We start from the raw sequence: 110,053 nt of genomic DNA, 5'->3' as shown, positions 1-110,053 counted from the left end.
TTAGTTTATTTGATAGTACTTATCTAATAAATGTAGATTTTTTTAGATGTATTTTTGGCCTGTTTTATTTTGATAACAGGACAGTAGAGTAGACCGGAAAGGTGGGACAGAGAGCAGGGAGGGAATGACACACAGGAAACAGCCCAGGGTTGAACTAGAGCCAGGCCCCTGCAGTAACCTTTCAGCAGATGGACATCCACTCAACACACCAAGCTAAACTGACGCCCAAAGTGTCCCTTCACTACTGCCTTAATTCAAGATTTTGTGCAAATGTTCCAAAGAGATTTTGGTTTATGTTGACATTGATAGCATCACACAACTCCTCCACATCCCAAAGGTGCTCTGTTGGATTGAGATCTGGTGATTGTGGAGGTCATTTGAGTACAGTGAAGTCATTGTTATGCTCAAGAAACCAATTTGAGATTATTTGGCCTTTGTGACGTCAGCCCAGGGGCATTATTTCCAGGGGGGTTATGACCCCCCCCCAATAATCAGACCCAGTCAATATATAACCTCAATAAAATTATGAATTATCTCACATAAATAGGCTGCTGATTTTCTTTACTCATTTCACTTATTACCAGCAAAATAGTTGCATGTTTAATCATCTGGGAATTTACCCAGGTTTATTTATTTATTTAGACAGAGATCTTGATCCCCCCAATGTTCAGCACAAAGTTACGCCCATGCATCAGCCATCAGAGTAAAGTTACGCTGTGGTTATGGACATAGTCAGCAATGATACTCAGACTGTTTGACACTATGGGGCCCAAAGTGTGCCAAATAAATGTATCCTACACTATTGCACCACCTGAAATGCTGACAGGCATTCATGCTTTCATGTTGATCATACTAAATTCAGTTCCTACCATCTGAATGAAATCAAGACCAGGCAACATTTCTCCAATCATCTATTGATGAGCTTTTGAAAATCGTTTGCTGTTCTTAGCAGACAGAAGTGGTAACCAGTGGGGTCTTCTGCTGCTGTAGCCTATCTGCATCACGGACCCTCATGTGGTCCATTTAAAGATGCTTTTCTGCATACTTTGTTTGTAACGATTGGTTATTTGAGTTACTTTTTTGAAGCAGTCTGGCCTTTTTCCTCTGACCATTGACATCAACAAAACATTTTCACTCACAGAACTGCCACTCACAGGATATTTTCTGTTTTGGGATGGTTCTCTGTAAACCCCAGAGATGGTAGTGTGGGAAAATCCCAGATCAGCAGTTCGTGAAAAACTCAGACCAGCCCATCTGGCACCAACAAACAAGCTACGTTCACAGTCACATAGATTACCTTTCTTCCTCATTCTGATGCTCAGTTTGAATTTCAGCAGGTCATCTCAAGCATGCCTATGTGCCTAAATACAGTCAGTTTAACACAGAAAGCAAAGCAATTTACTCAAACTCAAAATAAATAATTCGAGATTCTGGATTTCTGATTTTCATGCACTTTGACCCAAAAATCATCCAAATTAAAACAAAATAAGTCTTGACATACAGGTATTTAAGTTTGCATTTAATCTACAGTGGCTTGCAAAAGTATTCGGCCCCCTTGAACTTTTCCACATTTTGTCACATTACAGCCACAAACATGAATCAATTTTATTGGAATTCCACGTGAAAGACCAATACAAAGTGGTGTACATGTGAGAAGTGGAACGAAAATCATACATGATTCCAAACATTTTTAACAAATAAATAACTGCAAAGTGGGGTGTGCGTAATTATTCAGCCCCCTTTGGTCTGAGTGCAGTCAGTTGCCCATAGACGTTGCCTGATGAGTGCTAATGACTAAATAGAGTGCACCTGTGTGTATTCTAATGTCAGTACAAATACAGCTGTTCTGTAACGGCCTCAGAGGTTGTCTAAGAGAATATTGGGAGCAACAACACCATGAAGTCCAAAGAACACACCAGACAGGTCAGGGATAAAGTTATTGAGAAATTTAAAGCAGGCTTAGGCTACAAAAAGATGTCCCAAGCCGTGAACATCCCACGGAGCACTGTTCAAGCGATCATTCAGAAATGGAAGGAGTATGGCACAACTGTAAACCTACCAAGACAAGGCCGTCCACCTAAACTCACAGGCCGAACAAGGAGAGCGCTGATCAGAAATGCAGCCAAGAGGCCCATGGTGACTCTGGACGAGCTGCAGAGATCTACAGCTCAGGTGGGGAATCTGTCCATAGGACAACTATTAGTCGTGCACTGCACAAAGTTGGCCTTTATGGAAGAGTGGCAAGAAGAAAGCCATTGTTAACAGAAAACCATAAGAAGTCCCGTTTGCAGTTTGCCACAAGCCATGTGGGAGACACAGCAAACATGTGGAAGAAGGTGCTCTGGTCAGATGAGACCAAAATGGAACTTTTGGCCAAAATGCAAAAGCGCTATGTGTGGCGGAAAACTAACACTGCACATCACTCTGAACACACCATCCCCACTGTCAAATATGGTGGTGGCAGCATCATGCTCTGGGGGTGCTTCTCTTCAGCAGGGACAGGGAAGCTGGTCAGAGTTGATGGGAAGATGGATGGAGCCAACTACAGGGCAATCTTGGAAGAAAACCTCTTGGAGTCTGCAAAAGACTTGAGACTGGGTCGGAGGTTCACCTTCCAGCAGGACAACGACCCTAAACATAAAGCCAGGGCAACAATGGAATGGTTTCAAACAAAACATATCCATGTGTTAGAATGGCCCAGTCAAAGTCCAGATCTAAATCCAATCGAGAATCTGTGGCAAGATCTGAAAACTGCTGTTCACAAACGCTGTCCATCTAATCTGACTGAGCTGGAGCTGTTTTGCAAAGAAGAATGGGCAAGGATTTCAGTCTCTAGATGTGCAAAGCTGGTAGAGACATACCCTAAAAGACTGGCAGCTGGAATTGCAGCAAAAGGTGGTTCTACAAAGTATTGACTCAGGGGGCTGAATAATTACGTACACCCCACTTTGCAGTTATTTATTTGTAAAAAATGTTTGGAATCATGTATGATTTTTGTTCCACTTCTCACGTGTACACCACTTTGTATTGGTCTTTCACGTGGAATTCCAATAAAATTGATTCATGTTTGTGGCTGTAATGTGACAAAATGTGGAAAAGTTCAAGGGGGCCGAATACTTTTGCAAGCCACTGTATATATATCAACATGTAATGCTTTAAATATTATTAAAACAATAACATTTGTACTGTATTCTTAATGTTAGAGACACCCTAGTATTTCACTCCCCTGCAACATTTTTTACCCTAGCTAACCACGCTGTTGGCGGTAGAAAAGAAATGAGCAGTGGATTAATTGAAGAACTTGAGCAGATATTTTAGTCTTTCTGCCACTTTGTTACAACCAGGTTTATTCATGTGATGTATATGGAAAAGAAAATACAAACACCGGTCACAAACCTATCAATGTGCGCCTTAAAACTTTTAATAACTACACAAGACAAAGAGCATCAAGACAGCTGTTCTTAAACAGCATGTCAGCCTAAAATCCAACAAAAACAACACACAAGGTGATTTCGCTCATGAGCTGCTGCTGTCTACTTGGGCTTTTTGATCACAAAGGCAAAATGTGCAGACCTCATTATCTGAGACTTTCTAGCTTTGATGAATTTCTATAGCAGGCCCTATGTTACACACAAAATACATCCTATCTATCCTAACTACTTAGAGGAGAAACATAGAAAACTTTTAACACTACTTCATAAAATATTAGAAAACATCTTATAACACCACAAATATAATTCTATAGGCTTTCTATATGAATTCTATATGATCTGAGATATGAGGGTATTTAAATACAAATGAAAACATTACTGAGTAGTTACAAACAAATTATTAAAGACAAAAGTTTAACAGTATAAAAAGACAAGTTTTCAATCGAACCGGAAAATCTTCTCTTGGTCAAAGATGTAGAAATCATATTGTTCCTCAAGCCCTTTTAACTAAATGTAAAATCTATCAAAGTGCTTTAGGTTATAGAAAGACGAAGAAACGGCAAATAGTGGTTACAAAAAAAAAAAATTAAACGTAACAATAACAGGCTCGAGTAACAAACGAAATATAAAGTCTAACAAATGCACACTGTTGGGGTCAGGTGTCTGCCCTTGACACACACACAGTTTTCTTCATAAACCAAGATGTGATTTTTATGGTTCAAAAAAGGAAAAAGAAAAAAAGAAAACCTTATATTCAGTATAAATTAAGTCCATCTTAGCATTTATAGTGAAGGCTTCATGTTAGCCATAAAACATCTGATATAAAGTAGAATATGTAAGAATAAACCAAACAGACTTTTAAGTGCCCCTATTATACTTTGTAGGTTTTTTCCCTATCCTTTAGTGTGTTACGCATATAATCTGTATGTGAATAATGGCTCTGTGACCTCGGGATACCTACCCTGAGGAGTATTTATGGGCTCAGTATCTAGCTTCAGCTCATACTGATAAAACATGAAGTTCATTTTATAAATTATGCTCCTTGCCAGAGTCATCTGCCAGCATCTTGTCAATCAGAAGTTGCTAGCCAGTGAGTGTGCAGTTTTACAGATCAGCTCGTGGCTTCCTAACAGGACTTTGCTAATGAACAGGTAACGCTATAACTTTATAGCGTAGCCAGCATAAAGTCCATAAGGAGTTACACCCCCCAGAAAACACTGCTCCTGAACTCGTTCTAGATCACTATTCACCGCACTCCTATAATGCCACATGACTGGCACTCCCTCAAACAAAGAACGAGCAGCTGCCTCACAGTCTGCCATGATTTCCACAGTAGAGTCATTTCTGCTCATTCTAAAATATCTTAGTTTAGAGCAAAGCATGCCAAATGTTCTGCTGACTGAAAGAAGGTATGCAGGAGTCTTCATGCACCCCTGATATCTGAGGAGGCAGAGTTCTGCACTCCTATAATCTTGATGTTAGAACAGCCACATCATGATGGTTCAGATAAGCAAGAGATAATGGCTGTGCTGTGATTTCATTTATATTTACATGTAAACTAATCACAAAAAGTTAGAAGTAATCAAAATTCTTTCTATTCTGGACTATCTTAAGTATATAATCAGAGTTGTCCTTACTTTCATGCCAGCTGACCAATCAGAGCAGGGTTTTGTGCAACGGGGGTTCTTAAAATGAGAGTAGCTTAAATGGGAGCTTATGAAGATTTCACAAGTATACAGTTTGAGAAAATTGTAGTTTTGAACATTAAGGCATGTAAGCTTACTGTAGCAGTCTCCTAAAATAAAAATTACAAAGCTACAAAGAAGCATAATAGGGGCACTCTAAGAGTAAAATTCCTCAAGATATAAACTTTAAAATCCGAACACTCACACAGGCACTTAGCAGATAGCTATATGTTTCATTAAGTTTCAAAAAGTGCAAAAAGTTACACGAAAAGCAGAAGAGTAGAAGATTTGGTTTTTCCATTTCTGCACCAGTCTCAGCTCTCACTCTTCCTCCTGCTCTTCATTTTGCTTCTTGGGTAACTGCAGTTGAAGAAAAGAAAAGTGAAAATGCTTTTAAAATCATGCTGTGTGGCCCTCAAGGTAATTATACAGTTATTCTGCGATCAAATATCTGCAATCCTATAGAAACAAACTTAAAAAAAAAACTTGTTCTGTGTGCAGAGAATTAATGATCTCACTTATTTCATGGTAATAATTACATCCTTGTATTTATATTTGCATCATTCCATATCTCGTCAGGAAAGCACCCTGTTCAGTGTATCTTTCCATGGATTCCCAGATTTTGCTGTGACGCAGGGTACATTATTACACTAAGAGAGGCCACTGGCAATATGATCACCATGAAGAGCGTACATCGTCTGCAACAGTGTGCAGTTACCGACATTTCTATCGACGCTTCTTTTTAGCATAGTGCTGGTCTTACTTCACTGGGTAAGGTCCAGTTCTTGTGCACATTGGTCAGACCTGCAAACAGCTGTGATGCAGCGTGAGATCCATCTATCAAAGCTAGCAGTATGATTTGGAGCAGTATGTGCTGTAATGGCTCTTTTGTGACGGCCTAGCTGCACCAAAGACATATACAGTGGCTTGCAAAAGTATTCGGCCCCCTTGAACTTTTCCACATTTTGTCACATTACAGCCACAAACATGAATCAATGTTATTGGAATTCCACGTGAAAGACCAATACAAAGTGGTGTACACGTGAGAAGTGGAACGAAAATCACACATGATTCCAAACATTTTTTACAAATAAATAACTGCAAAGTGGGGTGTGCATAATTATTCAGCCCCCTGAGTCAATACTTTGTAGAACCACCTTTTGCTGCAATTACAGCTGCCAGTCTTTTAGGGTATGTCTCTACCAGCTTTGCACATCTAGAGCTGAAATCCTTGCCCATTCTTCTTTGTAAAACAGCTCCAGCTCAGTCAGATTAGATGGACAGCGTTTGTGAACAGCAGTTTTCAGATCTTGCCACAGATTCTCGATTGGATTTAGATCTGGACTTTGACTGGGCCATTCTAACACATGGATATGTTTTGTTTGAAACCATTCCATTGTTGCCCTGGCTTTATGTTTAGGGTCGTTGTCCTGCTGGAAGGTGAACCTCCGACCCAGTCTCAAGTCTTTTGCAGACTCCAAGAGGTTTTCTTCCAAGATTGACCTGTATTTGGCTCCATCCATCTTCCCATCAACTCTGACCAGCTTCCTGTCCCTGCTGAAGAGAAGCACCCCAGAGCATGATGCTGCCACCACCATATTTGACAGTGGGGATGGTGTGTTCAGAGTGATGTGCAGTGTTAGTTTTCCGCCACACATAGCGTTTTGCATTTTGGCCAAAAAGTTCCATTTTGGTCTCATCTGACCAGAGCACCTTCTTCCACATGTTTGCTGTGTCCCCCACATGGCTTGTGGCAAACTGCCAACGGGACTTCTTATGGTTTTCTGTTAACAATGGCTTTCTTCTTGACACTCTTCCATAAAGGCCAACTTTGTGCAGTGCACGACGAATAGTTGTCCTATGGACAGATTCCCCCACCTGAGCTGTAGATCTCTGCAGCTCGTCCAGAGTCACCATGGGCCTCTTGGCTGCATTTCTGATCAGCGCTCTCCTTGTTCGGCCTGTGAGTTAGGTGGACGGCCTTGTCTTGGTAGGTTTACAGTTGTGCCATACTCCTTCCATTTCTGAATGATCGCTTGAACAGTGCTCCGTGGGATGTTCACGGCTTGGGAATCTTTTTGTAGCCTAAGCCTGCTTTAAATTTCTCAATAACTTTATCCCTGACCTGTCTGGTGTGTTCTTTGGACTTCATAGTGTTGTTGCTCCCAATCTTCTCTTAGACAACCTCTGAGGTCGTCACAGAGCAGCTGTATTTGTACTGACATTAGATTACACACAGGTGCACTCTATTTAGTCATTAGCACTCATCAGGCAATGTCTATGGGTAACTGACTGCACTCAGACCAAAGGGGGCTGAATAATTACGCACACCCCACTTTTCAGTTATTTATGTGTAAAAAATGTTTGGAATCATGTATGATTTTTGTTCCACTTCTCACGTGTACACCACTTTGTATTGGTCTTTCACGTGGAATTCCAATAAAATTGATTCATGTTTGTGGCTGTAATGTGACAAAATGTGGAAAAGTTCAAGGGGGCCGAATACTTTTGCAAGCCACTGTAAATAGGCTTTCATCACCCATGACCCTGTTGCTGGGTTCACTGGTTGCTATGACTTGGACCACTTTCAGTAAATGTTACCATGAACTCCCATGACCTGTTGTTTTGGTACTGCTCTAGCCTCAATGTTTTCCTTGTGAAAGTTTCACAGAGGGGCAGTGAACAAAGTTCTGTCTTTGTGCTAGCTGGTTCAACAAAACCTAAACCCCAGTTGGAGATAACAGGTATCACGACTGGTTATCAAGTTTCTCTGTTAAGCTGGGCTTTCTGCTTCAGACTCTGTGCGTGCTCAAAGGGGCATTTCACCCCTCATGTGGCTTTTGTTCCTGCCCAAAATTATCAATACGAGTGTCGTCTACTCTAATCACAGATGCTGTCAGGTAATGATGATAAAATGGTGATCAAAAATCTATAAAGAACCTAAAAACCATAGCAGTAAAATGCAACACTGTCACAAATAAGATAAGAGATGAAATAATCTGGTGATTTAGTGTACAGACCAGTAAAATAAACATTATGTTAATTGGCAGAGGTGGAAAGTACCAAAGTACAAATACTTTGTTACTGTAGTTAAGTACAATTTTCAGGTATCTGTACTTGAGTAGTTTTTATTTTCTCACTACTTTTTACTTTTTCTCCCTACAGTTGCTTGTTGAGGTACTTCAGCATCTAGCTAGCCATACTGAAGACGAGCAAGCATAAAGGGAGTGTGAGGTCATTTCAAATGCAGCGTTTTTAAATCAGCTCAACAAACATCAGCAAGCACACAAAATATGTGTGTTGCTAGCTAAAGGTCCAGCTGCTGTCACAGGGAAAGAAAAGAAAAGAAAGCTAACTTCGCTCCCAGATGGAGAAACATAAGAAAGGGGACAGGAGAGAAAGAAGAGAGGTTAGATCTAAACTTAAGAACTGCTCAGTGGGATTTGATAAACTGTAAATTTAAAGCTTACATGTAAATCCTCATGTTTTTAAATCGGATATTGGGTCTGTAAATGTGACATTATGTTTTTTTCATATTGTGAAACTTGCTGCAAAGCAAACTGAGGCAGACTAACTGCTATTTAAGCCCTGCATGAAAATCCTCTGTAGGTTACTGCAGGATAAACAGGTTAGATTCCTGTGCTGTGATTGGTTTAAAGTAAAGAACAGTGTGCACAGACTGGTGCACAGTGGCTCTGGTTTTATGGTCAAGTGTAGCAGAGACTCATATGAATTTTGGCTGATGATGCTAGAATTCATACCAACTTTATACCATCTAGACAAAAGACAGCATAAACCGTGCACTATCAGTGTAGAGGATGGACATCAGCCAGGACAACTTATGAAAAATCTGCTTACATCTGGTTGAATTCAGTTGTGTACATCCACAAGGAGCAGGAGTTCAGCTGATCACAGCATGTACACTAACAGAATCTACAGGAGCTCTCAATAGAAATTATTGTGAGTTATGATTCTTTTCCCCATTACAACCAATTCTAGGGTTCCCCCACCAGCTGAATCCCACTTTAACCCCTGACTATACATATTTTTCTGTTTAGAAGTCACCCTCTACAATGTGGACAACAGCAAAAAGATTATTTTTTTAAATTTTCCTTCTTTTTCTTCAGATTCAAGCTGAGTAGAATTTTAAAAAAGTTAAACTAAAGTCTGTATTCCCATCTATTGATATTATTTTATCATTATGTTAATATAGCACAAAGTTCAGTTAGCTTTGCACACAAATAGAAACATCCTTCAAAGAGCTACTTTTTACATTATACTTTGAGTAAATTTCAGAGCCTGTACTTTTTTTTACCTTTACTCAAGTAAAGACGTTGAATCAGTATCAGTAGTATTATCTACTTAAGTACAAAATGTCTTTACTTTTGCCAACTCTGTTAATGGTGCACGACTTAACAAGTTGCCCATAAAAAAAGCATTTGCTGAGCAGAGAATCAGTGAAGTCGTGGGGCTTCCAGATGATTTTATATGAAACTATGAACACAACCTGCTCCTGACGGGGTTGTGTGTTCAGCACAATGTAATCATTTTCATCTTTGCCCTTTCCACCTTGTCCTTGTGCCTTTTTCTCAGAATCTTTTGATATTATGTAGATGATGAAATTTTCAAAGTCTATGCAATTTTACATTGGCAAACGTTATTGTGAAATTTTTCCACAACTTGTAGATGTTACTTGTCATGTTACTGATTAACATAATGAGCTGCAATTGTTTCCCCAGCTGTTTTGTTTTAGTACTAACTTTTGTCCAAACTTTTTTCAGAGATGTTGATGACTTCAAATTAAATTTGTTATTGTTCATGAAATAGAAAAATGTCTCACTTTGAACATTTGATATGTTTTTTTTGTAAGAAATTTTACACAGCGCTCCAACTTTTTTGGAAATGGTGTTGGAAACATATTTTTCTCCCTTTCAATCGATCAGGGTGTTTTCCTGACAAATAAAATGGTTTGGAAACTTCCATCTTTCTCAGTACTATAAACCGCTGAATGTATGTCACTAGAGATTGTGCACAGTGTCTGCACTGTTTGAAAGGTAAAGACACCGTCACTGTCAAGGTACGTCACTCGTTATGCACAAATATGCTGTGTTTTTATTGTTAATCAAGTAAGGTTTGTTAGCAGAAATGTCTTGTTTTGTTTAACTTTAAATGTTTTCTACTTTTACTTTTTATAACACCTGCAAAACTAAAAGTTTAGGCTTTAGTTTTGTTTATTTTTTTAATCTTTTATTTTAATTACCAGGTTACTTTGAATGGGTTAATCCTACTGCTCTGTTATTAATTTAAAGTTTAAGTTTTGGCAAAAACAATTGAGAAAAAAAACAAACAAACAAACAGGAAAATTAGCTGTTGTTGCCTGGTTTAACCTTTTGCTTTTTCACCACGTACATGCTCTGATCCTGCAAACATGCAAACAAATATCAATGTGGGTGAATGGGATTTTAAAAGTTGTGTACCTTTGATACTTGATTCCTTCTGTTACCTCTTCCTTCTTTGTTTTCTGGATAATGAAGTCTGGTGGAAAAAATACATTTAAATGAGAATATTAATAACATATAATAAGAGGTCCTTTCATCCATTTTCTTTACTACTTGTTAAGAGTCACAGGGAAAATATCTCTATAAGTGCAGCAAAAACTATCTATTTACCATTTTAAAAAAACAACAGTCAAGTAAAGCTGAAAAAATATTTGCACATATAATTATTTTACCCCTTTAAAGATGCATTCTTGTCTGTGTCACAGAAAGACAAGTGAGCCCCTTCTGCTTCTCCGCCCTGCTGAGGTCTGTTCTTAACCGAAACATCAAAGTTTGACGTCTTCCTTTGATTCGGTTGGCCGATGCAGCTTTTCTGCCATCCCCTTTGGTTTTGCCCTGATGGTGTTTCCCTGTCAAATCCAAAGTCCTCATCCAAGAAGTCTGCTATATACATGAGAATTTGAAAAAAAGGTCTAACAAATGCAGATGTAGACACAAGCACATACAGTATCTAGTAACCCAAATAAAATGCAAACAACACGAACCTTTAACAAGTTATACAACCTTGTTTGCTGATACTGCATGAAAGGTGTTCTAGCTTTATATATGTAGTTACTTTAAAATGAATTGAACATTTCTTTAATTCTGATTTGATCCAATCACAAGTACAAATGAAAACTCAATCAAACAGACTAAAATCAAAATCCTGTATAGTGTAGGTAAAATATCTAAATCAAGAAATCAACTTTATTCTCATGCTGTGGTCACGTTTAACTCTCTGATGAAGGCTTGTTTGCTGAACAAAGTTTTTTTAGGTTTATGTGCCGTTACAGCTCACCTGGCTGAGCTCGTGACCCAAATACTGAAGGCTAATGCAGTGGCCTGGATTTATGTCCACCTCAGGCCATTTGCCGTCTGTCACCCATCCCCACCCCCACACTTACACACACTTTCCCCTGCTTTCGTTAAAGGTTAAAATGCCAAAACGTGACTAAACCATGACAGTAAAGACATTTTAAATGTGATTTAAACACAAGTGTGTCAAATTGCTTAATCACAGTTGAAACACAGATTTACAAAATGATATTTGCTCATATGAAAACAATGTCTCCATATGTTACTACATCGCTGCAGATGTTATATTTAGATTTCTCAGAATTGGTCAATTATTTATTCCCATTAAACAGGTTTCTGAATAAATGTCAGATTTTACCTTGGTGCCTTATTCTCCTCTGAAACTCTGGGGACGGCGGCCCAAAGGCTTCTCTACCAGGGCTTAGTGGCTTTTTGACCGATGCTTTTGTTACGTTATTCAGAGGGTGAGCACTCTGGGGGCGCATATCACATTTGTCCTATATTAAAGAACAACGAAAGAAAAACAAAATAAATAAAACTAAAAAAATAAAAAAACAATACATACACATGCAGTTGAAGACATTTTCAAAGGCAACACATACAGTTCTTGACAGTCATCATGATGTGGCAGTTTTGTATTGGCTAGGTAATTAGACAAGTGAAATACCTGATGGTGAAAGACTACAGCCTCTTCCAGAGCAACGCCACAAAATTCACATGGTATGACCACATCGCCCTCTAGTGGACTGGCTGGAGGACTGTAAGAAGCTGGGGAGACTGACTGCGGGAAGGTGGGGATATTAGAAGCGAGTGTGTCAGGAAGGCTGTGCATCAGCCCTGAAGTACTCCTGCTGGTCCTGTCGTCTTTAGGTGGAGATGAGGGCTGTTTGCTGAAAGACGCAAAGGCCGAAGCAGGACTGCATCCAGTCTGAAACAAAGAAAAGTGCACCCTGCTGAAACCTACTTAAGTCAAGTTGTCATGTTATGTCTAGATGGAAATAAGGCATGTGCTCCAACACGCATAAAGTTTAAGAGGACTGTGAACAATCGAAGATAAAACAATGGTATGCAAATGTTTGCACGCTGTGTGATATCAGTCTGGATCTAAGCATTTTACACTGAGCAGTATGCGTACACACAATTACTTGTCATTTAACAATACAGATTGCCAACTGAGAGGGCAGCAGTGTGTGCAGAGGGCTTAGAAAGAGAAACAGAAATACCCACAGAGGTTATGAACTAAAGCTGAGGCTGGACTCAAACCAAAAGAGGGAAAATATCTGAAAATGTCAGCTGAAATTACTTGGCAGGCTAAAGCAGGTCTTTTAGACTGAGTAAATGAATGTTTAAATATCTCATGGTTTACTATCAGATATGCATAAAGGTTAGTTTAAAGGTGTAGCCTCTGGCTGGACACCGTCAGAAATATGCAAGTTCATTAGTTAAAAAAAGAAAGAAAGAAAGGAAGAAATTAAAAAGTTAGTGATGAAAATTTTTACATTTACAACAAAATGGCAATATTTTCTTTAAAATAACTTGTCTGACAGACTAAAATCATCAATGGCAGCTTCTCTTTAAATAGAGAATCCAATGCATTTCACCACACAAGCCATCGTCAGAAAATAAAATGGGACTTTATAAGGAATACATGATCTTTTGTAATGGTGTTCCACTAATTGTAAGCTTCCACATAGGCTGAAACTGGTATTTTCCACCAGTGAAGCTCCACAAATAGGAAGAATCTTCAAAACCTGGACAGGTGCACCTATGTGTTAAGGTGTTTTGGGCTTCTGCGTGAAGACTTCTGCACTGTTTTTGGTAATACTTTACAGTGGTATTACTATATAATAGCCCGTGACTTAGCGTAATTCCCCAGAATTTAAATGGCATTTCAACGTATTTTATTTAAAAATGACTTTGTGTCCTGTAAAAGCCTGACTTGTAAGCCCTTTATTCAAGTGTACCTACCTTTAGGTATTAGTGGGTAAATATAATTATATTTAAATTTCAAATTAAAATGCATTGAAATTCCATTTAATTACAGGGGAGTTTGTCACAAGCAGTATTTTAAAGTTATACCGAGTTTTTTAGTTAAACATCACCACTCTGTGAGAATAAAAGAAGTTTAATGTTATTTGAAAATAGAGTTCCTAGGAGTTCTTTGATGATTTATCCTCTTTGCTTTTCTTCCAAAGACAACTTGACGTAGATTTGCTATGAATACTGATATGTTTTATTCTCAAAGAACCAACTTTAAATATTTTTTGTTTCACTGATTACAGAGTCAAAAAACACCAAAATGCAAGCAAATGAATATAAACTTCAACCTCGATAAGTCTGGGGAGGATGAACTGCTCCTTTTTATTTTCATTTGCTGAAGCTGGCCCCCTCTAAACCTACACCATGCAATTTAAAGGAATTTTCCGACATCTAAAACCCTGAGTGGGAACATTGAGTTAGCACTGAGACTCAAGGAAAGACCAATCAAAGGTAATCTCAAACCTGATGTAAAATAAGGTCGTCTTCTGGAAACAGCTCTTCGCAAAATTCACAAGGCAGCATTGCATCTGGAAAAACAATTTGAAATTGTTGAAATTGTTCAATAAATGGACATCCGAATAACTTCACGTTTCCAGCAAACATTAACTCACCTTTTTGATCATGGTCCTGCACTGCGCTTGTACTCGATCCAACAGTGAAGTCTGGGTAGTTATTGTTGGACAGAGAAGTGTTAGATTTTCCAATCTTGTGATCCCAGATATCGCTCCACATGTTGCCCTCGACACCTCCGGCCCCCGAGTCCCCATCAGTCTGCAGGCTGAGAGCCAGCATGTAGTCCAGGCCAGATGAATCATCATCCAGAGTGTGCTCAGTATGTGCCCATGTGCTGCCGCTTCTGCTGTGCAGAAAATCACTCTGCCCCAGCACTGGAAGTACAAGTTATTAAAAAAAAAAAAAAAAAAAAATCAGTTCAGGAAAATAACTCCAGCTGAAAGCAACAGCATGGCAGATTAATTCTAATCTCTATGCAAAATGTAGAGTAAAAACAAAATATAAATGTCCATTTAATTATTTTTGGTAAAATGTAAACGTTAAAACAAACATGACTGTAAGAGATCTAAAGTGTAAAAACTCAATTTGTTTGAATAAAACTGCCAATAACACTGAGGTTATGCTGATATAGACAAACACACAGTGCTGTGTATGTTCTATCTGTGTATGTGTGTGCCAAGTCCTGCGCAATCAGGAGTTCAGGAACCAAACTTTGCACACAGGTACATCTTAGGCCCCTGAAGCTTCTGATCTAAATCACACATTACGATGATGTCATCATGATACCAGCAATTATCTAGCAACGTGTTAAATAACACATTTTTGAGTTTAAGCACCTACAACACCTTATAAAAGCATTTTAATTTTTCAGCCAGTTACATTTCTGGAGCATTCATTTGTGTGTTGCTGTTTCAAAATGTATCAATCAAAACACTCACAGCTGCTAAAAGGATTCTGTGGTGAAATATTTCTCCAGTCTCCTAAGGGCCGAAATCCCCTTGAAGTATTATAAACTGAAGGTCGGGGAAAGACCTGCTGCTCTGCTGCACTGATGTTATTATTTTTTGGGCCTCTCTCTTGGGTTCTCAGGGGGTTTCGAATGGAATGAGCTTCCAGCCATGCCCCCGACTGGGGGTCCCCTGGACTTCGACCCATCCTACTGTTGTTTCTTTCTTGGGGCGGTGTGAGGCTTCCACATAAGGCTGGATGTGTGGCTTGTTCTCGCAGCATCACATTGCACTTGCAGTAGGGACAAGGCTCAGTGCGCGTTCCACAATAATCCTCATGGTCTTTGGACTGACTGAAGACAAGCTCCAGTTCGCAGTACTGGCATGGAACCATCCGCTGAGAGCATTCAGAGCTCTGCAACAGACAATCATCATGAAGACGCAGAACTTAATGAAGATTAATGAAGCTGAATAATAAGAGTTATAAAAATAAGGAAGGGAAAGGCTCTTCAATAATACCTGGTGGGCATCCAAATTATTCTTCTCAATCTTCAAACCACACTTGCAGGTAATCTAAAATGAAAAGCACAGGAGTTATTACATTATCATTATCACTGTTGCAACACTTTAGAATACAATAAGGTTTAAAGAAAGGGAACCCCCCCCTAAAAAAAAAATACAGGAACAGAGCAGGATCAGTTCAGAACTTACACTTCAGAAGAACTTTAACTTTTTACATTTTTTAGCTTCAACTTTTTACACTTTACACATTAATAAAACCCATACAAAGCAGGGTGAAACTTTTTTCCAGGTTCAGAAAAGGTTTGAGAACCACTGCAACAAAAAAAGGGTAAAAAAAAAAAATCAACTATGATGTATCACAATATCTCAGCACCAGAGAAAAACAAAATGTCAATAAAAATATAAAAAAGCAGGGACTATGTATCACTGTGTGTTTTATCAATATTATTCCATTCTGACACGATGTCCTGCGCACAAACATATCTCTGTCAGCCATCTTCCTCCTGAGTTTCTATTTCTTCATCTCAAGTTAGCCAACTTTCATTTCCTTAACCCCTTTCCTTTTGTTAAGTAACAACAAATGAGTCATGAAGTAAGAGAATCCAGTGAAATCAAATGGGTGGTGGAATCAATTTACAGCAAATAAATTTTTTCATAAATTCAGAATTGAATTTACAAAGCTTCTTCCAACATAAAAAATCTTGAATAATCTTGAATAATCAGGCATTATATCCCTTATATATTAAAAGCTTCATAGTATGTCATTATCCTAACAGAGCACTTTGATCTCGCACTCCAGGTTAACTTCAGTCTCCAGGAGTTTTCAAACATAGAATGGGAGGCAGAACCTTCAGCTTTCAGCCCTCACAACTATGGACCATCTCCCAGTTTGGATATAGGAGACAGAGACCCTCTCTATTTTTAATATTAGGCTTAAACGTTTCCTTTTTGATCCACCTTATAGTTCGGGATGAATCAGATAGGCCTAACATTTCCTTTGTTATGCACCAATAGGCCTAAGCTGCGTGAGGACTTCCCATGATGCAGTGAGCATGTCTTTTCACACTGTGTGTTTATACTGCTGTCTTTAGCAGTTATTAAGTTTTTGTCTCACATCCATAATGTGTCTTTTGTCTTAGCTCTCTCTGCTCTCTCATCTTTCCCCTACCTCCCCAACAGGTTACAGATTATGACTGCCTCTCCCTGAGCGTGGATCGGGTGAAGGTTTCTTCCTGTAACCAGGGAGTTTTTCCTTGCCCACAGGGGTCATGTGATTATAGCAGTTTCTTTCTAAAATTGTAGGGTCTTTATGTTACAGTACAAAGCACCTTGGGAGGAAAGGTGTTGTGAACTGGCAGTAAATATTTAAAACTGAACTTAATGATATATATAGTTTATTATATGGACATACACTTCTGTATTGATGTTTTTGCCCACCACTATCACAGGCCGCACACACTTCCCCACCTCTGAGAGCACAAGTCTATCTATTGCAGAGATCATGTTAAAGTCTAGATCACTCCTCTTCAGGCTTACCTGTGTATGTTCCTGCTGCTTGTGATCCTGCAGGTCTGATCTGGGAACTGGCTCCTGGCACACATCACACAGAGAAATATTTCTTCTGCAGTGAATCTCGTGGGTTGTAAAATTGGCCTCAGGGATGTCATGTTTGCTTAAAGGGACATAGAACATTAAGAAACCTTTTATAACGTTAATCTATAAAATATATTCATCGGGCAATGCAAAATATTCCACCTATTATACCTACCAATTGCCACAGAACTGTGTGTTTTCATCTGCCATGATTTTGCCAAAGACTGTGGGGGGGAAAGTAAGGAATTAGTAACAAATCAGCAAGTTGTTAGGAGGAAGATACATTTAAATCAGTTCTCTGGTAGTTTAGCGTACATATTAGCTACAGTTTGCAGCTAAAGAATATAATGTGTGACTGATTCGTGAAAAAGGTGGCATTTGAACATCAGGCGTCAATAACATTTGTTTATCGAGCTCTATTAAAATAGGCCCAGACATTATCTGGGCCGCCACTGTTGTTACTCATTGAAACTGCTTGGCAGCAGGACTTTCGGTTTGCTCACCCAGTGTTTCAGGCAGGTAGCTGACGTTAGCTGACAACGATGGCCTGAATTAGCAAGGAAATTCCTCCTCAGTAATAACTAACAAGCATATTTGACCTACCTCGAAACGTTTTACTGTGCTAGCTCCTTATTATTTTCCTAGATATATAAACCCGTATTGAATACACGTCTAGGTATCACCGCAGAGTTAAGTTAACGCTAGCTAACTAACTTTATAAGCGCATACGAAGAGGCTACTAAGCCAGCAAGCTAATGTAACATCGTTTTTCCCCCCTTAGATAGTTTCTGCCGACCGTTGGAAGCAAAGCCAAATCAACCGTTTTAACGCTACCGCTAATCAGTCAATGATATTCACCCAAACTCACAGACGACAGATAACTACTTGACGACAACTAGCCAGAAAAACACTTCGCTATTTCCTCCTTGCGTTGGTATAGATTGAAGCCCAACACGAAGTTCGTCAGGCTGTTTGCGACTCAACCAAACCAAAGCCTCTCGTCACAATTTATAAAACTGGAACCAAAATACATCTACTAAACGGAATGGCAGGCTCTATATTTTGGGGTCTGGACCCACTTACGTTGAAGCAATTAAGGGTCAAAGTTAACTGTAAGGCTCAACTCAGGGCACAAAAGCTCCAGTTGTCTCTCCAGGCTGATCTCTGATTGGTTGACAGGAGGACCGTACAATGGCTGAAAGCGTCTCGGGTAAATCTACTTATTTTTATTTTTTCTATCCTATTTCTCAGCAATCTTACACATTGAATGGTTTAGTGCACATTTTATTATAGATTTAGCTGGATATTTAAACATATAATTTCAAAACATGATTGTCGTTAATCAGCTTGCGAAGTTTTCTTTCTTTAAACCAGAAAAATAATAGTTTCAAATGAAATAATAATAATGATTACTATCTTTAAAACTATTAGAATTTTAAGTCTACAATTTAGTGGCGATCGCAAACAAAGTACCAGCTTTAGTCCCATTTAAATACTATCATTCGATTGTGTAAATACTTACGGTATTGTGTACTCCACACACGGAGAGATGCCAAACTGCCTTTCACTGTTCTTGTAACAGTGACAATAAAAAGCTATTCTATTCTATTCTATTCACTACTCAACCAAATAAAGCCAAAGTTCAGTCAAAACGTTATAAAACTACGTCAGTTTGTCCAGATAGAAGCATCAAACACTGGGAATTTACTTCTTCTGCTTTGATGCAAACGAAAGCTACAACAGGTACACTGCAGAGGTAACAACAAGACCACCTGCATAAGGGAATGGTTTTGCAAATGGTTGCTAGAATAATGTTCTCTTTATCACCGACTGATTTTTCTCTAGTTTCGCTTTTTGCTAGTGCTCTTGATGGCACCTGCAGCCCATCAGGCCATCCCCAGAAGTTCTGCTGTGTCTCCCTGCTCAGGAGATGGGCGGTTACTCAAGGAGAGCTGTGCAGGGCAGTAGAAAGCCATGAACCCAGCCTCAGCACCAGGATCTGCTCCTGTAAAAGCCCTACAAAATGATCCCCTGGAAGCTGCTCAGCTGCATGTTTCTAAATGAACTGTCATAAACATTGATATTGGTATTGATATTCTTTTAAATAGACATTACATGGACATGCAGTACACACCAAGCGGCAGTGTCTTTTCAGTGTTTATTGAGTTTCTGATCTATCAATGCCATCATATCAGACCCATTATGGTAAGGCACAGGTTTGTTCAGATAAAACACTGATCTTATGTACAGCAAATGTGTGGACGTGGTACATACAAACAACTCTTTCTTAGCCTGAATGACCAGCCAACAATTGGTCCAATAAAAAAACAAAACAAAAAACTGGTTTCATTCATTTCAAAGCCCTTTTTGTTATACAAGATTCAAAAGGTAAAGCCAACATTTTGCAATGCAATATGAAATGTAACGTCATACCAAAAGCTTAAAAATAAAAATTGTGAGGGAAAAAAAGCAAATACATTTCAAAAACGTGACTGAATACAGATTCAAAGTAATGCCTGGAAATGCCTGCAGAGTACTGACTTGACTAGCATCTTGTGAGCCGTGAACTAAAAGTTTACAGTTACACGTTTACCTTGGTATGACGACAAGTCTTTCTTACAAAGTGGTAACAAAAAATAAAACGAATCCTGCTGCGCCTAAATCTAACAGTTAGTTCCTGTTGTGCATAATTTAAGCTCATAATTGGTCACATGATTGTCCAATAGAAATTTAGGTCCAACAAGAATTCCCTTGATAAAACCAGACAAAGCATTCATCAGGAATATAATCTGCTTCAGTTTATGAAGAGATGTTAGTACAAACAGCCCTGCTGTTTGAAGCCGGAGGAAATGACCATGCCTGAAATACTGCATACATCTCAGGTGTACATGTGTAATAATAGCAATAGTTATAACCCCTATGGTCCAATTCAGGGAGGAATATTTAGTACAAATTTTTAAAATAAAAGGAAAAAGAAAAGAAAATAAGTACCAGCACTGACTTAAAAAAAAAAAGTTGATCGGCACCACAGAAAAGAACTAAAATTTAAAAAAAAGTTCACAGATTATATTTTGCTGTTAACAGGTTGATTTTACACTACATAGTCCCTTCACAGGGTCATTATAAAAGCTATAGGTGGAACCAAATTGTAAATAAAAAGCACTATATCTCACATTTTACTATTTTAACCAAATAAGGAAGGAAAAAAAGTGCAAAAAGACAGTAATGTGTGACCAAACTGAAACTACTGGAGTCTAAGGTGATGTTCTTTTATGGTGTAAGAGGAAAGGCACCTTACGATTAACTATCACTGAATCTCGTCACATAATCAGACCCCTGTTAACGTGTGTGGGATATCAGATACACAACTAGCATGTGACAGAGAGCTCTACATACTGTTAATATATTATAATATACTGTTACATTTTTGTGCCTGCCTTCATGTAATGTTACAAAAGCCCTCCGAAAACCTTTGTTAACGTCACTACCTCCCATCCTTCCTTTTACTCTCCCTGTAAACTAATGACAGAGAGTTAAAAAAAACAAAAACAAAACAAAAGAAAAAGGAAAAACCTATGTTTGGTCAGTTTCTGTAATTACAGCGGATCAGTTAACAAAAGGAATTACTAAATAGCAAGTGTTAGCAAACCCTGCTCAGCAGCTTCAAAAAGAGAAGCTGTGTTTCACTTTAACTTCCAAATGTCCTTGGTCCAATTAAAAAAAAACATCAGTAGGTTGCTCTTAAAGAGTCATTAACCACAGTCCTGTATAAAAAAAGTTTACTCTACAACATTATTTTATGATCTTGTGAAGCTAAAGTTAAACAAAAAACAAAGGCTCAAAGACAGCAAACAACAGAAAGGAACAAAAGGCAAAGAATACAGCAAAGATTCAGGAGATACGGGGAGGAAGGCACAGATTTTCAGAGCTGAGGCTAGAAGTCAGAGGTAGAAGAGGTCACAGACAGCGAAAAAAAGGAGGAAAAAAAGGTTATGAAGGGAAGACGTGTGATGAAATGTCTATCTGTCCTTTGATCCAAGCTTCTCGATCAAGTCGTGCAGGGGGGCGAGCTCTCGCCGGTCAATGAGGTTGAACTCCTGTAAGAAAAAAGTTTTTAAAAATTATACATTTATATTTAAGATATATTATATATAAGCCTAATTATGGTTCTCAGACCTCATGGATAGACACAATGTGAATGATGATGTAAACATTATTTATCCATTTAAAACTAGACGGGAACCTTTAAGTTTGAAGCTTAAAGCTATAAAATAAAAGTGAAGTGTTTACTAAAGCTCAAAAATAAAAATTCTCTCCACAACCAGCACACATGGCCAGTACTATGAAGCAGGATTTGGGTAATTTCAAGATTAACTTTGGGGTTTCTGTAATATGAGGATGGTTCACTTCTTACCAAGGTAAATCATCCCGGTCATTTATGCTGAAGAAATAACCTTATGTCCGAGATTAGGAATGGATTCATGGAAGATACCTCAGACCTCCATGCTCAGATAGCAGGAGCATCTAAAGTTTTTTTAGTAACTTCTAAAGTCTATGTCTGTCCACGCTGAACATCAGTCATAAAGATAGATTTTAAGACACGACTGTATTCATTGACGACCCCCCCTCCCCCTTTCCTGGCTTTATTAACATAGCAGGTCTTTTCCCATAATACTGACTGCACATTTACACAGGACTATTAATACTCTACTGCGCTTTTCCTACTACAGACACACATACTGCTGCTTTGTGTGCATTGTAGTTTTATCTTCTGTAAATTCAACTGCTTTGGTGACAGTAGACCTAGGCATGTTTGTGATGGCTGCCAACACCACCCCTTTCACATGAGTGCTAGATTCATAAACCCTGGGTTAACCTAATGAGTTAACAACCACATACGTGCGACTGCTTATCCTGACTGCTGATAAAATCCTACGTATGTTGAACTTTCTTTGCAGGCGATGACCTCTTATTATTGTTGTTGAAGCAGTTAGAGCATCAGTCCCTGCACAAAAACTGGCATTTAGCATCAAGCACGTGTGACGCAAGACACTTAAGTACATTATGTATAGTCTATGATAAAAAGACATCTTTACAGCACACAGTATTTACTACCACACCCTATTAAGATGTGGTTTTATCTTGTTCTGCAACTGAGAGGTGCTCAGTTTATTCCTGTGTTCGAGCAATGTCAGCTATTGTGACAAGTGTGGTCTGTGAAGGTTTTTAAATATCAATTCAAATCTTTCTTTTGTTTTTTTTGCTCTAAAGTGACTTTTTTTCCTGTTTGGCTCTTCACATTACTTTTTTAATGTGGACATTACCACATTTAAGGATCTTGAAGAGAACCGCATAGACAAAAATAGCCATGCAGGCAAACGCAGCACACTGCTGAACAGAAATAAACCAGGAGGCCAAAGAAGTTGGCGATCACAGTTTCACTTAAAAGTTAATGTGCAGTGGACGCCAGAGAATTAGTGTGCACATGATCAAGATGAAAAGGATGAGAAGAGGGAGCTAACTTTCTAATTATGGCTTTCAGCAGAGTAATGACTACTATTTCTGCATGGAGGTGTGTGTACATACAAACATTTCAGGAGGCCTTTAACTACATCTGTCTTCTCCACAAGTCTTGCAGCAAGATACTCATGTCATGCGAATGTACATCAGTCACATGTGTTCTAATTTAACTGCTTACAGACTGAGGTGACATTGCAAAAATATGTGGTATCAATTATGGAAGTGGCTCAATGTGATATGTGCCGTCCTAAAAAAAAGATAGATCTGATTCATATGAAAGCGAAAAAATAAATAAATAAAATAAAACTGGCTTTTTATTCAAACCTGAGCCAAATGGTAACAGTTTCAGAAATGCTATTAGTTCCTCAGCACACAGATTACTCAACCAACAGTAAGAGAAAAATAACTCGGGACTCTTTAGATCAGTATATATAAATAACAGTCCAGGTGTGAAAGGGGCTGTAGAACCATAAACCTCCTACCTGAACAAAGAAAATGAAGTGCTTGAAGGAGGTGTTGAGGTGGGCCTCCTCCTGCAGCTGCATCACAGAGTCAAAATGCTGGTGGTAGATGTGAGCGTAAACCCTGAACAGGCGCTTCAGGATGGTTTTGGCCACAGACATGAAATTCTTGGGAAAGGGAACTCCTGTGGGGGAGAAGGGGTTGGAACATGCTGATGTCAAGAGAAGAGTATGCGCTGCCTCAATGTCCACTATGCATTTCAACCCACACCCAGAGGATTGCTGGACCTTTAGCCCATTTGCCTAGCTTAAAAAATGTTTTGATATAAAACTACAACGCTGATATTTAAAGTGATGCTTATCCAGTTTAAAGGTGATAGTATCACATTCACAGATAGACTGGCAGCAGGAACTGTAACCTTCTCATGCGCTGTCTTCCAGTTTTAAAACCTCAGCTGTAGAAAATGAACAAAGAGAAAGCTTGTTTGTCCAAGGGGCTTCTTGGCATCAGTCTGCTCCTCAGCATGCAAGACACAGTTTAGCTGGACTGAAGTCATGTGCCTGGCTTGGACAGCCAACACCATTATCCTGCTGCTCTTGGTTATCTTGTCTGTATGTTTGGGATTTAAATGCCAAGTGTGCAGCTGAAGAACTTATTTCTGCTCTTTGGTCTTTTTTTTTTCAAAAACACAGAAGACCAATAATAGCATAATTAAATCATTCTCACAGGCTAAAAATAAAGCCAAAGGGAATATCCCTCTATCTGATATACTTCTTTAAAAAACACAAACAAAACACCACAAAAGCTTTAAGTAAAACTCACCGATCTTGGAGGGAAAAAGTGTCTCATCATCCAGCTGATCCTGCACCCAGGTCATCAAATAGTCAATGTACTTGGGCGCAGAACATTTGATGGGCTTCTTAATATTGGTGCCATCAGCCCAGTGATACTCATACCTTCAGAAAAAGAACAAAATCAGTTGTCATCTCTCAGATTACCACCTTGATTCACTAGTTAAACTGGACCTGGAGAAGAAAAATGAGAGCTCTGCATACAACTGTGTATCTGTCAGAACAGTGGAACGTCATCTGGTAGCTGACAGGCCAAAAAAAGCACAGAAGGGGGAAATGCAGAAGTTTCGTAGTCTTGATGGCGGCTATGTCAACAGGAAGTGAACCCCCCTCGTCTCTTCCTCCTGATTAGAGACTGAGCGCAGAAAGTCTTGGCAGGACAGAGGATAGGGGAAGAGTCTAACTAAACAGCTTCTACAGGGTCCACGTGCAAGATTTAATTCCCGTGTTCCTCATGTGACATTCAGATGACTGATTTGAAGCTGATTTAACTTAACCACCTGCACCACTAAAAATGTGATCTGGGAATCTGATTCTGCAGTTAACTCAGGAGATCAGATCTTAACAGCTGGACCAGGTCTCTTATATAAAAGAAAGCCATTTTTATCTCAGTGAGACGTCCTGGTAAAATAACAGCAAATAAATAGATAAAGTGTAATTGTGGAGCTGATAAAACAGAGGAAGTGGGCCGCATGAAATGAGTCAGCTGAATTTAGCTTTATCTGATACACAGTGCAAAACAGATTTAGCTTTTTGTTTTTCTGTCTTTTTTTGTTGGGGAGGTGAGTTAAATCCTCAACAAAAACATCATGTTTGGGTATCAAACACTAAAAAATGGTTTTCCCATAGCTCAATAATAACCCAAGTCTTAAAAGTCAAAAATTCACTTCTGTTAAATGTAAAAATATATAAATAATCTCAAGTACAGTCAAAGGCCAAAATAAGATAGATATGAAATTTAAACTAATGCATAAAAATGTGCCTTTGCTCTGCCTCTGAGTTTTGCTGGCCCGTGCTACAGAGTCATGTGTTAAATGAAGCATTCAAGCAAAGAATTTGTGTCGAGAATTTTTTATAATTGAATTACTTGATTAATCACTGCAGCCCTAGTCTAAGTGTTGTATATACCTTTGAAAGTGGGCCATTGTGTATATCAGTAACCACACCGATAGATAAAGCATCTAAACACCCGTGGTTTTCCTGATGTGTCACAAAGTGTCTTCAGTTAAATATGCCCTAGTGGAAATACTTTTACTCTAAATTAAGAGCACAAACATGAGGACAATGATTGGCGTTACCTTGGTCCTGCAGACATCACGGAGCAGCTCGTCTCGGTGCAGAACTCGGTGATGGTACCGTACAGCATGTTGATCTGGTTGAAGAAATCCACCGCTAAAGGAAAGAGTAAATTCTTATTTGTTTTATCCAGAATTTATGCATGTTATTGTGATGAAAGAACTGGGAGATTATAATATGTATTTTAGTATCATCTACACTCACAGTTTAATAGATTTAAAAGCACAAAATGCTCACAAGCCATATATTTAAACATACCATGTTTTATTAGAGATAACATATAAAACATGTAATTCTACAATACCTGCTTAATGCAACAACCAGTTATTTACCAGTCTGCCAGCTGTGTGCACTCTTCTATGACCCTATTACTCTTTTTACACCACAGGGTGGTGCAAATGTGCAGCACCTGTACAGAACTATTTTATTTATGATTCATGTTAACACTGGGCACAGGTACAAACTTTAACTGGTTAGTTGGATACTGTGTGTGCAGGGTCATTGTACTGAGTCACTCACTATTCACTGCAATCCATTCATTGAGATCCTCTCCCTCTGGCAGCATGACAGCCTGTCTCAGGTTTCCGCTACCCAGCGTTGCCTCTGCGTGTTTCAGCAGCTCATACTGGTGGGAGCCCTCTGGGATGTTCTTCTTCGGCTTGAAGGTCTTAGATGAGCGACTACCACTGGACAGAATTTAAAGTGGATCTAAGAAATATTGTCTTCATGGTGGTCATGTGGTACAGGCCATATCTGTCTGCCCCCCCACGGGGTTAACATCTACCCTTGAAATGTTGACAATGTAATTTTTACACCTTAAACATCTGATAAATATACTGTTAACTGGACATGTTGATACCTGCATGACTGACTTTCATGTGTTTTCCTTCCTCTTTTATTTTTTTCTTTATAAGGTCATTTGCAGTAAGATTGTCGAATCAAATGTGTAACAGGACAGAGAGCTGAACACAGTAAAGACTGAACTTGTGATAGTGAACTACATAAACAACAGACTTTTATCTAAAGTGTCGTTTTTAAAAGGCTAATTTTAGAGTAGATCCTCTTCCTGGGCCTTGATCTACACACGGGAGGACTCCTGTTCATGTGTGCACTCAGCAGATGCAAGCTTGGTGGTGGACATCTATAAACTTCACGCTGAACTCGTGATGGGTGACCGCTGCAGCGTTTGCCATCAAACCAAAAAACTTTGGCTTCCACAGCGTCAGAGCCGTGACTCAACCACATTATAGTGTATACCCACTGACAGGAAATGCACCAGTGTCACAGTATTACTGTAAACAACGGAAACTTAATTAGCGGCGTTACTTAACATTTTATAACCACCCAGCGAGATTAGACCTCCAAAGGTGTGGGATATGACTAAAAATTGAATGTCTAGCCTCACTTAAGTCAGTTAAAGAGTGACCATATGAGCTAAGCTGGCTAACCAAACGCGAGTTAGCGCTGCTCACCAGGCTAGCAAAGTTAGCACGTACTAACTCACTACTTTAAAAAGTTACAGTTCGTGAGTTGTGGCAAACTGTAAATCAACAGTTTCTCGATCATGTTACAATCATCAGTGGTAGCTCTGCGTAAGGAAGGGGTCACTTTAACGCAACTTAAACCTATACTAAGACTGGGATGCGGTTAGCTGACTACTTTATGTAGCGGTGTCTTATTTTATCGCCCCTTACTTCCCTTGACTGAACTTCGTAGAAGCGCAGCTAACATTAACCGCAAGCTCCGGCTGTAACTTCACGAGCGCTTAAAAAAAGAAGAAAAAACACTTTACTTACAACAGGAAGCTCATCTTGGCGCAGGAATCGTTAAAGTTCCTGGATTTGAACTCTTGAAGCTAGTTTAGTAAACAGAAACGCGTTTTAGGAGTACACTGTGCGAGGCACTTGTCAGGGGTGCCTGCTAACAGCAACAGTGAAGGCTAACATGAACTGCACCCACAGAGCCTCTTCCTCTGTCTGCTGTCTGCTGCAGCGCAAATGGTAGTCTGTCGCCCCCTTCAGTCTGCCTGTAGATATTACTACATACATTTTCCAAGATCAAGACCTTTCTGTTATAAAACTGTTACTTTCTCATGTGTCATCCTGGAGCACTGTGACATACTGTGACACTGTAATACTGTGACATAGAACAATCCCCTTAAATTCTTTATGAACTTTTGATCGTTTAATATGAGGACAGTGTGACAACAGTGAGCTGTCTGGTAGGTGCTACGGATGAGGTCAAAGTCAGGGTGGGATTATATTCAGTATCGGCTTTGAGCCCCTTCTTGTTTGCAGTGGTGATGGACAAGGTGACAGATGAGGTCAGGCAGGAGTCTCCGTGGCAATGATGTTTACATATGGCACTGTGATCTGTAGCGAGAGTAAGGACCAGGCGGATGAGAGCCTGGAGAGGTGGAGGTCTGCTCTTGAGAGAAGAGGAATGAAAGTCAGAGGAAGCAAGACAGAATATATGTGTGTGAATGAGAGGGAGACAGGTGCATTGAAGATGTAAGGAGTAGAGGTAGTAAAGGTGCATAAGTTTAAAAACCTGGGGTCAACCATCCAAAGAAACAGAAAGTGTACAAGAGAGGCAAAGATGAGAGTGCAGGCAGGGTGGAGTGGATGGAGACGAGTGGTGGGTGATCTGTGATACAATGATAACAGCAAGAGGGAAAGAGAAGGTTTACACTGAAACCTGCTATGAAATATGATTTGGAGATGGTGGCCATGAAAGGTGACTGAGGTGGAGGTGGTAGAGATGAAGATGTTAAGATTTTCTTTGGGAGTGAGCAAGATAAACAAGATTAGAAATGAGTAAATCAGAGGGACGGCTCAGGTTTGAAGACAAAGTTAGAGAGGTGGGGCTGAGAGAGACACTGGATGCTGAATATGAAGCTGTCAGACAGGAGGAAAAGAGGACGACCTCAGAGAAGGTTCATGGATGTAGTGAAGGAGGACATGAAAAGGGCTAGTGTGACAGAGGTGGATCCCAGGGACAGGGTGAGATGGAGATTTTAAATCAAACAATGGATATGCGATCTAAGTGCAGACTGTCAGCTTAAATCTTTCTCATTTTCAGTTAAATAATAAGCTATTTCATTGCCAGGTGATGCCTGTTCCCTCATTATAGCAAAACTAATTATGCCGATAAAAGATCTGGAGTAAAAGGTCTGAAGCGTTGAATTTGCAATATGAGGCAAAAAAGACACATTAGTGCAGGTGAAGGCATCGTTAGTTTGGAAACACAAATCTATCTGAGAGGTATCAATATATACATATATCTTTGGACATATAAAACAAGATGAACTTGTACCTGAAAGATGGAGAAGAGAAGAGAGAGACAGCATATGATCCGAAGCATACAACATTATCTGTCAGAGAAACTACTTTCACTCATATTCATTCATATACCCGCCCTGCATGTGCTCTCCAGATAAGGAAGTACAGTACATCTCGGTACTCTCCAAGCTCTAAGCTAAGCTGTTAGCTTGTGGTTCCACCAAAGAGCGAGAACAAACAGTGGCAAACAGAGAACAGATCAATGTGTTTCAAAAGGTTCAGTCAGGTATTACATTTTTCCACAAAACCTCCAGCAGACATGGGGTTAACTCCAAAGAATCCACTGCCTTAGTACTGTTTTTCCTTTAAGTGCCCACAGTTTGACATGAACATGAATACAGATAAGACCTACATTTAATCAAGTGCTCAACTAAAATACAATTCTTGTGTATCTGTACATAACTGAGTATTTAAACGTTGAAAGAAAATCTGCTTTAATACATCCAATAGATAAATGTGCCATGTAGTTGTTTTTTATTAGGGTTTAAGAAAAAACAGTTTTAAAGGATATTAAAGCTGCCAATAGGGAATAAAGTAATTACAATGGTTCAACTTGACCAAGAAAGCCATGATAATCATTTAGTAATCTAATAGTAGCAATCCAGTTTCAGCGTTGCTTTTAGTTTTCTTATTATAAAGTGGGTGTTAAGAGTTAGAAGCAAGATTTATAATATTATAATACAAACACAACACCTCATTTGATACAGACTTGATGTGAATTTACACCAAAGCCTCATTAAGCTGTCTGGGTGTTTCAAATCTGACCACACTGCCAAAAAGTAAGAATGTTTTCTGTTTATTTTTTATTTCAGTCAGTCTTGTAAGTACAAATTATTGTTTCCGATTTCTTCTCTCATTTTTATTTTTATTTTGGTTAATGAACGTGTCCATGAACAAACGTATGAAAAGTGACACAGACAACAAAAAAGTCATGAGAAAAATGAAAGTCGGTCAACCCGATGAGTGCAAAGCGTCCTGTGGCTGCAGAACAAGCCCAAATCAACACCCCTCCACCACCGTGCCTAACAGCTGCTATGAGGTGTTGTGCTGACTTGTTGTGTTTGGTTTATGACAAACACGGTGCTGTGCATTATGATCTCCTTTTTGGTCTTGTCTGTCCACAGGACATTGTTCCAGAGGTCTTGTGGTTTGGTTCAGATTCTTTTTAGGAAGAAGAGGCTTTCTCCTGGCAACTCTTTCAAACTACATTTATAGTATGAACAACAACTCCATAGTGCCTTGTTGCCTGTAGCCTTTAGTCAGAGTCCTCAGATGTTTCCTCTTCTTTGTGCACCTCAGAAGTTGAACCAGAAACCTCAAGCCTGTTTCCACAAGGATAGAGGGAAAAACAAGCCATGATTGTTACTCTTTTACTAACTGTACTGTAATGACCTTTAACATTTAACATGCCAATTGAGGCCTGTGGAGTCTGTGATGGGGTTCTTGGGTTTTTTTTTTTACACTGTCTCTGAGCATTACAGGGTGTGACCTTGGCGTGAACTGCTGTGAAAACTGCAAAAAGTTCTGTGAAAATCCAAAACAATTAAGTGAGTTTTGCAAATATATAATATGCTTAAGTTTTTATTTAATGAATTAGCTTTTATTTCAGTTGATTCAAATGTTTTACCACACCTATACTCGGTTTCAGTGTTGTTTTAGTTAGCTATGATGATCCTGGTTGTTTGAACGTGGAAACTGTACGTGAAAAATAACTTTAAAGCTCTAAAAACAACAACAACTCTGACTCTATATTGAAAGAATAACGGCCTGGTACCGCTCATGAGCTTCCACGCTGGGCTGCTGTTAAGGGGCAGAGCTCTGCAGCAGAGGGCTGGCGACTGATAGCAGTGACGTAGGCAGCTTGCACGAGCGGGGGGGGAGGTGTTTAAAACCGCTCTGCTCCTCTTCCTCCTTCACAGCCTCCCTCCGTCAGACCCGGGGTTTCGTAACCGGCGCTGTAGTAGTGTCTCCTCTTCTGTGAGCCGGTGAGAAATGGCAGCGCTCAGGACTCTCAGGAAACTGTGCCAGCACACACAGCACCAAGTCTGTAAACTGCACACGTCCGCCTCGAGGTGAGTCTCCTCCGCACATCTGCTGCGGCTTTAACGGTCATTTTACGACCTCTGAGGCGCTTCTGTTTCCTCACTCGGTAGGAGTGTTTGGTTCTTTTTTAGTCCCCCCCCCGTGTGCCCACTTATTTGTAGGCTTTTATGTACGCGGATGAGGTCGCTGGGTTTTATTCTGCTGGCTTTTATTGTTTTATTGTACTAAACGTCCTCAGTTGAGCACATTTCGCAGCGCCCCTAGCGTCACGCCGGTAATATTGCAGGTGTAGATGAGGGGTGGGGGGGCTGGCTGATGAAATCTGTGTGACTGCTTGCACCCAGTGGCAGGTTTCAGGTGGAGTTCGAGGTGTAGGTGTGCACACCTGGGGCAAAATGAACATGCAGGGTATATCTGATCACGTGGTCTGTAAAACCTGATATAACAAGCTGAGAGTAATGCTACAGCAGCTAGTCAGCAGCCTGTTAAGCGTTTGCATCGTGCAGGTATTTATTGGAAACTTGCTGAGTGCAGTATGACTACATGCAATTAACTAATCTTTCACACACAAAAAAAACCTACTCCTAAATCTCGTGGGTCCTGCGCATGATCTGCGTGATTTGCAAAGACACAAGGCTGATAATTTAGGACATATGCATGTGTGATTATCTTACATCACTGCTTGCCAAATTAGATCTGGTGGGATCACGTTACCTCAAGTTAATTTCATTTATATATGTGAGGAAAATTTCTGCAAACTCAGCTGCGAGAAGGACTAGTGCTGTGTTATCATGTGCAGAGTAAACAATAACAAAAGATAAACATTGTGAACATGAGTTATTCAAACATTTGTAAAGAGAGATCTTTCCTCAGCCTATCGGGGGATTTAAACTTCTATTAGACCTGTAGCCTCGACACATTGCCTCTGGGACCTGGTACACTGGTCCCATTCTCCCCAAAACACTCAATCCTTTTCTCTGAGGATTTAATTACTTTGGACAGGATAAAAGTGACAGTTACATCACTGTCGATGGCTCATTACTCTTCAGTTATTAGCCCTTGCGCTCTGCTTGTCATTATATAACGGAGAACTATGTTTGACAATTGTGCAATGAGGACAAACCGGTGCGGCAGCACTCTGTACAGTCCTGAATTCTGTACATAGGTTTTAACCATCGAATGTCTCCGACTGTGCCTCATGGTTAGACGCTTAAAGAAGCTCCCTTCCCTTCCTTGTTTCTACTAGTTACCTACAAATACTGAAACATAAGTGGTAGTAAAGCATGTGGCTCAGTCAGGTGGAGGCTAAGTCTAATTTTAGAGGCTAGAACTGGTGCTTGGATTAAGGTTGAGATGAGTTTACATGAGTCTTAGTTGAAAGAATTTCAGAATCAGAATCAGAATCATCAGAATCAGAATACTTTATTTATCCCTAGGGGAAATTATTTTTTTTTTGGCTTATCTTTGGCGCCACAGTGCAGTTATTTGTGCCATGTTGGCCAACACTTTTCAATAAGGCTGTGTACAAATCTGTCAGGAATTAAACAATGAATCACAGCACAATCCCAGCTTCTTGATGCCCAATAACGTGTCTTCTGACCACAATTGTCTCGCCAACTCCCAGGCAGGAGGCGGTGGTCATCTCAGGAAAGAAACTTGCACGGCAAATTAGGGATGAGGTCCGTGCCGACTTAGAGGAATGGGTCTCAACAGGCCACCGAAGACCCCATCTGAGTGTTATTCTCGTGGGAGACAACCCAGCCAGCCACTCCTATGTCCTGAACAAGACACGGGCTGCGGCTGATGTCGGTAGGTGTTGTTTTGTTTTTATTTTTTTGTTTTTTTTTTTTTTAGGCGTGAAAGTGCACGTTCCTCATACGTTAGATTGGCAAAACTGCAAATGTTCGCTTGTGAGTGGAGTTGTTTTCACACTTCGACCTCCCACAGGAATCTCAAGTGAGACGATTCTCAAGCACACTAACATCAGTGAGGAGGAGTTACTGGACTTGATCGATAAGCTCAACACCGACCCCCGTGTTGATGGTCTACTGGTCCAGCTGCCTCTGCCAGGTACAGCAAAACTGGGAAATCCTGCATTGGGAGTCGGGTTTGCGTACATGTGCGTGGTGTCTAGAAATCCAGTATGACGGCTGAATGCAAGCATTGGTGAACGTGTGTTCACAGCGCCTACGTTGGAGCAGAAAACTGCCCACCTTCCTGCTGTCTCTTGCTAGGATTTTCTCTCATGCTGGAGGCAGAATTTGCTCTGAGAAACTGAATTTGACTTTATGACTGTGAGTAGAACTAGTCGATAAAGTTGTGTTGACTGTAACTCCCTTTTGTTTGGACAGAACACATCGATGAGCGCGCAATCTGCAATGCAGTTTCCCCGACCAAGGATGTGGATGGTTTCCACGTGGTCAACGTGGGCCGCATGTGCCTGGATCAGTCCACCATGCTCCCTGCCACTCCCTGGGGTGTCTGGGAAATTATTAAACGCACAGGTAACCATAGTGACCACCTTCTTCCTCTCAGGGTTAAAATGCTGTTGATGAATCTAAAAGATTCCCAATTTTCTTTTCTTCCAGGTATTCCTACTTTTGGGAAGAACGTCTTGGTTGCTGGACGGTCAAAGAACGTGGGCATGCCCATTGCCATGTTGCTGCACACAGACGGCCGTCACGAGAGGCCCGGAGGTAGGACAGGATGTGTGTGCACGCATTGTTGGGTGATAAAACTAAAGCATGTGCATCCCTATCACCTCTGTTCTCATTGGCAGGTGACGCTACGGTGACAATTTCTCACCGTTACACTCCAAAGGATCAACTTTGCCAACACACTAAAATTGCTGACATCATTGTGGCTGCTGCAGGTTTGTCGGTTTGTTCATTTGTTAATCTCTTTGTCTTTTTGAGGTACTGTACTAACTGTACTCTTTGTGTGTGTGCGTGTATGTGTGTGTTACTGAACTTTCAGGAATTCCAAACCTTATCACTGCGGACATGATCAAAGAGGGAGCGGCTGTAATCGACGTCGGAATAAACAGAGTGCAGGACCCCATCACTGGAAAGAGCCGACTGGTTGGGGATGTGGATTTTGAAGGTAAGGCTGGAGAGGCAGAACATATGTGAACACTTTTGTGCTACACACAGGCATATTGCATTGTGTTCCAATAAAACATACTACAGACAACCTTTTGCAGCCCTCCTGTGCACGCTCTGTAACAGCTGCATCCTATTGCAGTACCACACACAAGTTCATTGAGCTTTTTAAAGCGACCCACTCTTTCACAAATGTTTGTAAAAGCACACTGCATGGCTGGGTGTTCTATTTTTATACAGCTGTATGTGACTGAAAACACCCAAATTCGAAGACTAAGCTGTGTGACCCACTACCTTTGTCCATATCGTGTATCTGGAGCTAGATTAGATTGTAATAGCTTCTATAAAACATTAAAATGATGTTTGAATTTGATTTGTATTTGTGACAATATGACACAAAATGCCAGATTTTTCTCATATTGAACATTTGTAATACACATCCAAAAGTTATTACATTCCAAGCTGGGCCTTGCTTTACATCTATGCAGATTCATGCACAACTCTTTGAGTAATCTTGCTAGCAAAACGAACCAATGGCATCGCTTCAAGAAGAGAATAAATAAATGTTTGATAAACAAACAGGTGGCACAGATTTCTACTTTGCTTCTTGGAAGCTGAACGTGATCATGTTTCTGGAGCACATGGTTGGCATCATGTTGCCTCATACCAGAGTTATTTATAAAGTGACCTTTATGTTGTTTTCATATTATATTTGTATACACGATGATGGGAGGACCTGATTTCTGGAAAGTTCCATTTGGTGCACAAGGTCTGAATCGTCTTACTTTTCCTGTGCACTTTCAGGTGTGAGACAGAAGGCAGGATTCATCACCCCAGTGCCAGGAGGCGTTGGCCCGATGACGGTGGCGATGCTGATGAAAAACACTGTCAAAGCAGCCAAGAATGTCCTCCTGTGTCCCCCACAGAGGATCCGCATGGCTGTTGCGTCCTAATTGGATCAAGACTACATCCCAGCAACAGTGACACATTCCACCGCGAGCCCACCCTCCACCTTCCCAACACTACCATTATTATTATTATTATTATTATTATTATTATTATTATTATTTTTATTTTTTTACTTGGAGCAACCCGCCACGCTCCCCTTGCACATGGACTGGAAAGATGATAGCCTTATGGATCTCTTTCTGCTGATGTTGTTAACCTTTCATGACTCCAGGTCCAGCCATAATTAGACTGTTACATTCACTGATGCAGCAGCATGTTTAATGTAACAGTGTTTTCAGTATTTATCATTTGCATTGTGCTAGGATTTAAAGAATTTTCAGAGATGATGTTATTTATTGGTACAGTGACACAGTGTTTGAACATGAGTGAAAGCGGGTGCTGAGGATTAGCTTGCCGGTGACTGAAGCCTTTCTGCAGTATGTCTTTCTGTTAGTTTATCCTGATGTGCAAAGAGTGATAAGGGCTAATGTCATCAGGGGCAAGTATGTATATCCGTATACAAGCTTTAAAGATTCACAATTGCCTTTGAGAAATCTTTGGAATAAATATTACAAATATCTTCTAATGATTATGTTTTTCTGTTGTTTCTCAAAAAAATCACCCTGTTACTTTTTAAATTCCACCCTAAATGATGTCTGTTTCCTGCACTTCTTTCTAGTTATTTTCTTCTAATGTTTTGCTGTAACTAGATGCACCTCTGGTCTCAAGGAATGATCTTGCAGTTGGAGAGCAGTAAAGTTTGAGTTCGCTAAGTTTAGCGCTCTGTCTCAGATTTACTGAATATACAAAAATTAAGACTGACTGAAGTCAGAGGGGAGATCTGGGGGACTTGTGTATTCACTACATGTTAAATATTGGTGTTTTTTTTTTTTTACTTTGTTTCAAAATGTAGCTTACATCAAAGGACAATGACCTCCCTCCTAATTAAAATTGACAGCATACACTCACTGGACATATTATTAGGTATACTTCCCTAGCAATGGGTTGGACACCCTTTTTACCTTCAGAACTGCATTAATTCTTTGTGGAACAACTCGGTGCTGGAAATATTCCTCAAAGATTTTGATCCATGTTCACATGACTGCATCACACTGCTGCAGATTTGCTGGCAGCACATCCATGATGTGGTCTTTTGATGCTGTAGCCCATCTGCTTCAAGGTTAAATGTTCAGGGATGCTCTTCTGCACATAGAATTTTCAGTTACATACTTATTTATAAAAAAAGTGAATAAAAGCTAGTAAAAAGAGGTGGATTGTTTATGATAGTACTCATTACTTTTAATTTTCTGCTCTTGTGTTGACGTTTGTGTCCCAGTGACACAGAAATAGGCTGCTTCTTTATTTGAATAAAATTTATATACTTTGTTCTATACTTTGATTAAAGTGAAGATTTCTAATTTGACTGAGCCCCGGGGGATTTTCTGGTTAAATGGGCAACGGCGATCTGGTATTTGGAAATGAACCAAAACTGAAACAAAAAACAACAGACTGGAATTATTTAATAAATAAATACCTCAAACAAAATAAGATGATAATAAAGGAATGTATTTAATGAAGATGTATTTAATAAAGATGTGTTTAAAGATGACGAGGCTTTGGTGTATTAGTTTGAGATATGTAGATGACAGTGAGTCTATCACCTTTGCAAAGTGTCTCATAATAAAACACTGCAACTATAATTATAATACTAATACTACTACTACTACTACTAAGAAGAAGAAGAAGAAGAAGAAGAAGGAGGAGAAAGAAAGAAAGAAAAAGAAGTGGGAACTATGTTCCTTAATCCTAGAAGGTGACGGAAGGAATTTGACGGGCACACTTCCGTGTTTGTCGTTCAGTACGGTCTGTAAACAGTTGTTCGGTGAGCCATGGACCGCAGCAGACCATCCGACAGAGCTGGCAGAGAGAAAAAACACGAGAAGAAGAAACGGAGACGATCCTCGTCCTCCTCTTCCTCCTCTCCATCATCTTCGTCTTCCTCCTCCAACAGCAGGAGTCGGAGCAGAAAGAAGACGTTGCACAGGAGCAAAGGTTGGAACACGAAATGCTAGCATTCACAGGAAAATCAACCTCATCATCGGGTTATGTTCTCCGTTTCTCCCCAGATGAGAAAACACAAAAGAAGAAGCGCAGAAGGCACTCGTCTTCTTCTTCCTCATCTTCCTCATCCACCTCTTCCTCCTCCTCGTCATCATCCTCGTCAAACGATGAGAAGAAGAGCGAAGCCAAGAAGAAGAAGAAGAAGAAGCAGCAGCTGAAGAAGAAGAAGGCGAAGCTGAAGAAGCAGATCAAGAAGGAGAAGAAGTTGTTGAAGAAAAAGGAGAAGAAGACGAAGAAGAAGGCGGAGATGAAGCAGAGCCCGGCGGAGATGAAGCAGAGCCCAGCAGAGAAACCTCCATCCTACCTGGAGGTGTGGCAGACTGAGGAGGGGGCCGTGGAGCTTGGGCCTGGTGGGACATCACACTCAACCCCACACTTCACTTCAGTGCATCAGCTGGTCACACAAAGTTTGACATAACAAAATAACTGTGGTTTTTATATTTGTGAAACATAAGGACTTATTAGGACATATTACTTACTAATCTAAGAAGTAGCGCACTGATGTGCAGGATAACGCTGGCAGGCCACAAAGCTGTGGGAATGAGTTTGTGAAGCTGGGTTTAGAAGAGAGGTAATGAGCAGCACCATGACCTCATTCAGAGAAAGAGCACTACAGATTTGATGTTTGCTTTGAGAGTGTCAATGGAGATGTTTAAAGGAGGTCAGAAGGAGCTGCACTCTTTCTTTATGGATCTAAAGAAAGCATTTGATAGGGAACACGAATGAGGACACCAGCAGTAGTAAGGAGTTGCAGATGGGTTCAAGGTGGAGCGGGATTACATCGGCTCTGAACCCTTCTTGTTTATAGTGGTGATGTTCACAGATGACACAGAGATCCTGTTTTTTAAAATAATTTGACCATCACAGGTTGATGTCACAAACTGACTTGTTGGGACACTGGCATTCTGCTACAGCACCACACTCAGGCTCTTTAGAACAACCCATTCTTTCACAAATGTTTGTAAAGAGACTGCATAGGAAGGTGTTTGTGGCACTGGGACTGAAAACATCTGGGTTTAAATTAAGAGCTGTGGCCCAATGTGTATTTCCTTTTTAGTTAACTAAAAATGTTTTTTTCGCATCTAGTTCATTCTGATAATCTTAGTAAATCAAATCCCTGTCACTCTACTTGTCACTTGCATTTGTTACCAGCATTGCCAGCCTAAATTTTAGACTAAAAGTCACTTTTCAACCATACATTCATTCAGTATTTATTTTATAAACTTTAAGCACTTTATCTACCTCACATCTATCTTAGAATCACCATGCATGTTTTAGGATTGTGTGAGGAAGCTCAAGTACCTGGAGGAAAGCACCTTTACCTTTATTAACTCATAGTATATGTAGTCACATTGCTCAATTCTGATATCGTTATCTGGTTATTTCCTTCTCCAACTCCTCTCTTTTTTTCCAAAAATGAATCTGGTGCATTTTTGCCTCTTCAGTCATGACAGATGAGCAGAAGGCCCGGCTCTCCACTAAGAGGCCCCTCACCAAAGAGGAGTACGAAGCCAGGCAGAGCGTGATCCGCAGGGTGGTGGACCCTGAAACGGGGAGGACAAGGTAAGTGGGGGAAAGCGTGCCACAAGAGTGAGACTTTGGGGGAAGAATTTGCCCAAATTGGTGATCTTTTTTCCCCCCTGCTGTCTTACAGACTGGTGAGAGGAGAGGGGGAGATCATAGAGGAGATAGTCAGCCGGGAGAAGCAAAAAGAGATCAACAAGGTATGACAGAAACCTTTCAGCTGTAACTGCAGTCATGTGCTGTTATAACTGTTAACAGCGAGCTTCTATTCATCTCACAGCAAGCTACAAAGGGAGACGGGGATGCCTTCCAGAGAAAACTGGGCATCAACAGGTAGAAGACGACGTCCCCTTCAGCTTCATCAGCCTGAGAGCACCTTCACTAAACAGTTCTGCAGAAAGTAACTCGTCAGTGTATTGAAATGCACTTCCCATCAAATAATAGTGATAGCAAAATAATACTGTCATGCTCTCCTGAGGTACACAAGGTAGAAGTCATAGTGAGCTGCTTGTAATGGCTGTCAGATGTAGTGGAGTAGATAGAAAGTAGTGCCTACATGAAACTGCTGACAAGGATCTTACTGGGATTCTGTTATTTTAGATTTTTGATTTCAACAAAAGACATTGCTTCTGATTTTCTGTAACATTCTGAGCTTCATAGGAAAGTTTCATTGAGTTTAATTATTGTGCAAAATCTTTGCTTTAAGTAATGATTAATCCCAGATAAACGTCCAGTTCAGCTTTCTAAAATCACCTTCTCACACCACCTCGTGGTTGTCTTATGTTTGTATCTCAAATTTTTGTTTTATTTTAATTTCTCTAAATAAATCTCCATTTCTTTGTAAAAGTAAAGTCTGACTTCAGTTCCTGTTCTCATAAAAAACAACAACCCAAAAACATCCTCGTTTCAACTCAGTGTGGAAGAAAAAAAAAGCCCAAATGCCTTAGTTGTTCTTTATATGTTCTTTATACACTGTACATAAAAACACAAGGGAATGGGTAAAATGTAGTTATCCAAAACCTACAAGATACACACCCTGTACAGGTAAAATATTTTCCAAGCATGATATTGTGTTGCACATATACAGCCTTTGAATGATAACTGTTGGAGGCGGAGCTGGAGACAGCGATGGGATTGCCTAATATTGGTGAATTATGTCCCACTTTCTTCTCCTTCATAAATTTCCTCTAAAACAAACCAAAGTCCTGTTTAGAAAATATGGCCTCCATCTTTTCCCACAAAGTAACATGAACAACGTCCTTCACCGTGAAGTCTGTTTGGGGCGTGATCGGCGTTCGTCCTCGCTGCACAATGGTCAATGTAAGGCAGTAAAACGGGAAATGTAAGGCCTCTGGTAATGTGTGTGTGTCGGTAGCAGAATCGAAGCGATCGTCTGCCCAGAGGTTACAAAACTTCACAGATCGCTTCTCTGGATTTTTAATATCCGGGCGTTTCAGATCAGGGAGCATGGTTCAGTAGCTGAAAATGTTAGATGAGTGCATGTTTTCCAGCACTGACTGTCCTTTTTTTGTTTTCAAGTTACAATAAATGTACAAAGAGCTATTCTTCAACAAGCAGCTTTTTTTTTCCTGTTCCTTTTTTTTTTTTTTTTTTTTTTTTTTTTTTCAAAGAGTTATGGCTTTAAGCCGATTCTTGTCAAGGTCAAAATGCAGAGGGACAGAAGTACAGCATGAGTCACTCTCCTCAACCAGCTGACAAAAATACAAAATAAAATCAGTGCTGATTAAAGAGGTTACAGGTGCCTTTGATCTAGGATGTCTTATGTCGTCTATTGAAATGAGAAGTGGATGAAATATTTAGAAACACATCTCAGCACAATACAATTCAACTGCATCACAAAGTGAAGCCTCTAAAAGGACCGCTAATTTTAAAATGACACCTCTGAAGAGGGCCAACGCAAACTGAAGGTTACATCATCTGTAAACGTGCTGTTCATTGCACTTATGTAAACCATTTGTTTTGTTACCAGACTGACTTCTTTTTAAAATATGCAAATATTAAGTGTCTGTCTGGATGCCCATATTCTAAAATGGAAACATCACAACAAAACAGCGTGTCTCTCTGCAGGAGAAAACCCGACTGCCATAATTTGGGCAGTGCCGTTTTAAGGTGAGTTACCCTCTGCAATTTGACGTCTGTAGACCATGTGCCTGTTCACCTGATTGTCAATGCACTGTGACGTGTTTCCTCAACAGTCTGTAAGATCTGGTGGTGCTACTCGGGAATATTGCACGTTTCCCCCTCGTGTCTGAGCCCATATTGGTCCACTGCTGTCAGCTCTGTCTGTACATGATTACTAGAGGTACAAATAAATGTTATTTAAATGATTAAATCACAATTTTGTCTTTAAACCAGCTTTAGAAAATAAATGGCCAACGGTATTAAAGCAAAATCTTAGCTCTGTGTTGCTACTTTCAACAGCGTATTGTACAGGAGTTACAATTTGCACATTTCTTTTCCTAAAGGCGCAGCAACACAGAGAAAGAGACCTTAACCTAAGGAGGATTATCTATGAGAACATTCAACACCTCATTTTACAGCTCGGGGATAAACCAGAGAGAGAGAAGCCATATCCTGAATTTCCCCCCAAAAAAGTTCATAACGAAAACAAAAAACCAAAACAATATTTTGACACAAGTTCTGTTGATACAACTCTGGTGATCTGAGAGATAAAATAATAGAAATACAACACTGTGCCAGGCAAAGACCTCTGAGGTTTGGCTGCTGCAACTGAACTTTGAAGGAGAGAGGAGAAAAAAAACACAACATAGCTAAAGTAATCTTAAAACACATTTTGTTCACGAAAAAATCCTTACATTTTAAAATTTCTATAGTCTTAAATAACAACAAGTATTATCAATCATTAAAGTATATCCTGAATGAGGTGGTGTTTACCCCCAGAGTAAAGAAGACACTTGAAACTGGTCTTCAGTGGACCAGATACCAGATCTGCACTGTAATGTAACAATTATGTACAAGCCTTGTTTAGGCATTCAACTACATACTTACACAAACTAACCCATTTATTATGTTTCTGTTTTTACACAGGAGATCCCTCCTTTCCTCTGCATCCACAGACGGCTTATCCTTCAGCACTGCTTCACTTTGGCACTTTCCCTTACAGTACTGCTTTTCCCTATAGCGGAGCTGCACGTTACTCATTCAGGAGGGTACGGCAGCGATGGCATAAAGTGAAGTGTGAGATGCAATAAAACCCAAGAACAGTTTCAGCTGCAGCCACAGTTAAAGGGTAATTACGCGCCTTGCTTCGTGTTGTGTTACATGATTCGTTGTGTCTAAGGGGCGACCAGAAAACAAGCTGAACTGGACCGTAAAGATGTTCTGTGTTTCTTGAAAAAAGAAAAGAAATCTAACAAAGATTCATTTTGGCTTCTTGATTCTTTCCGTGTTTACACTAAATTGGCGAATTAGCTTCACCTGATTCTCAGCTCCGCTCTCTGACTGGAACGTACCTGATCATCGTGTTAAAAAGGACGCAGCTTTAAAACTGCTATAAACAAAGTTCATCTCTGTAGTTGTTGTTGTGCTTGCATTGGTCACGTTAGTTGGTTACAGTGGCTACTGTAACAACTCTGTGTTGTTTGCGTGGTGCATGCTTGCGTGTGTGTGTGTGTGTGTGTAACTGTCTCCATGTGCTGGAGCAAAACTGACCTTGTATTCAAGACTAATAAATATTTACTAAACAGTACAAACAGCCTGGATCCCTACAATATTAGCTTTATTTGGTTGTGTGCACTTTCCCGCTTTGGGGCAACACTTCTTGAAATGTTGGTCTGTGTTATCATGAATGTTGCCTCACGCTCTGCCCATAAATATCTGTGCTGAATGTGACTGGTGTTAGTTTTTATGAAGAGTGATTTGTAGCACCTGATTTTTTTCCTTATGGTATTTTACCTATCTGGTGCAAGAAGCCAGCTGCTTTCCACTGTTTACGTTTATATTCACATCACTTTGCATCTCTTCCTCAGTACTGCATTTTTAAGTCTCGTCCCTCCCGAACCCCGCATCATGTCTCCAGTCTCATTTTGAGCTGAAAACTCCTGGCTCCAGCTTGGTGCTGCTGCTGCGGCCCCAGCAGCTGGCCGTGATGCTCATGCTGCGCTGGGCCCCTCCCTGGCCGTGGCTGTGAGCGCGCTCCAGCCGCTCCCGCTCCAGCCGCTCGCTGTCTGATTGGCTCTGCGTGCGCTCCGGCCTGTTGTGGATGCTGCCCGTTGGAGAGCTGGGGGCTGGCTGAGAGGAGATGGTGCGTAACAGATGGTTCCTCTTCCTCAAGAAGTCACTGTTTGCTCCCAAGCCAAAGCTGCCTTTGCGTAGCACCATGCGTGCACTGGTGGTCTTGGCTGGCCGAGAGCGATGGTTGTACTCCAGCTGGGACAGATGAGCTGCGTATCCTTCTGTGATGAACTGTTGAAGGATCAGAGAAACAACTGTCAACTAAAAAGCGACGCATTTTGTGGTGACTTGAGCTTTTACTTTAGTGTTTTTTTTTTAAATGTGAGAAGAGACTATTAACAAGATCTTTTCTCAGGGTGTGCAGAAAGTGATACCTGGCACTGGTGCTGCATCTTCTTAGAAGGTCTGCCAACAATATATATTTGAGAAGAAGGGAGGCCAATGGAGGTGTAGACTGAGATGTCTTTGGTTGATCCATAGCCGGCAAAAATCTTCATGTGTGCCTGAAATCGGAGAAATGAAGACGAGAAATGTTCAATCCTGGTTTCTTCTAAACAAATGGGTACATTTTTAAAATAATATCGGGTTGTCAGCATTTGTCGCTTCTGTTTTCTCGTTTAAAACATTCACAGTCCCCTGACCCACCCCCCACTCTGACCTCTGTCAAAGACTTGAGGAAGTTAGCCTTGTGCCTGAGCGGGTCGTGGACCAGGCCGTCGCAAAAGGAGACAATGCCATGAGGGAAGTTGTGCTGAGACAACCAGGCCACTACCCGTTGCTTCTGCATGTCTGGCCGTCCGGTCACGTAGATTATCAGATAGCCTAAATCCTGCCAGTGCCTGAAATAAGGAAAAGCAGCAGGACACAACAGATCTTAAAGTTCAATCAGGGACAAAGTATCTGAAGCCAAGAAAACAGGAGAGGTAGAGCAGCCAGCTACCTGACAACATCTACAGCTCCAGCTCGCACTTTGGGATCACTGCCCATGATCGAAACGCTGGCAGCAAATGAACCATCAATGCTGAACACTACGAACTCCGTGCTACGTGGAACAACTGTCAGGTAGCTGTCAGCGAACGTGTGGTCACCCCTGGTGAATAAAAAGAAAAAAAGAGTAAGAAAATTGAAATAAAAAGATGAAAAAAAAAAAAAGAGAGCTACAATAACGTGAGCTAAAAGGCAAATGGAAACCAGGCTCTGAAGATAAACAGACAAAAAGCTTGAATATTAAAATACAATGACAGTTTGGTACCAGGCTAATCTCACCTGACCACCATTTTAACTGGGTACACTCCGATTCCCAGACGCTTGTCCTCTGGGATGACAAAAGACACGCGCCCGCTGCTGTTGGTCACCTCGGTGTTGAAGTACACCCATTCTCCCGATGGTGGCTGGGTCATGATGTGGAGATCGACCTGCGCAGGAATGAAATGATTAAATGTTTCATGTTAAAAAATTTTCTTAAGGTTTCATTTTGCATTATCGTGAAATCCAACTGTATAACATTCAGAAAAGTTTATTTATTTCAGGGTTTCATCTTCAAAAGTTTGAGACATACTCGGATTCAAGCAGTGGCTCAGACGGACCGATTTTCAATAATATATCTTGATATTTATTAAGTTAAAATTTCACAGCAATCGTTATATATACACCCTTAACTTTGGATTGTTTGTCGAACATAAAGGCACACGATGATTTAAGATGGAAAAAGCCACAAATGTATGAGAAAATCCACTTAAAAGTCTAGCACGCTCAAAAGCAATCGTATCCAGGACAAATCTTGTTTCACTAAAACAGGACCATCCTTTGGCGAGATGAGCTAAAAAAAACAAAAAAAAAAAGAAGAAGCTCAAACTCAGATTTCCCAGGTATCCCTAACAGCAGGAGGTCAGCTGCTAAAGTCAGAAGTGTGTTCACCTTCTCTCCGGCCAAAGTGACCATGTCCAGGGGGCCGTACATGAAGCGGCCTGTCAAGACCTGCTGGCCGTCTTCGATGAAGACGGCGTCGTTCACTCTGTGGTTGGCGGTCACATTCTGTCAAAGCAGAAGAAAAAAAAGGAAATATGCTGATGTGTTGCTTTATCTTTATTTAAACAAAAACAGTCTACAAATACCAACAACTTTTTTTTTTTTTTTTGGGCATATTGGTTGGAATTGGTCGTTAATTATCTTTGGCTGTCATCCAGAGTGTTGTCACGTCTCCTTCCCCTCAACCCTGACGGCAGATGGCCGCGATCAGTTACTTCCTTTTAAAAGGGAAATCTTCCTTCCCACTGTCACCAAGTGCTTGCTCATAGGGGGTCATCTGATTGTTGGACGTTTTCTCTGTATTATTGTAGGGTCTTTGCCTTGAGGCAACAGTTATTGTGATTTGGTGCTTTATTAATTTAAAAAAAAAATTGAACTGAATTAAAAAACAAAACAAAAGGGCTATTTTTTCATTTATTATTAGATGGCAGGTATCGTAGTGTCCCTGACTAAAGTTTAAAGCTCTTTGAAACAGACTTTGTTTCCAGATCTGATGCTCACCCTGATCTTCACGTGAGTCCTCTTGCGGAGCCACTTTTCTCGAGGTTTAGAGGGGGTGAATTCAGACACTTCTTTTCCATCGAGCTCCAGAATGCTTGAGTTTTCGTGTCTCATGACCTGAAAGGGGACAATTCAGTGATTCATACTGAGAATTTTTGAATACGTCCTAACACTTTCATTATTACTGTTTACTCACCTGCCTCAGGAGAAAAGACACAACATCAGTAGACTCCCAGTATGATGCGTGGAACAGGTGTGGTAAAGCCACTGTGGGGAAAGCTGTTAGGGCATCAGGGCAGTACAGGGCAAAGTCCAGCCGCTTTGTGCCCCACCAGCGTGCTGCAACTGCAATGGGAATGGAGTGAATAGGGTACAGAGTCGTAAGATGAAACTGAAAGAGCCAGCGTGAGGTATGTGCCACAGAAAGGTGCAACACCCCTGATGTTATAGCAAAAAAAAAGAAAAAGAAAAAAAAGAAGTTGATTTCAATCTTCAGCCACACTCATCACCAATCCCAGCAGTTCTTCAGCTACAGGAGGGAAAGGAAGGAGTTTATAATGGTTATTATCAGCAAATCCAAAGGCCGAAAACAGGAACCGATAGTTAGAGCTGATTACATGAGCAGCTGAAGGTGGTTATTTGTGTTAGTCTGCGTGTGAAAGAAGATGAATGATTTTAAAAGCCCCGGCAGCATCTAGATTTATGGATTGCCCCTCATCAGTGAGAGTGAATGCACCTGAATCCCTGTGAATTACATTTTAGAGAAATGAAGTGAAAGGGAGGCAAAGAGGCTTTTTGGAAGCGCAGCACTGAGTCTTTCGACTGTGGCACAAAACAGAGCAGAGACCCGTAGCCTCACACCGATTTCAGTAGCCCCATTCCTTATAAAAATACCTTGGTCCACTTCAGCCTGGGAGTCCAGTGAGACCAGATCAGATATAGCATAGTCCAGCCCTGCCCGGTAGTTCTCGTACTGGCTGGTGGGACTTAGAGATTCACTAGAGTCTGCCTCATCGTCCAACTCTGCCGCTACACATGCATCAGAAGATCCTGCGGCCTGGCAAGCCTTTGTTTCCTTACGGGACGTGGGAGGAGTTTTCAGGAAGAATTTGTTTTGTGATGATAGGGCGAGTAGGGACAAAAGACTGTATTTTTTGGATTGGTTAACCTGGTTTGATTCAGCTATGGGGGAAAAAAACAACAACAACAAAACAAAAAGATAAAGAAACCATATGATATGATAAATACAAATTCACTTGTGACAGTTTAGGACAGCTTGGACAGTTTTAAAAAAGAGCTGTGACTGTGTAAGCCCTAAAGATATATTAAGAACCGCTCAGGTAAATGGGGCAGAGTGATGCTGTTGCAGAGGAGAAACATGTCGTAATCAGTTTAAGCACATTTCCAGGGTTATACTGTGGGTGGCTGAACAGCAGTGTTCAGGCGCAGTAACGTGAGGCACAAATAAATGTTCTGGTAACAGAAGTGAACGGGTGAGGGGGAGGAGGGATTCAAAGGACATTCAAACAAAGAGGAAACAGTACCGGTTATCTCAGCAAACACTGCAAGAGGGAGTCGACAATGCAGGAATGGCTGAGGCAAACAGGTGTCTACATGCATCGCCACATTAGATAAATGCAGCACTCGTTCATTGCATTTACATTTAGACAGTGAATAAGAGAAAGACAGACAGTGGAAAGTGGCTCTAAGCTGGTTTCTTCTCCAGGACTCTGATCTTGTCTTAGTTTTAACAGGAGATGGATAAATCACCTTACATGAGTCTCACTTCAATCCAAAATCTGGCAAAGCAGAAAAGAGCAAAAAGGAGTGGGACACTTAACGTGGCTGACTAGACTGTTTCTGCAGGACAGCAGGGTGTGTGTAGAGTCAGAGTGAGAGTAAATGATGTTGGAGTGTTGGAAAGAGGACAGATAAAAGCAGATAAAAGTTGGGCTGAATGTGAGAGAAAGCGGGAGAATTACTAGAAGAGTGTTTGTGTGAGTGGAAGGAAGAGAGAAAGAGAGACTGTTTGGTATTGAGAGCACTTACTGTTGGCTATGTTGGTGGCAGTGTAACTGTCTGCCATTCCTGAGACCTGGCTGGCAATGCTGACCTCACTGGCCCTCCGCTGGCCCCGGGAGAGGGGGCCCGTTACGGGGGATGAGGGGTACGAACTGTCCATGAAGACACCACCATGAGACTGAACAACATCCGCTATTGAGCCCAAACAAGGAGATCCCATTAGACAGAGACACAGGTAAGGGGGAACTCACGGTGACGGTTGGGGGAGGAGGGGGAATGCAGGTGAGAAATGTGACAGCAGGCGGCGAGGCCCCGGTCACATTTCTTCACCGATCAACACGTGACTGGTAAATGAAGACATTAAACACATAGTGAATGTAAAATCACAAATATCCACGTCTTCTACAGTAATATTAGTGTGTCTTACGGAGGTGATTTTTAAATTCAGAGCCTATTCTAATGTCTTTAAAATAAAATAACGTCAGCGATTTAGTAAAATCACAAAACCTCTAACTAGTTTCACAAGTCCACTGCACAAACACGGCACAAGCAGCACATCAAAACCTTTTTTTGGAAATTCAAAAAACAGTAAAAAAAAAAAAGGAAACAAAAAAACCCCTATGTCACCACAAACCAGCTAATATTACAGAGATGATGCAAATACACTGAAACCGGCCTTAAAATCACAGCACACAAACACAGACGCTTGCATCTTCCAAACTCCATCATGAAAATGTGATGGCACAAAGCAAAACACAGCACCACAAGAGATGCTTAGCAGATTTGTCTCGAGTATTTCCATGACTTGATTTTCTAATTGGCTACATTTCTTTTTAAATTGTAAACCAGAAGACACGATGCTAAAAGGTAAAATATATATGTGGTTTTAAAACTTTCAAACTTATCAGTATTTGGAGACACTGAAATGACAGCATGGACATACTCAAAGAGAGTAAGAGGCGGCCTGGAATCTGAGCATCTCGACATAATGGCGAGGACGAACACAGGGACGACAGAGATACGGCGATGAGGGTCGGGAACAGATAGAGGTGAATGGGAGAGGCTACACACACTCCATAGTGGCGGGTGTGGCTTTGAGGGAGCCCTCCTGCCAGTTTAGCACAGGTACAGGGATGCAGGTCTCACTGATGGTCTCCTGACAGCGAAGGGACAGGGGAGGCCCGCTGTCAAGCAGCAGCTGAGCGTTGCTCTGGACTGTCTCCACTACAGAGGGGGGTGGGTGGAGGGGCAGGAGGGGTAGAAGTCAGGGGAGGAGGTTTTAGAGGTAGAGAGCAAGGTACACGGATATGGAGACAGGAGGCCAAGAGAGGAGGAAGGAAAGAAGACAAGGAAGACAAAAACATATGAAGCAAGAACTGAACAAGGAACAAGAGTCAAGCCCTTAGTGGAGCTCGCTTTTTCCTGGACCACAGCTGCTCCTCAGAGACACAATAAGCTGACATATCACCCTGTTCTAAGATTAGAAATAGCCTGCAATATGCTATTCATGGAATCATTTGAACTCTCTTGCCTTAACAGTGATCTTGAAATTGTCTTTGAAACTTCATCGCTATAAAAAAAATGAAGGAAGGCCTGAAGATGGTCATTGATAGCTGATCTGATGGAGGCCATGACCACCAGGGAACAAAGAAACTCTGGTCTGAAGTAATTAAGAAACATCTTAACCTTATTAAACATCTTTATTAACCCCGGTATCCATCCTTACTAAGCCTCAGTTCCTGATTCAATAATGTTAGATATCTTTAAAAAAAAAAAAAAAGAAAATTCCTCCTCATTAAAGATCTTATTAAATTCTGTTTGTGTATCCTTCTTGAACAGCAGACATGTAATTGTATAAACAGGGGAGGCATCCTCCGCTATGAAGATCAGTCCAAACAGAAACCACCAGTGGTACTGTGACAACACTGAGATGAATAAACTGCTTCACAAAACATGCCGAAGCACAAACAGTAGAAAAACGTGTAATTTTTCTTTCAGGCAGTGTTTACTTTGTAAATGAACTCAACGCGTGCTGCTAAGGCATCTTTAAGCCATCTATGGTGTGCACCCATGGGAAAAAGGACAGTGGGTTAAAATCATCATCTGAAGCATCAGGTGATGTGATCTTAAGTGGTTGTTGCTGGGGGGGGGGGGTTTAAAGGGTATTTTGCATTCGTGTGTGTGCATCCAAGACAGGCGTACAAGAACTGAAAGCTTCACATTAACGTGGCCTTTCATCTATCATCCGTAAAAAGAGCTCACCCAGCAGGGCGGAGTTTCCATCTCCCAGGGGAAAGCGTTGGTAACGGGGCACGCTGAACGGAGGGAGGAGGTGAAATTTCCGCTCCAGCAGAGGTTCGAGGCGGGAGGCTGAAGGATCAGCGGGGTGGAACAGATTATAAACCTGCTGACAGGCAGGTCGTAGTTGGGCCACTAGGGGGAGAAATGAAACCAGAGACATAAGAAAGAGAAAGGGAAGAATTGAAGCATATTTTGATGACAGCCTGGTCTATAGGCGTTTATAGTAATACGCAGATTTCCATCTGGGGCAAACCTTTCACTTTACAGATAGTACAAAGCGTAGTAATTGAAACTCACCATCTAACATAGGGATCACAGTCTTTCTCAGGGCGAGTACCAAGCCAAGCGGAGAGCCAAAGAGGAAAAAGTCAGACACTTCAAAGTCAAATTTCCCCAGGGAGCCTCCATCTAGCATGGTGCTGCTGCTCGACCTTCGGGAAGCTGTGTCGTTCCGCAGGACACTGGAATGTAAGCTGAGAGGACAACACAAAGTCACTTCCGTGCCTGGAACTAAAAATAAAACATATTCTGACAGTGCATGACAAAAGGACAAAAGAAGTTCATGAAGAGTTTGTCCTCTCATGGACAACACACCTGGACAGGAAAGCCTGGTGCTGCTTTATGGTGTCCAGCTCGTAGGTGGAGGAGTCGCTCCTCTTGCGAGGCAGCTGTCTCTTGGTGTCGTCGCCTGCGCTGGTACGTGGGATATCGATGTTGCTGCGACTGAGGTGGCGGCTGCCCTCCAAGGTTGGAGACGCTGATCCGTGTCCGCTGTTGACAATGATGCCAGGAGATAAAAGATCCTGGTCCTGCAGGGGCAATTTGTGAAAATGTGTCATGAAAACTTCCAGCACTTTAAGAAAAAAAAAAAAAAAAAAAAAATCAACAAATGAGCTAATTAAGAAGAACAAAACAGGTTAAAAGGTGCACACAAAAGTGTTCCAGGCAGTGTTTAGGATGAGCCGATATTGTCGCCATGCATTCATTAATGCTGGAAGATGTCTCGCTTACCTGTACGCTAATGACACTGCCCCTGCGACTGCTGTTCTGGCTCTCATTTACTGTTTGATTGCTGCTGCACAGAGCATCAAAGCCCAAGATTCCTCCCACACAGTCCCCAATGAGGCAAACCTGGAGAGTTAAAGGATGAAAAATATTTATTACATGTATCCGTGGGGTTCAGGATCACCTAAAAAGACTTCTGCAGTTACATGCTGGATGTAAGGATAATGTGGCTCCAAAAAGTACAGCGGGTTCAACTCTAATGACTCCAATTCTTTATTAAACAGCATACAAGAACAACAAACCCATCAGTATCTGACCTGGCCGGAGAAAGAAGAACCATCCAGAGATTTTATGAAGTCCGTATACACCTGGTTGGCTCGGAAGATGACGGTGGCCACAGCGTCCTGGTACTGTGGCGAAGAGGTGGCGAGGAGAGGCAGGGCTGCCAGTGGGATGTGGTCCTGGCTGCTGGACAGACAACCTTCATCGTAGCTGTAAGGGCTCAGGCTGTGAGAAAATTAGTGGATAAAAATCAAATTATAAAATTTAAAACCCAAGGCATACACACAGGAGAATAAATAAACGCAGGAAGAGGGGACAAGAGTCATGAGCTGCACCTGGACCTTTTCCATCATAAGCAAACAGCTACTGAGCTAAAATATAGTTAGAACCACAATTTGTTCCACAAACACACAATTTTTGCTGTTATTTTCAAAATACAAATCAGGATGTGGCTGAAAGGCAGACTTTGAGCTTTAATTGGAGGGGTTTAACAAAAATACAGGCGTTGTTTTGTAGAGTCCCGCATTTTTAGTGGCTCAAAACTAATTTTACAATTGACTGACGAGCAGTTCCAAGGCCAGGTGAGGCGTGTTCACTTGTTATTTCATGATAAATGAAGCAGACATAAGTGAAGTTGATTCAAAGTGTTGAATTTACATTTTAAAGCTTTTAACTTTAAATTTAAATATATGGCTCAAAGAAATATCAGCCATCATTGGGCTGAAAAACCAAAATCAACCTCTCAGAGAGAGAGAGAGAGACAAAACTTCAGGAGTGGCCAAATAAACAATCCGGTACACTGAAAGACCACTGAAGAAGGCCAAAGTGTGTGAGGACAGAATTATTTACATCGCTAAGAAAAAAACCCCAAAAACAACAACCAATACCACAGGAGGCAGAATTATCACTGGCAAAATCTACAATCAAAAGAAGACTTCATGAACTCAAATACAGGGAATTTGCAGCAAGGTGCAAACCCCTGGTTACACTGTATAAAAATATCTGTGGATAGATGAAATCAGTGTGAACATGGATGAGAAAATATAGCGTACAATGTCAGACATGGTGGAGGCAGTGTGAAGGTATGGGTACGTATGGCCAGTATAATCGGAGGACTTGTGTTTATTGGTGATGTGACCGCTGACAGAAGCTGCAGGATTAACTGTGAAGTGTACGGAGCTACACTCTCTGCTCAGATTCAGACAAATGCTGCAAAACTGATCGGGCAGTTCTTCACAGTGCAAATGGACAATGACCCAAAGCAAACTGTAAGAGCAACCCAAGAGTTTCTCAGGGTAAAGAAATATGATATTCTTCAATAGCTGAGTCAGTCACCTGATCTCAGCTCAAAGGCACAGCTTTTCAGTGCAGCAACTCAAGGTGTTTGCAGTAAAGGTTCACCAGAGCACTTCAACAGAAAATGTATATGGGCTCTAGACTTTAAGCAGTCACTGAGCCTTAGGATCCTTACATTTAAAATGATGTAAATTTGCCCAATTACTTTAGAGCTAAAATTAGAGACTGTATAAAAATCTCTGTAATTCCTAAACAGTTAATGAAATTCTTCATTAAACCTCTTAAATGAAAGCTGAAAGTCTACAGTTTCATCACATCTTGCTTGATTATCTGATTTAAACTCCACTGCGGTTGTGCAAAACCACAAGAATTCTGTCTTCATCCAATAAATTATGAACCTAACTGCACACAAACCATCAGCCATGAGGTTTTGAGCCTGCAGAGAAATGTGTGCATGTGCATGCTCTTACTTGGACACTAGGGAGAAGGCGTCGGCACAGATGGCAGGGCAGGGCACCAAGCGGATGGCGATGCGTCCCAGCGCCGCAGGATAGTGAACACGCATGACTGTGTCGAAAGCCGTACTGATTGTGTTGACGTCGGCCTGCTTGCTGTTCTGGTCGCCTCCTCCTGTGTCCAGGATGTTCCCTCCGTGCAAGACCAAGATGAGCACATGGATCTTGGAGGGCTGCAGACACTGCTGGGAAGAGTTCTCCTGAGAACAGCAAATTTAATAAGCAGCGTTATGGACGGGAATGTTAAGGCGCACTATCGGGAAAATATCCAATAAAATGTTTATTCAACTCATCAGCATGACCAAAGAATACGTACTTACTGTGAGTGATGAAACAAGCAAACAAAAACAGATAAACGAGGCCTTGAAAATGGGCATAAAAATCACTTCTTAACCGATTCAAAAGGTACGACTTGCAACGTTTTCCGTCTATCGTTTTGAACATGAATTACAAAGCAAACTGCTTTTCATAGCCACTGAGGGGTGAGGAACCATGAAGACACATAACAGAGCCAACCTTCACCTGGACAACCGTTCAACTAACAGCAAACAACAACCATGCTTCCCGACGACAAGTTCACATTAATTAACACAGCACAATGTGTAGTTTTGTCTTTTACTTCCAATCCAAAACTTCACATTTCCATTAAGTACAGAGGACGGGGGAGGGGGTCCAACAGAAGGTGGTGAGGTTGAGGAGTACACATGGATTTGGGTTCGGGCTACGGCAAGGATAAGGGCAGGGGCATTTAATAGACTGGAGGTGTCTGAAGAACTGTTGTACCCCACAGTGCACTGGGGCCAAAATGTTTACTTACTGACTGGTGCCTTGTTACCGTGATGGTGGGAATGGGAGAGCTATCGGCTTGGCCGCTAAGACAGCCACGCATCTGAACACAAGAGGACAGAGAGGCTCTTATCCTCCAAAGTTTAAAGCCTGATATGTTTTTTGTTTTTTAGCAGCTAAACTCAAATTAAATCATGTCCTGAAGGAAACTTTCAGCAGATGGCTTGTAAGGGATATTTATTCCAGACATGGACGGGCATCAGAGGAGTGCGAGTTATAAGTGTGTTATTTGCATTGGCAGTCAATGTGTGACACACATACCTCATCTAATCTTTCCTCGCTGGTTGCTCTTTCATAATCAACAGTCATTTCCTTGAACAGCTCACCTAGAAACAGAAACACACATTTAGCATCAAGTGTCACAGGGCTGTGCCTGCCCATGTAGAGGTGTTCATCATACCAGGAGTTTCCTCCGTTTCTGCAGCTTCGATCTTGTCCATGAGGTCATTGGAGTTCCACTTGGCAATCTCTTTCGGGAAGACCTCCTCTCCATCAGAGAGATCCTCTGCATGGGGGGGGAGATTGGTTAAAACTGTACTCACTATTCAGGGGTTTCGAATGGATTATTACACCAAGAGTTCAGATTCAGAGTGCCAGATTGCTTTGTTAATCCCAAGAAAGGCCAATTTGTTTGCAGCTTACCCCGACAACCTATTCACCCAAACTCACACAATGCCGTCCTTAAACACAAACCACAAACCCAGTTGAGTGTCAACAAATAATGGGATAAAAAATAAATAAATATGCAAACAAATAAAATAGAATAACAAAGACAACCCGCTAAAAATGAACAATAAAAGAAAAATTCATCTAAATGAACCCTGTCAGTGTCAAAGTGATCTAATAAACAAGGGAATGAAGGAAAAGGAACCTTCATAGGGTTTCCTACAAGTTAACCTACACAAATGCACATGAAGCTTGGTGTTTCCATGTGTGATCATCCACACACAGTGAGTATACGTTGTTTTGCATTTATTGTATCACTATAATTTATTTTCTATAAACTAAAAACAGTCACCTTCCTCCATGATTACCTACTACAAAAATTTCACTATGCGCCTTAAATTCATGCACACATATGGATGAATTGTCTCGCTGATCTACTGACATTAACCTGTGATTTTAAAAGGACCTCAAACAGATCCTTTTTAATTCCTCTCTGGGCGATTTTTGCCAACAGTGTTCCATTTAGCTCGTTAATCAAGATTTGACCTAAAATCAAATCATGTCCTTCTATTTCTACAGCAGCTACACTACAAATAAACAGCATCAATGCAGGAAATCAAATGACAATCTTTATTTCATAACCACACGGCTGGAATACTCAGTTGCTTGGGGCAAGTTTTTGTAGCATTGTTCCTAACACAAAAAATCTTCTGACTCTAAATCAACAGAGTCCTTTATTTCATTTCTTTCCTCAGTTGCTTCAACATCCTTCTAATTTATTCATTAATATCAACAACAATCCAGTGTTAAACTGGATAAAAAGGTCAGATTTTCTTTATTCCACTGCAAGATTTTCATTCATAAACCGTCAATGATTTAAATAAAACATGTTAATTAAATACGACAGGTTACACGTGAACCATCATTGGCAGATTCAACTCCTTAGCTTTTTTTTTTTCCTTTATTCATTTGCATTAAAAAAAATGGAGTGTAAAAATAAACTTGCACACACTTTTCTAATCCTTGAGATGGATGGTTACTGCAATAAGATCACAAGAACTTTAAAGACAGAAGCCTAAAATTGGAAGCAATCTGAGCCAACTCAGTCGTTTGCCAGATTTAATTTGTGCACTTCCATCATGTGATTTACAAACACATGTATAAGCTCATTCTGATGCCCTCATTTATTTACCCATAATTAAATAAGTGTTCATAAATCATGACGTTTTAAGCAGGCCATCTGGCTTTTGCTTCTCACACACACACAAACAATGAATCCATATAAACACGAATACTGTGACACATGTTAATATGAAAAAAAATAATTAGACGTCAACACAATTCATTTTAGTTATTGTTTTCCAGTGACTCATAGTGTCACGAGCAACCTATTAAACTCGGGGTAGGTGGAAACTAATGAATGCAGCAAAATTAGTATCAGTGTAATCAATGACTGCATCGTGCATAATTTTATTCTCATTCATCATATTGACTAAACGGTGAGTTTCAACCTCACAACAAACACAAGCGTAAATTATTCAAAGGGATTATTTTATTTCTTTGATGCAACGTGAACTGTGTGAATGCAGGTGGGCAGAGACGATTGTGATTTTTCAACATTGGGATGAGACACCTGGCTCGTGTCTTCTCGGCCGAACTTATCCAGCAGGAAGAACGGGTGCCGCAGCACACCCACCTAGTTCAACTGTAGCCCCAAAGCATGCTGGGTATCTGGGAAGCTTAAGAACTGATCTGCGATTAAAGAGACGCATTCACAGGAAATGAAGAAAGGGGAGCCAAACAGGTTAGAAACATTTCATCCAGCTTCCACATTTACTTTACAAATCACAGCAGCAAGTTACCGTGAGCATCGAAGAACTCCTCGTCCGAGCTGTCGTCCGAGTCTCGTGCAATGCTCTGCATCCTCCACTCGGAGATGCTGTGACGTGATGGGCTCACTAAAAAAAACAAAACAAAAAAAAACACAAATAGAAACACACGAGCAAGAAATTCACCATTATTTTGGGACGTGTGTTTTAGCCTCTGTGCTTCACACATGCACACATGCACACACTCAACAAAGATGTATTGCACAACCCACCCCCATGAATGCCACACACACACACACACACACACACACAGTGTTACATAAACATATACCAGTCTCTGTGGTGCATTACTTCATCACAGATGGACTGATTGGTGATCAGTGGCGGAGTGTTAAAAACCAAGGCCCAGTGCAAAAAGAACGAGCTCCAAACACACCAAAATCTTTTCCAGCTGAGGAAAAACAGGCCTCATCTATCACCCGTCTTCAATCTATGGATTATATATCATTAGCACAGAGGACGGGGGTGGTCACTGTGAGAGACGGTAAGAGAGGGGCACAGATGTAGCTGTCAGCGCAGAGAGACACAGCAGCGCTGGAAGGGAGGGTCACTCTGAGGAGCATCAGCCTCCTCTGTCCTGTGATGTCAGCACTGTTGCTAAAAATAGCCCTGGAGGGAATAATGGAGGGAGGGAGGGGGGGCAGTTACAGGGGTGAAATGAGGCTCGATGAGAGTCGGGGTCCATCTGGCAGCTAAAGTGAACGCCACCTTGAAGAAGGGGTGACACTTGAGATGGGTGAATTTGGATGAGTAGTCTGCGATATCAATGTTGCTGACAAAAATAACCCAGGGGAGATTCACACAGGGGGTGTGAGTAAATATGGTTGAGGAGCAGTTAAAGGAAATTCAGGTGCCTCAGAGGAAAGTAAAGGCACAAACATAAGAGTCTGCACACTTTAAAAGCTGCTTCTGAGGCATTTGCTTTATTAACACCAATTCAAAGGTCTGAGCTCACGGTTTTTCAATAGAGTCTGGTTACTTCACCTTTGGGTTAACTCTTAGTGTGTATGCTTGTGCAGAGCTGAACCCAAAAACAAAAAAGAAGCGCTATTACTGCACTTCCTGTGCAGCTGTAACCCAAATTCATTCAACCGCAGGTGTGCAAAATGAAAAATGAGACCTCTCAGAATCACAATGCTACTTTAGCTTTGCACCAGCTTGAAGCTTGACCTTACTGACTGAATTCTTCACATACTAGCTTTCTAGTGTGGACGAGTCTACAGTATCACAGTTTGCTGTGTTTACTTACGGGATATTTGGACTTTGATGTTAGCATGCATAAATATATAAAAATATATAAATGAGTCACACGTAACACTTAACAAATAAGACTTTAACGCACGATGAGATGTAAATACAGTTGAGCCACTATAGAGTACCGTGCAAAAGCCTTGAAAAACCCCCTCGTTTCTTTATATTTTGCTAGGAAAATGGGTGCAAGGATTTCCATGTGTTTTTGCACACGATTTCCATGCATGTTCAAACACACATGGAAATGTTGTATGTAAGGCAAAAACAGAGTTTGTACAATTCTAAAGAGCTCGAAAGTCAATCCTTTATTCTACAGCACAGTCTGAACTCTCTTAGGCAGCTTTGTCATTTCTATAAGTAGTCTTCAGGAATAGTTCTCCAGGCTCCTTGCAGGAGATTCAAAGCTCTTCTTTGGATGTTGGCTGCCTTTTGTTCCATTCTCTGTCGAGATGATCCCACACTGCTTCAATAATGTTGAAATCTGGACTCTGGGAAGGACTGATAGTGATTGGTTTGTGCTGGAGTTTTTTCAAATTTTTAAATCATGACTTTCAGATATTGTTCATCTCCTGAAGACACTTTCATTTTTTAGATGTAGTGTTACTTCCTTTTCCTCAACTTGTCCGGCTTTCACAGATAGTTTAAGGACATTACTTACCATGCTGAGATATGTTAAGTTTTCAGCTAATAGCTATTCAGGAAACACCTTGTTGGTGTAAAATTTTATGCCTGTCAAACTGTTATCTTTGCAAATTTTCGACTAAAGGAAGAGGAAGAAACTGCTTTTGTGACAGGTTGCCAGTAACGAAGTGCCTGAAAATAGAATCTAAAACTCGTTCTTATCTATAGACACAACATTGGTTCATCCCTTGAGTTGTTTGCCTTTACCCTTGAATGACTCATAAGTCAGTGTTAAGTGGTTCAACAAACAAAAATACATTCTTGTGAACATAGTCGAGATAAGAACTGGACTGAAACGAGAGAAAGAGCAGCCAATGACTAAAGAAAAACTCTGCAGGAAGCCTGGGAAACTATTGCTTAAAAACCGCTTTAAAAAAAAAAAAAAAAAAAAAAAAAAATAGCCTGCCTCTTTGGAAGCAAAAATAAGGAAATGAGGGCTGGCTCAAGAATTTTACACATCACATCGATGTACCAGCTTGACACAGTCATACACAGTGGTGACGAGGGAACGCATGAAGATGGCATGTTCCTCACCTCCTCTCTTGGATGATCGGGAGGATCGGGAGGAGGTGGACCACTGCTTGGTAAGTATACCTCGTGGCTGCAGAGTTTCTCCTCCTGAGCTGGGAATGACTGCTTCAGCTTCAATACAGCTGATTGCCTCTTTAACCTCCTGGTCTTTGTCTGGAGACTGTGTGCCTCCGTTGGCCTCGGTGGCCTCCTCCGCCTGGCTAAACTGAGCCATCTTCCTGGCCAGGGCCACCTGGGTTTCCAGCTCCAGCTGCCTGATGTCTTCTATGGTCAGACCATACCACTCATCCTGCCAGCACCAGGCCTGCCGGTGGGCACGCACCATCACCTTTCTTAAGCCTAGTGAAAAACAGTTGCAGAACAATAAAGCCTCGCTAACACTGTAACTAAATAGGGTATTAGTAAAATGAAAAATTATTTTTTTTAAAAATGCATGAACATCTGGGACCTTCAACTCACCAACATCATGAATAAAGCGTTCAATCTTTGACTGCATGCCCCAGTAGCGGAACTCCACCTTACAGAGCTTGTAGGCACACATGATGGGGGTCTTGCCTGGGTTATTGTTGTACTCTTCTATCCAGTCGTCCCGCAGAGGACCCCTCTGGGTCTTGGCTGACTTGTAAAGCCTCGGGTCTTCCTCTGATTTGTACTCATGAGGGGGGATGGGATCTGTCACTATGTCAATTGGGTCTGCAAAAGACAATTCGTTTTCAGAGGGTAAGCATTTATGGAGTCAGGTGTTTGGAAAGGATGTTGTTGAGGCTTTACTATTACATTACGGTGTGTGCACAAGTGGGTGGAGCAGTAGTTCTGACTTGTATGAGCTTGTGTTTAACAGCTTCAAATTTTTTTTATAACTGAAATTCCAGCTAACACTATAAGATACACAGACACGAGTGATTTAATTAATCACAATGCTGGAACTGAGTCACTGCGTACCCTAAGAGCCATTCCTTTAAGGGCGTTGTTTTCGCTGGGAAAACACATAACCAGAGAAAATAACAGATGCTGTAACATTAAGCGACCACAAGTGGGCCTCATCCACTGCATATCTTAGTAGCAAGAGGACAGACGGCAAAACGCCTTCAGCTGCTGAATGAGGAGATCATTACTTGCTGTATTGATTCTCTAATGCGGCCATATGCCAACATGCAGCCTGAGCTTGCTTTGTATGTGTGTAATTTGAAAGTGAAATTAGCCACATTATTTTATTATCCAAGTTTTATGTTGACACAGACGTTCGGGGCAGACGTCAAATGGTCTCACCAATAGTCCTCTGTCTTTTCTCTGCTGCTGACATGTTGAAGACATCTGCCTGGTTGCCAGTGTCGGGCTTGTAGTATGTCTCAATGTCAATGGAGAACTTCTCCACAAAGGGACAAGTGTATCTAAGGGAGAAGAAATTAAAACAAAGAAATGAAACAACTGTCCCAACAAAGTACCAGTGAGTTATGCTTTTGTGTCTCCCTTCATTTGGAGTCTCATTTTATATTAATAACTCAAGAGCAGAACTATTTTACTACGAGTGACAACCCCATCTTACTTTTGATTATAAAAGACACTTAAGCCATACCCATCTGCTGCATCTGCAGCAAAACTGTCACTAGTTGAATAGATGTGTCAACAGCACTTGGAGTCTATCAATATCCCGAGTGTGCAGTCAAGGGCACATCTCTTTTCAGCACCTTCACGTCTTTGTTTGTCAGACCTCACACAGACAAATGGACTGACGCTCTGAAAGTGAGGGGCTGTCAACGTCTGGCTGTCTGGGAGCGCTGCTGGCCATGCGCCGATCCGATGGGCTGCCTGGTAATATTCTGACAACTTGTTCATGGACTTGGAATCATCAAATTAATCACTGAATACAATTATGGCAGAAAATATTATCCTCTGCAGAACCTGGGCTAGATTTTTGTCTGTAAATGAATGTAGATCTACCAGCGGCAGCAGCTATGTCACATGCACAAAGCATTTATACTATTAAAATAGCCTGTGTATTTCTACTACCCTGCTTTAAAGAGGTGTCAAGGTTAAAGCTAACGTTACTTTATTGCATCCAAAAGGAGAATATCGACACAATGCTGCATTAAAAGTGTCGAGGTGGCCTCCTTACATCACCCAATCTCACCTGGTGCGGGTGTAAGGGTAGGCGTTCCAGGACTCCTCTTCAACCCTCAGTGCCGCTTTGGGCAAGATGGAGCGGAACCAGCTGGGAATGTGCATGCCAATATGGTAGACCTTGTGGGTGTACTGGCCGGTCCCGCCCGGTCCATCTGTATACGGCTTGTTTTCTAGGATCTCCACCCCACTGCCTTCACCACAGCTCTCTTCTCTGCTCTTCTTCTGTAAGAGGAATAATAAAAGAGGAAATGCATATTAGTAGAAAAGCACAAAGTGTGGCTGTGTTAGATGGAACAACATAGAATCATTATTATTCTAATAATTTTTAGTAATAATAATTTCACACCAAATCTGGAACTGATGTTTGAGAACAAACAACTAAATGAATGGGATTTTTGCAGAGACAGTGAGGCATCAGTCTGGGTATGGCAACGACACACACAAAATTAATAGCTTCCTGGAAGCACCTCCAGCTCTGAACGGCATATCAGGAAGATCCGAAAAAAAGAATCAGCGTGTGGAGCCACACCTTTTCTGTATTTACATTGCAGATGCACATAAGAGGAGAAGACGGGTGGCGCCTGCAGCTGCGGCTGTGTGAAGTCACAATGGCGTAAATGTCGGGAATTGCTAGAGGATCATTTGTAATTGTGAAACTTGTGAATGAGAAAACATTAAACAGCAGAACATAGTCCAAGTGCTGACGACAGACATGAGGACCATAAAAAGTCAGATTTCTGATGTACCATGTTTTTTTTTCCTCTTATCAGCAGTTGTTCAGTGTTAGTATATGCAGCTTAACCTTTGTTTAACGGCGTGTTTAGTGCAGCGATGGCGTAATAGGGAGACCGATTCCTCCAGTCAGCTGGGCAGAGAGAGGTGATGGAAGCAAACCAGTGAATCAGTGGAGCGGGGAAGAGGAAGCCATGAGGCATCCAGCACACTGGACCTCATTACCTTTGACAGGTCATTCATTAGCAACCCGCCCAGCTCTCAACAACCCAGACACAGCTCCAAAGACACAGCACAGACACCACCACAGCAACGTCAAACCGGCCGTACACTCAACCAGTATGCGATGCAGAAACTCAGTCACAGCAAGTGAACAGATAATATCCAGATTACAGTGCATTATAAAAAGCTCACTACAAAAATACATATCCACTGATTATGAATTTTAAGTATTTTTTAAAAAAAGGAAAAAGTCCAACCCACAAACACTACATCCCCGTGTTTGCCTGTCAAAGGGAGAGTCCCTCCTTCTTCCCTTTGTAGCGCTGGGTGATTTTCTCCAGTTCACCAGAAAAAGATTATACACTGGCCGGGGTGTAGCTGCTCTCATAACGGGAAGAGCGGGAACAGATAACAAGTTTAAAGATGATGTTACATTGAGAGTTTCTTTATGTCTTACAAAATACAGGACACTTCATTTATTCACATACAGAGGTAAAGTGTACCTTTGGAGGAAAATAAGTGTATAGGGAGGTACCTTGACGCCCTACAGGGAGTCTCTCATGTATACAGTTTTACTTTCTAAAAAGTATAAAGCTTTCTTTAAACAGCCATCCAACTTTTGCAAAGTACTATCACCATGACGGCCTGCTATACATGTTTAGACCCGACTACTATGACAGGATAGGAGTCACATCCTGGCATTTTCCTCTCGCGAGGCGCGTTTCCTGCTAGAGATGCTCCTTTTTTAACGATAACTCCACAGTTGCTTATTCAAAACATGTAGGGCCTGTGTGGATGAATGAGGCACAATGAGAACTGCTCATATTTAAAATCTCACACTTTCTGTATTTTCTTAGTACTGTAAATCTCCCGATTGTGAGAAGAATGTTACAATTACCGATCATATAAGAAAGTGTCGTAAGGGGCAAAGGAAAGAACGTGAAAGGAGAGATAGGGTGGGGCGCAGCCTGGTGAGGTGGAGATATGGCTAGGCTGTCCTAAGGCCCCGGCTTCGTTTATGAGGCTTTCACTGAGGATGGATTGCAGGCGGGCGGACAGGCCTACATGCTGCGGTTGCCCTGGTAACATAAAGCAATGAAGTGAGGGTAGCCATGCTCGCTTTCCTTCCACCCCCTCTCTCAAATTTCTTCCCATCCCTTCTTCACTGCCTCTTTTTATCCTCCATTTCCTCATTCACTTTTTCATTCACTCCTTCTCGTGAACAAAACCTGACCACTGGCATGCTGCTGATGTCATGGTTGCCATAGTGACAGAAGCCTCAGAGCACCGAGGCTGTTTAGAGGCGGTTAGGTCAGGGGGAAAGGTAACTATGGGTCAATACAATGTTAGAACTCTTCGTCCTGGGATTTTGTTTACATACTTAAGAGTTCACACGCAAAGAATTTCTTTAGCAGACTTTCTCACGTGTTCTGTGTCCTGAAAATATGAAAGCCAAGCAGTTCAAGACTAATTTTTTTTTTTTTTTTTTATAGCACACCTATATACATACATAGATACACATATATAAACGTGTGTGTGTGTGTGTGTGTGTGTGTGTGTGTGTGTGTGTGTGTGTGTGTGTGTGTGTGTGTGTGTGTGTGTGTGTGTGTGTGTGTATATATATATATATATATATATATATATATATATATATATATATATATATATATATATATATATATATATATATATATATATATATATATATATATATATATATATATATACATACATACATACATACACACATGTGTTTTAAAAAGATTAATTAACTCTTCACAAATACAATGAAGGTGAATTATGAGGTGAGGAAGAAGTGTGCCGCAGCGCCCGACATGTGCCGTCTTGAAACGTCTGCTTGCTTTGGGGCATGTCCTCTGAGTCATGTTCCTACACATCTACAACTCAAGCGGACAACCTGTCTGCTGGATACAGCATAGGGAGGAGGTTTAGAAAAACAAGCAAGCAAACATGAACAACAAACATCTTTATCATCTGAAAAAACAAACAAATAAATCTGAAATTCTTTAAACGACATACACACTCATTCTACACTCATTTCAGCTTATGCAGAGAAAACAGGTAACTGGTGGGACTGTTGCAACAATCAAATTCTCTCTCTTATACTCTCTCAAATACTCGCTCTCTCTATTTGCAATGATGTAATGCAGCTAGTGACACAAGCTGTTTTTAAAGTACACAGCAAAAACAAGGAGAGGCTTTCGGAGTCAATACAGTTGAATTAATCTCTATGTAGCCTTGTTATACCTGTGGGTGGATATTAATTTTAAACAACCCTGTCGACACCCTTATTTGGCTGTAAGATTAACGGCTGTAGGAGGGGTCTACATCATGAAAGCATCCTGGGCTTTCCTTACACAAGCCACAAATGCTGAACCTATCCAACAAAGCTGAACCCTGAGAGATGCAGGTTGAAAATAAAGCTCCCATGTTTGACTTTACGACTCTTAAGATGCTGATTTCTCTTGATACTGTGCTTTGAATTTACTCTGCACTCTTTGTGGATCTTATTTTCTGATAACAAAAAGCAACCAGAATCACATTACCATCGCAATTTAAGATCAGCAACGAGGCAAAATGCATCGAAACTCGAAAAACCTCAACTTGATCAAACAGGCCTGTAACTTCAGCTTGCTCTGCAATGATCGTAAAACACACATTACATAACCGTGCAGCTCAAATCCAAACAAATGCACCTAATGCCTAATATGCACATCTCTGAACTATAAATAACTAAATAACACTGTATTTTTACCACAGCCTGAGTCTTGGCTGCACAGCAGAACTAAAGCTATATAAATGGGCCCTTCCTGCAGGCGCTGTAAACCCTAATGCTCTAACACAGACCCTCCATCTCCAGCTAAGGGCCTGCTTTGACAAATGAAAGTGTCTGGCACGGACAAAGCAGTATGTCCATCTCCGTCGCAGCAGTGTGTTTACATGGAGTTTCATCGAGTGCAGAAACATGCGGTCTATGACAGCTTTAAAACAGCCAGCTTCAGAGAGTTTAAACTTGATAATCTATCAGCACACAGGCTCTCTTTGTTTAGTTGCTCCACCAACGTCACGCATCATACGACCAATCGTTTTCATCATTGAGTATGCTGTGATTGCACACTTCAAGAACTCCCAGTGTTACTTTATCTCCTCTCTGACTGCTCGTCTTCGTCCCCTCGTTTCTGCGGTTGTTCATTTTTAGTGTGCGTGGGTGAGGATTTGCTGGAAACCATAGTTGTGTTGCCTCACCTGTATCATATAAAGCTGGGCGATGCGGTACTCCTCCACACTCATGGGCATGGGGATGCGGTACTCCTTGATGAGCATGGTGAAGCTTGGAGAAGGGGGAAAGGGGGATCAGGGAGGAGATTGACAAGGGAACAGGGGAGGGAGGGATAGAGGGAAAGGGAGGGGGAGAGGGGGAAGGAGAGACTCGGGATGCTCCTATACGAGACTTGTCAAATCACCAGCTGAAGTCCACATTGATGGCTCCTGTGGAGGTGAAAGAAAACGTAAAACTGGGTTATGGGTGCTGCACATTAATGCAAAACATCCCATTTGTAGAGTGTGTTAGAGTCAAAACATATGGATAAAGTTAACATCTTAAAATTCCTAATGATGAAAAAAAATGAAAAATCAGAAAGCAGCAGTAAAAAAATATCAATAATGTGCAAAACATGTCAGCACACAGACTAAATTCTGAATCTGTCAAATTCTGCTACACACATCGGAGGACAAAGATCCCCTCTCGTGGCTCACAGGCAGATGAAGAAAAGAGCCAAAGTGTCATTCAGGACATATGCTCCATGTAGTACATATCTACTCCAAGCCTTGGCAACGAGGACAAGCACCGGTGTTGTGCCTCCATCCAGCATCGCAAATCCAAGTAAAGCACTTCCTAGGATAAATACTCCTTCTTATACACAGGCCACTGCGTGTGTGTTTTTGTGTGTAGGTGTGTGGCCAGAGTCTACGAAGAGCACCCATGCCTTGCCGACGGTCCCAACAGCCACCCTTTTTCTTCCAGCGGTCCAGCACCGTCACATGGGGTGCTAAGTTAGCATAAGAGGGATTACAGTAGAGTGGGAGGCATTATATAACAGTGTAAGAGCCCCCCTGTTCATGATCGAGGTTTCACAAATAAGAAATACACAAAGCATTGTTTTCAAACCACTGGGTAGAATAGGGGTAGGTGTGGGCTATACATACACAACGTGTGGGTGGCGTGAGTTGCAGAAGTCTGCTTTGACCGTTAAGGCAAGAAAACAGCTCTCCGAAGCTAAAAAAGTACAAAACAAGATCACGCCTGTGCAGCACCATACTGCACTGTAGTGGAAGTTTATCTAAATAACTATCACAGTCATTATCTCCTTCCCAGGTTATGTTTTTAAATTCTCAAACTTGGATATTTTAGCAGCAAAGATTTAAAGGTGTACTTTGATAAAGCACATATTTGAGTCAGGTGACCCTGAATCCTCTCTTAGTTACTCTGCAATAGGCATAGGCTGCTCAGGGTTTCTCACGAGTGTATCTTCTTCTCCCTTTATAAACCACTCTGCATTTAATCATTAGTTATTATTAATCTCTGGGTCTCTTCCACAGTGCATCTTTTATCCTGTCTTTCACCCCTTGCCCCCCGACCAGTCGCAGCAGCTTCCTGAGTTTGATTCTGACAGAGAATTCTTCCTGTTAAAAGTGAGTACTTCCTTCCCACTGTCCCCAAGTGTTTGCTCAATGGGGATCATTGGATTGTTGGGGTCTTTACAGTGCCATATAAAGCACCTTAAGCAAGTGTAATGATGTGGCGCTGTATAGATAAAACTATCTTAAATTTCAGTTAAACTCAAAGTTCAGCCTGTTTTCAGATAGGTCAGGTGAAAGCACATTAGGCAGGTTCTTAGTCATGCTGCTGAGGAGACTATACTGCACAACACCATCCTGACACTGCTGATTTAGCTATTTAGCCAAATGTGACCACACAGTCTTGCATAACCTTAATATTTACCAATTTTTTGAACTATGGAAGCTATTGGACCTTGCTCAGGAATGCATCCATTCTGTGTAATCACTCTAATCACATCAATATCCCCGCTGCGTCACTTATCCACCAAACAAAGGCCAGCTTTGGTCGAACCAACAGACCCATTCCCTCCAGTGTTTGAATGTTTGAATGCCGCTAAAGAAAAGTTTTTATCTGATGAGTTTACTGAGGCTGGAAAGAAGACGCAGCCTGACCGACTTCACATCTGGAACAGCAGCTGCTTACTAAAATATTAGGAAGTGTTCTGCTTCTATACATTTTTTTGTGATTTCTTTACAGTGAATAACAAAGCACTGACAAAATCAGAGCAGAACACCACATTTGCTGAAAATAACTGCACTCTTGGGGGGATGCTAGAATAAAACTAGGCTACATGGAGAGGCCCGGAGGAAAGCCTGCAGCTCTGGAGCCCAAAGAGTCTTTAGAAGTTAGAGCAAAGTGCTTATTCTTATTGATTAACAGCTTCAGAGTAACATTTACTCCAAGCATGGTTTAAAAATGTGGCAACACTGTTAATGCAGATGCATTTATTGATGCAAGAAATGAGTCTTTCTGAGTATGTTCTCTTGACCACAGATTATGGATGTATTAACTGTACTGATTTGGAGGTCATTCAGTCTGACAGTGATAAGACTACTTCTTTTACTGTCTGCTGTCTACGATTGCTTTATGAATCAAAGTTCAGCCCCCAACGGCCAGCCCACACACACACACGGAAGTGACAGCAGGTATGCAAATACCACAACAAGGACACGGCAAACAAACAGAAAGCTGGAAAACCAATAGGGAGCTCAGAGGGACCCTGTCCACTCAAAGCGGAGCTCTGTCCGGCAGCATTACTGATGCATGTTAGTTACGTCACTATTCTGCAGGATTACGGCAGTATTGCTACTGGTGAGCACTGCACATAGCAACCATTTCCCACCATCTTGATTACTCAATTAAATTCAGTAATTTAATTGAGTAAGTAACACAAGTAACATACACGCTAAATTCTGTTTTGTGCACCTAATGAAAGTAAGTACTCGTATTTGGCTTAAGTCTGATTTTAAATACCAGCAAATGTGAGTCATATTCATGCCTTGTTGGGCAGAAACTAGGAGGTTATTTCCACCTTCTATAATCTGCGGTTCCAGCTTAAAATATGTTTTTTCTGCTTCAGTAAAACGTTTTGTTTCAGTGGAAAGCTTATGCACCACTTTCCAGCACCAGTCTCCTTTTGTCCGGCTGCACTTGTGTAAACTCACTGAAGCAACAATCTCACATGAACACACCCAAACTTTAGACACTTATATGACAGCATACATCTTGTATTGTATATTTATGTATTGTGTCTGCGGTTGTATTGACTACACATTATGAGGCCTCCTGAATTAGCCGATTTAAGACCGCGTGACTGTTCCACAAATACAGGCATTACGTTTCACTGCAGATGAATCCCAGATAGAAAGCTTTCCTTTAAAAAGAAAAAAAAAAAAAAAAAAAAAAAAAAAAAAAAAAGGGAAAGCTTTTCCTCCTGCTGGTTTAAACCTGTGTCTCTCTAACTTTCATTTTTGCCTGATGCAGATGCTGTGCACAGCACAGGACCGGTAATGTACGATTCACCAGCAGCCTCGAGAGAGTACTGGCACCATGCTTGACCCAGAAAAAGCACTCACACACAGAGCTTAAAAATAGCCTGGTCACAATAATCCAAGCATACGTAAGCAGAGTGCTTGACGTTGTTTGTGCAGAGAATATGCTCATTCCCTTCTAAAAATACTGTCTCTGCCCCCTCTAGGCAGTGACGCAACAGCAGCACAAGCCCATGCACAGCGCTCATCACAAAGCAGCCCCCAATGTTCCTGCTCCTGTTTCGACAAAGCTGAAGACAGCGATAGCTACAAGACACTTTGAGTGGGATTGCCTTTTGTACCTCTTCCTGCTACCATTTCGCGATCCTGTGTGGCCGGCATACACCCTGAGGTGCACAATGTTACATCACAAAAAGTGTGATGAGCCATCGAAGGTATTTAAAATAAAATAAAAAAAATAAAAATAAAAAAAATGCAATTTTTAGCAGCCAGGAGTGTTTTTGTTCCGAGTGATTCATTTTTACCTTCCTTTTCAAAAGGCGAATTAGACACTAAAAATCACCGTCAATACAGAAACGTTCCAGGTAACACGATGAATAATACAACAGGAGCCATAAGGGTGATGCCTTTAATCATGGCTACATCTGTCTGACTACAAAAGTCATTCTCAACAAACAAGTGTGGAGAGCAGCGCACATCTGGTCACGTCTAACCACTGATAAGTGACAAACAGATGAAACCTGCTTACTCCACAGAACACAGACCAGCATATCCTTCAGGTCGATTGCTTTGACATAAACATGAAATGTGCCTTTCATTCTTGGCTTTCCTTGCCACTCCACACTGTCCTTCACTCTCATAATGGAAAGTGGCATGACTTAATCTGTCCAAAGACATGATATATGCACAGTAAACAGACAGATCCCCAGGACAGAGAGCAGCAGCTGGGTCTTGCTGTCAAACACGGAGCACAACACCGAGAGGGCAGTGGTGACTCACTGGAGGCTTTTCCCAAAGGCTGCAATGGTGGCGCTCCTTTAAATTTAGCAGTGTTTTATAGAGCATCGTGCTGAGGCTGCGCACCAGAGAAGGCGGTAAATTCCAGGGATCGGTGGCTCACGTGACCGTTAAAATACAAGTGGAACATATTAGCCTCCCGGCTTGCCTGAAATACAGCATTTCGGTTTCACACTGTTGCTCTCGTATCACAGAGGCAACTTCGGTTATGGCAACTGCCTCAGCTTGTGACAAGAATCCTTGATCGAGTTGATGGGCTTACCGACCAATCCAGTTAAAATGTCAAGAGGCTTAAGACAAATGTATTCATGCTGGGCGGTACACGCACACAAATGAGGGAGTTTACCATCCATCTACGAGCCTAAAGAAGCCTTTGGGCTTATTTCGAACTCTCACTTCAGTCTCAAACATACTGAGATTATAAGGTGAAGGGTCTAATGAGGGCAAAGAAGGAAGAGTATTTATCAGATAAACAGTATTTTTGTGACAATATAACGTTAATTTACATCCAACAAAACCCACCCCTTTTAGGGACCAATAAAGAAATTTAATGAAACTCTTTATCCTACCTTATTATTGTTTAAGGCTTTTTAAAAAAAAATATACTCCATGAGGCAGATGCTAGAGTATTTCTTTACCAAGACTGGGACTGGACAAAGGCCGTGTTTAACCTTGCTTGATTTTAATACAGCACTGGAGGAGTGAGCAAACATTGAGCCTCTCTCTTTATTGAAAAAGATTTTTTTTTTTTTTTTTTTTTTTTTTTAAAATATGTGACACCACACAATGCACAGCTCAACACAAAGGCAGAGCAAGAGCATTATGATGGTTCTTCAGTTAGCATCAGACTTGTTTTAAACTGAGGCTGACTTAAGATGAGAAAATCTGTTTTATATGGAAAAAAAAACAAAACAATGTGTGAGTAATCACCTTTGTAAGCCGTGTTATAAGCTGACAAAACAGTACAATCTTGTAAAAATACAGGGGCTAAATAATGGCGTGTCATGTTGTTCTTATACAGTAAATACAACGAGCGCCGTATGCATTCTGTAACATATCCATCACTCTTTCCCGTCCCTCAGGTCCATAATCTTCCACAAACTATGGAGGTGGGAACCTGCCCTTGTTCTTTACTCATCACAGCACAAGGGGAAAGCTAAAAATACTTGACACCCTGTGAGCATCTCCTGCATTGTGTTCCTCCTCCTTCTCCTCGTCCTCTACCTCCTACAGTAGCCCTGCAAGTATGATCTGCTTCTAAAAATGAGCCTGCACAGGGAGGGAATGAACGAGAGCAAAAAGAAATCGAGCTCAGGCACAGCCGAACATAGTGTCGTGAAGCTGAAGTTTGATTACCATGGAGAAAGGGATTTGTTAACCAGAGCAAACAAATGAATAATCTTCTATTAACTGTGAGTTTTAGTTTTAGTGCGTACACCCACTTGGAAGATATCTAAAAAAACCAAAAAACCCCCCCCAAAAAACAAAACATCAGTTTAAAGAGTGTCATAACTGCTCATTTGATGTGAAAAGCTCTCCTTGTGTAACATACAGAAGAATTAGATATTAGAAGAAAGCCACACCTGTTGCAAAGATATCTGCCATTATTGCAAGATCTCGAGGTGAACATGATTTTAATCTAAAGCAGATCATCTAATTTAACAGAGGGCAGGAACCACTGGAATATAAGTTTTACATTTGACACCCCCCTCCCCAGCATGTAATCGGGTGCTTGGTGACCGCTGAGAACTTTAAGCCCCTTTAATAATTGGAGCCATTGTTTTCTTATGCCTCAGTGGTGCTCATCAACACCGCAGTGGTCCAAAATGGGCCCGTTACATACCAACACCATCTCTAACCAACCCCACGCTTCACTCAGAAATCCAAAATTAGATGACCTTATATGAAAATTGCACTTGGATTAATCAGTTACGTGCCAAGGTTAAACGAGGATCTCCCCTTGCTGTCATTCTCTGAAAGTGCTCAGCGAGCCTAAATGAGCTGCGTAGAGAGAGTGTGTTATATAACTCCAGCAGATACAGAAAAGGAAAGCGTCGCAACGCTCGCATTTTGCCCATTCCATTAACTAATTCATGTAGCCCAGCAGACCAAAAGGAAAGGAAATGCTTTGGTGCATTTAGACAATCTCTCCAAAACATTCTCATCAGTCACTCTTCGAGTGTTTGGCAGCAACAAGACGCTGATTCAAATTAAGGTCTTCTTGCTAATGTGGAGACTATTGCAGAGTGCATGCTTACCAGTGCCACAAAGGCTTGGACGGATAACAACAAATGAATTTCCATTATCACTGCCACTCTCTGTCTCTCACAACAGTGAAAAGCAGCTTTGGTTATGTAGCATACGACAGCGCTGTGGCTGAGATTCATTACTGCGCTAACACCTACACTATAACTCTATAAAAGAATGTGGGCACATGCAAGTGTATCGCAACCTGCAGAGAGGAAAGTGAGCGCTTGATATGAAGCGTTTAAAAAGGTGCTGAAACATCTGCAAACTGCAGAAGCAGCAGGGCTACGAGTAAAATATTTATCAGCTGTGACAGACAACAAAGGTCGTGGTCACTGCAAAAGTATAGAAGCATATTAAGCTTAAAGGCAAGTGTAAACAGAAATCATTGTGCCTTGCCTGGGGTCTATTTTTAGTCTCTCATATTTAAAAAGAAAAAAAACAACAAAAAAAACACTCAGGCAGCCCCTTTATAAGTGGTAATGCAACATTCTTCTTTGTTTTTGAATGAGTATGTCACAGAAGAGAAAGAAAATGCATTACACTCAACAAAACTTGAGAAGAAAAATGTTTTGCCTTAGGCCAAAATGTATTTTCTTTCCTGCCCCTTTATCCTCTCCATCATTGCTTGAACAGGGGGTTACCATGGAGACACAGAGGGGCCTTTCCTTATTGGTTGCCAAGATGAAGTCAGAGTGACGGGGGAAAGTAGAGACCAGACGCTGCCGGGGCTGATACTTGTTTCTCCTGTCTCCACTTTCACTTTTGTCGGCCTCTTTTCCCTCCTGCCTTAGCTCATTTCCACCGCAATCCACTATAGAAGCCACATCGATTCATATAGCAGCCCTAAATATCTGCAACTGTGTCAGCATGCAGGATTTAAATGTGGCCAAAAAACAAAAAAAAACCCCAAAACATCAAATAGCCAAGAAAATTCACGATAAGACTTGAAAATCCTTATATCCTGGTTTAAGACTAGTTTGCTTCTGCGTCTACTGTACTATGCTATGCTTAAAATAAATAAATAAATCAAGGCACACATGTTACTTCCTGCAGCACATCAAGAGTTGAAAGGTGGCCTATGCCCTGTCAGTTTAATGCTAGTTCTCTTTATGAAGTTTAAGATTAACCAAGTAAACTACTGATAGATCCTCTTTGAAAAACAGCACTCAGTTACAAGAAAGTGGAATGAAAAACAAACTCTCTGTGCCAGCTTCACACACTAGCTTAGAGGAAAGTGGATCCGAAAACCTCTCTGTGAATCGAGGACACAGAGAAACTAAAAGTGTGCAAAGTTGAAATGGTGTACTTATTAAAACAGACTAGTTTTGAATGTTATGACAGTTAAATCCCTCAAAAGTCCCTCATATCAAACTAAATTCTTGTTCGGCTGAGTGCAAAGTCCAAGCAAAGGGAGGACAAATCTGATCTCAACTCAATTATCGACACCCGTCTCAGCCGGTGCTTTGGTCTGTGTCAACCTTATACTTTCTGGGTTACAACTCAAATCACTGAATCATCACTTCAGCGTGCGTCACTGCTCATTTCAAGGTTACTGTGCATCAAGCACATTTAAAAGGTCAATGATAAGAAAGCTGCTCATAAAAACAGCCCAACGTTACAGGCTGCCCTTTGGTGAAATACCTTAAACCCCTTTATGTAGCACAAATAATGTAGCCTTCCAAAAAGTGCTCTACCCACTCACCAAAGAGTGAAGCAGCTTCTTCTACTGACCATAAAAGGCCATTTTCAAAGATATTCTTGGTCCTGTGTCTGTGGCTGTGGCTAACACTGCAGCGGGTTGTGAGGTCAGCTTTCCAGCCTTGTGGAAAGCCCGGTTATGGGATTTTCTTATCAGAGCAAGGGGCTATAAAAAAAACCACAAATTCTCACTACAGTAACAGATATACAATAAAAGTCTCTAACTTCTCCCTTTCTCTCTCACACAGGCACACAACTCTGAAAGGAGGAAGACGTGGCACTTTGTCTGGCACGTAAGAACGGGCAATACAGAGAGACTGCCCGAAAAGAAAAAAGCCTGTACAGTGAGAGCAAAAAAGTAAGCGTGAGATGCTGAGTTAGGGTCCAAAGGGGTCTATTTTTAGGTTAAGAAAAATCAGGTGTCTCTGACCAGTGGAAAAGAAAGAGGAACATGGGTAAAGTGACATGAACCAGCGCTGCTGCTTTCATTTTACGAAGTCCATGTGACTCAGAGCACTGCGAGGGCTCAGGGCAGAACCAAAAAAAGGAAACAGACATAAAATGGCACTTGTGCATCATACTGATGTAAAAGCTGCAGAGATAAATACTTACATTTCTAAAATATGTGAAATAAATGTGGCTGGCTCATAACTAATGTGGAGCTAGAATAAGGAGGTGTGAAAAAGTCCACTGACGAGCACTTTCTTAATGGTGAAAGCAGCATTTCTAATTCACAGATGACTGTGATCCTTCATCGCTCGATTTACTTTCCCTCACAGAAGCAGATCATTCTGCCTAAGAGCTAAAAGGTTTCCCGGCACAGAGAGCATGTGCCAGACTGCCTTGATATCCCTTCATCTACAAGGTTGATGATTATGACCAGGAAAAAAATAACCATGCCACCCCCCCATCCCTCTTAGAGGATGCGCATAAACTCGATTCATCTTCCATAAAAAACGAAGCTCGAGAAAGGACACAGGAAGGTGGACAATTTCTATAAAAAGACTTCGGCTCTTCTTTGGAGTCCGCCCACACTGCGAGAAAAACTTGTGTCCAAATGAAGGAGGACATGGAGCAGACGCGCGCAAAGCGTACGCCTTTGTCTCATTTCCCAGACAACGCCACTGTAGGAGCATTAGCAATGATGTGCCATTCATCAGCCGGCTCATCAGGGATGCGTGGGGACAGGTTGTACCCCTGTTGTCCCTGTCAACAGCTCAACACCAGCATTAGCATCACCTGTTTTGTTTAAGAGAGCTGAGGGTGGGAGGGCGAGATGGGAAAAAGAGAGAGAGAGAGAAAAAAAAAAAAAAAAAAAAAAGAGAGGACGGAGTCTGCGGAGCTCAAAGTGCAGAGAAAACACAGTGTTCCCTTCAGTGCTTGGCCAGCACCCAGGTGCATGATGGAAGCTCATCTGAAGTACTGTCATGATGCGTGATTGTCCGCTCAAGATGAATTAAAAGAAAAATTAGACCTTGAAATAACCAGCCAGCTGGCAATGTGTCCCTATGCTCCCATCAGAAATTGTAAGAGATGTTTGTTTTTTGTTTTTTGTTTTTAGGAGTGCATCAAATCCCTGCAGGTTCCTGAATGATTGAAAAGGCACAGATGACAGTATTTAGTTTCTGGTTAGTGAAATTGACTGAATATCCTCCGGGGTGCACTGCAAAATCTTTTGCACGACTTTAAAAAGGGACGCACAAGCTATTATGAACATACGATTGGAAAATGATTGTATTTATCTCAAACGATCGGTGAGGGAAATGGATGATGACAAACCCTCCAGTTTTACAGCAAAAAGAAAAACAAAAAAAAAAAAAAAAAAGGGGGTACTCTGATAACTGAAGAAAAAAAAAAAAAATAGTAGTATAATGATAGTATATAAGTATTAGTATATAAATAATTGCTGGATTCCTTTCTGTGATTAGTGACCTTATTTGTTGCTCAAATAAATAATAAATAAAAAAAAAAATTCTTCATTTAAAGCCTCTAGGGCACTTACCCACTGAAACCATGAGACCTTAGGCCACTGCATGAGAGCTCTGCGGTAAGTCTGCATTGCTACAGACATGGCCTTAGGTAATTAAATATCCCTCATAGTGCTGTGAGATTAAACATGGTTTTACAAATAAAAGCAGGGAAAAAAAACAAAAGCAAAGAAGTACAAAAGGGTAACCAGGAAAGAATTTTACATGAAATCAGAAGAATGCAGAATGTGGTATTTTACACATCTTGTTTATTTAATCGTGAACAATTTCTTTTAAGTTTTGCTTAATTTTTTTTTTTTTTTTTTTGGGGGGGGGGGATTCTACTTAGACAACAATGAGTAAAGTTACTGGAATCAGATTCCTCCTCATAACTTTACAAGCCCATGAGGCCTCTTGCACTCATTCACCCCTCAGCCAACATCATTTAAGTCTGTGAGAGTTCAGTGCTTACACCATAAGAGTGGAGACTGGCTCAAACAGCGGGGGGATAAAAATTGTTACAGCATAGTACTGGGATATTATATAAATAAAAGGTTCACCAAAATATTAATATTTTATTAAATAAATTTAAAAAACAAACAAACAAACAAACAAACTTGAGAATACTACAAACAAGAGGGCTCATCTCATGCACCACCATCCTCAGATAATGTTAGCCAAAGATTGAACACACTTAGCTTGACAAAGATACATCCTAAGTGAGAGCTAGCTAATGGCTCAGTCACAAACGTAAATAGGACAGGAATTTCCTTGCAACTACCAAAAATAAATACATAAATAAAAACTTTTGGTGAGTAAATATTTGCCCAGAGTTTGAGGGTGTTGCATACTCACAACACTTTTGATCGCAAGACATTTGCACAGGAGGCAGAAATCTGCGTCCTATCAGACCAGTTGCACTGTCACTTGGACTGACTACAGTCACTCTTGCAGAGCTCGTCAAAGGCTGACAAATAGTTGCCGTTTAACTTATAAAGATTGATTGCTATCAGCCTGAATGCGTCAATAACCACAACTTGAGGGGACTCGACTGGCTGCCAGCTGGTCATTTTCTGGTTGTATTCGTGCAGAACAGGAAGGCTGCCGAGCACACATTTAACAGTTAAATGTGAATTTCTGTCTAAGTAGACAGCAACAGATGAGTACACTTCAACAATTTGTTAGATATTTGCTGTATTATCAGAACCAGATTGCGATTAACTGCCAATTTAAGACTGACATTAGACTGATGGCAGACTGTCTTATGGTAATATTTATGGCAGGTTTTAGCAACAGTGTGCTTAACAATCTCATTTTGTAGCAAAAAAACAAACAAAACTTATTGGATAAAACAGATTGACAAAGTTTAACTTTGTTTAACTTTGAGTATGTAATTTGCAGCTGAAAAAAGGTGATATATTGCAATATGTGTTACTGCATATTGCAAAATTTTATATTGCAATATTACTGTACTGTGAGTGCAGCATTGTGTAGTATCTGGTGATTCCCACTTCTACCAAACAGTGTGCATTAAAGTATGTTTTTGTCTCCACTTCTTTTGCTAGGTGTGTCAAAAGCATTACCCAATGACCTGCCGTGTGTATATAAACCCCACCATGCAAACAGTAGATCAGCTGCCATAGGCGCTATGCTTGAGTAACATAACAGTGTTCAGTGGACAACTAATTTAAGTCAGAGAGAAAAATGTAGGCAAGAAGTACCGATAACAGGTCACAACATATCACACAACGCCAGAGCATGTCAACAAAGGGGTGCCGAAACTCCTTGAAAAGTTACTGTGGTGTTTGCGGTGTTTTTAAGGTCAGCTTTGCAGTACTGAACAATGCAAATTTTTGTGACATTTTATTTGGCTATTTCCAAAAATACCCTTCAAACCGCGTGTTAATCAGTGCAGCAAAGTAAATACACGGGAATCAGTGGACTCCATCTACATCTGATCATGAATTTGTTTTAGTTAAGTGTTACCCAGACATCATATCAGTACAAAAACAATCACTGACATCATCATCCTTCATGAGTACTGAAATTGCCACCCTTTCTTAAAAAACAAACAAACAAAAAAATCTCATCCTTAGAAGTCAAGTCCCCAGAACAACAGCTGAGGCCTAGTTAGCTGCTAACCAAACAGTCCAGTCCTCTCACAGACAATAAACAAAGACCACAGGATATTTTAAAGAGTTTCCTTGTTAAAGATCAGACACTTAACAAGACTTGTACTCAACTAATAAAATCCCCTCCTCATCCAGAGGCATGACTCTGTTCATGACAAACATCATGACAGCCACCATAAGGGAAAGACTTTACAATATAGAGTCTGAGATTTAAAAAAACAAAACAAAAAAACACCAGAGTTTGTTGGGTGAACTGTGTTTAATGCTTTTATTATCTTTCTTTAATCTTATTTGACCAGATGAAATCCCACGTTACATGCCAAGCTGCAGAATAAATTGACTTTTCTAATCCTAACAGAAAGCTGGCCACTGCAACCACAATTCAGCAGTGAGCTCCAGAGAGAGTATATGCACCGAGTTTGACCATTTAAATAGTGAATAAAATAAATGAGGAAGTTGGGGAAACTGCAAATCTACAGCTGCATCCTTTTAGCCATTATATGAGATTATACTGCTACCTTGGCTTTGGTAAGAGTGGCAGTAATTGCTTTATAAGGTGGGTGGCAGGTCTACATAAAAAGCATAGACGTTACCTCTTCCTCTGCTTAAAAAACGAAAAAACAAAAAGCCAAACAAACTGGAGAACTGAAGAAACAACAGTCCAATATTACACAACAGTTCGGTTTTGGGGGATTTTTCTTTCTTTGAAAAACAAGTGGCAACGCAGCAAGTGGGTTAAGAAAACATCAGATTACCACACAAACCTGTAAAGTCAGTGCACGCATCTCCAGAGCAACATCTTAAGACGCACCGTTCTGAATATTTAACCTTATTAGCCGCCGCTCGCGTCGCTCCTTTTGCTGTATGAACCTGTTGTTTCTTTCCTCTTCCTGTGCCAGTGATCTCATCCGATAATCAGCTCAAACAGTACACACGTGGAACCAAAAGATGTGGTGAGCAGCAGCATACGTCATTCAAACTTACACTGGCAGGAAATGCGTCTTTTCTTCCTCGCTCCGCTAAATTCAGTTACTTAATGACTGTATGCTTGTTTGTCATCTTATTAACGGCGGGATTATTGACTTATGCTGCAGGACAAACTCCAGCAAACCGAGGGTTAATGTGGGAGTACGGGAGATTTGCCTCATGCAAGAACACATACACACATGCACAAAAAAACAAATAGATACCACACCACTATGAATACTCAAACAAGGCTGGGGACACATGCTCGAAAGCTACAGGCTCCTCTATCAGGAATTTTCCACTCCACCGTCACTCAGACATACAGCATATATTTGCAGCGTTTCCTCCTGACCGTCAGGAGGTTGTCAAGCAGTCCCACAGCTGTATAATGTTAGTGGAGCAGTGGGTAATTTGAGCCTTGGAAAAGAGACAGGAGCAAATATTGGCACGGTTATGAATTTTTATCATTCTTCAATTAGCTCATCGCAGCACCCCCCCTTTTCCACCCCCCTCCTTTAAAAGCAGCTCCAGAACTGCTTTAATTCAACAACAAGTTGTGAACAAGCCATACAAGAAATCACAACTGTACAGACAACGGGCTGATTCACAATCACCTCCACTCTTTCTCCTTCGGTGCCTCTGTTTGTGTGATGTGTTATATTTAAGAGAGGCACCTGAGAGTTAAAGAGCTATCAGGTTTCAGAAGCCTGTCAACCGCTCTCTCATAGTCTCTCCCTCTCTGTGAACGCTCAGAAACACATCAGTAATTGTGCTCCTTGTCTAAAAAAGAAACTGATCAAAACCTGAAAATAATATCTATACGTCTGTGTACAAAACAAGCTTCACAAAACAAAAAACAAAAACAAAACAAAAAACAATAAACCCAAACAGTTTTACATATTCACTGGGCTACAGCTGCATATGAATTTGTCATCCTGGAGCTGCAACTCTGGGTTTTGAGCAAATAACTCATACAATATTTATATTTAATTAATATTTAAAGTCTGTTAAATTACTTTGTTACTTCAAATGTTTGTGGAATGAGATTCTTGAGGGGCTTTTCTGCAGGAAGGGGAATGTCGATACTCAGTGTTAAATGTGCTCATAACAACTGAAGCAAATTTAAATATTAAAAAAAAAAAGAAGAAGCATGAGCTACAGTCCACTAGAGATCACATCACAATGGAACAACACAGGCCGTGACGCCAGTCAGCACCCGGCCAACGCCCATCTATGAACACGGCTTTCATTTTTGACGTCAGCTACACACACACACACACACACCTACACACACACACACACACACACACACACACACACACACACACACACACACACACACACACACACACAGTTTTGTGACTACTGCTTACACATTTCTGAAGCTACAGTGGTGATACAAATGTGTAAACACCACCCAGAGTCCACTGTTTGAGTTACGTTACACGTCTGTATGTAAACATTTGTGACTATGTTTTTTGTTTTTTCATACATCCACACAGACTTAGAGAGCCAGTTTCCCAAAGATGGATTAAGCCTAGGCTGACATTATAAGCACATTTCAAAGAGAATACATCTAGAAAAAGCAGCTTAATCCTTTTCAGGTACTCTAAACTACCTGTTTTTTGTACATTTTCCAAAATAGATGTCTCAGAAGCCCATTTTGCAGGACTTAACCAGTTTGCCTTTTTCAAAAGAGGTAAACATGACACCAAACTACCCTTGCAGTCATTAACATGTTGCCTGGTCTCAGTGTCAACACTCACAGATGTACATATATACTCCCAGCACACATCTATGTAGACAGGTTAGGACTAATGAGAATTTGTGAGCTCCTGTGAGCGGTCTCAAAGACCTTTTTAGTCCTGTCTCTACCTTTCAGCATGTCTGCAATGCTGCAGAACTTGCTTGAGGGAACTACCCACAATTCACAGTGTACTAGTTGCAGGAATGTGGAAGAAGACAGGAATCCGTCAAGACAAAAGATGCATCCAGCATGAAGTCTGTGCAGGTCTTTGCTCTGATCAATTGATAAATGCAGAGATGTTTTTTTTGCCAGGATGAAATGGGATTTCTTTTTTCTTAAAAAAAAAAAAAAACAACAACAAAAAAAACCACCCAAAAAACAAAAACACAGTATTGTGCACTTCCTCCGCTGAGCATGAGTCCTCATGAAGTCTTGTACTCACACATTTTTAATGAGCAAACAGGTTATGCAAATAAACAGAGAGCTCAGTTAAATCAAGCTGCCCACTGGAATATGAAAACCATCAGTACTTCAGCGAGCTGCAGAATCAAACACTGTTGATACACGGACTCATTGTAGCAGAATATCACAGTTATCTTTGGTGACTACAAGGTGAATATATAAAAAAGACAAAATATTGTCTACACCTCAAATGTCACCATACAATTACACTTCCGAATCATCAGCACGCCCTTGACCACATACCACATGTGTATGTTTGTGAGCGCATGTCTGTCAGGGAAGAGGGAAGGAAGTCAATAATTTCTTTTTTATAAAAAAATACAAAATAGATGGTTATGCAAATTTCTTAAGATGCTGTTACCTTCACAGCATCTTAAAAGGTCATAATGATATCTTAAAGTTCACATTTAACTTGTGAAGAAAGTGACATGCAGTTGCATGAGCGAGATTTGATTTCTCGGCCGTAAATGATGCTTGTGTTGTAATCGAGGGACTGCACGTCAGACACGTCGCTTTTAATCATTAGAAAAGTACTTCAGTGACTGACAATTGGGCCTCATGACACTAATGAGTGGCAGCTGTAACAATCCACATCAAAAATGCAACGCTAGTTTCAGATTAACAAACAGATGTCTTTCTAAAAAGTTTCAACCACAAGGGACCTAGATCAGAATTGCGTGCTAAAACCCACAGAATGCCTGTAATCTTTTTCAGCTGCACCTGCAGTGGACGTACCGCTCAGATTTCTGCTGCTTTCATTGTACTTGAATGAGACACCCAAAAATGAGACAGCCAAAGAAAGGTTTAAAATTACAGAGCAGCTTGGGCTGAGCGTGTTACACAAATTTTGGGGCTTGAAGGAGCGGGGTGCAGGTTTTAACATGTCAAGGAAAAAAAAAGAAAAGAAAAAAGCCTCCACCCTGTTTCAGAGCACACTGGCTGAGAAACAAGCCATCACAGTGGGTGTCTCCTGAATGTTTTGCTTTGCTGAAACACCCCAAGTGCAGGCCTTGCCCCTGCCATTAGCAGAAATGCATTGGAAATAAAACCCTCAAACCTTAAAGACATGGTGCAATGTTGGGAGTAAAACAGAGGTTCACAGTGAAAGTGGCTCCTGCCCCTCACAGCACAGCCATCATCTGGACAACAGACGCCACAGCCTCCAAAGTCAGCTCTGCCTCCATGACTCACCCAGGCCCAGCTGAGTCAAGTGACTCTTGATGCTGAAACTCATAAGGTCATACTGAAACAAAAATAGGCCTGGGTATGCACTAAAAAATTAATTAATCAATTATTTTTTTAAAAGACAGCTTGTATGCATGTAGGCTTTTAGATAAGTAAAGAAGTCTGGCATTCTCCTTCATTTTGCTGTTAACTTGCTTTGTGGGAGGTAATAACAATAATAATAATAATAATAATCAAACATGCTCTAATGTGCAGCAGGAGGTTACATAAATCCTCCCACCTGGCTGGCTGTCACTGGAAAGTGTCTCAGAAAAATAAGTGTGCATCTTAAGAGGCAAATTAGTGTATGCATGTTACCAAAATACACGCAGTGTGTGTGACAGGATCATCACAGCCGACAGTCGGTACAGACAGGGGCACATTTCATCAGCTTCAACGAGCATGCCTGTGTGCAGCAGAAAAACATGGTGCTCCTCTCCAGAGCCCCGAACAGAGATGCAAACTTAATCTAAACATGCTGGGTGTAGGAGCACCTTGTAAAATAAGACGTGCTTAACGTGACGTTGCATCTCCGGGAGAAGATGATCAAATCTGAACTGGAGTAAACCCACCGTTAGTTAGTTACCTAGCAACATGGCAGCACGGTAATGACAAATTGATGGCTCTCAGCGGCTCATCACATACCTGAACCTGATGCACAGCAGCGACGCACCTTTGGCAGTTCCTCCCCCCCCCTCTCCCCAACACCTTCCAGCAATGCAAAGTTTATCAGCCTTTCTCCAGGAGAGGGGGGGATGAGGAAGGGTTTGGCGGGTAGCTACTTTCTCCAGCAACGCGGGGTTTCCTTCAGCACTTGACGAGATCTGGAAACGATGCCATAACCGACAGAGACGTATCGAAAGTCGGACACTAATTTCCTTTACGTCGCTGTCTTGTGTGGCCCTTCAGCAGAGGAGGAAGGGGGCGCGGGTACGACACGTAAAGATGACACGCAGAGAAGCATCATCAGCCCCCTGAGCGTGTTACAGGAGATCAGTCAGTGTTTACTAAATCTGTCCACATCGCTGCGCCGGAGAAGCACGCGCTGGATTTCCTCAATCGACTAAAAAAAAACATACACATAAAAAAATAAAAATAAAAAACGGCTAAAGTAGCTATGATAACGTTAAAATGTCCTTGAATATCCGAGCTGCCCTCCCAGGAGTTGGCGGCTGGGCTCGTCCGGTGCTGAGGAGGATAAATCGCCTGTGAGGTGAGGTGAGCTCAGCGGCTGCTGCCTCCGTCCAGAGAACCGGGAAGAAGAAGAAGAGCTCTCGCCATCGTAAGTTATCATTCCTCAAGTCTGAGCCGCGGCGAGACTTCAGTCCCTTCAAGCACGACACAAACTGCTGCCAAGTACAACACAAAGCTCGGCGGGCTTCCCCGCACCACTTTCGAAATAAAAGCCAGCCTGGCTGCGTATTCGGTTTCTTGAAAATTGCGACAGCAGAGCTAAGTAATGTAAAGCCTTTCGTTTGCTAAGCGACAATTTCATGACATATATCCAAATACTCACCGGGTTTCAGCTGTCCCCACACCCCCGTGGCTCAGCCTCGCACCAATTCAGGCCTTAACCGGCGTGTTATTCGGAGGAAACCAATAATGAACGGGACCACTAACGCCATTATGTCAGCTTTTTGAAGGTTTCGTCTCTGGACTTCCGGTGTTTGTCTTGCCATCCGTTAGCTTGACTACAGGCGGAGCGGGGTTTGTGAGGTAGCGCGCCATCTGCTGGCCGCAGGGTACACGCTCGAAACTGGTCTAACCGGTGGTTACGTATTTCCGCAGACATAAGCAGTAAAGGATGTGAAGTTACAAAGGTTAATGCCCTCACGGTGAAACATACTGATACCCACTGACTCACACATTTCTGAAACACTTACTCAGCTCTGTTTGTATTCTACAAAAACTGGAATTATGAATAATGAGTTGAAATGACATGTTTAAAATAATCTCTTTTTATTTTTAAAAAGCTCTGTTATAAAACTGGTGCCATTCCAAGCAGGTGACTGATTAGATTTAACAGTTTATCAGATTTTGTTCCCTTGAACCACTCTTATATATATTTTAGAAGGAAAAATGAGGAATAGATGCAGTGATTTATTGATACACACATAAATATACATGGAATTGCAGTACATAAGGGAAAAACAGAGTTTTCACTCCATAAGACCTGTTGCCACTCATTTCCAGTCCAGTTCTTGTGTAATAAGTCATACCTCAGCCGTTTCTCCCTGTTTCCTTCCTTAAGAATAGCTTATTGACAGCCGCACGTCCACTGAGACCATTACTGGTGGAGCTTCAGTGAAAGGTAAATGGATCAACTGAAGGGTCAGATAGATCTCTCGGGTCTCAGGTCTTTGCTCCTGTTTTTTTTAAGGACATGACTTTCTGCTCCACTGCAGATATTTCTGCCCTCCAATTGTTCAGTTTCCTCAATTTTTTTAAGGGCACACTGCACACCATGCTGAGATGTGGCAGTTTTTTTAGATTATAGATCCAGGTTTATACAAATGAGATATTTTTGCAACAGGTTGCTTGTAACAAAGGGCTTAAAGATACAATTTAAAACGGATTCTTTTTGAGGTTGTTTGTTAATTTGTAAACACAATGCTGGTTTATTCCTTAAATTAGATGCAGCAAACGTCCAAAGAAAAACGATAGATAGATTAATAGATGTTCGAAATTCAATGTCCCCACACTTAGTATATAAGAGAACTGCCATCACAGGTCATTGGAGACATTGTCTTTTCCCTGTGACCCACATAGTTTCCTGCTTTAGTAATTATAGTCATTGTTAAGGGACTGAACAGGAAGCATTACATCGCAGTCCATTTAACAATCCATTTGGAAAATTGGTTGAAACTGTTTTGCAGTCTTTTTTTTTTTTTAACTATTTAATGACTTTATTATGTCTTTGTGTTATTACTACAGAAATGACAACCTAATGAATCTCTTCCACAAGTTTTGCCTGGACACTGAGGAGTGAAAAACATAATAACATGGAAGTTTTTAAATGAAGTATATATGTATTGTGTAAAACATTGCAAAACAAAAAGTAAACTTCACAATTTGAGGTCAATAATGGCAACAGACCTGCTGCATTATGGAATAAAGTGGTGATTATTTCAACTTTTGCTTTTCAATATGTAAAAAGCAGTCCACATTACTCAACATCTAACCAAAACTTATGGCCTCATTATGAAACATATTTCCTGTAGACCTGACTTATAGCTGCACTGTTTGAATCCCTGTAGTCACCTTTGTTTTGTTTTGTTTTTTTATTTATAACCACTTATGTCAGCTGTAAGTGTAATTTTACAACAGTGGAAATAGTGACAGTGTGGCTCTAAATTACCTCTGCTATACTCCATAAAATTAAAAAACATACGAGACTATCATATGATGGGATATCACCAGCCTCAATATGCCTGTTTTGCTTTGTACCTTTGGAAGTCTGTTTGGGTTTGAGCGTGTCATCATGACAAAACACGGTCCCCACCTGCCATCGTGTTGGCATGACGGCAGGTGTGATCCCATCTGAAGACACTGTGTTGTATTTATACATCAGATATCATCATTTTATGTGACAGCTTACAGTTACTTTGCATGCTTGTGAACCTAATGACAATCACATCACAATAAAAGCTTTTATTATAGTTCCTGCTGTAGTAGGAACTACAGCAGTATAACATTTTTTACATAACAAACATAGACGTGAGATGTGAAAGCATTTACAGTTGGCACAGCTGCAAAAAAAGCAAAATTATGCAGTCTGCTATGGAAAAACTAAACACGCCTCTTGATTCAGCAGTTTGGAGAACCACCTTTAGCAGCAATAACTTGAAGTACTCATTTTCTGTGTCACTTTATTGGTCTCTCACAATGTTGTGGAGGAATTTCAGCCCACACTTTTTTACAATATTGCTTTACCTGCTCCCTAATCTCACTACAGAGCACAGTGTCTTTCATTGAGGAATGTGGCACTCATTTATATATGCAGCTCTCTTAAAGTCCCAACACAGCATTTAAATCAGACTTAGCTTTTGTTCTTTAACTATTCTTTTGTAGATTTGCGCTGCTTTGGGTCATTGTCCTGTTACATGACCCAATTTGGGTCAAACTTTGGCTGTCACCTTATGCAATAGTCTTTATATATGCTTGTATTTTCTTTTATTTGACTGCTTTTCTGTTTCGTAACACTTTTTGGGTTCCAGCTTGGATGTATGCATATTATCCTACCTTGTCCCCCCGCCCCCTTTCTTTTCTTTGTGTTTTTTCCCCATCATATTCAATCAAATCTGCAAAGTTTGTGACTTTTTGGTGACTTGTAACTTTCCCTGAGGAGTAGGGCATGATAAATCTAACCTTCTTTGGACTATAGAAAACAAAACAAAACAAAAGCCCTTCCCTTTTTATACACTGAAGTAAAAGTCAGACTTTAGAAAAGTGTATGCCCTGCAGAACCAATCAGAATGTGGGACAGAAGGACAAAGGATAAAAATGCTGTCCAGTCCGGCGTAAAGTGGGACATCCGATCACCCTTGTCCTGCACCACCCTCACATACTTGTCTCCCACTCCTGACAGTACCACAGTTTCTCTCCTGGCGCCCTTTCATGTGCCTTCTCTATATCCACAAAGACACGGTCCAGCTCCTTCTGACCTTCTCTAAACTTCTCCATCAACACTATCAAAGCTTAAAGTTGAAAAGTAATAATGATAATAATTGGAAAAATAGAGTAACCGCTTATTCAAGTACACCAGTATGGCTAAGTGATACGTGGTGGCGCTGTAGAGTCAACATACCCACTATTCAGGCCACGAAGAAAAGCACAACGACGGAAGTAAAGAAGACAAACCGGAACATAAACAAAGGCTCATCGTGACTCTAAAAGAGTGATCCTGTGACACCTGTTTTTTTCTGGATTAGAGAAATGAAAACTGTCTCTCTGTTAGGGTCTGGTGTGTTGTGATGTGATGTCCGTGTTTGTACCGATCACCAGCTTTGTGCGCATGCGGCTCACATGGAGAGGCTCTCTGCTGCTTAGACCCCCTCCCACTGGATTCAGGTTTGTGTTGGCAGCCGGTAAAAAGGACCTGATAGACCTTCCTGTCCTGGTCGAGGATGAGCTCGAAGAGCAGTTTGTGAGAGGATCTGGACCCGGAGGACAGGCGACCAACAAAACCAGCAACTGCGTGGTGCTCAAGCACATCCCCACTGGGATCGTGGTGAAGGTGCTTTTTGTTCACCAATAGTTAATCGTGTAATGGTGTCCAGTACATCTGGAATACCTTTGATATTATTTGTTGTCTTTTAATCTCCTCTCCAGTGCCACCAGACCAGATCTGTGGACATAAATCGAAAACGTGCCCGAGAGATTATGAGGGAGAAACTCGACGTTGCGTACAAAGGAGAGCTCAGTGAAGTTGTGACGAAGAAGAAGGAGTCTGTGCTCAGGAAGCAAGAAAAGAGGAGGAAGGCCAACGAGAACCTGGAGAGAAAGAGACTCTTCAAAGAAGCGCTGGCTGCAGACTCCAAGCCCGGAAATGACACTGTATGAGTGGTGTGTGTGTGTGTGTGTGTGTGTGTGTGTGTGTGTGTGTGTGTGTGTGTGTGTGTGTCGGTGAGGTCAGAGATACTTGAATGATCCTGCACGTTGTGTCTGTAAAGCCTCAGTCTGAAGAAGTGCTGTCAGCTCTGATAACAAGATTTTATTTGTTTAGCTTCAGACAGGCACAGTATCAGTGTGTCATATAAGGATTAAAATAAAGTTAAAAATCACTGATGTGTGATTGGCTGTTTATTTGTGTGAGTCTAAACTTGAGTTAAATAGGGGGTCTGCTTCGTTTACCTTTAGATTGAAGTAGGATGGCAAAAATTTTGGAAGCCATGGAGCATTCAGCATATTTGAATTTCACAAGAAAAAGCTTAAAAAGAGACGAGTCGATCTATGGATGTATTCATGTTGAAACCTAAAGGTGTCACCAGAACACAGTAATATATAAGTGGACCTATTGCAAATGAACATAAAAAAACGTTTGCTTCTATTTATACTGATTATAGGATGCTGAAAAATTGCATTGAAATGAATTACAGTTGATGGACACTTTAAGTACCTTGCTGGTACCCACTTAGATCCCTTTTGCCTCCAGAGCTACCTAAATTCTTTTCACATAGATTCAGGATGGTGTCAGAAACATTCCTCTGGGACTTTGGTCCATACCGGCATGATAGCATCGCACAGTTTGTAGGCTGAATATCCATGATATAAATGTCCTGTTCAATCACATCCCAAAGGGGCTCTATTGAATTGAGATCTGGTGACTGTGGAGGCAATTTGAGTACAGTGAATTCAAGCAGTTTAAGATGCTTTTGGCTTTATGACATGGTGTGTTATCAATCAGAAAATGGGTGCTCTGTGGTCATAAAGGGATGCTCAGCAGCAATACTCAGTTGGTACCAAGGGGCATAAAGTATGCCAAGGAAATACCATAACAAGTGGTTATTGGAGTTACTGTTACCTTCCTATCAGCTCAAAGCAGTCTGGCCTCCTCTGACTTCTATAATCAACAAGGCATTTTAACCCAGAGAACTGCCGCTCACTGGATATCTTTACTCATTCAGACCATTATCTGAAAACACTAAAGATGGTTGTGTGGGAAAATCCCAGCCGATCAGCAGTTTTTTTTTTACAATACTCACACCAGTGTGTCTGCATAATTTTTAACAGTACCTCTTACATCCTTTTGCCACTAGATGTCAGTAAAAATCTCTTTCTCTACATTAATAGGATGTTTTATTTAGAAAATTTTATTTAAAAAGCAAATATGGGTCTGTGCTCAATTCTAGCCATACCTAAGTAAAAATCATGATCTCTAGCTCTAAGTTATTGTCTTTTATTCTCAACTTTGAGATGTTATATTCCGTTAATATTACTTTTTGGATTTATAAGCTCTTTACAGGTAAACAGGCAAAACAGATTGTTTTGTGTTGCTATTAAAATAATTATCATTAACTCTTATTTTAATGCCACTGGGAAAAACTTTTGCAGAGAGACCGATAACACTCAGAGCAGTCAGCTGGGGCCAATCACAGAGCTGTTTTCAAACCCAAGCCCCTCCCGTCTGTACTAAAGAGCCAATGAGAAGCGCAGTAGTATTTTTAAATCCTCCACGCTCTCTCCGGAGTGATGCGGTCTGATATTTGTAGTTGTCGTTGCAGTGAACTGAGTACAGGGAGGAACCAGAAGACACAGGACTGCATTTAACAGCTCCCACGTCCTCTGTGGATTTTTATTTGTGTACTGACATGGCAAAAGGTAACTGAGACGTGTTGCTGTTTGTGTAGTAGCTGACTGCTAAATGCTAGTTAGCGCAAAAAAGGGACTAGGTTTGTTAAAATGCACGTGGCTGTTCACAAATAGAACTCAGCGGTAGTGCTTTTTTTGTCGTATATGTCAATGAATTGTTAGAGAGAAGAGCTTGAATGTAGTCATTTCTATGTTTATGCAGGGAAGAAAAATGTGCTGAGAGCCGACAAAAAGCCAGAGGACTCTGCAGAAGATACAGTAACCTCACTGACGGAGACAAAGGAAAACAAGCCAGCAAATAACAAGGTAACAAGGCTCTCCTCAGCTTATGCATCTCCAAAGCAGGAAGCTTACATTTTCTGGTAAACCAATTGAGAGTTAGTGTTACTCTTGCAAGGGGTAAATCCTCCGGTTCATGCTGTGAACTAGGGGTTTCAAACATAAGGGCCCGGAGACCAGAAGCTGCCCGGCAGATATTTCAGTACGGCCCAACTGGACAGGTTAAAAGAAGACATACATTTTGGACTTTTAACTTTAATTTTATAGGTTTTACAGCTGTAGCTTTACTGATAAACACCTCCCTTCTTGGTATTCATGCTACACCAAAGTAACTGGGTTGATAGTTACAAAATATCTAATCAAAGTGGGCTTTATCTAGCTAGTGGATGTAAAATAAGTTTGACATTCCCTCTAGAAACGAACCCACACTGCAAGGTCCTTCATGTCCTTACCCAGAGCCCGGCCGCAGTGGACACCTGGTTTCAGTTCAGCTATTTGTATGTTATAACTTAGTCCTTCTCTGTGGCTGAGTGAATGACCAACAGTAGTACCAGGATTCACTGACCATGTTAGTGAATTCTCGTGAGAGAAACTCAGCTTGACACACAAGTAGAGGGAGAAAAACTTGAACATTGAATTTGAGCAATTTGAAATTTAGACTTGTGGCTTGCAAATGGCAGAAAAATATTAATGCCTCATCTTTTTTACAGTTTGCACACTGTATGGGTCAGGAATGTATGCTCCTAATTTACTTTAGATTGCTGCATAACCCATCTCCACATTCGCTCTTCAGGGCTGATGACTCCACATTCCTGTACTTTATTTAAACGGGATCTTTGAATCGGTTAAATTGTGAGCAGATTTTCCTGCAAATAAAACTGAAACTATTTGAAAATTGCAGTTAAAAACATTTCAGTGTTCATCATGACTGTTAAAGTACAAAGAAGCTAATCACCCCCCCACCCCCGACAAATGCAGAATGTCAAAATGGTTTTAATAAGTTATGTCAGAAAATCTTAGTTTAGTGTTCCCTTTTATATGTGTTATAAAGTATTGAATGAGTGAGAAACAGCTGATTATGGACATAGTCTTTGTTAGAGTTGCCAGACCAAGCCATGCAGTTTTAGCAATTTGTTCATGGTTTGATGTTTTTTGGACTCGGTTGGATAAAATCTGTTTTCTGTTCTCAAAGGTGCTGGAAAGCACAGTGCTAAATGTGCAACATGTCTCTAGATTTAGACAAATTTCTGAACAGTGATGAAATGCTACACTTTGTTTATTGCATCAGATCACTCTCATACAGCTTTCTTTTTATGACCCATGTTTATAATGATTTTTGTAGGGTTGTAAAGGTAACGTGCAGACAGTTCTCCCAAGTCTATGGACTCCAAGCAAGCCCAGGTCCCCTCTGAGTGACAGCTCAAGCACGCTCATTCAGGAAGGAAATGATTTGGATTCAACTAAGCCAGATATGCCAAGACTGAAAAAAGGTAAATTCTTAAATTAAGCACTTATTCTGTTATTTCACTGTTGTCCTTTTAGTTGCTGTTTCATCAGCAGATTCATGTGAGCTACACAACTTTCCAGCCTACTAGTAGTAGTAGCGCTCACTGACCTATACTTCTTAAATATTTGTGGTGTTTTTGTTTCTTCTGTGTTTAAGGCTCACCCAATAAAATTAAAGCTGAGGTATCCAAAGTGCAGAAGGCTGAAATGGCTTGTCACAGTGATGAAACAAGAGAAAAGGCCTCTGAGCAACCAAGCTCCACCTCGCATACTGACGTCAGGTCTGCAACAGATGGCAATGTCCCAAAATCCAAGTCTCGGGGCAGAAATGGACACAAGCTGGGAGCAAAAAAGTGAGTACATGTGGCCAACGTGCCAGTCTCATTAAAAATACGGGGGGGAGGCACGGGCTCTTTCACATTCAGTTGCACAATCATAATCACTTATTACTCTGATGTCTCTTCTTTTCAGGATGGAGAGTAAAGCTCTTCAAAACAGAAAGGTCACGGACTACTTTCCCATCAGGCGCAGTAACAGAAAAACAAATGCAGAGTTAAAGGTCTGTATTGACTAATACCTTTCCAGATTTCTGAAAGGCCTTCATACTTTTTTTTTTTTTTTTTTTGAAAGCCACTAAACGCTGACCTATGACTCATTAAAGCATAAGAGACACCTAACTCAAGGGATGAACCATGAGTTGTGTGTACACAGTTGGCCAAAAAAACAATTAAAATTGTATCTTTAGGCACTTTGTTACTAGCGGCCTGCTAAAAAAAAAAACCATAAAGAAACTAATAAATTAATTGAATCTATGAAAAATGGTAAAGAAAACAGTGTGACAAGCATTTAGGCTGGCAATGGTATTAAATGGGCAATAATATTTTTTTTATTAGCTAAAATCCTGACACATTTCATCATGGTATCCCTTTTAAAAGAAATGAGGAAACTACACAAGTACAGGACAAAAATAAAATAAAAAACAACTACCGACGGCAGGTCTGAAGACCTGACACAGGACTTGAGATATACATCTGTCCCTTAAAATCACTGAAGCCTCATCGGAAATGGTCTCTGTGGAGTGGCTGTCGAGCCTTTCTTAAGGGAGGGGCAACTATTAAAACAAAAATGAGGGGTGGTTCAAGACTTTTGCACAGTGCTGTATATAAAGTTGTCTTGATGTTCTCTTAACAAAAAAAAAAAAAAAAAAAAAAAAACTAAACTAAATGATCTAATCACTGTTAATAGATTGAACAACACAAGCACCTCGATGACCTGATAAAGAATGGCATTGAAGAAGGAATGCAGGTAATGTTTACGTTTGTGCCATTTCAAAACTCTGCATGCAGACACAATCCCTGAGTGTTGGTTAAGCAACATTTGCTAATCCAGTGTACATTTTCACTGTGAACAGGTCAAAAACATAGACGGCAAGGGGAGAGGGGTATTTGCTGTGAGTGGTTTCAAAAGGGGAGATTTTGTCGTGGAGTATCACGGAGACCTGCTGGACCTAGCTGAAGCAAAAATCAGAGAGGCCCAGTACGCTGAGGATCCTCAAACAGGCTGTTACATGTACTACTTCCAGTATCAATCCAAAACTTACTGGTAAGTCCAAATGGCATCGCTCTGCAAGAGGTCTCACACCCGTGCACACAAACTTTCAAAGTGTGTGAGATTAATCTTTAGTCATCAGTTTATTCAGTGTTGGCATCTCACCATAGACCTATATATATATATATATTCACCCTATGGCTATTTTTTTAATACTTTCTGTATCATTTTTGTCTTCCTGGAAATTCACAAATTCTAGCTGTACATGTTTTTTAGAATCATAAAAACATGTCTGTTCTTTAAGATGAGTAAATATTTCTTTAATACAAAAAGCACTCTTATAAAACTCTATTCTAGCTGACATTTATTATGCGAAAGACATCTCCTAGAATTAAAAACAAAAGTTTAATAGCTGTGATTTTTAGTATGGACACCTGTCTTGTGTTGTGACAGTCATATCTGTATCTATGTATCACAGCGTTGACGCCACAAAGGAAACGAGTCGGCTCGGTAGGCTGATCAACCACAGTAAAACTGGAAACTGCCAGACAAGGCTTCACCCCATCGATGGAACGCCTCACCTGATCTTGGTCGCCTCCAAAGACATCGATGCAGGCGAGGAGCTGCTTTATGACTATGGCGATCGGAGTAAAGCCTCAATCCTTGCTCACCCATGGCTCAAACACTGAGACCTTGACCTTTTTTTTTTTTTTTTTTTTTTTCTCTCCTAAATATGAATTTGTCCCGTCTGCTGTCCAGTTTCTTTATGGAAAAAGATGCGATACTTGAGACTTGAAATGTTTTATTTTGTATAGATGCTAAAACTTCAGCTGGTGAAGTATATTTTTGTAAAACTTTTATCAGGATTTTATATCTTTACTAAATGTAGCAGTCATTTTCTTTGAGAAGGAGGGTTGCACTGTGAACGGGGTTTCCTTTAGTAATTGTCATTCTAGCTTTTGTAAATTATTACATGTGCTGTAAAATGAGCAATAAAGCGGACTTGATTCCTGCCATGGCATGATTGGTGGTGCATGACACGTGAGGACATATAGATTAAATAAGGGACACGTCTACTATCCTACAGCGATGGAAGATGGAATTTGCCTTTTGATACCTGGCAGGCTGGAACAAGGGAATATTGTACGTAAGGGGGTGTCAAACATAAGGCCAGGAGCCTGAATTGGCCTGGCAAAGACTCCAATGTGGCCCATTGGATGGCTCTTTTTTTTTTTTTTTTTTTTTTTTTTTAACATTTTGAAAAAAATCTAAACTTTTAACTGCATTTTCACAGGTTTTACAGCCCTGGCCATTCACAGCACACAAAAGTAATTAAATTATGGATTTTGGTGATTTGTACACATTTACGTCTTTCATTTTAAGCCCAATGAGTCATGTTGGCAGATTTCTTTCACTTACTACAGCAGCGTTTCTTCTTCATGAGACCTTCTGTTGAAATTGCAACATGACGCTACATTATGAATTGTTACGTTATAGCCCAAACTCACAACATGGTCCAGTTTGATGCATTTTTATTAAAATCTTAAATAGTAAAAGGATGAAAGTGTAATTACACAGTCATCTTTATTAATACTTGTATAGTAAAAACTACATCTGTGCCTCCTCCCTCCTTTTTAATTGCCATGTTCCCACATTCATTTTAGCAATTGAAGCATCCATCAAAATAGCGTACTGAGATTGATGTCAAGGTCAGAGGAGAGGAGGGCACAAACAAATAAAAGCCCATCTAGAGGGGCTTGTATCCAGCAATAGGCCCCAGCAGATACTGAACTGCAAATAATATATTGCAGACCAGGTCCCTCCATGTTATATGTCCACACATTCTTTAGTGCAGTTAGGAGATTTTAAAAAAAAATTGCTACAAAATTTCTTTAAAACTTATCTGCCGAGGCTTGAAGTGTGAAAGTAGGAACATTTCCATACATGCAGCCAGAACTTGGGATTGGGTTAAACAAGTGTGTAGCGTTAAGAAAGCCACTTATCAGTGAGGCTAATTGGGGAAAAGGGCTTCATTTGTTAGGGAGCAAGAAGATGGGACCCTGCAGCAATGAAAAAAGGTCATGTGGTCTGAGGAGTGCAGATTTTCTCCGTTCCAGAGTGATGGGCATCATAGGATAAGAAGAGAGGGGATGATGTGATGTAGCCGTCAAGCCTACAGTACGAGCCTGTGGGAGCAGTGTTACGATGTGGTGTTGGTGACTAATCTAAATATACTGAATGACCAGGTTTTGCCATCAATGCATGATGAACTGCCATCAAAGCTAAAGGCAGTTCAGTAAAATATGAGAGTGGGTTACCTTTTTGTCCGGCCTTCCCTTCTTCACACAAAACACATTTAAATACAGAAGTCAACAAGAGGACTTCAGTAAGAACAAAGTCTTGTTATCTGCTGATTAAAGGCTGTAAATTGATGCTGTAATTTGTGTAATAGCGTATAATAATAATTATAATTTTGGCATCTGGCTAAAATATGATAAAACAGAAGCTTTTTAAATTTTCAACTTGACCCAAAACACAAGTACAATCAAATTTATTTTTAGATTTTGATTGGGTATTTTACCTTCATTAACAACAGAGAGATGAGTGATGGGAATGTGCCTACATAAAGACCTTATCGTGGCTCATTTAAAAAAAAAAAAAAATAGCTGATGTTCAAGTTTATAAATAATTTGATTTTTGAAAACATTCAACATGATCATCACTTGTTAAATAATACTTTCCAGTTTCCTTTCCATATCTTATTTTTACAGAATTAAAGATGTCTACTCTAAAAACATCTTAGGTTAAAAATTAGTACAAAATATAATGCTTATTAAAACTGACAAATACTTCTTCTTAAAAAAGAAAATAAAGAAAAATGTGAAAGTACAAAAGAAGTTAAATTGTGCCGACAAATCCCGTTTGCCTCCTACATGGTCAGTTCCCCGTGAAAGCTTTTCTTCTCATTTTCGCCTGAATGAAAACCTACAAACAGAAAGGTCAGAGTTAGCTGAAGGAGCGCGGGTGAACACGGAGCACGCAACACTGCATCACGGGAGGCTGTGATTACTGACGGAAGCATTTTGGCAGAGGCCTCTCTCTGCGTCTGCTCAGACAAACATCCTGAGCGTCAGCATGAATTCACCCAGTCACAAGTATATCATTAGGAGACAGGAGACGGGTTGTGAGAACAATCTCCCTGCTAGCTTATTACAGCATCATGTGGTTGCTGCTCAGAGTTCTTCTGAATCCTTTCCATTTGAGGTGCACGGCTTAAAACAAGACCTACTTTTACTTCCTTTTTTCCGCTTTCTCTATATTATTTTTAGTCGTCTGTAAATACTTATGTTGGTAAACCGAGCCAGCTTGTTACTCACAGTTTGCCTATGGTCGTCTTTTCTCCTTTCGTGTCGTTTATCGTGGCTGGTCTGTGCTCTGTAACTGCTGGTGTCTCCACCAGCCATGGTGGAGATGGAGACACCTCCACCATGGCTGGTTCGGCTTGTGGCAGAATCCCACTGCAGGAGAACGGGGATATTTATGATCACTAACAGTATTTTATAAGACAGGCTAACATTTAATTTTATAAGACATGGTCGATCTTGTTGCTTTAAAATGACAACAAATTCTATAATATGCATATATCTTTTTGCATTCATTGGCTAATTGTGGTTCTTATATTTGTGCGCTCAATGTTATAATTACATAGTTAGTCACATTCACTCATTAGCACTTTATTAGGTACACCTGTTCAACTGCTTTTTAACAAATATATCTAATCAGCCAATCACATGGCAGCAGCAAAATAGATTTATGCATCAGTATGCCACCACCGTGGAGGATATTTTCTTGACACACTTTGGGCTTCTTTGTACCAACTGAGCATTGTAGAAACCATCTACCTGATCTTTATGACTACTGTGTACCCATCCTCAGATGGCCACTTCCATAACAGACCATGACACAAAGCTCAGAGCATCTCAAACTGGTGTCTTGAACATGATAGTGAGTTCAGCTCAAATCACAGTCACCAAATCTAACAGCCTTTGGGATGTGGTGGAACAGGAGATTAACACGGATGTGCAGCCCACAAGTCTGCAGCAACTGTGTGATGCTGTCATGTAAACATAGATCAAAATCGAGGAATGTTTCCAGCTCCTTGCTGAATCTGTGCCACAAAGAATTAAAGGTTTGAAGGCAAAAGGTGGTCCAACCTACCTACTACTAGCACATTAGCAAGTTATACCTAATAAAGTGGCTGATCAGTGTATGCATTTACCCATGGACTCAGTGTAATTCTAGGTGAAACTGATATGAGATTCATGCCAGTCTCACATTGCATTATACAGCAGCCCGTCATTAAATCCTCTTTTACAAGCGCACAGTCTTCAGGTGTATTGACACTGAGCTGGTGCAGTAGCTACATGTTTATGCTATAAATAAAGATTTATCAATATTTTATGTACTCTTAGAAGCCAGGGTGAACTTTACATTTCACACCATTTACCTCTTGTACAGCTGAAGCTCCTCCTGGGCCACCATGAGCTGAGCCTTCAGCTGGTTCCTCTCTTGCAGCACCTCCTTCAGCTCCTGCATAGTGAAGCGGGGTCTGTTGGGGTCTGTCAGGTCCACCACCAACTGGTTCGGTCCCGAAGTCTGCTGTGATTAAAGTAACAAAAAGCCATATTTAAAGGTCTACTTCTATCTGACAAGAGCCTGAATAGAGCGCCAAACTCACCGCGCCAGGCCTGGAGGAGCCCTCCTTGATGATCCTATCCAGCTCACTCTTGAGGTTGTCCCGCTCCATTTTCAGCTCCTCCAGAGACAAGTTGTACTTGTTGACCAAAGTCTCAAACATTTCCAACACACGGACTATCCTAAACTGTAGGTCCGACACTTCTTCGCCAGTGCTGCTGATTTTTAACAGATCTCTTCCGATTACGTACGAGATATCGTACACATCTTCGACAGTGAGCTCGAAAGCGTCCTTCTCGAAAGCCCGAGCTGGCGACGACTCCTCACCAAACTCCATGACTCAGCGGGACGACTCTTTAAAACACCGAAATAAACTCGACTTTTTCCCCCCCGGATGCCACTCATAAATCCTTAAACCCAACTCTTCCTCCCTCTTTCTCGACTTCGGCTCAATACTCGTACAGAGAGAAGGTGGCTAACTTTAGAGACGCAGCACTTCCCCCATCACTCACGCACCAATGGCGTGACTCCTCGGACAGCAGAGGAGGGCAAAGTATCCTAGCGACAGGTGAGTAAGAAGATCGTGTACAAGTCAAGAGGGCTCACTCGGCTCTGGCCATGCGCCAGATCACAGATCGTCGGTTTGTACGGAAAATATTGGAGTTAGTGAGTGAGACATTACTCTTCATATAGTCTCTCTGAACTTTTCTCAATCAAATCAGGTGAGAAAACACGTGATTTCGTGTGTTTTGTTTTAGTGGCCCTCGTTAGCTGACTAACTACAGTAAAACAAAAGGTTTGGGGTAAAAATATCCTAAATGTCATTCTTTTACACTGAAATTTGATGACTTTTCCTAAAGTAACACAAAATAAACAAAAAAAAATAAATATTTTCTTACATTTTATACTTTTGTTCAGTACAAGTTTTTGTACATTAAGGCCGTTCCGGGTAAAATTTAACCCATATCTGTGCTCCAGCGTGGGTCATATTTAGGAAGATGGTTGTTTCAGGGAATCCCGAAACTGTACATCTCCGGTCTTTGTGTACCTTTTGTGGGGTAGCTTAATCTAGCATGTAAGTTGAATAAAAATACCATGGTATTGTGTAATTCAACCGTATGTCATTCAGAAATCTTTAGCAATTTGAAGTTTTATTTATGTGTGCTCAATTATGGGACTTTGTAGAATTACTGACCTTTTTTTAATTTAAATTTTAACTACCAAGTAAACTGAAAAATTTTGATGCATGGCTAATTCTGACTCGTTTTTATGATAAGAAAAACCAGTAAAATTTTCAGGCTGTTAGTTTTAATAGTTGTTGAACTAATGATGTCCAGACATAATTTTAGATTTCAATGTGTGGAAAAGAAGGTCTGCTATATTAATTATTTGATATATGAAGCTAAAATATCTCAGCTGTCATTACAAATGGTCACGTTTTGGACCATGAAATGTTTATGCAAATTAAAGATGGCTGAGCAGAAGGCTTGGTTGAATGGCCCTTTTAGTATTTTTATGATACAGAAGTGAGGACAGTGCCTAACAGTTGTAATAGTTATACATAGTAAAATAAAAGAAGCAAAATAGTTTATGATTATTTTTCTTTTTTTGCCATTTTTACATTTAATAAAATATATTTTAATTATTGACTGTTATCTTTGCATACCAAAAAAGGGTCATAATACTGTGTGATTGTATACGTTTTTCTCCACAAATGAGGGTTTGTGATACCCATAAAATGCACTTCCACTGCCCTGTGAATCATTAATTCAGCATTAATGTGTCTGGGTATGTTTTTAATGGTCAAATGGTATGCATAACAACAGGAGCTTTTTCCCCTAGTTATTCCTTTTCCAGTTTTGCTGTCTTTTTGCTTGCTGATTTTGCAATATTAATAAAGATATTGTTAAAAAAAAAAAGAGCAAAATATCGACTGTGCTTCATAGTGACACCAAAAAAAACTCAAAAGTTTAAAAAATAAAACTTTATTACTTTATTTCAAACAAACATTATTTTCCCTGTGCATCCTGGCACATACCAGTAGTTATGATATTATTTATAGAGTATTCAGTAATGATGGAGTATACTTCTCCTGGACATTAAGACTTGCCAGTGTACACCACGATGTTTGGTGCCAGGCTGTAGTGATTAGCAGCAGCGCACTCTCTTCATGATTAGCTCATAGAATAAAGGCACTTCAACTTTCATGATCATGTGCTTACTTTGCCATCAGATGGATCACAACATGAACCAAACAAGACATTCAGTTTATAGGCTCAACAGATACTCTGATATGTGTATATGTATTTGGATCAAGCCATGCAATAAGAAGCTTAAATGCTAATATAACGTTTCTGATATGTGCAGCATCAAAACTCTTCCTCGGTATATCTGCATAAAGCACTTACAGGTGGTGACTTTCCAAAGACATAAAATATGACCGTGACAGGTCATAAAAACACCTGAGAACGTCCAGGTATGGCCATTTGCCTCACATTTCAACTGCTGAAATTTATGTAAAGCTCAAAGTAGCAAAAATAAAAACAAGAAGTATCATAAAAATAAACATCAATTCTTTAAATCGCCACATTTTTAAATGTAAAAACACACAATGGGTTTAGTTTTTAATAACTGAGGATCGGAGCCATTAAACCCAGGCGTGTCGGTCAGAAAACTCGTGCTGAGATGGTGTGGTTAAAAAAAAAAAAAGTCATACGAAGGAAAGTCTTCTGATTGGCAACAACGTTGGATCGTCCGTGATCAAACCTGCAGCCACCATTGGCATAATGGCTGTGAAGATCCTGTCCAGACAGGAGAAGAGAGAAAACACAGCATATGTAAAGACTATGTGAGTCATGTATTATTAGGTCATGTTATCCTACATAGGAGCAGAATATTGATATTTCAAATAACAGGAGTAAGAAAACCATCACAAACAAACTCATTGCTCACAATCGTCTTATTCCTGATTCACGCTGATCAGCCACAGGTAAGCTCGGAGGAGGAGATGGAGAGGAGACAATGGAGCTGGTGTTCTCCTCAGTGTTCAGCTCATCACTGAAGGATAAGGAGGAGGTCAACGTCAGCTTTTGTATCCGCGCTGAGTCAAATTTTATGCCTGCGAAGGAGGTCGTACCTTTTATAGTATGCCAGCTCCTCCTGCAGCAGGAATACCTGAGCTTTGAGTTCATTCTTCTCCTGCAGGACGTCCCGCAGCTCCTGCAGGGTGAAGCGAGGCTTGTCCGAGTCCTCCTCTGGCTCTGCATCGGTCGATCCGTTCTGCATTCAAAACAAATATTCATTCTTTCTACTGCACAGCTTGAAAACACAGATACTATAAAATGAAGGAGGCTGGTTATGCTGTTGAAGTGAAACTGGTTTTCTCCAACAATGAGAATACAATACAACAGAAAAGGGAGCAAACAAAGTTTTAACCACGAGTCGCCTTTCTTGTGCATTTAACAAAAAAAGGTCATGTCTGACAGATGTTCATTGCCTTAAGGAAACACTACATGACAAAGTTCATCTGAATCTGACTCCGCTGAGCTGTCTAATGTCTCTGGCATTGTGATATGAGCATTAACAATAACAGCAGTCCAGTGAGTGTCATGGTGTTATGGCAGATTAGCTAAACGGTGAAACAATCTTCTTCCAGCAGCTTCTCCCAGCAAACATCCAGTGCTTGATCATTTTCGGCACCAATGAGGCGTAGCTAGTGACGAAAAGTGGACAAGCTATTTTTACCTTGCTCCGCCCTTAAAACTCTGGCAATACCAGTATCTTGGCATGGCTACACACACTTGAAGGCACACCACATTATCCCACGGTAGCGTCAACAAACTACAGAGCCATCCATTTCTGCTGCTTATCTGGGGTCAGGTTGCAAAGGCATCTGCCTAAGCAGGGAGGTCCAGACCTCCCTCTTCCCAGTCATCTTCTCCAGCTCATCCGGGGGATACCGAGGCATTTCCAAGCCAGATGAGGGAAGTAATCTCTCTAGCCTGTCCTGGGTCTGCCTCGAGGCCTCCTCCCAGTAGGACATGCCTGGAACACCTCGCCCACAATCGATCCTAGTTGGATACCAAACCACCTCAGCTGGCTTCCTTTGAGAAAGGCCAGCCACCCTTCTGAGGAAGCTCATTTCCACTGCGTATATCCACCATCTCATTCTTTCGATCACTACCCAAAGCTGTGTGACCACAGGCGAGGGTGGGGACGAAGATCAAATCGATAGCTTTGTGATCTTTTCACCGTAACACACTGGCAGCACCAATTTTTCTGTCGATCTCCACTCTCCCCTCACTCATGAACAAGACCCCGTGATACTTTAACTCCACCACTAGGGGCAGCATCTCATCCCTGACCCGCTGCTCTCACTCTTGCTGCCTCACTCTCAGCTTTGAACCACTTCAGTGTGAGCTGGAGGCCAGCACCGATAGAGGGAACAGATCATGGTTCCATGGATCTGTGGTTCACTAGAGTTCCAAAAATCTGGTCTCCTAGTTTCACCCTATGACTTAACCCTGGTCCTTCATGTCCCACCTGCAGTGGCTCTGTGCCCCAGCAATGGCCCCACCCCACAGTTTGAGAACCACTGACCTGAAGTTACATTAGATTAAATCAGATACATCTGTGAGTAGTGAGATTAAAGACGGTACCAGCTGACTGCTGTGCCTCACTATGACAAGGTGATAACGACTGTTTAGTGTAAACAGTCTTATAGCAGCTCTGCTATAACACAACACAGGAGCACTGGCTAAATAGTAAAGTGTACATGGACATTACCTGTAACAATGTTGGTGAGTTCTCCTCTTCATCTCCCTCTTCCTTGTTATTCACTCCGTTTGCTGACTTTCGGAGAAAGGAAAGACTCTTGTCGCACTCAAAACAGTTTTCCAGAAAGTCTGGATCTCCTCCACACTCCACCCACACTGAATTTGGTTTGAAGGAGCTAGAAAGGTGAGCTGCGGCTGCAGACTGGATTTGTGACACATAAAAGCCACTTAGGCACAAAACAAAACAAAAAACCCACCCACAAATAGTTCGAACATCTGCTAAATATCAGGTATTTTTTCTTACAGTCATCAGTGGGGATGCAGGTGAAGAAATCTCAGATTTTGACAGAGGCAACTCTTCTATCTCAGCGACGTCTCTCTCTAGCTCCAGCTCCCGCAGCTCCTTTTTCAGCCTGGTGACCTCCAGCCGCAGAGCCCCCGCTTCCTGGTGTTGTGCCTGGGCTGCAGCCTCCAGCTCAGCCCTCTGCTGAATCAGGGTTTTGCCCTGAGCCTCCATCACTCCTATCCTGTAAAGAAGCTCCTGGTTCATCCTTATCAGCCGATGCTGCTGCAGCTGGAGCTGAAGTTCAGAGAATTTGCTTCATGAATTCTAGTAAAAGAAAGTTGTTGTTTTTTTGTTTTATATTACATATATTCTTAGATGCAGGTATTATGAATCCTCACCGCCTCGATATCCTCATTTTTTACCGTCAGCTCATGATCTTTAGCCCGAATTTCATCTCTCTGTTTATCCACCAAGTCTTGAAGTTTCTTCATCACTTGTTTTTCTTTCTCTGACATTCCTGCTGTAATCCAAATAAATAAATTCATGCTCACAGAAGGGTTACATAAGCATTCAAATAAGTACAGTAGAATAGGTTTTTTAAAAACCAAACAGAGTGAAATTCTGCACATGGGTAGATTTTGCACTAAAAACTTTTACCAGCATGAAACTGAACAGAACTACAATCACATTTAAAGAGTTACGAATCCACAGGAATATTTTTCAGTCTGTCACAGATGTACTGTGTACTGTAAATCCTCCAATTAAACACCAGTGTCACAGTCATTTGTTTTAAACAGCAAATGCCTAAAAAATATTAAATGACACAATTTCCATGGTGGACTTAAAGGACAATGCTTTAAGAAGGTGTATTTCTGTACACCTTCTTAATTTGGTGTATTAATACACCAAATGAAAAAGTCCAAAAAATGTATAAAAATATTTTGCTTTTCAATTTAAAGTAAAATAAAATAGGTTGTTTTCCCAAAACATAGAAACTTTCACAACTGTTCTAAGCCTGGTTATTTTTAGGCTTTGAGATTCAGAAAATAGAAAATAAAAGCACCATGGATGTATTTGTTTGAGACAGATAAGGTGTCAGTGGCTGGAGGAGTCACGTCATGTAATATCCTGTTGTTTGTGTGCTTATAAGCAGTGCATGTGCTGCAGCCCTGACAGTAAGTACAACAGCATTTCCACACAGAGCAATATTTTTGTCGGATTCAAAAATAGACTTCTTCACAAGCCCCTGGCTTTCTCTCTGCACAGCCTCATGCACAGGGTGGCTGTGTGTAACATACAGCAGACTGTTATGAATATGAAACACATTTTCAGCTAAGACTGATCTAATTAAGAGTCAGAGCAGAATTATTTCAGTCTTGCATTTTCTTTGTAATAACATTTAATTTGAGGTTTTATTTTCAGTTCAGTTTAGTTTTAACCAGTTTGTACAGTGGATTTTCTCATGTTGGATGTTAGTTTTTTGTACATCTCTTCCACTTATTCAAATCAGGGTCACATGGGGGGTTTCGGGGCTGGAGCCTATACTACCTACCTTAGGGCGAGAGGCAGGGTACACCCCGGACACGTTGCCAACCTGTTGCAGGACTAAGACATAGAGACAGACAACCATTCACACTCACATTCACACCTATGGACAATGTGGAATCATAATTTAACCTAAGCCCACTAACTGCATGTCTTTGGATTGTGGGAGGAAGCCAGACTACCCAGAAAGAACCAACGAAGACACGGGGAGGAAAAGGTCAGATGCTGGATTCGAACCCAGGATCTTCTTGTTGTAAGGAACAATGCTAACCACTAACAGATTTTTGTTGTAATAGACCTCACTGCACCGAATCATACCTGTTATTAATCTCTGGCTCTCTTCCACAGCATGTCTTTTATCCTGTCTTCCTTCTCTCACCCCAACTGGTCGCGGCAGATGGCCGCCCCTCCCTGAAGCTGCTTCTGCCGGAGGTTTCTTCCTGTTAAAAGGGAGTTTTTCATTCCCACTGTCACCAAAGTGCTTGCTCATAGGGGGTCATATGATTGTTGGGTTTTTCTCTGTATGTATTATTGTAGGGTTTACCTTACAATATAAAGCACCTTGAGACGACTATTGTTGTGATTTGGTGCTTTGTATATAAAATTGAATTGAATTGTTCATATTGACATGACAGCTTTACACAGTTGCTGCAAATGTGTCAGCTGCACATCAGTGATGTGAATCTCCAATTCCACCACATCCAAAGGTGCTCTGTTTCACTGAGATGTGGTGACTGTGGAGGCCATTTGAGTACAGTGATCTCACTGTGACCTTCAAGAAACCTGGTTGAGATGATCTGAGTTTTAAGACCTGTCCATAAAGAGATGGATACGGTCAGCAAGAGCACTCGGGTAGACTGTGGGGTTTAAGCAACCAGAAAATGTTTTTCTAATCTTCTGTTGTTGTGGAGCCTGTGAAACAGTTTTCTGTTCTTAGCTAACAGGAGTGGCACCCAGTGTGGTCTTCTGCTGCTGTAGCCTGCTTCAAGGTTCCTCATGTTGTGCATTCAGAGATGGTCTTCTGCACACTTTGGTTGTAACCAGTTGTTATTTGAGTTACTGCTGCCTTTCTCCCAGCCTGAAGCAGTGTGGTTTTTTGCTTCTGACCTCTGTTATCAACAAGACATTTTCACCCACTGCTCACTGTATATTTTCTCTGTTTAAACAATTCTCTGTAAACCCTAGAAATGGTTGCCTGAAAAAAATTCACAGCAGATCAGCAGTTTGTGAAATACTGACACCAATCCATCTGGCAGCGACAACCATGCCATGTTCAGAGTCACTTAGATCACTTTTCTTCTCTATTCTGATGCTTGATTTGAACTTTACCATGTCGTCTTGACCATGACTACGAGCCTACATCCCCTGAGTTTTCCACTAAGATGTAACACACCAACTGTTTTCTTATTCAAAGTTTATGTATTAAACCCTGGCCGAGAGCTTTTTGGTAATCAACTCACCTTCATGTTTCTGCAGGTCTTCCTCTGTGACCGGTGTCTCTTTAAGTGAGAGGCTCACCAGCAGCCTCTTGTTCTCTGCCTGAAGCTGAGTGATTTGAGAAAGCAGGTCCTGGACTTCTCCTCTCCACACATCCTCCAGCAACTCCAACTCCTGAGCACAAAAAGGAGGAAACTTCAAATGGAGTACTGGACCCGTTAATACTATATATGGAAAAAGGAAGCAAGAGGCATATTAGATTTTTTTTCTTTTATCAAAAGAGATCATCCCTTACTTTATGAGGATGGATCAAACCTATCACACTGTGTGCTCCACACAAGCAGTGAATCAAAATAAAGTCTAATTTGCAGCTAAATGCAGAAATAAGAAAAAGCTTGTGATTTTAGTCCTGATTCACCAGAAATATCCTGAGACTGAATAGAAATGACCAAGAACTGGTAACTGGTAACTAATCACAAGAAAACACAGCTTTTGTGCATCCAGTGCTAGAAGCTGAGAAAAAACAGTGTGGAAATTAGAGTGTGTGCTTATGTTAGCTCTGAGAGGCGCTGGGCACCTGTCCATGCTGTTTCACGCCATTTGTTCAAAGAGGGGATAGACTCTAGCGGCCACATGACCATAAAATAAGGTAACAGGGTCAGATGTGTGTGTACTATTTTTCCATGTTTTAGATCGAGCAGTTTTAACATTACATGAAGACAACATCTTCATTGCGATTTTCTGGTAGAGAGCAGAATTCATGGATCCATTAATTAACACAAGTCGTCGTGAAGCATCACAGCAGTCCCAGACCGTCACACTACCACCACCATTTTTGATTGAAATGCTGTGTAAGTTTAACATCAGATGTAATTGTACACAAACCTTTCAAAAAGTTCAGCTTTTGTCTTGTCAGTCCACAGATTATATATATTTATAATTATTATTTTTTATTATTATTATTGTTATTATTATTTATTCATTTATTTATTTATTTATTTATTTTTTGGAAATGTGAATCAAGACTTTGTTTTCTTTATGCACAGGAGTGGTTTTCGCCTTAGAACTCTCCCATGGATGCCATTTTTGCCCAGTCTCTTTCTTACTGGAATCTTGAACTCAGATCTTAACTGAGGTAAGTGAGACCTGGAGTTCTGTAGATGTTGTTCTGAGTTCTTTTGTGACCTCCTGGATGAGTCGTTGATGCACTCTTGCAGTCACTTCTGCAAAGGTTCAGCACTGTTCCAAGTTTTCTCTATTTTCTGTATAATGGCTCTCATTGTGTTTTACTGGAGTCCCAAAGCCTTAGAAATGGCTGTGTAACCGTTTCCAGAATGACAGACGTCAGTAACTTTCTTTCTCAGCTGTTTCGTTGAATCGTGGCATGACGTGTTGCTTCTTCACTTTGTCAGACAGACTGTTTAAGTGATTTCCTGATTCAACAGGTCTAACAGTAATCAGTCCTGGGTGTGGCTGGAAATAGAACTCAGCTTTAACTATCAGTAACCACAAAAAATGTGGTTAATGATAGTTAATTACGGGGTGGGGGAGAGAGAGTTTTTACTTTCACACACAGGGTCAGGTATGTTTGGAAAACTTTTTTCCCCTTAAAAAATGAATTCATCATTTTAAAAACTCAGGTTTTACACACACACACACACACACACACACACACACACACACACACACACACTCTGATGGTTGCATCGTGGGGCTCCATTTCAGCAGTGCTTCCAGATTTGCTTTTTGATCATTGGAGAGTTGATTAAAAAATGATTATGTATTTCAGTACTGATTGCACCTGCATCAGGAAATGATAGAAGTGAGAGAACAAAAAACAAAACCTCTTTGGCCTGCAGCAACACTGAAGGCAACAAAATTAATTTTCTTGTCACTGAAAATGTAAGCAATTTTCTCAACCCGCTTCTTTCATGAAAACAAATTATTATCTCAGATGGGCTTATTTCTTGTAAATCTGAGAGTTATTTGTGTAAACTGTGCAGCTAATGGCTCTAATCCACAGCTAAAATAAATGAAATATTGTGCTGGATAAGGCCAGCCGCACATCTGGTTTATTGCTCCCAAAATCTGTACTTAAAACACTCAAGCATACACCAACATGTGTCTTAAAAGTCTGGTCTTGTTATTATACATGATAAGAGGTTGTTTGATTCATTAGACAGTGTGCTATAAAGCAGTAATGTAATGGATGTGAAATGGTCATCATACTGCAGCAATCTAATGTGAAATAATACAAACAGTGCTCAAAGCAACTCATTAAATGCTTCAGTCACTACCTGAATATAGTTATTATAGTTTTATTTTTTCATTAGTTTCCAGAGAGGATTTTCTTGTATCAGTTTAGTTTGTATTGTTTGAAAATATTTAGCTTTAGTTTTTATTAGTTTCAGAATTTGTTTTGGTCTTTTTAAATTTTTATTGTGTGCAGAGCATGTGCCAGAGCCTATATTTAGGAAAAATCAGTACATGTAAGTGTTTAAAAGCAAGTGACTCACAGTCCAGACACTTAAATCAAAGCCTCATCCGGCAAGCTGTAATAATATTTCATCTCTATGCTTATTTTATTTTAGTTTTCCCAAGTTCACAAATTGTTCCAGTTAGTTTTTCCTTTTTTGTATTTCTAGTTTTTATTTTAGAATTTTTTTTTCCACATCTAGTTTTAGTTTTTAGTTAACTACAATAACCTATGACTGAAGGAAAATACATCAATGATAGCTTCAATAGGCATCCCCAAACATTTTTAGCTGTATTTTCTCCACTTTATTCTGTTTTTCCACACTAAAGCTGAATTGTAAAATATGAAATGTGTTGATATCCTTCTGGTCACCTGACAAAAGGCCTCATGAACAGGTACACACACACACACAGGTGGGAAGTAGAAACAGGTCTCTGCAGGTAGGTTGACACTGACCTTCTGGTGCTTCCTCTCCTGCTCGTGTCTGTCGCTCCGCTCCTGCCGCAGTCTGTCAAGCTCCCTCCGCAGCTCCTCGGCCTCCTGTCCGGCGGCTCCGCGGCTCACCAGCGCCTCTAGTAGCTCCAAGACCCGAACCACTCGGGGCACCAATCCGACAAGAGCGTCGCAGCCAAACTTGTCTATCATGCGCTCAAACTCCTGCCCTAGCACCGCAGCTATCTCATACACATCCACAACCGTGAGCACCGCCGCGGGTTTGTCCAGCACCGACACAGCCCGGTTCTCCATGCCTGAGCTCAGCTTTATCTACACCGCAGGATTCTTACACATTTTCATGTCCTCTCACTCTCCGAGAGGACTAATTTGCAGAAGGACGAATTTACCTAAGCAAACAGGAGCCTGAGCGAGACGCAGTTTGTTGACAGTTAAAACTTTCTCCTGCGCCTCTGATGCCGCGTTCACATACCCGCGAAAAGTCGTAAATGTCCTCATCCGCGGTAAAACGTGACATTTTTGCATATTATCAGATGTAAAACAGAGACATGAAGAAATACGAGGGAAAACGTGTAACTACCCCCTTTCATTTTTTTTTAAAGGGCCGGTGACTATTAGAAGTAAAATAATGTTGACGATACTTAGAGTCGTTTATGATGAACAGCAGTTCTTTGGGTGTTTAAAAAAATATGAGTGCTTTTTTTTTTTTATTCTCACGCTAAGTAAAAAATAGAGAAACGCATACTCCAATGTTCCAGTGGTTCAACGTGTGATTTAAAGACGCGGGTCATATTTATAACCGTCTGTGAAGGCAGCAATCCTCGTTGTCTCCAGGCCGAACTGCGCATGTCAAAATATCAGTAGCGCGTTACCTTTTATGCTCTTAACGTAGGCTCTAAAATATCCCGGCTGTACGTGGCGCCTTAGCGACAAGCAGCAAATAATAAGCAGTACAACAAAATACATAAAACAAATAAAAGTTAAATGAAAATATCTCTTAAAATATAGCCAGTGCCACTGACATATGTTGTGGTAACAATGCCTAGTTCATATGTTTCTATGTTCAGTGTTATTTTTTTAATTGTCTCAGTTAGTCATTAATAATTTGAAAGCGATTATTATTATTATTATTATTATTATTATTATAGTAAATAACTAGGTAAGTTTTGCAAAATGCATATATATATATATATATATATAATGCACAAAAGGATGCAATTAAAATCGTTCTTGTTAGAAATTTTCTTTTTGAACCTCTTCTTTGTGGTTTCAAACTCATGTGTATTGACATTGTTACAAATATCCATTATTCAATATTAAGCAGTGCGTGTTGAAGGTACTGTTTGTTTTATTGTATCTTTATTCAATGGAAAGACGTTTGAAGTACACAGATACAATAACCATTATCTAATAAGCCATTGAGATGGCAGTAACTCATTTACTCATGCAGACCTTCTGAAGTTTAAACTAAACATCAGATTGAGGAAGAAAGGTGATTTAAGCGATTTTAAACGTGGCATGGTTGTTAGTAGCAGAGGGGCTGGTCTGAGTATTTCAGAACCTGCTGGGATTTTCCTCCACACAACCATCTCAGTGTTATGCCATGGGCATGTGTGACTGCCAGTGGAAGTGGGTTTCTAGTGGTTTTTATCGATGTGACTGCCGATAGATGCAGCAGGATGAATTCTTAAGTGTACAGAAGTGTACTCTGATTCAGCCAAATATTAAAAACTGATTAGACACCACTGGACAGTCCAAAACAATAAGACCCAAACCACACTGATAAAGGAACCAAATTTTTTGTGAAGAGAAAGAAATCACCTGATAGACCAGCTTTTCAGTTATTACAACCAAAACTGAGGGCAAAGAGAGACCCACAAGCAGTAACTGATGGCGTCTGCAGTTATGGCCTAGCAGAGTGACACAAGGTAGGGAACACAGGATTTGATGACGTTGATGTGTATGGCTTTCACACTTCAGTCACTCCAAGTATTAAAAACGATCCATATTTGTTTGGGTGGGTTTGAGCCTCTAATAAAAATTAAAAAAAAAAATCAGTAAACCTTGCATCAAAGCTGAAAGTCTGGCGTTCAGTCATTCTGATTGATTCAAATACACTACAAAAGTTGTCTCTGTTCAACAAATTATGGACCCAACTGTATTTATAATATGCCATCTGCTGCTCTAGATTTGCCTCAGCTCATAATTCATAACCATAAACTAATGACTGCTGCATGTGTGGTCTGTG

General features: G+C 40.8%; 9 protein-coding genes and 1 long non-coding RNA gene across 21 annotated transcripts; 5 read left to right on the top strand and 5 right to left on the bottom strand.

Annotated features, from left to right (window-relative positions):
- Window positions 1–3,327: 3,327 nt before the first annotated feature.
- Window positions 3,328–18,239, bottom strand: trafd1 (TRAF-type zinc finger domain containing 1). Of its 4 annotated transcripts, none has more exons than XM_031755332.2 (12): window positions 17,588–18,134; window positions 17,260–17,308; window positions 17,028–17,163; window positions 15,489–15,542; window positions 14,961–15,384; window positions 14,121–14,396; window positions 13,972–14,036; window positions 12,137–12,397; window positions 11,828–11,966; window positions 10,848–11,055; window positions 10,594–10,651; window positions 3,328–5,476 (listed from the first exon to the last, which is right to left on the bottom strand). In XM_031755332.2, exons 2-12 carry the CDS (start codon window positions 17,292–17,294, stop codon window positions 5,438–5,440), a joined length of 1,695 nt encoding a protein of 564 aa, XP_031611192.1. In that variant the 5' UTR covers window positions 17,295–17,308; window positions 17,588–18,134; the 3' UTR covers window positions 3,328–5,437. The 4 variants fall into 4 exon arrangements, with proteins under 4 accessions (XP_031611192.1, XP_031611191.1, XP_031611189.1 ...); XM_031755331.2 differs by having other exon boundaries at window positions 10,848–11,058; window positions 17,943–18,134; XM_031755329.2 differs by having other exon boundaries at window positions 10,848–11,058; window positions 17,588–18,133.
- LOC120442979 lies at window positions 18,217–20,098 on the top strand. The gene is made up of 2 exons (XR_005615037.1): window positions 18,217–18,294; window positions 18,930–20,098. It is a non-coding gene; the product is annotated as an uncharacterized LOC120442979 (long non-coding RNA).
- Window positions 19,229–27,192, bottom strand: mob1a (MOB kinase activator 1A). Its single transcript, XM_031755356.2, has 6 exons — window positions 27,010–27,192; window positions 25,733–25,899; window positions 25,216–25,309; window positions 23,889–24,022; window positions 23,087–23,250; window positions 19,229–21,181 (listed from the first exon to the last, which is right to left on the bottom strand). Exons 1-6 carry the CDS (start codon window positions 27,021–27,023, stop codon window positions 21,104–21,106), a joined length of 651 nt encoding a protein of 216 aa, XP_031611216.1. The 5' UTR covers window positions 27,024–27,192; the 3' UTR covers window positions 19,229–21,103.
- Window positions 27,193–30,405: 3,213 nt separating this feature from the next.
- mthfd2 (methylenetetrahydrofolate dehydrogenase (NADP+ dependent) 2, methenyltetrahydrofolate cyclohydrolase) lies at window positions 30,406–35,232 on the top strand. Its single transcript, XM_031755353.2, has 8 exons — window positions 30,406–30,626; window positions 32,222–32,406; window positions 32,545–32,667; window positions 32,949–33,101; window positions 33,186–33,293; window positions 33,377–33,469; window positions 33,574–33,699; window positions 34,503–35,232. The coding sequence occupies exons 1-8, from the start codon at window positions 30,547–30,549 to the stop codon at window positions 34,649–34,651; spliced, it is 1,017 nt and encodes a 338-aa protein (XP_031611213.1). The 5' UTR covers window positions 30,406–30,546; the 3' UTR covers window positions 34,652–35,232.
- A 1,232-nt stretch (window positions 35,233–36,464) lies between these two features.
- Window positions 36,465–39,142, top strand: arl6ip4 (ADP-ribosylation factor-like 6 interacting protein 4). The gene is made up of 5 exons (XM_031755355.2): window positions 36,465–36,698; window positions 36,773–37,117; window positions 38,213–38,330; window positions 38,422–38,491; window positions 38,572–39,142. Exons 1-5 carry the CDS (start codon window positions 36,536–36,538, stop codon window positions 38,626–38,628), a joined length of 753 nt encoding a protein of 250 aa, XP_031611215.1. The 5' UTR covers window positions 36,465–36,535; the 3' UTR covers window positions 38,629–39,142.
- Window positions 39,143–39,887: 745 nt separating this feature from the next.
- On the bottom strand, window positions 39,888–83,214 carry LOC116332382 (membrane-associated phosphatidylinositol transfer protein 2). 7 transcript variants are annotated; one of them, XM_031755316.2, is made up of 26 exons: window positions 83,011–83,214; window positions 64,666–64,908; window positions 60,452–60,666; window positions 59,590–59,711; window positions 58,780–59,013; window positions 58,324–58,659; window positions 55,831–55,926; window positions 53,703–53,807; window positions 53,564–53,628; window positions 52,412–52,656; window positions 50,681–50,870; window positions 50,370–50,489; window positions 49,953–50,167; window positions 49,656–49,831; window positions 49,320–49,490; window positions 48,129–48,281; window positions 47,085–47,249; window positions 45,930–46,217; window positions 45,232–45,380; window positions 45,036–45,152; window positions 44,424–44,540; window positions 43,773–43,921; window positions 43,447–43,596; window positions 43,165–43,345; window positions 42,881–43,009; window positions 39,888–42,737 (listed from the first exon to the last, which is right to left on the bottom strand). In XM_031755316.2, exons 2-26 carry the CDS (start codon window positions 64,741–64,743, stop codon window positions 42,354–42,356), a joined length of 4,350 nt encoding a protein of 1,449 aa, XP_031611176.1. In that variant the 5' UTR covers window positions 64,744–64,908; window positions 83,011–83,214; the 3' UTR covers window positions 39,888–42,353. The 7 variants fall into 7 exon arrangements, with proteins under 7 accessions (XP_031611176.1, XP_031611177.1, XP_039476322.1 ...); XM_031755317.2 differs by lacking the exon at window positions 83,011–83,214 and adding an exon at window positions 82,140–82,865; XM_039620388.1 differs by lacking the exon at window positions 83,011–83,214 and adding an exon at window positions 77,860–77,979.
- A 3,083-nt stretch (window positions 83,215–86,297) lies between these two features.
- On the top strand, window positions 86,298–87,281 carry mtrfr (mitochondrial translation release factor in rescue). Its single transcript, XM_031755363.2, has 2 exons — window positions 86,298–86,730; window positions 86,826–87,281. The coding sequence occupies exons 1-2, from the start codon at window positions 86,473–86,475 to the stop codon at window positions 87,054–87,056; spliced, it is 489 nt and encodes a 162-aa protein (XP_031611223.1). The 5' UTR covers window positions 86,298–86,472; the 3' UTR covers window positions 87,057–87,281.
- Window positions 87,282–88,657: 1,376 nt separating this feature from the next.
- On the top strand, window positions 88,658–93,154 carry kmt5ab (lysine methyltransferase 5Ab). The gene is made up of 8 exons (XM_031755354.2): window positions 88,658–88,814; window positions 89,008–89,111; window positions 90,427–90,574; window positions 90,748–90,943; window positions 91,062–91,149; window positions 91,836–91,895; window positions 92,002–92,192; window positions 92,617–93,154. Exons 1-8 carry the CDS (start codon window positions 88,805–88,807, stop codon window positions 92,825–92,827), a joined length of 1,008 nt encoding a protein of 335 aa, XP_031611214.1. The 5' UTR covers window positions 88,658–88,804; the 3' UTR covers window positions 92,828–93,154.
- A 1,491-nt stretch (window positions 93,155–94,645) lies between these two features.
- rilpl2 (Rab interacting lysosomal protein-like 2) lies at window positions 94,646–97,354 on the bottom strand. Of its 2 annotated transcripts, none has more exons than XM_031755357.2 (4): window positions 96,877–97,354; window positions 96,646–96,797; window positions 95,516–95,656; window positions 94,646–95,123 (listed from the first exon to the last, which is right to left on the bottom strand). In XM_031755357.2, the coding sequence occupies exons 1-4, from the start codon at window positions 97,168–97,170 to the stop codon at window positions 95,102–95,104; spliced, it is 609 nt and encodes a 202-aa protein (XP_031611217.1). In that variant the 5' UTR covers window positions 97,171–97,354; the 3' UTR covers window positions 94,646–95,101. The 2 variants fall into 2 exon arrangements, with proteins under 2 accessions (XP_031611217.1, XP_031611218.1); XM_031755358.2 differs by having other exon boundaries at window positions 96,646–96,794.
- A 1,448-nt stretch (window positions 97,355–98,802) lies between these two features.
- Window positions 98,803–108,310, bottom strand: LOC116332394 (RILP-like protein 1). Of its 2 annotated transcripts, none has more exons than XM_031755344.2 (8): window positions 107,809–108,310; window positions 104,900–105,050; window positions 102,293–102,411; window positions 101,913–102,188; window positions 101,619–101,810; window positions 99,970–100,112; window positions 99,786–99,890; window positions 98,803–99,634 (listed from the first exon to the last, which is right to left on the bottom strand). In XM_031755344.2, the coding sequence occupies exons 1-8, from the start codon at window positions 108,097–108,099 to the stop codon at window positions 99,544–99,546; spliced, it is 1,368 nt and encodes a 455-aa protein (XP_031611204.1). In that variant the 5' UTR covers window positions 108,100–108,310; the 3' UTR covers window positions 98,803–99,543. The 2 variants fall into 2 exon arrangements, with proteins under 2 accessions (XP_031611204.1, XP_031611203.1); XM_031755343.2 differs by having other exon boundaries at window positions 102,293–102,414; window positions 107,809–108,303.
- Window positions 108,311–110,053: the final 1,743 nt, after the last annotated feature.

The sequence above is a fragment of the Oreochromis aureus genome, linkage group 12 (assembly GCF_013358895.1).
Source record: "Oreochromis aureus strain Israel breed Guangdong linkage group 12, ZZ_aureus, whole genome shotgun sequence".
Taxonomy (NCBI): Eukaryota; Metazoa; Chordata; class Actinopteri; order Cichliformes; family Cichlidae; genus Oreochromis; species Oreochromis aureus.
Note: the sequence above shows the minus strand (reverse complement) of the source record. Positions and strands in the feature narration are given on the sequence as shown.

Coding starts and splice junctions, on each gene's coding strand:
- LOC116332382 (XM_031755316.2), bottom strand. CDS start 64,743: ATGCTCATCAAGGAGTACCGCATCCCCATGCCCATGAGTGTGGAGGAG. Junction 55,927..58,323: donor CCGATCATCCAAGAGAGGAG/GTGAGGAACATG, acceptor TGTTTTTTTTAG/TGAGCCCATCACGTCACAGC. Junction 43,346..43,446: donor GGAGCTGTAGATGTTGTCAG/GTAGCTGGCTGC, acceptor TCCTTATTTCAG/GCACTGGCAGGATTTAGGCT.
- mthfd2 (XM_031755353.2), top strand. CDS start 30,547: ATGGCAGCGCTCAGGACTCTCAGGAAACTGTGCCAGCACACACAGCAC. Junction 30,627..32,221: donor CTGCACACGTCCGCCTCGAG/GTGAGTCTCCTC, acceptor GCCAACTCCCAG/GCAGGAGGCGGTGGTCATCT. Junction 33,102..33,185: donor GGAAATTATTAAACGCACAG/GTAACCATAGTG, acceptor CTTTTCTTCCAG/GTATTCCTACTTTTGGGAAG.
- mtrfr (XM_031755363.2), top strand. CDS start 86,473: ATGTCCGTGTTTGTACCGATCACCAGCTTTGTGCGCATGCGGCTCACA. Junction 86,731..86,825: donor CCACTGGGATCGTGGTGAAG/GTGCTTTTTGTT, acceptor TCTCCTCTCCAG/TGCCACCAGACCAGATCTGT.
- trafd1 (XM_031755330.2), bottom strand. CDS start 17,294: ATGGCAGATGAAAACACACAGTTCTGTGGCAATTG. Junction 14,397..14,960: donor ACAGAATCCTTTTAGCAGCT/GTGAGTGTTTTG, acceptor TTGTACTTCCAG/TGCTGGGGCAGAGTGATTTT. Junction 11,967..12,136: donor CTGTAGTCTTTCACCATCAG/GTATTTCACTTG, acceptor TCTTTAATATAG/GACAAATGTGATATGCGCCC.
- rilpl2 (XM_031755357.2), bottom strand. CDS start 97,170: ATGGAGTTTGGTGAGGAGTCGTCGCCAGCTCGGGCTTTCGAGAAGGAC. Junction 96,798..96,876: donor GCTCCTCCAGGCCTGGCGCG/GTGAGTTTGGCG, acceptor CTTTAATCACAG/CAGACTTCGGGACCGAACCA. Junction 95,124..95,515: donor AAGACGACCATAGGCAAACT/GTGAGTAACAAG, acceptor TTCTGTTTGTAG/GTTTTCATTCAGGCGAAAAT.
- mob1a (XM_031755356.2), bottom strand. Junction 24,023..25,215: donor GTGATGTCTGCAGGACCAAG/GTAACGCCAATC, acceptor CTTTTTCTGAAG/GTATGAGTATCACTGGGCTG. Junction 23,251..23,888: donor ACTTTTTCCCTCCAAGATCG/GTGAGTTTTACT, acceptor TCTCCCCCACAG/GAGTTCCCTTTCCCAAGAAT.
- arl6ip4 (XM_031755355.2), top strand. CDS start 36,536: ATGGACCGCAGCAGACCATCCGACAGAGCTGGCAGAGAGAAAAAACAC. Junction 36,699..36,772: donor GACGTTGCACAGGAGCAAAG/GTTGGAACACGA, acceptor GTTTCTCCCCAG/ATGAGAAAACACAAAAGAAG. Junction 38,492..38,571: donor AGCAAAAAGAGATCAACAAG/GTATGACAGAAA, acceptor TTCATCTCACAG/CAAGCTACAAAGGGAGACGG.
- kmt5ab (XM_031755354.2), top strand. Junction 89,112..90,426: donor ACAAGCCAGCAAATAACAAG/GTAACAAGGCTC, acceptor TGATTTTTGTAG/GGTTGTAAAGGTAACGTGCA. Junction 90,944..91,061: donor CACAAGCTGGGAGCAAAAAA/GTGAGTACATGT, acceptor TCTTCTTTTCAG/GATGGAGAGTAAAGCTCTTC.
- LOC116332394 (XM_031755343.2), bottom strand. CDS start 108,099: ATGGAGAACCGGGCTGTGTCGGTGCTGGACAAACCCGCGGCGGTGCTC. Junction 102,415..104,899: donor AGACCTGCAGAAACATGAAG/GTGAGTTGATTA, acceptor TTTGGATTACAG/CAGGAATGTCAGAGAAAGAA. Junction 101,811..101,912: donor CTGCATCCCCACTGATGACT/GTAAGAAAAAAT, acceptor TCACAAATCCAG/TCTGCAGCCGCAGCTCACCT.